Here is a 144,179-nt window from a genome sequence, read left to right as displayed (position 1 = left end):
GAGAACCAGAGCATCGTCACCTGGAGGGAATCCCGGGCGACTGCAGGTCCCGCGCCGCCGCCTCTACTCCGCTACCTCCGCTCGCAGTCAAAAAGGGCTCTCAGCCGGCGAGTGGGGAGACAGTCCGCGAAGGAGGGAGGCGGGCGCCCGGGAGCCTGGGGCGGGGGGGGTGGATGGGGGGGCGGGAGAGGGAGGTGAAGGGTGGGGGGCGCCCAGGGAGGAGGGGTCCTGCGGCCAGGCTCCTCCAATGCGGCTTTTTTTTTTTTAAGGAGTTGCTCGCAGTGGCTTAGTCGTCGCCCCCTCCACGCCAAAGAGGGGGCCGGGAGGAGGGGGTGTCGGAGCAGCCGGAGATAGGCAGAGAGGAGTGGCTGCGCTGCCGGCTGCGCACCGCTGCTCTGCGGCCGCCGCCAGGGCTGCAGCAACTGCCCGGGGCGCTGCCGCCGCCGCCGCTGCGGCTCCTGCACCCCCCGCCTCCTGCGGGCCCCGCCGGCTCCCGGCCCGGCCAGCGCGCACGCTCGCTCCGGCTCCGAGACACGGCGCACCGGGCGCCTCCGGGAACCCGCTGGGGGCGCCCCGGCCCAGGAGGGACTGCAGGAGCCCCGCGCCAGGGACGCTTCTCAGCCGGGCGTCCAGCCCGCTTCCTGGCCCCTCGAGCGAGGCCACCGACCCCAGGGCGCAGATCCGAGCGGGACAGGCGGGTCTCCACGGCCCGGCGCGCGCCGTGCCTCCTCCCTTTCCCGGGGGCACCGTTCTCTAATGCGGGAAGCCGCACCAACCTTGCTCACGCCCGGGTGTCCCAACCCTATGAGGGAGCAGAAAATGGGGCGCAGGGGCGCCTACCCACCCCCGCTCGCTCCCAGGTGCCCCAGCTTTGGGAAGGAGCGACAAACCAGGCGCAGAAGGGGCCCCGCAACTCTACACTCCCTGCCTTGCTTCCCTCTCGCAGGGGCGCGACTGCGGACTCACGGGCTGAGCGGACAGAGGGGCGAGGGGCCTTGGAGATCAGTGCTCTGTGCTTATGTGTCTGCGCGTCCTGACACTAGGGAGGACAGAAGTTGAAACGACACGCAAGGTCGATTAATAAACCCACAGAGGCGAACGCTTTTCGCCCTTAAAAAAGAGGAAGAGTCGCTCCAAGACTCCTCCCTTCCAACTTCGGGCGGACAAGGGCGGGGAGGTGCTGTTTGGCTAATCATTCATTCACCCGCAAAAGAGGGAGGGACACGCCGGCGGCTGATCTCTGGCGGGGGTCGCCACGGCGGCCTCCGGAGCTTGGGGTTCTGTCGCCACCGCTGCCGGGGCTGCGCCCTTCTGGCCCCGCAGTCCTGGGTGTCCGGGAGTCCGACCCTACGTTCCGCGGATCCCCCGGGCCGAACCGCGGCCTCCCGCCCAAGCGGTGGCACCCTCTGCTCAAAGAGGGGCGGCAGTGGAGGAGAGAATTTTTGTAACCAAATTGTGAAGGCGCGGGGTGGGAATTAGGGGATGCTCGGCAAGTTTTGGGACCTGACGATCAGCTGTTCTCGAAGCTCACCGTGAGTCGCCGGCTTCCTCTCCCCAAGAATGGAAATGCGTCCCCGCACGCCCATCCTCCCGGCGGGTCGGCCTGGGTGGATCCGAATGGCAGTCCTCTACTCGACAAGCACTTTTCTCAGCGGGATGCACCTAACGATCTCCCGGCGCAGTGGGTTGTTTGTAGTCGCAGAAACTATACCCTTGAAAATAAACGAATCTGTTTGCTGGCACATTTAGTCTAGTTCCATCCTGACCCCTCCCCGCTTTAAGGGGGGGCTGTTTTTCTGTTTTCATTTTTTCGAGTGTTTTAGAGGCCTCGCTTAATTAATGCAGCATTGCCCGCATCCCGGTCCCGGCACGCCAAGCAGCAGATCCGAGAGCGTTGCTCTGACAAGGGAAAAAATAAGAGAAGGGAAAAGCTGTCATTAGCTTAGCACGCTCCATTTCCCTCTCAAAACAGATTTTTAGTGTAAAATTTAAATTTAAAGAGAAGAAAGATGATGTGTGGTTGCTTTTTCCCCCCCCAAATAACCACCATGGCCAGGCAGCTTATTGAAAATCAGTGTTTAATATGTTTACTGACCATAAAGAAAAGGAACAAGCAAAAAACCCCAGAAAATTCTAAACCCAGCCTTACTACCCAATCCTTAGCAACTGCTTAAAAAATAAAATAAGGAATTTTATTGCTACAGATAAGTAGAATCAGTTGGAAACACTATCATCTCTATCTAAAAGGACTCTCTCTGCATGGGGTTTTTAGATAAAGATGTTAATCATGACTTCATTAAAGGAAATGGGGTAATGGGGAGGCCGGGACCCTTTTATTGCCCTCGACTTCTGCAGTAGATTTGGATAAAGGCACTTTATGGAATTGCAGGACTTTTGAAGAGTGCACGTGAATTACTGTGATGTGCCTTCCCTGGCACCAGCCATACATCCTCACGGGTCTGCATGACAAAATCCTTTATGATGGGATCTAGGCGTGTGTACATTTCTCAAATCAGAGGCACTGTGCTTTAGGTGCACTGGGAATCTCCCTGTAGGTGCAAATTCAAAAACCACCCGGAAAACATTTTCATCAGCCTGGAAGTTTATGAACGGGAAAGATGTACAGAAGCCTTTGGCAAACCTGTCTCTTCTTCCTGTTTGTTCTCTTCAGCTGCCTCCAGTGATTTCCCTTGCTGCCTTCTGGGCAAACGGGCCCTACTTCTGAAGGAGCATCCTTCTCCCCAAAGGGCTTATCAGAACGTTTCTGCATGCGTCCACTGTTGCTGCCACCACCTCTTTAAGTGATAGTCTATCAGCTGCCCGTTGTTCTCTCTGTCTATACAAAGCTGAGATGTTCTAGGGTCAAAAAAGAAAGAAAAGAAGATGCAGCAGGCCTGTCTGCACTGAAAGACACATAGATCTGCTTTCACGTTTAAGATAAATGGTGCTACCATTCAAATCTCAAAATCCTCTTGATGGCAATGAAAAGGAGAACAAAATATGTATTTGGGTCTGTTTATGATATTTTTCAAGGGGAAGGAGGTCATGGGGCCCAAAGACCATTATTTAACTCAAGGCCTGTTTCAGTCTCAGTTAGACAAAGCACTATCTTGTCGTCCTTAAAACAAAATATATAACCTAATTAGACTAAAAAGGAACTAGGCCTGTGGTGGGGAAATTCTCTTTGTCTCCTTGTAAAACTGTGATGCTGAATTTGCACTGAAAAATCCAACTGAATGTACAATTTAGTGACGTGGATTCAAAGTTACTTCAATGGAAATTACATTAACCCAGCTTCCTAAAAACCGAAATAACTAGCCCTTCAAAAAGGCAGCAGAGTAAAGGAATTGTGACACCAACCACTAGGGAGGGCCGTAAGTATTCCATAAATGTGTGAGGGTTTTGCTGTATAAAAGACACCAGCCTAGGCATTTTAGACTTGATAAGGATAAGGGATGGTGCTACCAAGAAGCTTACAGTCTGGGAAGGGAGATAGAGCAGGTTTGCAAATGAACACAGTACCAGCTAGGAAGTGAAAGTAAGGGGAGGGGAGAACAAGCCCTGCCAGGGAAGTTTAAAGAAAGAAGAGATTAAGCTTCACTTCATGGAGGAGGTGGCACAGGAGCTGAGCCTTGACAAATGGGGAGACTTTGGCGGGGGAAGGGCAGTCTGGGAACAGCAGAGAATAACAGCAGGGAGACACTCGGTTGATAAAGAGAACAGGGGGCAATCACTTGATTGGCTCTATCTGCTGGCTGAGCAGGAGCTGTGGGAAGGCTTGGAATTACTGAGGAATGTAGTATAGGCAGCAGGTGAAGGATTCACCCCAGATGAGCAACAGGGAAGCTTCCCATGGAGGAAGTGCCTAATTCTTCTTTGAAACAAGCAGACTACATTTCTTTAGAATGGAAATGATTTCTGCAGGGGTATTCAGCATTCCACATATTTAGTCATTATTAATCATGAGAGTGGAGAGCACCATTTCCACCTACATCTGTTTGAAAGGATTTGGATGATGGAATGTATAATACACATGAATCCCAGTTTTTTAATCTCTTTAGCAATGACTAGATGATTCTTCTTGGGATAAAATTAGAAACGCTGCTTTTAACTATGTTTTAAAGCACCGGAGATCTGAGAGATCATATAAACCAATTCCCTGCCTTTTCACTTTAAAAATGAGAATTCTGAAGGCTAAGAGGTAAATGACTTGCCCAGGGTCACTCAGCTAGTTAATGGCATATCTCGTTTAAACAGAACTTCTCTGGCTCTCCGATTATGGTGCTTTCCGTTACAAATGTTCTGCCTTCTGGAGTAAAATTACAGGAAAGGACCACTGTAAGTTTTAGATATGATGCAAATTAAAGTTACAGAGTGGCGCAATAGGTACTCAGATATTTCTTTGACTGAACTGGTACTGACAATACAAGTTGTAAGACCATAAAAAGCAGACACAGATTTGCTCACCAGTTGAACAGTGGATTTACTCTTAGATCACCAGGCTGAAATGTTAAAGAACCACACTCTCTTCTGGGGTTTGCTACTGGTTTGTTTACTTTCTGGTCCTTCAGAGGGGTGGGTACCACTGTGGCTGATGAATGGTCCTCTAGATTCTGCCACTGGGTTCTAAGTCATTCCAAAGAATCAGAGGCTCTGAAACTACTTTTTTTGTAGGGGTAGGGAGAGTGGGGACAATGACAAATGCATCCTTTCAGGGATATTGGTCTATTTTATTTCAATGATCATTATTAAAATTGAATTATTAAGTCATTAACCTCACCTTTTCTCACTTAATCATTTTCTCCATTGTTGGAAACCTTAAAGTTCTTTTCATATGACTGTACTCGCTAAAGAGTTTAAGATGATAGGACAAAGGCATTTTTAGACATGGTTGCATTGAAATAACAAAATCACTGAATTTTTAAAAATTTTGATTAATATTGTAATAAATAAACTCCCCTTTACTCCCCGGCCCTCCCTTACCCATGACCCCACCTAATCTCTGCCTCAAGGATAATGGTACTCATGAGTAGTAAGGTAAAGTTTGCCTATTTCACAGAGTACTTAGTTGTTAAATGTTCATGAGCCAAAACAACCAGATTAGAGTCTCATAGATTCTTCAGTTCTACAATTAAAACAAAAGCAACTATTTTTCAAAAATGTTTTTTAATGTCCATCAACATCCAAAATATTTGATAAATAAATCATTTTGATATCGGAAGTTACAAAAAATCAGACATAAACTTGACTCCACTGGATCAAAACAAGGTACCAATGTCACTCGTTTGTAGAGAATAACCTTTGAGAAAGGGTCCCTTTCTCTACATTCCATCTGGGAAGTCACTCCCCAGACCAAATCTGCCTAATCACCAGGTTCACTGGCACCAAAGCCACAGCCCCGTCTGTCTGTCTCAAGTCGGGCATGGTTGAGGGAATCTCAGCACAAACCCAAGGCAACAGAATATTAAGCCAATGCCTTGCTCCTAGGGTTTTTCTGGGTTTTATGAGTTCTCCTTCGAGACTTAAAATTGGTCTCGTTTGGAATAAACATCAACAGAGCAGAGAAAATCATCATTGCTTCAGAACAATTATTTAAGGTTATCTATAGACTCAGAGAGAAACAGTCCAACATTACCTGTTTACGGATTATGCTACGACGATGCTAGTTAACGTGTATGGAGACTGGCAGAGACTCCTGGCTGTTCCCCACTACCCATTCTTGCTCAACACAGAACTCCTAATTTGTGTAGCACATATGGCTTATCAACAAACACCACTTTTCTCAACCTCTCTTACAGATAGGAGTGATCCCATGGCTAACTTCTGGCCAATGGGATAGAAATGGAAAGTGCCTTTAAAGGAGGGACATACTCTTCCTTCTCCCCTGCCTTCTTTCTGATGGCTGGAATACCAGCATAAATAATGCTGCCAGAGGCCCAGTAACCACCTTGTCCAGGAAAAGACCTTGGGAAGAAAGCTTTAGGGATATGAGAGCAAAAAGAGAGAAGATTAGACTCTGACACCATGAAGCGCAACGTGAGCCCTGGGCTGACTACCTCAAACTTTCCTGAATATGAGAGGAAAAGCAGCACCTATCTTGTTTCATCTCTTATTAGTGTTTTTTCCCCCTGTTACTTTCAACTAAGCATAAAATCTTCTGAAATATTTAGCACCAAATACAAAGAATAAGTGCTCGATAAAAAGCTAAATATATTAATTAGGTAATTAACCTTTTAATTAAAGATGGAAAGGCTTTCAGGGCCAAAGAATAGATCTAGGATTTCAATCACCGATAGTCCCTGTTTACATGTGTCTTATGAGTTTTAGGAAATTTATAATATTCTTATAATATCTTTCTTTAAAAAAACAACTTTAAAATGTTTGTACACCTATGTCCGTAGCAGCATTATTTCACAAAGGCCAAAAGGCAGAAGCACCCCAAGTGTTTATCAATAGATAAACGGATAAACAAAATGTAGTACATGCACATGATGGAATATTATTCAGCCTTAAAAAGGAAGGACATTGTGACACATGCTACAACATGGATGACCTCAAGGACATTAGGCTGAGTGAAACAAGCCAGTCACAAAAAGAAAAATACTGTATAGTTCCACTTATATGAGGAACCTACAGCAGTCAAATTTATAGAGGCAGAAAGTAGAGTGGTAGTTGCCACAGGCTAGGGGAAGTGCCGGAAGGAGGAGTTATTGTTTAATGGGTATAGAGTTTTAGTTTTGCAAGATGAAAAGAGTTCTGGAGACGGGTTGCACAGCAGTGTGTATGTACTAACCCTACTGAACTATACACTTAAAATAAAGTGAACTTTATGTTACGTGTATTCCACCACAATTAAAATTTTTTAATAATTTTTTTAAAAAAACAACTTTTATATTTTCTTCTTCATTGCCAAATTAACACAATTTTTGGCCTGAAAAGTAGGCAATATAGACTAACAAAGAGCTGTGTTACAACCTTATCATAGTGACTGGCTTTGTGCTAAACAGTTTACATCAATTACCTCATTCAATTTACCCAAGAAGCTCGTGAGGCAGGTACCAGCACTAGCCCCATTTTATATCTGAGTGAATTAAGCCAAAAGATTAAGTAAATTGTTCGAGATCACACAACGAGGAGCTGACTGAGCTAGCATCAGAAGCCAGGTAGGCTGACTCTGGACATCATGCTCTTATTGGTTAAGCTATTTTGAATGTTTTTGTCTCTAATTATTCTTTGGCAGCATCATTTTTAATAATTATATAATATTCTATTTTATGAAGTTACCATAATCCTCTTAAGTCATCGCCCATCTAACTTGTTTCCAGTTGTTTACTACAGTAACAGACGCTTCAGTGAACATCCTTTTACTATTCATACTTATTTCCCCGAGGATAAATTCATTAATTGGCAGACCAAAGGCATGTGCATTAAGGCTTTTGAATAATATTTTTATACGTTCTTAATCAAAGATTATACTCCCTTTTGGTCTTAAAAATTTTATATGCTAGACTGATACTTGCTCAAAAGGAGAGCAAGTCATTAGGAGCTCTAAGCTCTTCTCAGAGTTATCTTAATAGATGCTTGTAGATGCAGAGGATACACAATTAACTTAAGGCTTGTTAAAAATAAAACACATCCCACTGACTTTCTAGACTTCATTGATTGTGTGGTATAAATATTTATTTGGAGAAATCTTTAAAGAAACAATAGTGACTTATCTGACCACAATCAGCTTCCAGGCATAATATCAAGTGTCTGTGAGCTGGTAGATAATAATCAGCTCCTCCTGGTTTTTCCCTAGATCTCTTCCTAAAACCAGTTTCTTTCAACTGGAATTCTCGGTAGCTTATCCTTCCCCAAGCCGTACTTTCCAGCACCTCCCATCAGAAAGACAGTAATCATAGGAATGCACAATCTTGGGGTCTCTCAGAAGGCAGCAGAATAAAAATTCAAGTGCCCAAGATTCAATTCATCAAAACTGTCCTATCAACTCTACCTTAATTTATGGTAGTTTGCTACCAATGAGATTAGTTAAGTCATTACAGAATGAACAAAACTAATTTCACTAATGTGGGAAACATTCAGAGGGAATTCTTTGAAACGAATCCAATGACTTAATATCTAGTCCTAGTTCTGCCACTTGACAATCTAATGACTTGAGGCAAATTCATTAACTTTGTGAGGCTCAGTTTCCCCTTCTAATAAGAAGCTGAAATAGCGTCACTTCTGCCTGTTTGTCAGGGCTGGATGTGAAATCAATTTATAAAGTGCCGCATAAACAAAGTAACTGAAAAACAGAGATTTTAGATTTGAAAGCACCCTCGGAAAGCATCTAATTCTACTCCTCACTATACAAACTCTTCAACTGAGGTTCAAATAAATTAAGTAACTTGCTCAAAGCTGTAGTAGACATGAATTTTTTCCAAAAGGGCAAGCACCTTCTTTAGGAAATATACCTCAAAATATGTTTTTACTAAAGCCTGCCAATAATTATAACCCCTATTGCTTCACACACTTTACACAAACAGGAGATCATGTGGCCCAAGCTAGACCCATTGTAATCTCTCATCCCTTTGACCACCCCGGGTCTTCTGGATTTTTCAAACTTCAGCTAAGGGGAAAGTACCTTTTCTTCTCTGCTTGAAGCCTGCCACGTGGTTGGCCCTGAATAAATGTTAGCCAACACAGATATTATTGACAATAATAATACACAGGGTTAATATAACAATATCTAGGTACTACAGCAAAGGAGAAAAGAAAGACTGGCCTTGCTAGACCCCTCAGATCACAGGACATAGCCATCAGCAGCCTGTTTCCCTGCTCTGAGCCTACTCTCATCTTCATAGTCCATGTCAGTCTTTACTATGCAAACCTAGAAATCATTCTTAAGGCCATTCAAGGCAGCAAATCCACATTTACTGAAAAACTACCATGTGCATAAAGGTACTTTGTTCCCATTGAAGTTACCATACTTTCTTCTATTTTTTTCTCATTAAAGTTGTCATAATTTCCACTATTCCAATTTGAGACATTATATTCTCTAAGACATATAAAGCAGTCATTTACATTTAACCATTTAAATGTATATATTTCATTTATGTAAATAGGAAGGATTTGGGGAGAACTCAACACCTTTACTGAATATTTTAATTGATGTGGGAAAAAAATCAATTCAAAACGGAGGATCTAGTTCCATTGCATTTCTCATCCCCAGCGGGGTTTATGATGGAAATAATTGCAGGGCATTAGCTATTGTAGTACTAACAGATGCCATTAAATGGACCCCAGACGAAACAAACAAGCAAATGGCAGTCTATTTATGGGTCACTTTATTCTTTACTGCTATAAATAGCTTGTCCTTTGGGCATCATAGTAGGTGTTTGCTCTGTATCTCATGCGAAAGTGTTACTTTTTGCTCTTCAACATCTGGAGACTCTGATAAGCATAACCGTAAGTGAACCCCCAGATCTGAGTGATATGAGAAGGTGCTTCTTGGTCTTACAGTGTGTCACTAGCTCTACTGCTCTATTCTTCCATGCGGTCAATTCCTTAGATGGCAAAAGAGTCAGCATGAAAAATCTGAAAAAGTGGAAAGATTAATTTTGACAAGTTTTTCTTAAGTTAGTATCATCATTACTCTCCCTTAGAGTTTGGAAAATAATTCTGTTGTGCCCTCTGATTGAAGGCAAAATTCCTCCAGGTCACAGAGTTTCTAAAGATTAATACTTTATAATCCAGCCTGGGTGAAGGAATAGAATATTCCAGTAAATTCAATGTTCTAGTTGGTAAAGTATTCTAGATGGAATATATAGTTTACTGATTCTCAAAGCATTAGGAAACAATAAAATATAATTGATAAGCAAGCAATTAAAATGTTGTTTTGATGATTCAAAGGAACTTCAAGATCTTCAGATTCCTTGAAAATCAAAGTGCGGTGGTCCAGCAGCATCTTCATCACCCAGGAGCTTGTTAGAAATGCAGAATCTCAGACCTCATCCCAAACTCACTGAGTCAGAATCTGCACTTAAACAAGGTCGCCAGATGAATGGTATGTACAGTAAAGTTTGAGAAGCACTGTCGGTACCATAGGATGGTCAATTCAAACATGACCTGTGTAGCATACATGTAGCCCAAATGGTGATTAATTAATGAAGAGTTTGAGCGGTAAAAGCAAGACAGGGCACTTTGTTTTGTAGTTTAGTCTACAACATTAATTCATCAGGCTGGCTTGAATGAATAGAAATAATTTAATTTACCAGTGGACAAAGATTTAGGCCCTGGTAATAAAGACCTGACTGACTTATATAAGCGAAAATCTCTGCGATAGCATCTTTATTTGAGGAGTCCAGATTTTCAAAGCAATAGCTCAAGGTCAGCAGCATTTGCCATGTGCAAACAGGAGCTCTTTGTGACTGTTAATCCTGTTTGATCAACTCAATCGTGTGCACTTCTGTATGTACTTGGGAAAGATGGAAAAATAATTTGTTGGGTACTGTGTTATGACATACATGGACTTAGGTATGTGAGTGGCACAGGTTCTACACAATTGTGTGTAGGCTTTCTTAACCTACTTTGCAATGGGATAAGAACACTGATGTTATCTTTTATGTGGACTAAATGCAATAACTCAGTGCCTGGCACATGGAGCTATGTCAATGTGACATTTCTACATTTCTGTGTGAGGAGCTTTGGTTTTTTTCTCATTTTCCCCCTCTTATAAATAACGCTTAGAAATGTGTTTCGGAACTGTTGTGTCTGTTGGGGCAGAAGCGTTTAAATCCTGTAAGGGAGGGGAGCTAACCGCTGGTGTGGAGCTATCCGTCCTGTGCAGACCTAACGCCTGGCTGCCCCGAAAGGCCTGTAGGTGGCAGCACGGAGACCGTCCGACGCGCGCCGCCCGGGACGCCGCAGTTTAAGAGGCGACCGCGGCGACCCAGACTGTGGTTAAGCCCAGGTCATCTGCCCGAACGTGCAGAGAGTTTGCTCCCACGCATGTAGAAACTCTTCTTTCCAGTGCCTGTCAAGATTGCCTTTTCTCTTCTCTCCCAGCCTAACTTCTCTGCGTGTGTTTACATTTGTATGGCTTCCTTATTAGGGTGAATCTGAACTGAACTCAGAAAAACTGGCCTTCCATTCCATTATTTCTCTGACCAATTCCTTTTGATTCACACCCAAATACTTCAGAATGAACTTTTGAAAGTTGCTTCTTCCTCCTCCTGGCCACCCTGGGGCACCCCTGCCCCCATCCCCACCATGTTTTTGGCAAATAATAATGCTTGTAAACCACGTGTAGTAAATAACTTGCACAATTCTAAGCATGTTAGTTACCTTTAGTCACGAAATCCTTAAAACTAGGCCATGAGGTAGGTAGTATTGTCAGTAACTTGCTCAAAGTCAGACTATAAACGAGGGTTCAAACCCAGGCAGCCTGGTTCTCATATTGTTGTTTTTAACACCGCGTTGAGCTGCCGCTTAAAGGAAGATTGTAAAAGAAATTTTAAAAGCAATCAGGTAATTGCCTGCAAATTGAAGAGATCTCAGGAAGGAAATAAGTCTTCAACTCTTCTGGAGAGTTCCCCAAATGCAGATAATAACTCTCTGGCCCACAAATAAGCAAGCTAATGGGCTCAGCAATGGCCTAATTTGGGCTTTCACCAAGGCAGTAGGAAGATGAGAGAGATCAGGTCTGGCAACAAAACTGGGAGTCCCATTCAGAAGTGCCTGCATAAAAAAAAGAGTTTCCTGTCTCAAGTCATGAGAAAAAGCCACACCCATTCCCCTTAATGTCAAGTCCTGACCTATGGCATTGGTTCTGCGTCATCTATCTCATCACACTGCCAGGGAAGATTGACTTCCCTTATTTCTCCCCGGGAGATCTAAAGCAGAGGTAGAATGGAGTTAAACACATTCTTTCAGGGGCTTTGGAATCCAACAGACCTGGGTTCAAATTTTTCTTCCTGTATTTACTTGAGGACATGTAACTTAACCTATGGTAAGCCCCATTCCATTGTCTATAACGTGGATCACTTGGTAGTACCTGCCTCAGGATGACATGAAATGACCCAGGCAGAGCTGTTTGCACAGCGCCCAGCACTCAGTAAGAGCTTGGCCTGGGTTTTTGCTGTAACACTCCCAACCAAGTGTTTCCATTTCCAGCTTCTATTTGGTTAAATTAGAGAGACTCACGCCCCTACCTCCTGCTAGATTAATCGCTATGAAGTAGAGCAACATGCTGTCCTTCTTTCACTCACAAACCTTCGCTAGCTCCCGTAGCTTAGAAAAGAACATTCAAACTCTACATTGGCGGTCCGTGTGCCACATGTCCCTGTCCAGTGGCCTGTACCACTAGCGTCCTCACACAGCCTGGGCTTCAGTCAAGCTGAAACATGTGCTGTACCCTGTGCCTGCCCTCATGATCTTCTGCTTTTCTCACTTCACTTTTGCTGTTTCCTCTACCAAGTCCTGTGCTGTCCAATACCATAGCCGCTGGCCACATGTGGCTGTTTAAATTAATTGAAATTAAATTTAAAATTCTCTCCTCAATCAGACTAGCCACATTTCCGCAGCTCAGTAGCCCCATGTCTTAGACAGTGCAGATGATAGCACATTTCCATCACTGCAGAAAGTTTAATGAGACCGCACTAGCCTAGAGAGGATGTCTAAATCCTAACCATCCTTGGGGACCAGCCCAAATGTCATTGACGCCACAAAACCACTTCTGTGCCTCCCCAGCTGCAAGTTATCTTTCCCAAAGCAGCAGAGACCCAGCTAGCCATGACTCACCGGGCTGACTGGTTACTACTGAGACACCCAGTGTCCCAGGCCACATGTCACTTCAAGTAAAGCGGCTCTTTGGTTTCTGAGCCATGTGTGGTAGGCACAGAGACTGGAAGCTCCAGGGGATAGGAAATTTAATCTTATTGGTCTTACATAAGTTTGGAGCACCAATTTTAGATACATCACATACATTCTCTTATTTGGCCTGCTTCAACTCTAAAGTAGATATTATTGTCCCTATTTTACAGATGAGAAAACTGAAATACACCATGGGTAAGTAAATTGCTGAAGGTCATACACCAAGAAAGAATCAGGCCAAATGCAGAATCCAGATCTTTGTGATTTGTGATGCAAAGCTGGGTCTAGTTCCATACACAAGCAGCCTGCCCCCAAGCCTTCATTGCTTTCAAGCTAATAAATTATTTCAAGCAGAGCTGGGGTGAGGAGGCAAGGAGGGCTGGATATCCCTGAAGGAAGGACAGGAGTATTGTGAGTAGAGCTGCCTTTCATCCACATAAATGCATTCCCTCATTGTCATCTGGTTTTCTTAACTCTCTAAGGTCCCAGAAGAGGAAGAATAAGTCCTGTTGTGAGTATGTGTGTGTGTGTGCGTGGTCTTAGTATAAGTATAGAGGATACAAGAAAAGAAGTTAGGGGACATGAAACATAGTGAAAAGACAAAACAAGACTCTTTCAATATCTCTTCATTGATGTCTGAAACCATTTTGCAGTTTTAGGTAGAACCACAGGAAATTTTCATACTTGTAAAAGCAAAAATGCTTGGATATTGGCAATTTCCTATGATTCAACCTAATAATTCCTATCAATTAGAATCAATCGCTATATAGGGGTCTAGCCCAGAATTTAGCACAATCCAGGTATGAATGCTTTAAAACCCCTGTCAGACAGGGGCTGGCCAGTGGTGTAACAGTTAAGTTTGCATGCTCTGCTTCAGAGGCCGGGGGTTCACTGGTTTGGATCCCAGGCACGGACCTACGCACTGCTTATCAAGCCATGCTGTAGTAGGTGTCCCACATACAAAATAGAGGAAGATGGGCACAGATGTTAGCTCAGGGCCGATTGTCCTCAGCAAAAGGGGGAAGATTGGCAGTGGATGTTAGCTCAGAGCTAATCTTCTTCAAAAAAAAACCCTGTCAGACATATGTGGGGCACAGAAGTGGTACCCTCTGTCTGCAACCCTCACTTGAACTTGGAAACAGGGAATCCAAGTGACTTGCTGAGCCCTCAAGTCTATGGGAGTCATAAATGATCTGATTAGCAATATAAAATCCACTCAAAGAGATTGAGAGGCTGCGTGAGGTAACCTGGTGAAGAGGGCATTAACGTGTCTAAGGAAAGAGTGTGAATGTGACGATCTAAAGGAGAGGAGGGGGCTTAGAAAAGGAGAATCCCAAGATGAGCAGGAATGAGCAGATAGAAGCTGGTCCTTGGCTCACAGGCTTGCAAGGATATCTCCCCTGGTGGAGATAGATGAACCAGGCCGACTGCCATTAAGATAACCCCACTCAGCTTCCTCGCAACTCAGTTTTCCTCGTGGATCTTTCTGCAGGGGAAAGAATTCCTTGTGCTCTGCTAGGCATCCCTAAGAATGCAGCCGTTTTGTTAAGGTTGCACAGAAACAAGGTGATTCATGCCCCGGTCTCTTATTTCTAGAGCAGGCTGTCTTGTTCCCTAAACAAAATCTGGATCCAAATGGTCAAAATGAAAGTTGGTCCTACTTGTACGACTCTGGTGTAGAACCAGAGAGAAAGTTAAATTCCAAGAATATTTATGTAAAGAGGGAGAAACTTATGATTCCAAATGTGTTTGGCTGAATTCTTCTGTCTATACCAGAGTCTAGTACCTTGTGATGTTTCACTTCCTATTTAACTGATGCCCACAGTTTAATGGACATGTTTAAGCAATCACTACAAGCCAAATCACCTTGAGCTGTTAACAACCCCTATTAAAGCAAAAATGGAAGTGAAGCAAAATTTACCCTTGTAAATATGAATGGTCACATGTCCTCCCGTACAAATGGGTTACTTCTGACCCACAAGAAACAACTCACTTTAAGATTTAAGTGTACATAGAAATTTTAAAATAATGTATATTTATTTTAGTTATCTTCATGAAAAGACTTTGAAGTCTTATAAGAAAGCCCTCCATAGGTTCAAATCAGTTTGTTTAGTGATAAATTATATTTGAAATGTTGAACTAATGTTTCTGCTCGTTTCACTTAATATTTTTAAAAACTTTGTGGCTAAATCATCTCATCTTTAGAACTTTCTAAAAATCTAGAGATAACTTTAAATTGTGCATTTCTCTTACATTTTTCTTCAACTCAACTGTGACGTTTGTAAGTTGTTTTTTAAAAATGTTCATGGGAGGGCCTAGAGACAACCTCGATCAACCAAACTATATTCACAGCCAAAGAACAGGTCATTTTTAAAATCTAAGATGTCAAGATGGACCTGTAATGAAAATACACAAAGACTTCCCTTTGGTTTTTAGGAAAATGTGAATAAAGGGGGCCAGTAGCTTGTGCTTTTTATAATGCCTGACTCCAAAAAACTCAACATGCGAGAAAATGTTTAAAGTCTGGTTAATATTAAAAATAACCTCTGAACAGTATGGTCCTTCTTTGAAAGATGGAGAAAATAAATCCCAAGGAAGGGAGCTGACTGAGCCAGCAATTCCTTGGTGGATTCTAGCATGTATCACCATCATTAGCTAAAATTGCCTGATGGCCTCTGAAGTCCTGGGGCCCTGCCTTACTCTGGACTATATCTCAGTCTTGTTCTCACTCTCTCTTCCGGCTGTCTCTCAGGCTGGTCCATAGTGCAAACCATTAAGATTGCTACTGAGGAGGCTGGCCCCGGTGGTGTAGTGGTTAAGTTCACATACTCCACTTCTGCATCCCAGGGTTCACAGGTTCAGATCCCAGGCACAGACCCACACACCGCTCCTCAAGCCATGCTATGGGGACATTCCATATACAGAATGGAGGAAGATTGGCACAGATGTTAGTTCAGGGATAACCTTCCTCAAGCAAAAATAGGAAGACTGGCAACAGATGTTAGCTCAAGGCCAATCTCCTTCTTCAAAAAAATTTTTTAAAAAATAAATAAATGAAAGATTGCCTGAGGGTCAGACCATGGATAACAGTGAAGATGGAGTGGAAATGGCCTGATCTCTATCAGAAGCAGCAATCCCTGTGTAGCCTGCCCCCAAACGCTTCCAGCCTCAGCGTTTGGCCCTGTCTTCAGAGTAAGGTTGTAGCCTATTCAGGGATAGGTGCAACAATTTAGGTATCTTTCAATCTTCCTGCTCTAAAACTGAGGTTGTCATATAATCCAGTAGAAAGCAAAAGTGGACTATTTTGAAGCCTAAGTACCAGGGGATCTCAGGCAGAATGGACCCCCTCAACTTTTCCAGCCTTGTGACAATTTAAAGACATGTTAGTGTGGATAAAGTTCACTAAGAAAACAAACCTCCTAAGATTTGTTTTCATGGGATGCAAAAAAATATACAGTTGTAGAAAATGAGCAAGGCCAGCATCATGCTTGTGCAACCTGTGCAGTCACACGGGGCCTGAGCTCAGAAGGGCCCCACTCTTGGCTTAATGCTCTGCTGTCACAATCTTGGAATTCTAAATTGAAATTGTAAACAAGGGGCCACCCTGCATTTTCATTTTGTTATGTACATAGCTGATCCAGAACATGAGAGTCCACAGTTGGTTCTTGGGGGTCTTCTGAATCAGCAATCAGAAGACCTAAGTCTTACTCCTGACCCTTTGACTTCAACTGGATTTTTACTCAAGGCTTTTAGCATTAGCTCATTCTTAAACTAGATAAGGGCAGGACAGTGATAACATTTTTTTAAAAAACTATTGATGATGCAGTAAATGCATGCAGTCATCTTCATCGATATAAAATATTAGCAAGCAGCCACGTAAGTTGTTTTTGTGGTCTATGGTCAATTCAACCCTGAATTTGAGGATCTACTATGTGCCAGGCACTATTTTGAGTACTGGAGATGGCAATAAACAAAAGAGATGACAATCGCTGCTTTCTATGTACTTATATTCTAGTTGGGAGAAATAGACCACAAGTATAAATAAATAAGTCAGTTATATGTAGATGGTGATTGATTGTAGAAAAACAAAGCAGAAAAGAGGCAGTGGGGGGTTCTTAAATAGGATGGTCAGGGAAGAACTCAATGAGAAGGTGGCATTTGGGCCAAGTTTTGAAGAAATAAAGGAACAAGTCCTGCGCCCTCTGGCTGAGAAACAAAAAGCATGAGGCTCTGGGGCGGGTGTGTGCTGTTTGAAGAATAGCAAGGGGAGAGAGGGAGAAAGAGGAGAAAAGATGAAGGAAGAGGTAATAGGAGTCTGATCTTGCATGGACTCGTAGACCACTGTAGAAACTTTACTCTGAGTAAGAAGGGAAGCGGTAGAAGGGTTTGGAGCCTGGGAGTGACATGACAAGATTGAACAGGATTGTTCTGGCTGCTGTGAGGAGGGGCAAAAGGCGTCTGGGATGAAACCAGAAGACCAGATAGGAGAGAGTGTTGCAATCATGCAAACAGAGGTGATCATAGCTTAGACCAGGTGATTGGCAGTGGGGGTGATGAGAAATGGCTAGATTTCTGATCTATCTGGAAGTTAGAGCTGATAGGATTTGCCAAAAGATAACCACATACAATAACAAAAACCCCAACAAAAACAGTATCAAGACCTTAGACCATATCCTTCAATTTGCTTAACTTCTGGCCAACTTGGCTACTGATGTAATCTCAGTACATCTTCACAGTACTCTTGGGTAGGAAGTATCTCCACCTTGCAGATGAGGAAACTGGGACTCGGAGGGTTTATATAACTTGCTAAAGGTGCTAACTAGTAAGTAGATGAGACATTGATCTATGTAGATCCAAAACTGTACTGGCACACCATGCTGGTCAGATGCTAGATTTGAGAGTCAACTCAGAAATCAATCAATAAAGAAAAGAGAGCAAAAAAGGTCTTATTTGGATCCTGAACTTCATTCTCTGTTTACTGGCAGAAAGGGTTGCTAATAGTGAGTTAGCACTGGGATACCATAATGAGCTTTGTGCTGGGAAAATGAAAGCTCTCCTACCAGGCACTAATGGAAGAGGAATGAGCTCATCTAGTTCTTTGAAGAATTTTAACAACCACGGAATTATGCCAGTAGGGTAGAAACTAAGCCAGCCAGATACTTGCTAAGGCAGCTTCATACCAGCCACTTTCACAAAAAGCCCAGAGCTGCTCCCAGGGTGGTGGTGAGTGAAGGCATGAACTATCTTAAATAGCTCCAGAGTTGCTGGGAAGCTTTCGCCCTGGGGGCCAAAAGGACTGAAAAGTATCTGCCATCCAAATGGGGATGCACAGGGGAGGTGGTGAGGAGATGTCAGCTAGAAGTGAAGGATGGAAAAGGGGCTGGGAGTGGGACCTGGAGCCTGGTTAGGAGAGGCGGTTGTAAAGTAGCTGGCTCATCTTTGCCGGTCTAAAAGGGCCCTCATCAAAGAATGAGATCAGCCCATGTAGTCTTTGAAGGACTGTTGCCACTTATATCCACACAGTTTATTGAAAAGTAAGAGCTTGGCATGGGGGATGAGGAAGAGGACATGAGCTGCCCCTAAAAATAAATGAAGAGAGGTGATGTTCTGGTTACTATCGCTGCACCCCAATCCACTGCAAAACTTGGCGGCATAGAACAACAACTTTATTATATTCATGGATTCCATGTGTTGGGAATTCTGACAGGGCACAGTGGACATAGCTTGTCTTTGCTCCATGATATCTGGGGCCTGAACTGGGAAGATACAAAGACTGGGGGGAAGAAGGGGACAGCGTGGTTGACTTGAAAGCTATAGACTGGAACTATCTGGAAAAGTCTTCACTTACATGTCTAGTGGTTGATGATGCCTGTTGGTTGGAACCTCACTTGGGGCTGTTGGCCAGAACACATGCCCTAGGCCTCCTCATAGCTTGAGCCCTGTGAGAGTCAGATTTCTTACATGGAAATTTGGGGCTCCAAAGCCAGGGTCCCAACAAACAAGGTGGCAGCTGCCTTTTCTGAGCTAGTCTTGAAAATCTTGCAAAGTCACTTTTGCTACATTTAATTGGTTATAAGCAAATCATAAGCCCACCTAAACTCAAGGAGAGGGGACGTAGACCGCCCACAAACACACTCAATGAGATGAGTTCAAAGAATTTGTGTCCATGTTTAAAACTACCACAGAAGAGCTTAAAATATCCTGACGTTTGAGGAGCTTGCACTTACCCCGAGATCTGAGAGGAGAATGGGAGGGTGCTGTGACCTGCAGGGGCGTCAACCTCCAGCGGCAAGTACTTTCATCTGTTCTCTGCTCCTTTTCCTTGGCCATTGCTCCCCCTTACTTATCCTCTGAAACCAAGTGAATTCTGCCCTTCCTAATTTGGTGTCTTTGGGAGGACATTATTTTCCTAATGGTTCGTCAGAGCCTACAAATTCGTTCTAGTTTTCTCTTGTTCCTTTATGCAGAAGTGTACTCCTCTCTGCCTTACCACGATTACTAGAATTCTAGAGGACCCAAGTTTGAGTTCTTACTCCAGAAATCCTTAGTCATCTGACTTTGGACGAGTGAAGTGACCTCTCTAAGTCTCAGTTTCTTCATCTACAAAATGGAAGTTTTTTAAGAATTAAAAGGAATGATTCCCGGCAGAGAAAAACCACTCAAGAAATGTAATGACCTGATTTTAAACTATTCGGCACAACTCTCTTTTATTTTCTTAATGACTTTTCTGCTTCTTATGCTTTCATGGTCTGGACTCAGACACACCACATTCACATCTTGACCCCCAGATCTACTAGCTATGTGGCCTCATCTCCCTTAGTCTCCATTTTGTCACATGTGTACAGTGGACAGTAATACAGTTCTCAAGGGTATTTGGATATATTAAATCAAATTGTACATATAAAGCAGCACCAACAGACCAGGCTGTTGTGAAGGTTAATTCCTTTCTCTGTGTCATGTTACCCCCAACTGCATCCCCATTGGTTCTTCTTTGGTCCCACTGTGCCTCATTGAGGTGAGCAAAGTTCACTCTGCTTAAAGATTCAGAACTGTCTCTCCAACTCCATTTCATGAGCTCTCCCATCAAGAACCATTCCCAATTTCCCAGTCTCCAAATACCTAAACCTTTTGTGAAGGGAGATTGCTTAGAGATAGCATGATCTACCAGATCCAGGAGCAGAAAGTCAGCAGGACAGCCCAGGTTAGGCTGGGGGCAGCCCCATCTCACAGTGGGCCGTCTTGCCTGGAGGCCTGGGTAAATATGTTAACCAGACCTGACTCCAGCCCCCTGGTGGGGAGGCTGACACCCGCCCCACCGGCTAGAGGGGAAATCCCTCTTACTGTACAACTGTTGCTCAATTTCCAGCCTTTGTACTGAAGGAGCAAGAGGGGCAATATTGCCAAAGCCCAGGGTTTTTTCATTCAAGACTAAATGGAGCATAGCATGACAGCAGCTGCCAGGGTGTGACTTCCTCCCAAGGGAAGAAAAGCCTTAAACAATCCTCCCCCAGAATGGGGTAGGCCTTAAGTGATCCCAGCCCTCCCTCTAGTGTCTTTGCCCAAATACCCATCACAGCCACAGACATGTTCCCAGCAGCCCAGCAGAAATCATTCTCCCAAGTAACTGTCAGTTTTCCTCCCCGCCTCCCCCCCCCTTTTTTCTAATGGACGAAGTTGTTTATCAGTGAAAAGAGTGTTTACATTCCTTAGACCTAGAGGAGACACAGCCCCTGGGAAAAGGCTGGATGAAAGTTGAATGGGCTTCCTCCTTCATGTTTCTTCCCACAACTTCGCTTAGGGAGCATCATGGAGTTGAAGGTGTCACCTTTTTTTCTCACATTACCCATGTCTGCATTGATTCTTCAACTTATACTTTCAACGAGCATTTAATGAGTATCTATTCTGTACCTGGCTATATGACCTATCCTGGGGACATAAGGATGAATTAAACAGGATCTAGCCTTCCAGATGCTCCATGTATGTTTTGGTGGGAGATGGTGGGATGGTCAGATATGTGAGAACACATAAATGTCATCGGGTATTCAAGTGCTGTGGTAGGGCCCAACAGTGCAGCCACAAGGGAGGACCAACAGCTTCTGGTGATGAGTGAGCAATGGATGAGTAGGCGTTTGCCATATGGGAAAGGAACAGGAGAGTGTTTCAGCAAGAAGGGGCAGCATGCGCAAAGGCGTGATGCAACATGACCCTCCAAAGAACCACAGGTCATTGGGTGCAAGAAGGACTCAGCTGAAAATGTAGCTGAACTCTCCGGCTAGGTTGGAACTTGCCATGCTACAAAATCTGGGCTTTTCTCCAACCCTCAAGAGAGCTGCTCTTCCAAATTAGAGCAGCTGGCAGGCAACTTTCTGAAAGCCACACCAGGGCACATGAACCTGATGCTTCCTCAGTTTCTCCCATCTGCAAAACATAAAATGATTGATTCTCCAATCCTTGCATGGCCTGGATGAGCTACACAGAGAGCATTATGTGGCTTCCAACTTTCATCTACTTTCTTAGTTCAAGAGTGAAAACGTTCATTTGTTTTTATGGGACACGTGGGCTTGGTAATTTTTTCTATTATTAAAAATGAAACTCTTGAGAAAAATTCAAAACTTTGGTTTCACAGCTTCCTACAGTATTAACTTTGGACTCTGTCTCTCGGGCAAAGCCAGGGACTGATCTTTGCTAAATGACAGTGAACCACATGGGTTTCTTTTGAAACAAAGATGAATCTGTGCACTACTTTCTCCAACCCTTTTTTACATGTTCCCCCAAAACAAAGGCTCATGACTAATTCGCTTCTCTATTGTTCAAAGAGTTGACATCCAAGGAATGAGCTGCCCAAATGGGGGAATAAATAAGGCTTATTGCTGGTTGTTTCAGTCTGTGACCACCCAGAATGTTCAGTTTGACAAATGAGAAAATACTGCTTAAGAGGAGAGGAGAGGAAACCATCTCCCCCCTCCTTCTTGATTGTTCTTACTTTTCAGCCTCAGATCCCAAAGAACTGGGACCTGATGCTTTTATGCTAAGGTAGACTTGTATCTGAACTTACTCTTATGCCAGAGATGAGGGTTAGCAGTGGGGGTATGGATGCTCTAGTGAGGTCAGCCCAAAGTGGTGGGAGGAAGAGTAGGCTGTGGAAAGAAATGAGCTTGATTGAGAGGTTAGATAACACAGGGCAGTGAGTCCTACACCGGGTTCAGGAAGCCTTTGCGTCAGACCCACCTGCACTGCTTGCTTACAATGGCAGTTCCTGCGACATCACTTCAGAGTTAGTGAGTAGAATCTTTGAGAGGGAAGTAGTAGAAACTGCGTTTTTGAGAAGGGCCCCAGGTGAAGTTAGAGAATTACTATGAGAAGGAGTAAGTGTTCTGGCTCTAGAGTCAGATAAAGGAGGATTCCAACCAACGCATTGCTACTCACTAGCCATGTCATCATGGGAAGCCTCAACTGTCTTCACCCATGTGATAGAGACAATAATGATATCTATCTGTATCAGTAAGATATCATCAGCTGCAATGAACAGAATTCCCAATAGTGTCTTAAATAATAACAGCATCTGGTTCTCTCACCTAACCAAAAGTCTGGAGAGAGTGGTCCCTGAGGGATCTGGCTCGGCAGCTTTGTATTTCTCCTGGCCTTTTCTCCAAGATTGCAAGATGGTAGCAAAAATGCAATCCATCAAGCTTTCCCACTAGGTCACAAGAGGAAAGGAAAGAGTAGCTGCAGTAGACTCTCCCCATAAGAGTTTCTGTCATACCATCTTGGGAGATCTCCCCTGACACGTCATTGGTCTGAACACAGAAACCTCCTTCTGCAGAGGGGCTGGGGAAGAGGGTCCCAAGCAAATGGAAACTGAAGCCCATGACAGGTTCCTGGGGTGGAGGGAAGGCTTTGGAAAAGGGTCGTTTCCCCTGAGATCTGCACATCTTCACCACCTGAATAAGCCTGGCTCAGTGAACAGGAAAGAAGCAGCCAGCCATGCCTGAGGAACAGGTGTGTTTTTCCTCTTCATCAAGAAGCCTGTGTCCTTTTAGGTTTCTTGTTGCTTCAGGTCCCTTTGTGCAACTCAGTTGTAGCCACTACATAGTCCCATATGTCCTGGTCCAGGACCTTGACTTCCTCTTCCATTTATATTGTATTGTATGTCTTGGCATTACTGTAAGATAACTCACATCTTTTGCGCGTATGTAAAATAGGTAAACACAAATAAAAAACAATATGGAGAGCACAAGAATGAAAGAATAGATCTGTTCTGCTGTAACTCCACAGAGGAACATCCCTCAGTCTGAATTAGCAACTGGCTACCCTTGTTCTGAAGAGTTTCCTGGTTGGGATTAATAAGAATGAAAATCAGAACAGTCCAGACTCAGGGCCTCACCCTGTCCCGTCTCCACCCAAGGAAGGGCTAGGAGCCAGGGTGGGAAGTAGGAGGAGATCAAGGTAATGGTCTAATGGGTAAACTAGAGAGGGAACTGTGGGCAGCTGTTTTGGGGAGCCACAAGGCTGGCACTACAAGATAGCCAGGCTAGACTGTCTTCCAATGGCTGGGAGACAGCCCCTTCCAAGTGCAGCCCAACCAAGTGGCCCACCCCTTTGCCGTGGCTTCCCAGCTGCTACCACCATGGAGTTGTCAGGAAATTTGTGATCATTCTTTATATTGATCATCTCTATTGATTTTGTCTATGGTGAAAATATAGTGCAGACACATTAAGTAGCTATTATAGGCAAATTGTCTTTTAATGAATTGTACCAACAGACAGGATTTTATATTTAACCCTAATTGGGGCTCAGAGTTCTTCTCAGGCACTGAATGATCGTAGACGGACTTGATTCTAACCTAGAACCCGAGTTGACATTTGACTGCGGAGATTTTCTTGAAGACTGCTGAGGAATGCCAAAACCTGCCCAAAAAGAAGTGCTGAAGTGAAAGAAGTGCTCATTAGGAGATGAAAAAGATCATCATAGAAATTATGCAAGAATCAGTCCTGTCCCTTAAAAGCATGCAATTTTACCCATTTTTCCAAACTTTAAATATTTTCCAGTCTTTGTATTTTGAAACTCCAGCAAGAAAACGGGCATCATTTTGGATGAATTCTCTGTATCATCTCACATCTTAAAACTAGGCCGTGGGGCCAGCGCCATGGCCGAGTGGTTAAGTTTGCGCACTCTGCTTTGGCAGCCCAGGGTTTCGCTGGTTCGGATCCTGGGTGCTGTCCTAGGACCACTCATCAAGCCATACTGAGGCAGCATCCCACATAGCAGAACTAGAAGGCCTAACAACTAGAATATACAACCATGTACTGGGGGGCTCTGGGGAGAAAAAAAAAAGTAAGTTGTTGCCTTTAAGAGGCTAGAATAAAGCAAGACTTGTCAAAGAGTGTGCTTCTTCCTCCTTCATGTGGTTTTTTTTGTTTTTGTTTTCTCAAAAGAAAAAACTGTGTGTGTGCACATATGCGCGTGTATGTACATGCGTGCATGCCTGCATTTTGGCAAAACTATATTCAGAAGAATGCTTGGAAGCTTACGTCTAATATGCTAAGTGTTAGCCAGCAGCAAAAATTTCCAGCTCTGTTATCACATCCCAAAAAGAAGGCTTGAATTGGAAGTATCACTTTGTGGTTCTGCTAGCAGAAACTTAAAAGTTACTCTATAACCAGAAGCGAGACTTTGATTATTATTATTTTGTAATGTAATAGGCAAAAATCACAGTAAAAATGATATCTCTGATGGGAAAATGCTTCTTTGCCAGACTCCTGAAAATTGTGATTTCAACAATTTGGCAGGAAAAGACTGTATTTTTGACAGAAATGAATTATGACTACAGGCAATGAATACAGAGGCTGATGTCCCAATTGTACTTGAGTTTTGGTTTTAAGAACAATCATTTAAGGCTGGTCACATGATAAAGCTGCACTTTCCTTACACAATATGCGGGAAATAGAGTAGCCGTTCCAGTCCTTGCTGGCCAACACTCCAGAGTCCTTTTGGTGCAGATTCAAATGAGGGTTCCTCTCCAACTCAACAGAACCCAGGCTGCTGCTTAGATCACACGCACTGAGGACTGACTATAGGTCGGATCCTAAGCTTTCAGCTTTGGTCCTTCAGTTCTTCTGACTCTCAGCAGAGGCTCTGTCCCAAGGCTGTTTTGCCTCTTGGTTACAAGATGGCTGCCTACAGCAATAAGTGTTCATATTACTTCCTGATTCACACCCGGCAGGAGAAACAAAGAAAAAGAAAAGAGTGCTCTCTCCCAACATGGCCATCCAAATCATTCCTGTTTGTATGACTGGGTCAACTCAACCTTGTGCCCCCTCCTAAACAAATGCAGAGGGCCAGGGAAAGCCCATCGACTTGGTTTCCATGGCTCGGGACTTCTTTCTGGAGCTGGAGACACTGTGGACGCGTAGACTAACATGAGGCTCTATTCAGAAGTGAGGAAGTGGATGGCAGTGGGCAATCACAGGTGTCTGCTACATGATCTTATTTAGTACTTACTATAATCCTATGCAGTAACCATGATTTTGGTTGATGAGGAAATTGAGGCTTAGAGATATTCACAAATATGCCCAAGTTTACGCAGCTGGTACACAGTCAAGTCTGTTTGGCCAAGCATATTACAGGGTGAAAGGCCATGTCCTGAACTTCATCACTCTACTGCCTCCCTTCAGTCAGAGTGTTACAGGACTGTGCTCTCAATATTTTCATTTATACGTGTTTATCATCTATGCCACAAAAACTGGCATTTTCAATTAGTAATATGGATAGCAAAGAAATATAGGCAAACAGGATGTCAGCAATCCATTCAGTTATCTATTGCTGCTTTCACTTACCTATTGCTATGCCTCACAATTTAATGGTTTAAACTAACTATGTTAAGGGATAATTTTCAAAATAAGGGAAAATCATGACTCTCATACAGATACAAATTGAATATGTGTTAAAGATTTTAGTTAACTCGTTAATTAAATGAGGTAAACAGATAGATGTTATCAATTGATTGAAAGGAGAAGTCAAACAAGCATAAATTTATATGGAGTAAAGGAATGTTGAAATGAAGATGAAAATAGAAACAACATTGACGTTTGGGGAGGAAAGGAGGCTTGTCCCTACCCTCGAGAGGGTTCATTTCCATGTCTATAGACAAGAATCATTTTGGATTGAGATCAGTTGTCAACAATATATAGAGATCTTAAATAGCTCCCACAGAATCAGGATCTGATGACCTGGAAAAGTTATGCAGTTTTCCACGGCAGCACACGTTTTTCTGTATACCGCAAACACTTCGTTTTTCATAACTTTACAATTTGCACTGGACTCAGCTGGGCAGGTGGCTGTGTTGGTTTCACTTAAGATCGTTCCCATGGCTGCTGTCATCTGAAGGCTTGACTGAGGCTAGAGAATCCAGCCATTTGGTGTTTGTTCTAAAATTTGTGTCCTCAGGACTTTATAATTTATGGTGGTGACTGAGTGAGGACACAGAGAGGCTAATGCCATTGAAAGGAGGTTTTCATTACTGACATTTCCTGAGAGAAAGGGCCATGCCACACCACGCAGGGCCTCATGGGGAAGGACTAGGTTTTGGTCAGGAGGCAGAAGCAAATCAAGGGAAAAACCCGGGCCAGAGGATTTATTGGGGTTTTCATGAGAAAGGAAGGCAGGACAGGGTAAACATCTTAGAATTAGCTAGCTTGAATAATTTTGCCAGGCTTTGGGGCACAGGGGCTGTCCCTAGCTATCTGGTAGCTGGCCCTGGGTTGATTTAGGGCAAGAGAAATATTGGCTTGATATATGAGAGTTAGATAAGGAGGTGGGTGGGGGCTTGGCACTGGATCAACAGTCTGAAAGGCTTGCTGCAAGCCAGCTGACCACCACCTCTAAGAATTAGCTAGCCCCAGAGGGGGTGGTTTCTCCCAAGGTCTGAAAGCCCCTCAAGATGTCAAAATATTATAAGATATAGAAAATAAAAAACATGATTAATACAGTGCTGCCATCAGCTGAGGCTCCTCAGTTCTCCTTCACATGGCCTCTCATTCTCTGGTAGGCTCACTTGGGCTTCTTTACATGGTAGCTGGGTTCCAAGAGGCAATGCAGAAGCTTGCAAGATCTCTAGAGGCCAAGGCTCAGAAATGACACAATATCACCTCCACTGCATTCTACAGGTCAAAGCAAGACACAAGGACAGCCCAGGCTCAAGAGGTAGGGAAAAGGAGCCCACTTTTTCATAGGAGGAGTCACAGAGAATTGGTGGCCATATTTAATCTACCCACAGAAATCTGTCATATCATTCACCAAATTGTATTGAAATTGCTTGTTGATATGGCCAACTCACACGCTAAGCAATAAACTTGTTATGGGCATGCCGCACCTTATTATCTTTGTACCGAAGTGCCTGAGATATGATAAATGCTGTTTGTCCAAAGCTAATGTGTGGGAAGATCATTCAGATGAATGGAATTAAATGAGTAAAGCTAGGAAAGCAAGACAGTATAAGAACTGCCTACTTTCAGAAGTTGTCTAATTGCTGTATGACGAGAGTTGTGGGGCCAGCCCCATGGCCGAGCGCTTAAGTTCATGCACTCTGCTTCGGCGGCCCGAGCTGCGCCAGTTTGGATCCCGGGCAGGGACCTATACACCACTTATCAAGCAATGCTGTGGCAGCATCCCACATAGAAGAACTAGAATGACCTACAGCTAGGATATACAACTATGCACTGCAGCTTTGGGGAGAAAAAAAAAGGAAGATTGGCAACAGATGTTAGCTCAGGGCCAAAAATAAAGAAAACAAAAGTTGTAACAGCCTTATATTCAAGACAAAGAAGTTGGATTTGGTTCTTGGGAAATAGGACACCATGGAAGCTTTCTGAGTGAGAGAATAACTAGTAGGACCTTTGTTTCTCTAAGGTTGCTTAAATTAACTGATGTCTCAGCTGAAGGGCCAGTTTAATTAATTACTTGCCATAACAAAGGAAAATGCTAAGGGACACACAGGGCCCACTTTATCTTGCAAGGGAAACAGTCAGTTGTCTGATGTATTAACCTTTTGGCACATCAGCACTGTTTCAGAATGGCCTGAGTCAACTTGGTCATTCACAACTGTCCCATTCTTTGTCGTTGATTTCTTTAGACTCTGTTAGAAAACGGTGAGAACTACAGATTTCACATATCCTCAGTAGTAGGTAGCACATTACAATGAAAGCAAGTCTCTGACCAAATTCTTCCTCAAGAACAGCAACTGTTAACATGCAGGCACAAAACTGTCTCGGGATCTGCTCTTGCAAGCACAGGGAAGTATCAACTCCATCCTTCAGACTCCTTGCCAAGTGGCTTGCTTGAAGATTCTACTTGAGACAAAGGCTACAGTGTTCTAGCAGTAGATCTTAGCTGACCTGAGTCAAATCAAGCCACATAATCCCTCCATGCGATGGCCAAATCCAGGGCTGAAGGAGAATCGCAGGTGTAGGGCACCATTTAGAAAAGTATTGGGCCCTGGCCTTATTCTTATGCCTCTTATATGTAAAGGTGGTGATACTCTGCTCTACATTATTTCTAGCCAACTCATATATTTTGTACACCACTCCTTTCACAGATATATGTGTATATGTTTCTAATATTATTTATACTATTTAACATTTTTAAATAGCTTTATTGAGGTATAATTCACATGCCATATAATTCACCTATTGTCAGTATATAGTTAGATCAACTAGTATAGATTAAAACATGATCCTTGTAGCTTTTGTGTATTAGTTGTCTATTACTGCATAACAAATTACCCCAAAAATTAATGGCTTAAAGCAACATTAATTAGCTCCCAGTTTTGGTGGGCCAAGAATCCAGACACAGCTTAATGAGGTGCTCTGCTTCAAGCCCTCTCACAAGCTGCAATCAAGGTGTCAGCTGGGTCCGTAGTCATCTCACAGCTCAACCTGGGAAGGACAAGCTTCGCAGGTCACTCATGTGGTAGTTGGCAGGATTCAGTTCTTCCTGGGTTCTTGGAATGAGGGTCTCAGTTTCTCTCTATCTGGAGGCTGCCAGATACACCTTGCCATGTACACCTCTCCAACATGGCAGTAGCTTCATCAGAGCGAGCAAGGCTAGAAGGCAAGAGAGTGTTAGCAAAATGGAAGTCACAACAAGATAAGCTAATCTCGGAAGTGACATCTCATCCCTTTTACTGTACTCCATTTGACTGTGCTCCAGTCCATATTCATGGGAAGGGAATGCTGCACAAGAGCAAGGACACAGGGAGGTTGCCTGCCATACCTTGTGTTAACTTCCTGAAGACCCTTGATTAGAGTTTTTCAAATGTTAACCAATCACCCCTGGTTAGGAAGCTTCAGTTGGTAACTAGGCCAACTTGGGTATAGAAGGAAATTAACACAAGTATTTATCACCTGGAAGTCCATGTTGAAATATTTTTAAGTAGATTACAGACAGTACAGCAAACACTGTCACCCTCTTTACTCGACACCAAATCATATTTTCACCAGATTTTTATTAAAATTCATTTTATTTCTCAGTATGCATTTCCTAGGATCACTGACATTTTTGTTTAGCTTATCCATTTTAGAGGCCTCAGACGGGAATTATGTTTGTGTGGAGGAAAGGCAGGGCAGGTTAAGGCACAGGAATAAATAGGCCCAAGCCTTAGAAAGTTGGGATTTTTCAGTATTATGAAAGATTTAAGTCAACAACGAGGTGCAAGACAAAGTTACCACATATTTATCAAAGTTGCAAGTTGTTATCTGGAAAAAGATTTGCTAAGAAAACGGCAAAAATATTTTTGTCTATCTTGAATAGAAGGGAAAAAAAAGAACAACCAGATTAGTTCTGGGGAAAATAATCTACTCTTTCTTTGGTATTGAAAAACATAAACTGAATCTTTTGACAAGAAAGAGAATATACAGGGCCAGCACCCTGACCGAGTGGTTAAGTTCACGTGCTCCGCTTTGGCGGCCCGGGGTTTTGCCAGTTCGGATCCTGGGCATGGACATGGCACCGCTCATCAGGCCACGTTGAGGTGGCGTCCCACATAGCACAACTAGGAGGACCCACAACTAAAAATGTGCAACTATGTACTGGGGGGTTTTGGGGAGAAAAAGAAAAAAACGTCTTTAAAAAGAAAATATACCTATATGGAATAAAATTTTTAAAATCTGACATAAAGTTGACTTCTTTTGCGTGACTTGGTTAACGCCATAAAATCGTCTTCATGAAGGGGAGCTTTCAAGCAAACTTCTTACCAGTCCGTGTTGTAAAGGGTGGTGGAAGAAAAGATAATGGACTCCCAGCCCTGCACCAGATTAGGTTTCTTGGAAGCCTAGGACATGTTGTTATACACTGCTTTATTCAAATATGACTTGGATAGAAAATCATTCTTGGGGTACACAAACCACAGAAGACTTTTGAATGGAACACAGCTTCCAAAAATTAAATGATTCCAATCTTGAAAGTTTCAGTTGGATTCATATCTTTATAAAAGCCATTTTCTTCAGTTTGGTAATTGCAGGGTCAAATCAAAGATGGACAGAGTGCAAACTTTTAAGTGGTGTCATTAGGCAGCCAAACCTACAAAGTGTCAGATTATTAAGGCAATGCATAGCTCAGTGTTACTGGTGAATCATTTTATTCTAACAACAACAACAAACTTGTAAAATGGCTCGAATGAAAAGCAAAAAGAAATCATTCCCAGCAGTTTTTGGAAGGAGAACAATATTGTCACATAACCAAGAGTAAGATGAAGATTCCTACTTGTTTTTGATATAATTGATAGCATCTTGATACGTGTCAGATTGGCTATTGAATAAAATTGATGTCAGTCTATCACATAAAAATACATTTTCTTCTGATAACCTCATAAAGTCAAGACATTCTGTGGGCTTGAAGCTTGTTCCAATGAGAAACAATAAGTTCTTTATGCAGCTATTCATTTTGAGGTATAAATAACCAGAATCTCGGATAAGAAAATTATATTTACAGCCTAACTTTATTATTTTATAATTGTTGTTTTTCTTCTTGAAACAGGTCAGCTGACTGTGGATTGCTGGAAATCCCTGCGCATTTTATCATGGCTGGGTCAGCAATATATTCTTGGCTTCGGAAACATTGATGTTGAAAATTGAACATCTGGCCTTCCCTTCTCATTTCCCTCCCCACCTCCCCTCCGCTGGTTCTCCCCCAAATAATCAGCATTTCCTCCTTTGCCTCTCTAGCTTGAACAGCATTTAAAACTTGAATTTGATGTATACTATATTATAGTTATTTGTTTTTTTTTTAGAGCCGATTTGATGCTATGTCCAGTTCCAAAAAGCCCCTAACAGTGCCATTTTGTGTTGTTCCTTTTTTAAAAAACACTGAAAAGCAAGAGCAAAGGTTATTCTGATCAGTTGGATTAATTGGTTACTAGTAAAAGGAACTATATCATTGCCCAAGGTCAGAATCCTATTTCTTCCCTCTTGCTTATCATGATGTTCTTTAAGTACACCTAATGGAAATTCTCCCGTAATGATGTCCTAGACCTAAAATTTTTGGAACCCTGGAACTGAATGCAACATGCAATGTATATGTGAGATGTATGTTCCCTATTTCTTGCCTTTAATCTGTTTCTCAAAACAATCTATAAACCTAATATTTTAAGAACCGCATTTCTAAACCAAGAAGATTAGTCACTTACTCTAAATAAGCACCCAAGCTTCCTCCTTGGACCACTACTGGTTTTTATACTGTATGAGGAACATTGATGAATAGAAACCTGTTAGGTAGAGCATAGAAAGGAGACAAATTCGGAGGAGTCCCACGGCGTTTCCAAACACATCTGGAACATGAAGCGCTCGCTGCAGTGCAGAAGGTAACTGTGATTACTCGAATTCCATTTGGATCCCTCCATTCTATATTTTTTAAAAACAGATCCTTCTTTTCTTTACTATAATGTAAGATTCTTGGATAATTCTTGCCTCTCCAGTTGAAAATGCCTTTGAAAAGCAAAACTTCAGTTGTATTTTTTTTTCCTGATTCTCTAGCAATGCATTTTACTGCAGTTGTTGAGAAAAATACCACACACTACCTGGAGTCTTGGTAGTAAACGTTAACTAAATGTTTCATTGAGAAGTAGATTTTCTCTGGACTTCCCTAGGGTTACTAAGATGTGAACAAAACCCATTAGAATTGATTTCTGCTGTTCCATTTTAAAATAGGGCTGAGAATGGAAATGATGCCTTTCTAAGTGGAACTGAATTTCAACTTTTAAGAGATGTTGTAGATTTTTGAGGGAAAAAGGATATGCGTCTGGGACCCAGCATACTCATGTGGTTTACAGCTTCTAAAATTTATCTCATGTGTTTTTTGGTATAAATTTGAGGGACTTCACATTTTCATCCAATATGTTAGCACTTAGATTAAGATCACACTTATAGGGGCTGGCCTGGTGGCATAGTGGTTAAGTTCACACACTGTGCTGTGGCAGCCCAGGGTTTGTAGGTTCTGATCCTGGGCACAGACCTACACACTGCTCATCAAGCCATGCTGTGGTGGTGTCCCATATGCAAAGTAGAGGAAGATTGGCATGGATGTTAGCTCAGGGACAATCTTCCTCAAGCAAAAAGAGGAAGATTGGCAACACATCTTAGCTCAGGCCCAACCTTCCTCACAAAAATTAAAAAATAAAAAAGAATAAAGAACACACTTGCATGCCTTTTTCTTATTCGTGAGCCAGTAAATGATGCACTAACAAGAAAAGTGACTTTATTTACAACATCAGTGAAAAATATTGGCAATGTGTTTACGCTTACTATAAAAAATGTGATTTCTTTTTTTACATTTCTAAACTAATTTTTAAAACTAACTATGTCTGTTTTGAAGGCAAGGCCCTTGGAACCACTTGGTGAGTACATACTGAATATTTCACTTTCTTTTTCCTGTGATACAGCAAAAAATTCGTCCAAACAGAGCCATGCCTCCACCACATAAATCATTCAGAAGATCTGGTAACTTTCCATGTGATTCAGTTAAATCCTCTAAATCCCACAGGAGAATTTACTTGCTTTTGGCATATTTCACCATATTAGGAGGAAAACCAGTCTCCAGGGACATGGTGGTCAATGAGAATGGGCCAAAAGCAGATGTCCTAAACTCAGTTTTGTTAGCTGAGGCATTTTCAGATGGTGTTTCTCTTGGTCGAGAGTTCCTGAAGAAATTTCCCTTCTGAGTCCTCAATACCCTTCCTGGCCCCCCACAATGCCTTTAAAAGGACAGAACTTTTCCTCCCATAATTAAAAATAAGAGAAATGCCGAGGGAAGTTAACATGTTGAACTAAATTCATTGACGCTGAGCTGAAAACCCAACTTTACCTGGACCGGAATTGATGGGTTTGAGGGCAGCAGAAAGAGATGAATGAGGGGAAGGGAGAAGGGTGCAGGACACTTACTGGGAAGTGGGGGGGCTGTGGAGGCAAACCAAGTGTTCCCGCCTCTCAATCTTGCCCAGGCTCCACCTGTTAGTATTCTCTGAGCTGAGATGGAAATCCACCTTCTGGATGTGGTTGTATTTCATGGGTAGTGCAAACTCTAAACTGAATTTTAAGCCGCAAGACTTTCTCATTCTCTATTTCTTTAAGTTTCATTATGTAAACATGAATCCACAATGTCCTGGACCCTAAGAAGACTTTATAGGGTGTTCAGAGGTGTTAAGATCATAACACATATTTTGTTCAAGAGACTGTTCTTTCAAGTAAATGGAAATGGCATGAAGGGAGGGAAAGGAGGAGACAAGTCAGGGACTGAATGCCATCCATTATAAATTAAACTGATGCCACAATGAAAAGAAGTTTCTCCTGTGAAAGACTTCACATACTCACATCAATAAGCGACGAAATGATGTAAATATTTCTCAGTTCCATGAATTTGAAGGTGAATTTTTAAAATACTATTGGGGCTTTCTGTTGAAGGTTGTGACAAAGTCTAGTCTCGCCCGGGATCAGATTGGTCTTTGATCATCCCCACCCAAGGGGAGTTTCCAGCATCTGTATTTTCAGACTAGAAAAGGCAAGACATACGGTAAGGAAGGAAACAGAAAGGGAAGTTTTCAGAGTGTGGCCTCTTACTCTACCTTCATTAATAATCTTAGTTCCTGATGAGCTCCCCCACCTTTTTATTGTGCCAATTCCTATTACAGAAAATTTCCAAGAGCAGAGTTACAAAATTTATTGAATTTCTATGTATATGCTTGCTTTGAAACTCAATGGACCTGCTAGGTCTAATAGAGAGAAGGAAGAAAAGCACTGTGTTCAGTCTAACCTAAGAGGAGCATGGATCATGGACGCGTTCGCTACACCTAACCTGGCCCCCAGAGGCTTACACTGGAGCTCATTCTTTCTTAAATCAGAAAATAGACTGAGTCTTAAAGTCTGTATGCAAAGTATCAAGTTAGCTATAAGACTCCATTTGTTGAGGAGGAGGGAAAAGGTAAAACAGATGAGAGTAGATACCCGTGTCAAAGATTGTACTGTCAACTTTTCGACGTAGGGTAGCTAGGTGAAACATTCCAAGCCTGCAGGTGTAACCTGACTCCAGGACTCGAACTTGGACAGAATGGCTCCTTCCAAAGTCAGCACTTAACTCAGCCACCCCCACCCCAACCCCAGCTCCAGATGTCACAAGAACTGGATTAATCTAAGGTCTCTCTGGCCTCCCATTTAGCATACATATTTAAATTCTGGGACTCCAGGCCACAATTCCCCAGAGGACTACCTTATCCTTCATTAATTGAAAAAATAAACAGTTCTGTAGTAATGGAGAAGGCTCATTTTCACAGAAATGTCTTTGATACTAAGGCTGCTTTGAGGATATGTGTCCCTGTGCCTCCTGTGAATTTTAACACCTGGTAAACTCAAGGACTCCACAATACAAGGGAGTAACCAAGAGGCAAGACCAGAAGTGTTTTCTGTAAAGGCAATGGGTGGATAGTTATAGCCACCCGGACTCAAGTTTAGGGGAACCAAGTCAAGGGGTGGCAAGGGTGTTGAGGAGTAACTGTTCATGCATTCAGCACAGAAAGGAGAGCTCAGCACAGTGACGGTGTGTCTGCCACACACACACTAGGCTACTGCTTCTCCTCTCTTGAGGTGGCAACAGCTTATGACATTCTAGCTGCTGCTGCTGATCCAATGGAAGGAGCCCGTGGTATGTTATTGCCAACCTACTATTTCTCCATTTACTTATCTATTGCCATTTTGGGTGCTAGGAAAGAAGTGTTTATCAATATTTCTTTTATTTTTACTTTGGTGGGGGAGGGGGAAGCTGGTATGTGCCTTTATATACTTGTTTTCAGCTGACTGGTTTTAAATAAGCAGGATGACCTAGCTGAATGTTACTTTCTTCTCTGTGCAGGACTTTTTTCAAGAGTAAAGAACACATATCCTCAAGGTAAAAAGAAACACCCTTGTTTGTAGCAAAATAGAAAAAGTGGTTTTATAGAATTAACATCTGAATGGACCACGTCACCAACAAGCCCATATCAATAAACTGGGAACACACAGCCAAGTGTGCTGGTTAAAAGCACATGTTCTTGAGTCAAATGGCGTCGGGTTCAAATCCTGACTTCTGCCACTTTGATCCATAACTGTCTTCAGTCAGATTCTCCCAGGAGTAGACCCTAAGCCGAAGATTCAAGTAAGTGATGTATCAACAAAGAACTCCCAGGAAAAAATGGTAAAAGTTTGAGAAGCAGACTAGGGAAGAAGAATAAGCTAGGCAAGGATCTGAATTCATCAAAGACCAGCCTCAGCCTGGTCCCTGGAAAGCTCTGAAGAGTAAATTGTACCCCAGAGTTTATGCAGAGGCAAAGGAAGCTGGGCTTTCGTACCTGAGCATCAGTTGGCCATCAGCTAGTGGGTGGAGGTTCAGGAGTAAACTCCTGGACACTTGGGCACAGATGGGGCAGCTATGGTTGCTCATGGGCAATCCTCTGAAGAATTTTGCAGCTACAAGCCATTTAGTAGCAAGACACACCAAACTTAGGGATGGATGCACAGCACTGGTGAAGATGAGCAGAGGAGAGCTTGGTGAGGGGTAGCAAGAGTGTCCACTGCAATGACTGGGGGCTAATTTCTTAATCTCTCTGAGCCTGTTTCCTTCTGTGTAAAATGGGGATACTTCCTCAAGCTCAGAGAATTGTTGTGATAATGAAATGGAGACACTACATGTAAAATGTGCAGAACCTGACACAGTAAGTGTTCAATCAAGTATTACCCATTAATTTCTCACTGGAATATCAACTTCACTAGAGCAGAAGAGCATCTCCTTCATTACCATTGTCTTCCCACTTCCTAGAAAAGTGCCTTGCACATAGGAGACACTCAATAAATATTTGTACAACTTTAAGGTAAGAACGGCATCATAGGGATGCATGAGACTTTGCCAAAGGCAGAAAACTAAATTCACTTGGGATGGACAGCTAGCCCACGGCAATTCAAAAGTTCTATATTTGACAACAGGTAGAAGCAGAGTTCTCATGTAAGGAAGGGTAAGTACTTGAAAGTGATAATTGGGACTTACTAAAAAGACTTTTATTGGCAAAAATCAAACTCACCTTTCTCCAAGTTTAGGGACAGGACCAGAGTAGAGAGAGTCTTCTGAGCTGCCTTCAGGGCATTGTGCCCACAAGTCTCAAACCAGTAGTTTTGACTTCCGGAAGCTAAAAACCGATTGTCTAGTCCAGTGTTTCTCAAGTTTCTTGGTCCCAGGATCTGTTTACATTCTTAAAAATTATTGAGGATGAGGGCCAGCCTAGTGGTGTAGAGGTTAAGTTTGTGTGCTCCACTCCAAAGGCCCAGGGTTCGCCAATTTAGATCCCAAGTGCAGACCTACACAGCACTCATCAAGCCATGCTGTGGAGTGTCCCACATACAAAATAGAGGAAGACTGGCACAGATGTTAGCTCAGGGACAATATTCCTCAAGCAAAAAGGAGAGGATTGGCAGCAGATGTTAGCTCAGGGCCAATCTTCCTCACCAAAAGAATAAATAAATACAAAATTACTGAAGACCCAAAGAGCTTTAATTTATATAGGTTATAGCTAGCAATACTTACCATATTAGAAACTGAAACCCAGAAGCATTTAAAATATTACTTAATTCTAAAATAGTAAAAGTTACATATTAATATAAATAATATATTTTTGTGAAAAATAACTATATTTCCTGAAACCAAAAAATGAGAGAATAGTGGTATTGTTTTACATATTTGCAAATTTCTTTAATGTCTGGTTTAACAAAGACAGCTGGATTCTCTCTCCTTCTGCATTCAGGACATTGCAGTATGTTGTTTTGGCTGAAGTATCTAAAGAAAATCCAGCTTCACACAGTTATGTAGTTGGAAAAGCAAGGACTATTCTATAATATTGCCAGATAATTGTAGATATTTTTATTTTCTAATACACCAAAATTCAACAAGTGTTAGCTTCTTAAAGGTGAGCTGCAGCACAGAATTTGATATCACGTAATTGAACATTTTATACTACATTACATGAAATCCATTGCCTATCTTGCCTTCTGCCTGTATCTTTTATCCTGGATGATTTTGTAACATAATGCATTGGGAAATTATGCATATTGTCCAAATGTTGACACTTTTCATTATACAATATTTTTAAAACTTCCATTTCTTAGTAATACCACTGATCTCATCAGAGAAGCCTTTAAGTTTTAAGAAGCTCTCAAGCTGAGAGTGGATGATAAAAGTTTTCCAAAATTCAGTTTTCTACTCTACCTCTTGCTACAGTGTTAAAGCCTAGCTACCCTTGAGACTGAGAAGCTTTCCCCGACCCTCCCCCGCTGGCGGTGGGACCCTTCTCCAACAGCATTCTTTCCTGGCCCCTCACAGAGCACTTGCTGCATTCTATTGAGACTGTTTTCTTCCCTGTATTTCAACTGGCCCCTCAGCCACTTCAGAGCAGAGCGGTGTCGTCTATCTCTCTAGCCTCAGTGCCTCACACATAAGCGCTCCTCGGTCAATGGATGATTGAATAAATCCCTAGGACTAGTGAATGCAGTGACTATGGAAATCTACCTCACATTCCCAGACAGGAGATTTTGTTACCATGTAAATCCTATGTATTATTAAAAATATAAACACACTTAAAGAGAATTGCTTTACAAACATGGGTGTGACAGAGGTAGCTATGAAAGAAGATGTATCAAAGATTAAAGGTCTGGCTTCCTGTTGACCAAAGATCTGAAATAAAAGGACCAGACGGAGGCAGGGAAAGAAGACAGCCCCCATGAAGCCGGCCGCAGAGGGGGTGGGTCACTGATGTGTGTGGAATGATAGTGTGGATGAGGGGAAAAGAGGAAGAATTGAAAGGAACCAGGAAAAATAGGAAATGGGAAATAAAAGTCCTGGATAGAAAAAAAAGGAGAGGAAAGAAGATTAAAGAGTGGCTGAAAAGTTGAGGAAGAGAAGAACCAGGGCCCAGATCCTGTTCAGCGTACAAGAAAACATAATAATTTGTGAGATTTCTGTGTAGAAATGGTCTACTCCCTAAATTCCCCACAGCCTTGCCTCGCCTCCTGGCTCCAATTCTCTCATGCTCTCATGTTTAGTTGTGCAATAAAGTTAGGTCTCTGGGTTGGTCTACATTGGAGAGAAGGCCTTACCTTCCCCCAGTTTTTTCTGTTCACCTTCCAGAAAACCCTGACTGACCTCTTCTCTAGGGCCACAGTTCCAACCATCTTTTCAAAGCACCCGTTAGCCAGTAAGTCAATTCCATCCCCAAAGATTTTCTGTATTTGTCCTCCATGTCTAGGACCCAGCGGTTATGCAGGAGAATTTTATCACCCAGCCCTGCCTTACAATTCAACAACACCAACATTATGATAGAGTTAAGGAACAATTACCAGGCAGTTTGCAACCAACCTGACGCTGTTGTGTGGGCCAGGGTGTCTACTGAGCATCTGTTCCATTGGATATTAATAGCCATGGCATGAGAATAAATTAGGGAAGCTCGAGGTTAAACCAAAGTCAACAGGTTTCTTTATTGCAGGGCTTTTCAAAGGTACTCTCCAAAGTGGGAAGAGAGCACACTGTGTTTCTTAAATTTATTTGAGAATGAGACCCTTTTTTCTCTGAGCAGGTATCACTCAGAATGAGTTCCTGAAGAACACATTTTGAAAACGCTAATATAAACTCTAATAGCAGAGAGAGGGCCCGTGGGCCTCACAAGTTCCTAGCCCAGTTGGAAAACCACAGACTTGAAATAATTTCTAACAAAGCTTAAGATACTTCTGTACTCTTGGGATCTCTTCTCCAAAATTCTAATAATTCATTAATCTGGAGTCCATTTTCAAGGTTTAGGTCGTTAGCACCATAGACTGAGCCAGAGATGAAGTCTAAAACAAGAAAATATCAGAGGGAAGCCCCTCCCCATGCCAGGTACACCTTCTCCCAGTACCTGCATGGCTGACTCGTCTACCTCCCTCAAGTCTGCTCAGATGTCATCCTCCCTCAGATCCTTCTCTGACTGCCCTATTTAAAACTACAGCCCCACTCCCCAGCACTCCCTATATCCCTTCTCTGCTTTCATTTTTCTATATCATTACTCAACTTCCAAAATACTATATAATTTACTTATCTTGTTTTGTGACTGTCTCTCTCCACCAGAACATAGGCTCCACGAGGGCAGGAATTTTCGTCTCTTTTGTTCGCCATCCAAGCTCTAGATTTGCTATTCTAAATCTGGACCATTGTCTAGAACAATGGCTGGTGCACATTAGCCACTCAATAAATGTTTGTTGCACAAATAAATAAATGAATCAAGAAAGACAGGGTGTTGAGGTTTTACTTGAGATTGTGGAGTATGTTTAATATTTATCTCTTTCTTCCACCCTCCAACTTCTAGGTCCCAGCATGCTAGACGATCACCGAGATTACATTTTGATCCTTCAATACTGCCCCAACTCAAGCCCTGGACACTACCTTGGTGTCTGGCGTCCTGGAGGTGAAACAGCAGTAGCAGTAGCCGTTGCGTTGCCAAGGCTCGGACACTCTTAGCGACATCACACAACCGCCCACAAAAATGCCAGCTTGTGAAACTGCTAAGGAGAAGGGTGAAAACATTATTTTCATTTCTGAACAAGTAAAAATAATCAGATCTAAACGCAGAGTGCTGCTCTGGGAAATAGCCATTGACCATCAACAGAAGGTGACATCGTTTACTTAATATTTTCCTAATACTCCACATTTAACAGCGTTTGCTAACTTTTCTCTATTACAAACAACTTTTTAATGAACATTCTAAGACGTAACTCTTATATTTAGTTTGTCTTTATGGAACATACTTAAAAGCATAAGTACTGAAATGTATTGTAAACTTTATTCTGTGATTATTTTCATTAAGTCCAATTTCCTGAGTTCAATTATTCAGATCTAAATTTTGAAGGAAGTTTTTATTCTTCCATCAATTTTAATCAAAACTAATGTTACCATGTATAGTTCAACTATGAACAATTTTGTTTTATATTGAATATTTCTATGAAGTTCTTATTTTTGGTGTTTTTTTGTAGTTTTCAATATTATGAACAAGAGATGACTTTTCAGGCAGTTAATCATGTAACATTTTTTATTTTATATTATCTTTAGTAATATATAGTATGAATTGAATAATAATCTGATAGTTTGTATTTATTTCTTAGTTAAACTACAATAAAATTGTAAGCCATTCTTCTCAGATATTGACAGGTTGCTCTATTATGAAAACATTCTCAGTGCTCTCAAAAGTCTGCATTCAAGTTTGATGAATTTCACTAGTCTACACGTCCTTGGGTCTGAATGGTAGGGGTGAAAACATTGGGGCAAGATGTCCTGCTTTGGATCAGAAAAGGCCTAATGCAAGATGTTAAATTTCAGTTAGGTGTTGAAGGATAATTAAGATTTGCTGCCAGAAGGAAGAAATCCAGATTGTTTTTGTGCAGCTGCTTTGCTCCATATTTTTGACTCCACCATTGACCAGGTGGATAGTATGATCTCACTCTTCCAGCCTATTTTAACTCATGTTTATGAATTTCTTATCCAAATTTTGCCAAAGCTAATGAGTCATCTTCTCTTGAAATCTTTCTCGGATGAAAAGCATTCTCTGGATCAAAGACCATTAAATTATTTTACTTCTTTGAAAAAATTCTATACTACACATTTAAACCATTTTCAATATTTCTTCCATTTTCACTTCTGTTCTACTGAATTTTTTTAATCAGATTGTATTCCTTGTAAATTTTAAGATTTTGAGCAATGCATTTCTTTTCATTGTTATAACATTGGTTTATAACATTATATAAATTTCAGGTGTACATCATTATATTTGGATTCCTGTGTAGATGACATCATGTTCACCACCCAGAGACTAATCACAATCTATCACCGTACACGTGTGCCTAATCACCCCTTTCAACTTCCTCCCTCCTCCCTTCCCCTCTGGTAACCACCAACCTGATCTGTGTCTCTATGTGATTGTTTGCTGTTGTTTTTATCTTCTACTTATGAGTAAGATCATACAGTGTTTGGCTTTCTCCGTCTGACTTATTTCACTCAGCATAATACCCATAAGCTCCATCCATGTTGTCACAAATGGCTGGATTTCATTGTTCTTATAGCTGAGTAGTATTCCGTTGCATATATATACCATATCTTCTTTATCCATTCATCCCTTGATGGGCATATTGGTGGCTTCAAGTCTTGGCTATTGTGAATAATGTATGCAGTGCATTTTAAACTGAATTACTATTATACGCGGGGCACTGATGTAGATGCTGGGAATATACAGTAAATAAGACACACTGATTCCTGATTCCTGCATTCGTGGAACTTAATACTGAATCATTAATCAGGGTTTTGTCGTTGTCTAGAAATAATTTTAGAGTAATAATCTCTGCCTTTGTGAGCTTTCTTTTTGAGGACACTATTTCTAACAAGTTCAATGTTTCTGGATCCAATCTTGCAGATTTAACTTTTTTTTAAGACTTGATTCTTCCATTAGTTTTTTTTATCTGTGTCTTGCCATGTGCAGTTTTAGCTGTTGACAGTTTTATTTCATGTTGATTATTTCTACCAAATCTAATTTTTTTGCTGAGCCAGTTCACGACCGACATGAAATGACCCTTTAGGCAGGTTTTCATTTATAATAAGTTTTACTGCTTGCATCCTTGGCCATTGTCAGTTTTATTTTGTGTTGATTATTTCTACCAAGCCAAAAATTCCCCCAACAACCTAGTAAAAATGCCCTTAGGGTCAAATTTGTGGCATCAAAACTGCAGAATATAAAAACAAAAAAAATCCTTGATTGAAATGATATGGTAAAAATTGTGATTCGAGACTTCCTATTTTGAAAGAAACCCCATCAGAAAATCTGAAAAGTCATGGTTGTTTAGAGCACACTTCTTGCACTTTAATGTGCACACAAATTACCGGGGATCTTGATAAAGCGCAGAGTCTGATTCTGGGTCCGGGACGGGGCCTGTGGCTCTGCTTTCCTAACAAGCTCCCAGGTGATGCTGATACTGCCAGTCCTCAGGCTGAGTTGCAAGGAGTTAGGATGAATGTCTTGTGGTCCAGCAGACCTGGGTTCAAGCCCTTTGCTGTCCTCTAAACCCAAGGAAGTTACTTAACCTCTGAGTCTTGTTTCACTCATTTGTAAAATAGGATGGTAATACTATTACCTATCTAAGAGGTTTGTTGTCAGGATTAAATAAAATGCTTTATGTAAAATACTTAGCACAGGGTCTGGAACTCAGTAAATAATAAATGGTAACCTTAATTAACTGACGAATAAAAACACATGGCAGTTCCCAGGAATGAATGGTAAGTGGCCTGGCTACTCAAAGTGTGGTCCTCAGACCAGCAACATCTGGGAGCTTGATAGAAATGCAGAATCTCAGACCTACTAAGTAAGTATCTGCATTTTAACAAGATTACCTGAAGATTCCTGAGCATATTATCATTGGAGAAGCACTGGCACTGAATTTAAAGAAAGGGGGCAGGAGGCAAGTCTAGAAGGGCATCCCAAAAACTGTAAAGCACCTCACTTGCCCACTGAGGACTTTCAAACTCTTTTTGGAGGGCTGCAGGGTGGCAAATACCCACCCTTCCTATCTGCCATCCAACGCACGCCCAGTCCCACGTCAGGCACTGTTGTCACTCAAGCACTCTTTCCAGCAGAGCCTTGGTAATGTAAGGATCCCTGTCTACCCAATGCCCTAAGCAAAGCCAAATCCATGAATCCAAGGTGACAGAAATAGTCATTTGCCATCACCGCAAGAGACCATATGAAGCCATCAAAGAACTTTAAAAGGAAAAAATGAGATGATACATGTAAGGGCTTAGAAGAGTAGCTAGTACCTGGTAGAAACTCGATAAGTATGAGTCAATTGTTTCTACCTAGCCTAGCAATCTGTGCCAACATTTTCTCCAGACAGAGAGTAAATGAGAAAACTTAAGACAATATATTCATATTTTTTGGTGTTACAATGTCCTTTTATTGTGAAATGATGCAGAGACTAGAGAGAATTTTTTTATATTCTCATATGGCAAAATCAAAATTTTAGCAAGCTCATGTTCTTTCCTGCCCACTTATTGTTTCTGTAAAGAATGACACCATGAACACCTGCAGGGGACTGTGGCCTGTATTTCTGGGCCCGTGGTCGCTGGGGTCATTCGGGCTGGCTGAAGAAGCCCGAGCAGAGAGGAGAGGCCCTTCTCACTCTGCTCCCTCTCTTCGCCCTACGATGTCAGCCTTTGAACAGTGAGGATGAGAATGTTTTCTTCTGGAAATGGCATGAGTTCTACCTCTTCCCACATCACACGAGAATTGACTCTGCATTTACAGAAATACTATTGACAAATAGTGGGAGCCCGTGGCAAGCCCAGGGGTGGTGGCATAAAGCCATCACGGAGGAGTAAACTCCAACTGTCCCCATGAGGCACAGCCTATTGAGAGCTGAGTCTCCATGTCAGCAGCCCTCAGACAGAGGCTAAAATTGGATAGGATTAGCACAGAATCCAAGGGCCCAGACTTGAAGAGGGTTGCTTTGCACTAGATGACCTGAGAGAACTTTTCCAATGTGAGCCTCAGACTTTTGGACATGAGTGAACAGTTGGCTGCATTTTCTGGACGCTGCATTGCACCAGGATACCCTTAGCTCCCAGAGCCAGCCCTGGCTTTGAAATGCATGTGCTCCCGTTTCCAAGCGCTCAGCTCTCCCTGAGAGCTCACTCAGTGATTCAGAGACCAAACTGCTCTAACAAGCCCAAGAAAGTCTATTGAGGTTTAAAGCTCCCCCTATTTAAAAACATTTTGTATTTATTGCTTTTCTTTTAAGTCAAACACAGGAGTCTATGTGCTGTAGTAAACCACCCACTCCTTTGTATGCTCCCTAGTCTTATGTATGCAGTTGCACTGGCATCCCATTCTAGAAAATTAATATGCAAATAGAAGTAACGATAATGCCATATAATGAAATACAATGTTATGTGTAATTTTCTGACTGGTTTCTTCTTGGCAGGGCAACGTGAGAGAGAGAGAGAAGGGGAACCAGAGTTCAGAGCTGCAACATGTGGGCTTGAGACAGGAACCCATTCTAATAACACAGTACATGCCATATTTCCAATGGGGGACTCTCCTTGACATCTTTTTGAATACCCAGCTTACCCAAGCTCATCATTAATTCGCTTTCAAAGTGTGGTATCAACAGATTTTGCATAAAAACATCTCTCAAAGAATGAAGGCTTTGGTTCTACTGGATTGCTTTGAAACGGCAACCCTTAAAACATGATTAAAAGTTTCCATTGAAGTTTATTATCAATGAATAAGGTTTTGTACTTATGCATATGAGGTCTTCTGCAGAGAAAGATTTCAAATTCCTTTCCAAATGAGGCCTGGGACAAACATACCCGTTTCCGTTCACGAGCAGATACACTAGGGCTGGTCAATGTGGCCCTTAGGGGCCGTGACTTAAAATGCAAAATATTTTAACCTTTTGTGAAAGGCTTAAAAAGGAAAAGAAAAAAATGGTGCTCGCCATCTCCCAGCCAGCTTGTTGTATTAACCATGTCTTTTATTTTCTGTGTTCCGATGCTGTGACATCTGGGGCCTCGCTGACCCTGGAGGGACTGCCGGCCCCAGGGTTAGCCAATTCCTAGATAGGAACAACTTGCCTGTGAGCACACTTTTCAAACACACACCAAGCAATCTAGAGCCCACACCTCAACCACCTCCTTTATTGGGCTCCCACACTCCAGGCCACTGTCCATCTGTGCTGCTCACCCCAGGGCCAGGTATCAGACAACAAGGGAGAGCTCCTGGGCCCCTGAGTCCGCTGAAATCATTCACACTAGCCCATCTTAAGCCAGCTTACCCTGCCTTGCCTGTCCCTTCCTACAGAAACCACAATAAAGGCTCTTGTCCACAGTCCTCTCCTCTCCCTCTGCCTTCTAACTGACCCGAGTGCTTCTCCCTATGCACCCCCCCACCACGTCCCCCCTCCTCTTGGGAACTGTGAGTAACAAACTGTCTTCTCAATGGCAATCATCAACTGATATGTTGGCCTTACTGTACCTTATCTTTTCTATGAATGCACTTTATAACTATTTGCAAACACTTATTTACATAGACTTGACAGTCCTGGACACCTTCTCCTCTCAGCAGGTGAGAGCAGCATATCTCCAGTTCTTTCAGTGTCTGATTCTTCCAGAGGGCTTCCATAGTCCTCTGTGTTTCCTTTTCCTCTTATCTCTGCCCCATTTGCCACCCCCCTTCCCCTGCCATCACAGTTTGTCTCAGAGTTGCTGCCATCACTAGGCAACACTTTGATGTTCTGACAACTTCAGCCTTCGACACCTCCCAGGGATTCCTCGCCCCAGTTTGAGAACCAGCCTCTGAAGTGGTTCACTGCTGTTACTACTTCCAAAGATGTGGAGTTTATTTTATTCTATCCTTAGGGGGAATTACAGAGATGTTGTTAGACCTCTTTTTCCAGAAATTCCTCTGAGGCCTCTGAAATGACCCCCTTTCTACGGATTTTGAGGGTTCTTGAATTGGTAAAGAAAATATTTCTCTCCCTCCTCCCCCAAACAATTCATTTCAGTGGGGTTCTATTTCCTTGAGAAGGAGACCTCTGACAGCAGTGCAGGAGCGCGAAGAGATCCGTTTCCTTCCATCCCCAGTCCCGTCACAAGCACGTCCTCCTTCACGAGGATTTGGTAACGATCTTCTACACAAAGAGGACCTGCTTTCACACTCAATTTCGTGAAGCCCAAGGGAAATGCTTCCAAATGGTACACAGGGCCCAAAGGTTCTTCTCCCACCAGACTTGACATATGCAGGGAGATGCTAGGTTTCAGACCCAACCCCCACCGCTCGCCCACACCCTCCCCCAAAAAGGAAAGTAGGAAAGATTGTTTGCTATTCTTCCAATGACAAATTTGTATCACAGGCTTCGGAGGGTCTGAGATGACCTCCCCATATAGGTTTCCTCTCCTTATCTATGTTTTTCTAGCTCATGACCCACACCCAACCCTCTAACATGGTTGCTTATTTCTCTGCAATATTTCACCTGAAAGAGAGGCACTGTTCAAACCACAAAGAACGGAGTTTGCTCGTGTGGAAGAGGAGAAAGAAGAAAACGAAGGAATTGATTTAGTCACTCATCATTGCAAGGCTTTTGACTGAATTTGGGTTTGAGCTGGGAGACTCAGGACACGCAATGACTGCTTGTCTAGTTTAGAGATCTGGCATTTCCGGGCAATAATGCCCAGGCTCTTTCTCCATATCCAACCTCAGATCCAGGAACCTTGGGAAATAAGTCCTTCCGTTAGCCTGTAGGAGATGTTCTCAGTATTCTCCCCACGGCCCTGTGCCCCTCTTACCCCAGTATCCCCTGCCCAAATTACAACCTTTCAGAGAAATGCCTGGTGCTTCTCTGCTGGAGGCCTTAGCTGCTACTCGGGAGGCCAAAAGTACAGGGGAATTCATGCCTCCTGTGAAGAGCCCTCAAAAAAAGAGCAATGGGTGTTGGCGTATAAATACCCCAGCTCCCTTTCCTCCAAGGGGTAGTACATTCTACTCCAGAGTGTGCTCTACGCTGGCTCCAGAGATCCACAGCAGGACTGAACCTCAGTTTCCCACAGCAGGAACTTGATCAATATTGAACCCTTATCTTGGCTGCCTCCCTTCCCTATCTCACTTTCCCGCTCCCCCACCAGTGTTTCCTGGGATCTCCTCCACTGGAGTCCTTATTTTAGTATCTGCTTCTGCAGAAGGCCAGACCAAGATCATTTGTGAAAGAGACCAATCCTTTTGCTCCAAGTTCTCATTCTGCAGAACAAGATACGAACTTTGCGGGAGTGATTTATGTAAGAAGTGGTTATTGTACATGTCACAGTGTGCTAAGCTTTCTGCTTGGTGCCTAAGCCCAGAAAGCCAGTCTCAGTCCTATTCCTAGTCATCCTGCATACTACAGGGCAATGGCGTATAATGGAGAAAAGCTGAGGTTCCAGAGTCAGAGTGCCTGGGGTTGGATCCTAGCCCTAAGACCTGCTAGGTGGGCAATTTTGAATAATTTATCTTCCAAGCCTCAGTTTCTTTACCTGTAAAATGGGGATAATAGTTGTACCTACCTTAAAGGGTTAGAGGAGATAACTTAGGAAAGCACTTAACACATCGTCTGGTGTAAAGCAAGTACTCAATAAATGTCAAATCCTCTTATTGTCCTTCTAGTCTCAGCTTAAATGACCCTTCCCTAGGGAAATCTTGCCTAACCTGAGATTAAGTCTCTCTGGTGTGTTCTCACGAATCCCCTGTCCTTCACCTATCAGAGTCCTCACCACTCTTTATTCCAATTGTGTGTCTAACGCCTATCCTCCCTGATGAACTCATGTTCCGTTGTTCCACAAGACCAGGCACCTTCTTGTCTGCCTTGTACACTGATATATATATAATATACACATATGTATGCATGTGTCTACGTGTGTACTAGTTTCTTGTGGCTGCCACAATAAATTATCACAAATTGGGTGACTTAAAATGTATTCTCTCACTCTTCTGGAGGCCAGACGTCCGAAATCAAAGTGTCGGCAGGCCCACGCTGCAGAGGCTCTGGGGAAGAAGCCTTCTCTTGCCTCTTCCAGCTTCTGGCAGCCAGCATTCCTTGACTGGTGGCTGCATCACTCCAATCTCTGCCTCCGTGGTTCCATTGTCTCCTTTTCTGTGTCAGTCTTCTCCTCTGTATGTCTCTTATGAGGATACTTGTCACTGGATTCAGGGCCCACCTAGATAATCCAGGATGATCTCCTCTTCTCAAAATCCCTAACTTAATTACATCTGCAAAGACTCTTTTTCCAGATAAGGTCACTTCAGAGGTTCTGAGGATTATGATGTGGACCTATCTTGGGGGATCACCAGTCAACCTACTGTTATATACTCATATATATATATATCCTCAATGTATAGCACAGAGATATACACATAACAGAGGTTCCATAATAGTTGTCAAGGGAGCAAAGGGATAAACAGAATAAGATCCCTGCCTTCTAAGAGTTACAAAAACTGATGGCAAAGGTAGACGAATTCACGTAAAATTAGGCCCACACAAGATCCTTCATTCCTTCACAACACTCCTCCAACACCGACAAACAATTAACCCAAGAAGAGAGCCTTGTTTTGGAGAAACTTCAAATCCTTCTAGAAGTACTGCTGAGTTCAGGTCACTGTCTGCTTCCAAAGTCTCCCTGGAGAAAACACAATAGCCCTTTTACTTTCCAATTAGCAGGATCTCCTCCAGAATATTCTAGCACTTATAAGAAGCTTTCATTCACCATGATTTTCCTCTAAAGAAATCCTAGCTCTCTACTGTTCACAACTTTCATCATGGAATTGAGAGAGAGAGTTGAGAGGGGGAACCCTACTGTTTCCTTTTCCTCAACATATAATATTTCTCCCTTGCTCTTTTGCCAAAAATGGCACTTCAGAAGATATAAGAGGGGAACAGGAACTGATTATTGCCAAGATAATCATGAATAATACCACCCATCTAGGCCACACATTCTCTAGAACACAAACAGGAAATTTGCTTTTCATTTCTTTACTACTTTATAAAGACAGATCTATAAAGACATGGTCCAGCTTCTATGGAACACTCCATTATTTGTAAATGTCACTTTGACAGTGGCCACTCCCTTTGAGTTTCTGGGTCATCTGAAGGTCACAGAGAGGTGAAGTTCTTTCTCCTGTCTCTCACTACAGAGGAAACTCAGGGGTACCAGAGAAGGCAACGCCTGTGCTGGAGTCAGAGCCATAGGGCCTGGCCGCAGACACAGCCTCCCCACCTCCCCTCCTCACCTCTCACCTCTCATCACCAGACGGCTCCAGATGGTAACCATTTACATGTTTTCCCAGTTAGGTTTGGAACTGAACCAGTGTCAGCATCTCCCCCTGCCCCCAACCCTCTGTAATGGGATTGTTTGGGGTCAGCTCCTGCCATTTGCTTCTTTCTGTGGTTCTCCCAAGCCCTGATCTTGGTGCCCAGGCTTTGCTTTCAGATGAGGAGCCATCCGGAGCCCCTGTGCTGTGGCAGAGCACATGAATGTCACAAGGGGAGGACAGCATGTCTTGCTTTTCACTATTAAAAAATTGTTTTTCTGATTACAAAAGTTGAAAGTATAAAATAAAAGTGTCCAAAAAAAACAGAAACCCAAAATAAAATCACTCATTATTCTACTATTCAGGAAAAAACCTGCTATTACCATTTGATGCTACTCTTCCAGGCTTTTTTAATACAACATATACTCTACATATTTTCTTTTTTCTTTCTTTATCCTTCCAAAATTGGGATCATATAAACAATGGATCTTGGTGAATCTCCAAAAGAACCTTCTTCAGTTTATTAAGTGGTTTTCATTCCTACAGCAACAGTGGAATGTTAGATGAGGAAGGTGAGAACTCAGTCTGCTACAGGCTCAGGTGGTGCAGAAGGCAGAGCCAACACGGACAGCCTGGCTTCTGAGCCCAGCAAACCTGCTGTGTTCCACTGGGGCCTTCAGCTTACTAGATCTTGACCTTGGGCAAGTTACATAACCCCTCTAACCCACAGTTTTCTATTTAGTGTATATCAAATGATTAGCACATGCCTAGCAGAGAGGTAGAAATGCGAATAATGCTTTAGTACCCTTCTCCTTCTGAATGACAATGGGGTGCCCAAAAGACTTCAATCACTTCCTCTGGGTAGACATCTCATTTTTAAGAAATAAAGGTCAATTCACATGACAATTACTGTTTATATTAGTCTACTAAGGCTACAATTACAAAATACCATAGGTTGGGTCACTTAAACAACAGAAGTTTATTTTTCACAGTGCTGGAGGCTGGGGAGTCCAAGATCTAGGTTCCAGCTGATTCAGTTTCTGGTGAGAGCTCTCTTCCCGGCTTGTAGATGGCCACCTTCTTGCTGTGTCCTCACCTGGCAGAGAGAGAGAGAAGAGAGAGAAAGAGAGACTGAGCTCTCTGGTGTCTCTTCTTATAAGGACACTAATCCTATTGCATCAGGGGCCTGCTTTTATGACCTCATAAAACTGAAATTACTTTTTTATAGGGCCTATTTCCAAATATGGTCACATTGGAGGGTTAGGGCTTCAGCATTTGAATTTGGGCATGCAGATGACACAATTCAGTCCACAGCACTGATTAAAATATTAACAAAACAATAGCTTGCTCCTGTGGAGAAAAGTAATATGATGCTTTTAGTCTACAGTTGAGTTGGACATACAGAGAAAGAGGACAAAATGAGCCCTCTCCACTCTAAAGAGAGAAGCACAGTAAACTGACTCCCTCAGGTAGACCAGGGTTTTTTCTTCAGGGCCTTTGTCAATGCCCAGAGAAAAGTGTGGTTCACTTCTGCAGGCCCCAAGAGGAAGTCTTTCTTTTTTCCTAACATCTGTTGCCAATTTTCTTTTATTTTCTTCTTTTTCTTCTCCCAAAGCCCCCCAGCACATAGTTGTACATTCTAGTTGTGAGTGCTTCTGGTTGTGCTATGTGGCATGCCGCCTCAGCATGGCTTAATGAGTAGTGCCATGTCCGTGCCCAGGATCCGAACCAGTGAAACCCTGTCTCGCCGAAGTGGAGCATGAGAACTTTTTAACCACTTGACCACGGGGCCCGCCCCAAGAGGAAGTCTTGAGGTGAAAGCTCACTGTTTTGGAGCCTTGTGTTATCGGGAGAGGCTTCTAGCTTCAGGAGTCTTACTTTTGATGAAGAATTGACATTAACTCCTTTTTGTAAAGTTAAGGCAACTTTTCTCTCCTCCCTCCCAGTTGTTGGAATGATTTCCTAGACTTTCCTGTAGCTGGTTGCTGAACAATGTTGCCGAGGAAGATAGGAATTCATTCTGACTCCAGAATGATGTGTCTTGACTCACTCATTCCTTTCTCCCACTCTTCCATTTAGTCATGTAAACACTGGTCTGACCCCTTGCGCTCAGGCCAGCTTCTACTGAAATTCAAACCTCTGATGGGCCAAACATATCTCACCCGCAGACTGTGAGGGAAGCTTTGGTTCCAGAATCCCATGTACCATTTCCTCTTCATTTTCTACACAAAGATCCTAGGGTCATTTAATTCCACCCTGAGAAATGCCTCCGTCTTTTGAAGAGCAGAAGTAACTCAGGTGGTAGGAAATGTGCTCTAATTTCTCATCAATCAGTGGTTTCCAACTTCCATATTTTACAGACCAAGGTAATATATTCTGAGGGATTCTCATAGAGTTGTCAATTGAGAACACGCTGTCATAAAAGAGGTGACATTTTAAATTAGGAAGAAGATATTCCTAAAATAAATGAGTCTTTCCCACAGAGGACCTTTGACAACCTTAGATTGACATGTGGTAAAATACTACACCATGCTGCTTCTTCTCATTTTGCCATAGGTTATAGAATATCACCAAGATGGCGCTAGCCCATGGATTAGATTTTTGGAATCTCTGGCCATTTATTCTGCTCTTCCTTTTCCCCTTTCAGAGCTGGCTCCAGCCTGCTCTGTAGTTATCTTCTTGCTTTGTTTTCCTCCTGTCTTCTGAGCTCTTTTATCCACAAATTCATGGGCTAACCCACGGGATCAATGGGAGATGGACAAACAATTGCAACCAGAGTTGAAAGGTGTGCCAGGTCTGCAGTGGGGCAGATATTCCTGCTTCTATATAAACCCACCTCAAGCTCTGTAAACCTCCGGTCTGAAGAGGTTTGTGTAGAGCAAATTTGCTTCATTTGCACTTGCAAGTTACAGGAGATTCCAAGCTCCTGAGGACAGGAGCAGGTTGTCATTCCTCTCCATATCCTCTGGGTTTGGCACAGTGTCTGATCAAGAGTAGGGCCTCAATAATTTCCTGCTGAATTTATACATGTGGAATGATGGTTCATTCGTTCACCTTGATTATTATTACTTTTTCCTTCTAACCAGACCTATTCAGCAAAAGAGACTTCAAAAGAATTGTGATTGGGACCCATCCTATCATCATCTCAGTTACACATTGTTGTATTTCATCTCAGAAACAGCACAATCCAAGGGTGACAAGGCTTGGAATAGGAGATAGCCAAGTACCATTAAAAGAGAAAATGCTGACCTCTGTTTCCCCCTTTGCTGAGACTTCTTCCTCCTACTGCCTCTTCTGCAATGGACTGATTCACACAACATAAATGCACGTTCATAATAACCTCCATCTGTGCACCGGCTTGGATCACCGGAGGAGTGGTCATTTCGTAAACTTCAGTATCTTGGCACTTTACACTTATTTAAGGATTTACTTAAATAAGCTCCATTTAGAGAATATTCAGCAAAAGGAAAATGAAATAATTAAAAGGTCAATAAAGCCAATGCAAAGATTCACACTCATTGCCTGAAACCATTATCTCTTTAGAGGTAGAGAATTTCACAGAAGAGACAGGAGGCTCTGGCTTCTAGAGGTCTCTAACCAACATTCCCACTGACTCACATCCTGATCTTCTTCAACCAAATCATAGAGTTGATGCAATCCAGGAGGGTTTAAGAACTAGTGTTTTAAGAGAGATCTGAAACAAAAACGATCAACCTTTCTACCTAAATTTTTCTTATCATCAACATAATACCTAAACAGTACTGCCATATCAGTCCCATTCTTACTAACTTAAGCAAAAGTGAGACATTTCTAGAAGGAAATCAGGAGAACTCTTAAGATCAAAGGGATGCTGAAGGACTAGATTTGGGCAACAGCAGGAACCAAGGGGCACCAAAGACCAGGTGGTGGGTCATGTGGCTGGGACCACTAAATACCAGACACTTTGCTCGCTCAGCATTGAAACTGACTTTGAAATATTTTCTTCTCTATCATGATATTTATTGAATATTCAGAGTCTCAGAAATAGTTTATGATTGGTGGAGTTTGGGTCGTGTGCTTGGCTTTTAGGTCATAAGCTTGGCCCTTGAACATGATCATGAGCAGTAGAGAAGAAGAATCTGGACTCCTGGATTCCATAATGTGAAGCATCATCTTGGAATTGCTCTCATGTCAACCTACACACTAAAGGGTATTCCCTCAAAGACTGGAAGATTGAAATGCTAGTGGGATGGTCAGGGGGTTTGGATATTAGAAGCCAAGAAACAAGAACTGTCCACTAGAACTCCCAATGAGAACAGAAGTGTCCCACTTCATTCTAAAGTTGGCAAGGTGTCAATCTGATTTAAAATGCATATATTTTAAAACTTTTCTCAGTTTGGGGAATCTCTTTCAAAACACTTTCCCCGATAAAGGAAATTCATTAAGAGCAAGTTAGATTTAGGCATTTACATCGTTTCTAAGATGATTTTTTTTAAGTCAAGTTAAACTTTTGTATTCTTATTAACAAAAGCATGTCAAAGGCATATCTCACAATTGCTCCCTCACACCTTCCTCATTGCCCCCTGGTTGCTTACACATGAGAAAGAGAAAACGTACCGTATAGTGATGCTTCAAAAGGAAAGAAACTCTGGCCATAAGGTAACAAGACATCTGCCTTAGAGGATGAGAAGGAGAGGAAGGAGGGCTGCAAGAAGAGAAAAAGGAAAACAGCTGAAAATAAAAACGGAAAATGGTTAAGTATCCAGCTACCACTGGGTATCTGCTATGTGCGAGACACAGTATGTGCTGATTCTATTATTATCTCCAAATCACAGATGAGACAACAGACGTTCAAAGATTTAAATTGCTGAATAAATGATTGAATGAATGAACATGATGAGCAGAGTTGAGGGATTATGATATCTGATGTGTCCAGGGCCCACAGGCCTGGCCAAATCTGGTCACCATGCCCCCATGCCAAATCTAGAGAATGCTGTGTGTGCCTTTTGTTCGTGGGCATATTGTCATTTTGGGGTTCTGAGTCTCCCAGCTCAAACCCAAATTCGGTCAAAAGCCCTACAACAAGTAACTAAATCAATTCTTTTGTTTTCTTCTTTCTCCTCTTCCACATGATCAAACTATGTTTATTGTGATTTGAACAGTGCCTCTCTTTCAGTTGAGATATTGCAGAGACATAGGAAACCATGTTAGAGGGAGAGGATAATTCATCTTTCACCTTCCATTTATTCCCTGATCCTCCTCACCTCCTCAGCACATAAGGCTCCATCTGTACATCTATTCTGTATTTAAGCACATCCTCCTTTGTCAGAATGTTCTGAGAAGATAACTTTCCGTAATAAAGACAGGGCAGGTGTTAATGTCCCTATTTTATCTGTGATTAAACTGAGTCTTATATGATTAAATATGCCCAGGCTCACAAGGCTGGGAAAGGGTTCCCACCCATTCATTGAACAAATATTTGCTAAGGACCTACTGTGTGCCAAGTGCTGTGCTGGGTTCTGGGAAGCTGTGATGAGCAATATGGACAGCCTCTCCTCTCCCACAACATAAGTGTCTGTCTCTGTGTCTTGCCATTTCCTTTATCCTTTGTAAGATCCCCAGCCCCATGCCGAATAACTTTCCTGAAAGCCCTGAAAAGGCTTCCCAAATACACAAGAAAAACAGAGTACAAATATTTCTTCTAAGGGGAAAATGGCTGGACATGTCCATATGAGTGGTCTAAGCATCTCTCAGTGCAGTGGGGCTAGGGCTCCAGGCTCCTTACTCTCGCCTTCAAGAGGGGATGGAGTTCAGGTCATCAGCCACGATGTGTACAATTCACTTTGTCCAGCTATGAAACCCTTGCTCTTTCTGATGTCCGTACCTCATTCACCATGCAATTAACAGAGTTGTAAAAATGCTGGAAGGAAGAGAAACAACTCTGGTGCTTAAAGGTGGTACTGGAATCAACATTGCCTCCTTGTCCATATTTCAAGACTAAACCACAATGCAGAAATGTGTAAGATGCATGGTTATGCTTGAGGAGATGCAATTTGGTTCTTTGTATATCCAAATGTAGAGAATAACAAAACGTGTTGAAAAGCAGTGTTACTATAACTTCAACTTTCTCTTTCATCCAACTTTATGGAATTTACACAAAGAGCTAAAAGCAGTATGTCAAGTCATTCGAATTCTCTCCTTCTTCTCAAGAGAAGCTCTGGAGCCATTTTAGTAGGCAATGTTATTTTATCAATAGAGGATCTTGGAAATGTCCAGGGAAGATAGCCTCAAAAACTGATGGCTCTAGGGTATAGGCGGTAGATGAGCAGCCCAGGCCAACTGCATACCCTTCCTTCTGGCCCTCTAACTGGTGCACTTCTATGGCCTTTAACCATAGCCGAGATATCCTATCACCAGACTTGGGACCCAGCTGGCCTGTATCTGCCCCAGACAGTAGGTTAAAGACTGTGGCCCCCTAAACCTGGGCAAGCACCCCAATGCCCCTTTCATACAGTCTTGATCTCCTTGCATTTGCTTTCACCTCCTTGCTTACAGGATTTCTGGCTCCAAGTCTGGCTCTTATACCTACATGTGACCACTTTTGGTCAGCAACTCTCCAGCTTCTGTTCTGAAGACCCAAACTCTAACTTTCACCTATCCTCAAATCTGTTTTTAGTTCTAATTAATTCTTTGTTGGAGTTTTGTTTGTGGTCTCCGAAAAAAAAAATTTAAAAACCCCAGCTCTATTCTTGCCCCTGACAAATTCCTCTGGACAAAATGTTCTTAATACTGCTCTCTTCCTACTAGGTCTTCTTTCTATCCCTTAAACCTAAGCTAACCTATAACTGCACCAAACCAATTTGGTTCAGGTAGAAAAGGATCAGCTTCAGGAAACAGTGAAGTAAAATACAATTCCAATCATTGGACTACTACATGGAGAGCTGCTAACTAAAGCCAAGAGAACAGAATGATTTATGATCTTCACCACTCCGGAAAGTTCGATGACACTACAGCTGGTGAGTGCAGTGTGTCTGGAGCACATGGTACATGGAGGAGGGGAGTGGGAGATGAGATCAGACAAACCTTCTGTGTATTCCCTGCTCTAAACTAGTGCCAGGTATATGAAGACATTCAGTAAACACAAACAGCTAAACCACCCCTCCAACCATCATGACAAAGGGAGAGTCGGCCAGCACAGTGGGCTCTTCCAACTTGGCTTTTAAAGATGCCCCTCTGGTTGCAATGAAAAGAGTGGCCTTGAGGGGAACACAGAGGCACAGGTCTGTCAGGAGGAGAGCAAATTGGAGTGGCTGGATGGGGCAGTGGCATTGAGAATGGGAACCACTGTAGAAATCACGAGACTCTACAAAAGCAGATTAGAAAGGGCTTAATGAAGATGGGAGGCAGGAAAGGTGACTCCCAGTGTTCTGATTTGGGTAAATGCGTGAATGGTGAAGGCTTTAACTATGGGGCTTGGGGGAGTGGGGTGAGAAGTTTGTTTGGGGTCATGTTAGGTTTGAGGCCCCAGGGAGATTCCTACTGTACAGACATCTAAAAGATAAGTTTTGGACAGAAGGGCTTGGAAAACATTTACATCAACAGAGATCCCTACCCTGAGAGTCAAAGCACAATTTGCATATAAGCTGATAATACGCTATCAATAAAGAAAAAAATATAATGTATATCCCCTGAAAGTAGCTCTCATAGGAGAACTGCTACGTGACGCAGCACTCACAGGAACATGAGAAAGAGATAACAAAATAACCGATGGCATAAGGTTTTAGGCAAAGAAGATTACATTCCTTGCGAATTGTAGAAAACTAGGTCTTGCGTGTCTACGTCTGTCTATCTACATGTGTCTGTCTGACACCTGTGTCTGCAAGATCAGAACTGGCGCAAAATTGAAGGGGACTCCAAAAACCACAGTAATCGAGATAAATAATTTTGTCTCTATCCTTTTAGTGCAATATTTTAAAAATCAAAATTAATACAAAAATCCATAATAAGCAATTTTAAATAAATAAAACTTTAAACAAAGACAAGATCGGTTACAGTGTCATGCTGTTCCAAGCTATTTTGGAGCCTGAAGCAAAGGAAAAATCAAGAAAACTGATCCTGCCTCTATTTACAGTTTTTATATTCTGTTCCTCATGGAGTTTTTTGCATAAATTTGGCTTTTTAAAATATTATTTATCTTGATGACTGTATTTTTGGGTATTCCTTAAATTTTGTGCCAGGGCAGGTGTCTTCCTCACCTCACCTTAATCCTGACTCTGTCCGTGTGTGTGTGTGTGTGTGTGTGTGTGTGTGAGAGAGAGAGTGTGTGTGAAGAGAGGGAGAGACAGAATGAACACATCAATTCAAGTAGAGCTTTACAGAAAATGTACTACAAAACAGACCCTTAGCATGCGCTGTCATTCTCATTCTGCTTCAAGCAAAACTTTTCATCTCAGATGTCATGCAGTCCTTTGTTCCTGTCTGAGACAGATGTAGCACTCAAAACCTCATTTAAACACCAGCAGTCCGACACGATCACCTTTAAGCACACCAATAGTGTAAAAGGGTCCATGGCCTTCTTTTGACTGCCCACCGAGCTATTCTCAAACTTGTGCTACCTGGATCCCAGAGAAGACTTGAGCTTCCCATTCCAGAGTGGCCACTCTTTTAGAATCCTTAATCATCAGAGTCCACACAGATACTGGGACACAGGACAGGGCTGGCTGGAATCAGTGACTAGGTACTTCATGGGGCCCATCGCAATAGAAATGTATCCTGATGTTGATATGCATTCTCCTGGACATAGGATGTAATACCTACAGCAGAGGCATGTAATACTTGCAACAGTAGGCTCTGAATGAGAATGTGTGAAAACAAGTTCAAATATAAACCAGGTTCCAGGCCTTCAAGGTCGATGATAGCCCACAAACAGAGAGTTGTAGACGGGACAGAATGGCTGCCACTACAGTGCACAGAGAGAAGCCAGCAAATTCAGGCAAACATGGCAGAGCAGAGCCGTGCTGGGTGTGGAAAAGGAGAAGATTTGGAATCAGGGCTTTCTTCCCTGCCTCCCCGCTCAAGCTGAGATCTCCACGTTTCAGAATGAGGGAGGGTTGGGTTTGCTCCTGGTTGGCTGCCCTTGTCCAGCATGACCTTGGCGCAATCTAGACGGATACCTATGTCTAGACAATCTAATGCCACCAACAAATCGGATCTCAGTGACACAGGCCCACAGGGCAACGAGACCATGAGTCCTCTAAACTTTATCCATTCTGAGGTGGTGTATAGGAAAACAAAAGTGAGCCTTTGGGCTTGCTAAAACCATTTGACACATTTCCCAGATTTTGAAGGTCAATTCAGCTGAAATCTGAGCATCCAAGATCTGGGATGTTGAGTTAAAAAAGGCTGGATATCAGGTGACTCATATGCCAGCCAAATCAACTATCAACACTGTGATTTTCAGCTAGATAATCAAAGCGGTTTCTGGAACCTTCTAAAGGAATGGCTCCTGCTTTAAAACCTCTGGGCTGCGAAGTAATGTTACACTCGAAAAGAGCCTCTCAGGTTGCCGAACGCCAAATTCACCTCAGGGTTCAATTTCTCAACACGATTATTCCTCCTTCAGAATGTGAAAATTCCTATTTTGGTTTTGTTTTAAATGTCACCTTACTTTATTTTTAGGAGTTTTAACTTATTAGCCCAGCATGATTAGTTTCATAAAGAAAGAAATGTCAAGACTGCAGAAAGGAGGCATGATAGCCCCTTCGACTATCAGGTCATAACTTGAGGAGCAGCTAGGAAACTGCAAGAGAAAGACATGAAAAAGATCTAGATGAAATCAGCTAGCCACCTGTCTGCCGGGAAGGTCTCCCTAGAATAGACGTGGGGGTGCTTTCTCCCATGTCATCAGAAAGGGCTCAAGAAATGTTATTTCCATCCCTTCCTTCCAAATGCTTAGCAGCCCCATGGATCTAGTGTTTAAATTTTTCCAGGCTGGAATTTTCCTGACCGAACTTTTATCCAGAATCATCTAGGAATCTGGGCTAGATAAATACAATTCTTTACCTCTTTCATACCTGCTTGTCCTTGAGACCTGAGTGTGCAGGGCTAGGTGGGGTTCTTTTATTATATGTGTTCAAAGGGCCTTGTTCCTTTTTTTTAGAGCATTTCTTTCAATTTTCAATTACACATTTGTTATGCATTCATTACATATTTGTTATTCATCATATTTGTTATTTGGTTAGTATCTGTCTCTCCCCTGGGCTGTAAGCTCTGTGACTTAGGAAACCTATCCATTTTGTTCACTACTTGTATTAGTTTGCCAAGATTGCTGAACCAAAATACCATAAACTTGGGGGCTTAAACAATAGAAATTTATTGTCTCACATTTCTGGAAGCTTGAAGTGCAAAATTAAGATGTTGGCAAGGTTGGCTCTTTCCGAGAGTTGTGAGGGAGAATCTGTTCCAGGCTTCTCCCCTTGCCTTGTAAATGGCCGTCTTTATGTTCACATGGTGATCTCCCAGTCTCTTCATGGCATCTTCCTTCTGTATGTATCTCTGTGTCCAAATTGCTCCTTTTTTAAAAGAGGCCAGTCATACTGGATTAGAGCCTGCCATAATGACCTCACTTTAAGTTGATTACCTCTATGAGAACCCTGTCTTTAAATACAGTTACCGTCTGAGGTACTGAGGGTTAGGACTCCTACACATATTTTGGGGGGTACACAATTCAACCCGTAACATCACTGCAGCCCCAGCTTCTAGCACAGTGGTTGGCACTGAACAGAAGCTCAATAAACGTTTTCCAACAAATGAATGAAATGCTCACCACTTTAGTTCAGGTCTATCCAGAGAGCTTGACCAATCTAAAAACCTTTTGTAGGTCATCTTGCTTGACGGAGAGAGTTTGAGAAAAAAGACAGAATCTGGCCCCAGGATCAAGCCCATCTAGGCACAGTCTCAGTTTCATCCTTTCCTCAGCTCCTTGGTTATCTCTCAAAAAGACAGCATGAGCGCTCTGCCATATTTAGCTTTCCTGTTGCATTAGCGAGTGAGACTTTCCACAAGATGATAACAAGGCAAACAGTCCTTGCTATATGTCAATTCTTTACATGGGAAAATACATGTCACTAACAAACTTGGAAACATGACCCACAAGAAGCACAGCTCTCTAGGGGTTTACATTCAGATCAATTAAATTCAAATCAGTAAAAATTTTATTGAATGAATGCCATGGACAGAGAATAGAGCTTTACAATTTGAAGATCTGTAAAAATGAAAAGACAAAGCTCCTGCCCTCAAATAGCTTATAGCTGCATGGGAGGATAAGCTGTCTTCTCAGAACATTCAGGAACAAAGGAGGATGTGCTCAAATACAGACTAGGGGTGCAACTGGAATGTTGAGTGAGGAGGTGAGGAGGATCAGGGAATCAATGGAAGGTGAAAGGTGAGTCATCTTTCCACAAGTAGCAATAAAAGAGAACTGATGATGCTTCTAAGGGAACAGCATGACCAAATGGAGGAACAAGATGAGCCTGGCCTTGCTAGGTATTATGGAGGGTATAAAGATGAGTTAGAGCTTAGTAGGGAAATGGGCTATCGAGAGAGAAAGAGAGAGAGAATAGGATGACAGAAGATAGGGAGAAAATGGAGAAGGCTTAACAGAGGAGGTAGGTATTTGAGACAGATCTTAACAGAAAGTTGAATTTTCAGAGAGAGAGAGGTGGGACAGTCCAGGCTAAAGGAAAAATTTGACAGAGGATGGAAGTGTAGAAGGGCAGATCATGCTTGGGGAACCACAAAGGCCCTTTTTCCTTTTCTTTTTTCGTAGAGTACATGATGGAGAAAGTAGAAGGAGCTCATTGTAGAGGGCCCTGATGGCCATATGGGAGATTTTTGAACAGAATGCTGAAAGAAAGGGGAGTCACTTCAGTTTTGGAGTGAGGGCAGGCAGACATATGGTCAGAGGATCCCTGGGCAGCAGTGTGTAGGATGGAGTGCAGGGTACTTGGTCAGGGGGTGGACACCTAGATTGCTTCAGGCCAATCCTCTAGAATGTCACTTCCATATCGACATGGGTGTTCGTTTGCTCACTGCTGCATCCTTGATGTCTTGACCAGTGCTAAGGATTCCATCAATTTTTGGGTTTTGAACAGGAGCTGGGAGAGACCTTTCCTACATAACCATGAAGCTGTTAAGATATGAGTCCACGTCTGTTGACACCCCTGGTTCCGGCCTCATGACAAAGTTGGTGTGCACACAGAGGCAGAAAAGAGAAAAGAATGAAGGATTCTGAGGCCATTTCTTCTGTCTCTTCTCTCCCCATGTTAGACTGCAGGAGCCAGCTTTAGCACAAGCTTGCTTGAGTTGGTTTTGGTCACTCAACCAAAAGAGCACCACCATCACTCTACATAGCCCAGCCTCAGCTTAACCACCTTCAGTGAGAGAGAGGCCTTGAAATCAGCCACCTGACAGCTTCTGCTCTCTATTCCTAGTTCTGTCCCTTGAAGCTATGCAGAGAAAGTCCACTCACTCTTTCACTTATTAAGGGTGGCTTGCATGTTTTTTTGTGGTCTTCTCTTCCATAGGTAAGGTAAAGGTTATCTCTTCAGATAATCTAAATTCTGGCTGGTCCTCTTCATGTAATCTCCAGAGTATCAATATCCCTTTTAAAACCTGGTGCCTGGAAGTGAGCACATACTCTCAGGAGTGGTCAGACTCTGAACCCCCGTGAGCACCATAAGGCAATGATGGGCACCGGTACTCATTTCTCACAATCTAAGCTTCATCATAATACACTGTTCTCTCATACTGATTTAATGTCTTGACTCAGTTAGAACAGCCAAGTCTTTTGATTTCCTCATCTGTAGATGAGTTGGGAAGGAGGAGGGAGTATTGACTTAACTCTCCTTGGAATTTTTTTCACTCCTGTCTTGATATGATTCTAAGTACCTGATTGGATGTAAACCAATTATTGTCCATCTCATTGCAAGCCTTTTGTCCCTTTCTGTACTAGCCAGAACATTTCCTTAAAGTTTGGCAGGAGATTAACAAAAAGCAGAAGATTCTGACCAGGGAAGAAAAGTCCCTGGCAGAATCCGGAAATTGCTTGATGTGGTAGGAAGCTTTTGAAATGGCTTCCAACGATCCCCACTTTGTGGTGTTCATGCCCCTGGGTAATTCTCTCCCCTTGAACGTGGCTGGACTAGTGACTTGCTTCAAAATCTAACAAATGAAATACCACAAAAATTACTTCCAAGATTGGGTTATAAGACAGTGACTTCCATCCTGTTTGCCCTCTTTTGTTTTCTCACTTGCTGCTCTAGCGGAATTCAATTGCCACAACATGAGCTGCCCTATGAAGACACCCACATTGCCAGGACTAGGGGCAGTCTTTGTCCAAAAGCCATTAAGACCCTCAGTCTAACAGCCTGTGAGAAACCGAATCCCACCAACAGCCATATGAGTGAGCCTGGAAATGGATCTTGCTCTCATCAAACCTCAAGAAGACTGCAGCCATGGCTGATACCTTGATTGCACCTTGTGAGAGATCCTGAACTGTAGGACCCAGCTAAGCTGTGCCTGGATACCTGACTCACAGAAATTGCGAGATAGTAAACGTCATTATGGGTAATTCATTCCACAGCAAGAGATAACTAATGTACTTGGCAATATCTGTTTTGCTCATTAGGTAACACTACAAATTACTGGAGCTGGAATTTCACAGGATAATTTTTTTCACAACTTATTTTGATAACAACTAGCTTAAGAAAGGGAGATGTTGAAAAATAAGACACTTTCCCTCTGAAGGTGGCAGTCTAAAACTTCATCCTTGTTTATTTCCCACCTCCGTGAATGTACCAACCATCCTGCTTGTCTATGATGTAATCACTTCTCACATTTACCTCCTCAAGCGATCCTCTACTCTCTGTTAAGGATTCAAATGCCTTTGTCATTTTTCCAGCCTTAGAAGGAAAGCCCTTGCAGATCAAGACCATGTCAGATTCACTAAATTATTCTACCTTCTACTCTAGCAGCATAATCTTTAATAGGTTGAATCATATGACATTGCCCATATTCAATTTTTTCTGAGCTGCAAAGACGTCCATTTCATATGGTTCAACTTAACACCTCTCTGATATTGCTTACTGCTCTGTGTTGTCATGCTTTTTCATGTGCCAATCTCCTCTTTTAGACTCTGGCAACTTTAGGATAAGAAATAATGATTTGTTCATGCTTGAATCCCTGACATCTGGCCCAGCGGCTGCCACATGGCAGACATCAATAAACATCTGAACTGAATTGTTGATTTGCTTACATTGTCTTGCAAAGCAATTAAGTATTCATTAATACAATAAATATTTCCAAAGAACCTAAATGTCAGGCTAAGTGCCAGAGTTACAGAGATGAGTCAGTCCCTGTCACTGAAGTACTTACCACCTAATAGCAGAAAGACAGATAAGTAAACAGAAAATTATAATCCATTATGGAAAGTGCTTGACTAAAGGTATTAACACCGATAAAAGTCACAAACAGAGCTACTTATATAGAGAACGGGAAAATTTCCTAAAGCACATAATTTCAGAGCTAGCAGAAAAGTGACTGCTAGTGTGGGTTCTGGACTCAGTCAGGCAAGGGTTTCTAAGTCCCAGGATCTTGAGAATGTGATTGTATTTGGTTATCTATTGTTGCATAACAAATTACCACACACATGGTGCCTTAAAACAACAAACATTTATTATCTCATAGTTTCTGTGGGTCACGATTCTGGACGTGGTATAGCTGAGTCTGCTATTTCATGGTCTCTCCTGAAGCTGCAACTGGGTTATCAGGTAGGGCTGGGGTCTCATCTGAAAGCTCATCTGGGGAAGCATCTGCTTCCAAGCTCACTTACATAATTTCTAGCAGGATTCAGTTCCTTTCGAGCTGTTGGACTGAGGGCCACAGTTCCTAGCTGGCTTTTGACTGGAAATTCCATTAGTTCCTTGCCACATGGGCATTCCCAACATGGCAACTTACTTCATGAAAACAAGTAAGGAAGAGAATCTGCTAGCCAAAGAGAAGTTAACAATTTCTTGTAATGTATTGACAAAATTGACATCCTGTCACTTGTGCCATGTTCTATTGATCAGAAGCAAGTCACTAGGCCAGCCCACGTTCAGGAGGAAGCCATTGCACAAGGCTGTGAATACCAGGAAGTGGAGATCATTGTAGGCCATTTTAGAATCAGCCCACCACAGTGACTTAAGCTCTCTAAGCCTCAGCCTATAGTGTGAGAATTAAGAATAGTACAAACTTCACAAAACTGTTGTGGGGATTATGTGAAATGACGCATATAAAGTGCTTGGCCCAGGGTGTCTAATAAATGTTACCTTTATTATGAATGTGTAAGAGCTTTTCATCCAGAAATGGGGGCAAGAATATTCCTGGCAGAAGGAAAAGCATGAATGAAGGCACAGGATCAGGTTGGCGCTTGGTATATTCAAAGAAGGGAGAGAAGTTCATACGCTAGAAGGTAGGTTGTATAGGAAGTGAGCATGGCAGAGGAGAGGGAGGTGGGGTCAGCCTGTGATAAACTGGAGATATTACTTGATCGTTAGAAATGACAGGCAGCTGGAACTTGCATCACTTAAAAAGTATTTATTTAAAAGTATCATTCGAAAAGTATTACCCTTATGCATATTAGATTATTTTTCAAGGTAAGTCAGCATGTTAAGCAGATACATCTCTTGCTGTGGCACTTTATAAAAACACACATGAGTGCAAATATATCTATAAATAAATCACTGGATGAAAATGTTTCAATGGAGAAATTGGGCAGAAACACAATTGTTGTCTGTAAATAGGAATGTAATGAGAGATGGAAGCAGGAGGAGCCCAGGCATAAACACTGTCCTGCTTCCATTTGGGAAAGGATTTGTGAAGAACAAGAGGTTTCAGGTGACTTCTAAAAGGAAGACAAAAGGAGTTATTGTAAGAGTGGGTAAGGAAGGGGATGGGAGCACACTGGAGATGGGATCAGGCAAACTGAAGTAGAGGTTAGGATGGAAAAATAGGAGTCATTAGAAAGAAAACCCACCCACATCAGCTCTGAGGAGTATATTTTGGAAACGATTGCAGGCAATCATGGTTTTAGCCTTGGACCAAACTGGATCTCCATCCACCTGAGGCCTGGAATGGCATTACCTCTGTTCCTGTAGCAGATGGCTTTGGTGCCCAGGCCACCTCCCTCAGCCTACCTGTGACTTGAGCTGTGGCTGAAGACATAGTTTCCAGGCACGCCCACAGCTTCCTACCTGGAGCAGCAGTGCACTTCTCAACCTTCTCCTCAGGGCCTGAATCTCCAGCAAGCCCAGGACACAGAGGAGTTCACACCACACAGGCTTCCCTCCACTGGGGGAAGGCGATGTCCCAGCCTCCCATTTTTTCAGGACAATTCTTCTACCTAGTTCCTCAGAGGGTCCCCAGCATGATGGATTCCCTGTGGTGCCCAGTAACCAGCTCAGTAATATGCTCTTTAATGTACTAAAAACCCATTACATTGCATGCTTTAAGTGAGTGGATTTTATGGTATTCACTTAAGAATATAAGAAGAAGAAGAAGCTCCCCTTTATATGCTCCAATTATATCTCAATAAAACTATTACCAAAAAAAAAAAACCCACTTCTTCTGGGATTTCCCTGCCTCATACCCTTGCTTCCTGGGATCACCTCCCCAATAACTACCTGCACCCAAGTCCTTGTTGGGTTCTATTTTTGGAAGAACTTAAACTAGGACAGGCCCCATATAATTGCTCATTGAGCCACATTTTAGATCCACTGACATTCATTGAGAAATGCAACAAAAACAGTCTTATAGCAGCTTCTGCAGTGGAGATATTGCCAAGAAATATTTTGACCTCACCTCCTTATGTCTACCAGATAAAGTCCTACATTAATGTCTCTAAAGTTGAGGGCTCCAAAACTTTGCTTCTGTACTACTGAGGGGCTTTCCCTCTTTGCTTCAGCCACTAGGAAACATCATCCAATCTATAGCTTGACTAATGCAATTAAGAAGGACTTTATGGCCTATAGAGCTGGGTTCTATTTTTATCTTTCAGTCTTGACATTGTATTCAAATTTATTTTTTCTTCAATCAAGATTTTTTAATTGTGTTTAATCATTTTATCATATGTATTTCTTACAATTAGCCTCAAATCTTTTATGGATTAAAGTAGGGTATGGTTAACTAAAATAATGTTACTTTCATCATACCCTTTAATGAACTGCTTAGTTCTTCAAAAAATATCACAATTACAAATTTTTTATGCATGCAATGCATGTTTGTTATTGAAAATATGGTGAAGATAAAAAAGTAGAGAAAATCATTTCCATAATCCTACCAGCCAGATATAAACCAAAATGTATTGGTGATTGTGTACTTCTAATCTTTTTTCTTTATATATACTATTTACCAAAATTATTTACCTTGTCTCATTCTCTGATTAACATTATATTGAGAAAATATTCCTTTCTATGTCTCTAAGAAGTCTTCAAAAATGATTTTTATGTCTGCAGAATGTGTACGTCATAATTTATTGAACCATCCTCTTATACTGAGAATTTTGCTATTTTCAAACTTTCCATTCTTAGAATGATGTGACGAAAAATCTTTGTATATATACCTCTAGATATATTACTGATTACATCTTTAGGATGAGTTATTAAAAGAGGCACTCCTGAATTACAGTGTACAAATACTTTTATCCAAAAACCCGTAACAATTCATATTCTTATTGGCAATGTAAGAGTATGCCCATTTTCCAATCTTTCACCAATATCGGGAACTATCTTTTTAAGAAATGTCAACTTGATAATGTACTGCTCAAGATTAAAGAGCCAACTAAATAGAGTAGACCCATCTGAAAATCACTTGACTTCTCTCGAAACACTTTCCTATAAACTCCTTAATTTCTACTTAAAAGAAAAATATTTGATTGAATAAACGTGTATTGCCCATCTACTTGTGTAAACACGGTCCTCGATTCTCAGTTCCTTTAAGCAGCATTGGCTTGATGAAATTTCTTGGCTCACGTAAGAAGTAGGGCTTTGCCATGTGCCTGGGAGGCTCCGAATTGCAAATACAGCCAACGAGAGGAAAATCCACAGCTACACGTTTTGGTGCAATGCCACCATTTGTCAGACACTGTTATAAATAATGTCTTTGAGAGTTTTAGAAGTGTGTACTGTGCCTGGGAGGTGGGACATGTGGAAAGTTCCCCTGGAGTGTCAATTTTGAAACGAATTCCAACGACGAGGTCACCACCGCAGCTAGGTTCTCCTCCTAGAACAGTGACTCCATGGGAAGTCCCGTGGTCTATAATACAGCTGCCGCTCATGGAGGGTGAGAAGGTGAGATGAAAACAAATCTCCTTCTTTGAGGTCTATGTCACTTGGAAAATAATTTACTTCAGTGGGTGGTTTTGACATCTTCGAGATTCTGGCTTTAAGTTAATCTATAAAACAGAAATTTCAGTTGAATTAAGTTTCTGCAGAAATTAGAATTTTCTCCCAGACTATAAGGCAATCAAACCACTTATCAGACAAGCCTTCATTTTGGAATTCAGAGCCATTCCAGTGCCAGTTGTACTTGGCCAAGAGGAGTAAGAGGAGGTGGGGAGGGGTTGAAATTCGGGCTGGATTTCCTTGCCTTCCTCTTTTCAAAGACCCATTATGCGAGTCCATCTTACTCCTCTTATATGCCGCAAACTTTGTTCTCTGCTCTAAGGACGACAGATAGGGACCAGGTCGGGTCTCCTGCCTGGAAACTCAGAAGCAATGGCTATTGCTCTCACATAGGCTAGTGCATGGGCCTACAAAAGAACTCTGGCACACATGGAATCCATTCTCACTCCAACACCCTGAACCCCAGAATCCTCTCTCCTTGCACTTACACTCCAGGTATTGGTTCCCTCAGTCAGATTCCCTCCACTTCTCACTCCACTGCACAAGTTCGTGCATGTTTGTGCACACACACACACACAGAGTAAGTGCCCAGCAGTTCCTTTTCGCATACCCTTTTGCACAGTGGGAACTTATTGTCTAGTTTTCCTGAAATTCAATTCTTTTTTCATTCCTATTCCTCATATTTTTTAGCATGATTGTGATGGGGGGGACTAAGGCAATTCAACAGATGCTTCACCATTCCTTTGGTTTGTGTATTATATCTTTCAAAAACGAAGAAAATTCACATTATTCAATGTCTACGCATGATATAAATAAATGTTTTATATATCACAGAGTGTAATCGTCATGCTCCAAGTTAAATTAACCCGTTTTAAAACTTTACAGGAAACATTTTGCTTTTCTTTAGATTCCCAAAAGAGAGAGATTGGGGAAATAAATATCTCCACCCTTCTACCAAGAAGAAAAAATTAGCACATTTGGCACAATTTGAGTTCAGAGAAAGGGCAAAAAAAAAGTGTAAGTAAATGAACATATAGCCATTTATTTTCATATCCCACCTCGTTCCCAAAAGGATTTATCACAGAGGAGAAGCAAACACACCAAGACTGTGGCAACTTTCACCTCAACTCATGGAGCCAAAAGGAAAATCCCAAGCTTCAATTTGGATTCGGGTTCTTAGGACTTTATCTGAACCATCCCCTAAGATTGTGAGCAGAAGTTTAAGGAAACTTAAGAAAGAAAGCAATCAAGTCAAGATTTTGTGGGTTAAAGCTAATTTTATTTTTTGCCTTGGGATTCACTATATAGCGCAAAGCAACTTCCTCTTGTTCTCCCCCAAGTTTTCCCCATGAAGCAGCATGTGCTCCACTCTGGGGAGGAAAGCGCATATACTCTCTAGCGTGTTTTTCACATCATGAAACAGGCAATTTGGACTTCAGGGCAGGAGCCTCAAACAGCCATCAAAACTGGGAGTGAGGCTGTGAGTCAAGAGGAGTCATGAGTCAACAGCAGAAAGGCTGCCCCAAGCCTGGGTTGGTCCTGCCAGTAGGTGTTACTTTAGCCATTAATCCGGGGCGCTCTATGGATGGAAGTTGGTCCCCTCCTGCCAAGAAATACACAACAAAACTCCAAACCAAACTGAAATCTGCCAGTTCTGCAAGTCTCCTCTGAAGGCAGAGTTGGGCCCCTAAGACAGGATGCAGAGCTTGCCTGAGAGGGCTGACAGCAGCCTTGCCCAGCCAGGGCAGCAACGGAGAGCCTCCTGGTTGCCATTGCAAGCTGCTTCACTTCATCATTCAAAGTGGCTTTTGGCATTGGGATTAGTATGATTGAACGCAATCTCAACAATACCCATCCTCACCTACTGTCTGAGACCATGAGAGCCCATCCACCACAGTTTATTAGCTTTGGTTTCATTCAGCCATGATTAAGTTCCTTTTAGCATGCTTTCCTTGTCCTCTTCTGGTTTTACTTCTCTCTGAAGAAGCTTTACACTCTAGCTTGAGGACCCCAATTTCCCTAGTTTTCCAACTTAGGTATGCGCTTATAAATTCAAAGGCATCAGGAGCAAACAGAAACTTCCCTAGTGACCTGCAGTGACCATCATATTGAAAATGAGTCTGAGGGTCTGATTCCTGTACAGATTTTTACCTTTCTTCTAGTCCTTGAGCACATATTGCAGTCAATAGGTCCTCCTGGCCAGTAGGGGGAGCTGCACTCTGTCACTGTTAGAACAATTGGCTTGTGGATTATTTGCAAATTGCTTTCTGGTTTTTTGATTCAGATTTATAACTCTAACTTCATCTTCTTCCCTTTCTTATTCTCCTTCTCTTCTTTCTTGGAGTTAGAGACTTATGAAAAGTGAAAGCATTCTTAGAGATCGTTGAATTCAGGCATCAGCAAATTTTTTCTGTAAAGGGCCAGACAGTAAATATTTTATGCTGGGCGGGTTATACAGTCTCTGTTGCAGCTACTCAACTCTGTCATTGTAGCTGGAAAACCAGCACAGACAATATGTAAGCAAATGGGTGTGCCTGTGTTCTGGTAAAATGTTATTTACAAAAACCACTAGTGGCAGGACTTGCCCGAAAGCAGGGACCCCTTATAATCTAACATGTTCATTTTCTCTTTTCTTTTTTAGATAAGGAAACAGAATCTCAGAAAGGTCTACCGACTCATCCAAGGTCACCTAGCTAGTAATTGAGAGGTAAAAGAGGAATCCAGGTTTCCAGACCCCCTTTATAGAGTTCTTCATTCTCTGAGTTATTTCCTGTAGTGAAAGTTTACCCAAAAGACCTGAACAAATCTCTTAGCTGTCTGTGACTGGCTAAGATCTGTCATACCCACTAGATAAGAGCACTTTTTAACTTATTGACATAAATATGTGCAGAAACACGATGCTATAAAGACTAGTTTTCTTGATTCTGGCCAATGGGTTGGTTCAGCCACTGACTTCATGGTAGACAGAAGCAGGTCTGGGTCTAATTACTGTACAGATCTGTTACCTTTCTTGTAGTTTGTGAGCCTATATTACAACCTCAACTGTGATCATCAGTTCCTCATATATTTCGCCAAATTTTACCCCTGGTCATAAGAAGGCAAAGTGAGAGAGAGCATGTGGCATCATGACACATCCAACTCCCCACCACTGGAAAACAACGGAAAGAACATGTTCCCCTTTCAAATAGCTCTAAAATAAATTAATTTGCCCTGTTATTGGATGAGCACCATTGTTTTGGCGTAGGTAAAACACTCTTTGGGAGGTACTATGATGAAGCAGAAATAATCTATGTTGTCAGATCCTTATTGTGTTGAGTTGTGTGTGTTGAACTGGTTAACCTCTTAGAGACTCAGTTTCCAGACGTGAGCAGTGGAAATAGTGAGATTTTCCCTAAAGAGCTGTTGTTTAGATTATACATAGGGTGACCATGTAATTTATTGTCTAAATCAGGACACTTCTGAAAGGGGAAAGGAGTTCTGTTATTAATTGTGTGAGACCAATAGGCAAAATACAGGACTGAGTATATGCCCACTCAACTTGTACAGCCTGGTATGTGGCTCGTAGATACTTGACAAATCTTGGTTGTCTTCCTCTTCCTTTTTCTCAAGAATGCAAGCAATTCTACATTAATATCCTTCTGTACTATTTATAAATGTAATTTCAAGCACTCTGACTGGACAGTGAAGCCTGCATTTCTCAGCTCTGTTTAGCACTCCCCCTCCACCGTCCTTTTCCTAATCCTGCAGAAAACCAGAGCTGTGTGATTCCACGCACCCCACCTCGCTCACTCTGCCCTTCCAACCTCTCTGTGACACCAGCAGGGCCTTAGGGGGCAAAAGGAGATGGCATTCACTATTCTGCCAAAAGCACAGATGGTAATTTGAAACAACAACATTCCTATTTGGGAAGGAGAAATGTTGTGCTGTGAATACGACGCTTATGAAAGCATAAGGCCTGAACGCCTTGGATGGGGCGGAGGGCTGCGTGGGGGTTTCTCATCAGTTCAACCCGCGTACACTACATGAACTCACTTAGAAATAATAAAGCCTCTATGCTCTCTCAGTCTTGTATTTGTCTTAAACTCAGGCCCACAAAATTGTGCCAAATTATGTGTTGTTCAACATGCACTGCCCCGAGAACACTAAGCTCATTTTATAAGTTAACTGTGCTGTATTTATAAGACTTCAGCATTAGAACCAGGAGTTATCGACAGAGAAAGGGAAATAAACAGATAATTTTTTAAAACTCGAAACTACAGCCATTTTCCCTTGAAGCTTGAATCAAGGTTAAATTCGTTCAAGTCCCTGTGTGACATTTACATACATGGACACATAAGCAGATATGTTATACACTACTCAGTGTGTGAGAACATGTAAATAAAGAGGATTAAGATCAATATCACACATCGCATTTCTGAGTTTTGCATCTATTTTAAGACAGGACATTTTGGATGAACTTTACTTTCACTTCATAGAGTATGTTTTTTTCTATATGAAAATGTAATTTCTTCATTTCTATTTCAAGCTAGCTGTTTTACCCAGGCCAAGAAAATATTAATAATAATTTAAAAATTCTTTTGAAATGTTACATTTTCAATATTTTTAGAAAGTTTCTTCCCCTTCCCCCCGCACCCCTCCGGTCCCCTCCACCATCAGCCAGTAAGGCACAGACGGTGGTTAGGGGTTCAGAGTGTAGGTTCAAATCCTGGCTCGTCTACTTCCTGCAATGTGACATTGATCAAGTTGCTTGGCCCCTCCAAGCCTTGTTTTCTTCATCTGTAAATGGGACTAATGATGGTTCCTACTTCACAGAGTTTCTGTAAGAATTAATTACATGGAAAGTGCATAACAGTTTGGCAGACACATGGGAAGGGGTACAAAAATGTTGGCTCTTACGCCTCCTCCGAACAACTCACAAAGTTACTTGCTCCTCTGTAAAATGTCTCCCTTCCCTCCTTTCATGTTAACCAGAAGTTTGCTGCACCCCTGGACTGCTGCTGTGGTCTCCTGTCTGGCCTCCATGTCACCTACCTGCCAATCTACCCTGAATGCCTATCAAACGTCTTTCTAAACTAGCGCTGTCATTCATATCTCTTCACAAACACCTTTAGAGCCCCCCTATTCCTATGAGATAAAATCCAAACTCCCAAAATGTGACAATTCAAGGTCTGAGACAATCTATCCTGATCTGCCTTTTCAACCTTACCTTGAACTCCAAATGTGAATTACTAATCGCACCCAGAGCCACTCCTTTCCCACCTGCACACCTTTCCTTCTCCAAGGGCCATGTTAACTTCCCCTCCTCTGTAAAGCCTCATCTACCTTCTCCATCATCACTGGCTCACCCCAACAGCGAATCCACCCCCCTTACTCTTGCTATAGCTCATTTGGCACTTAGTTATAAACTATCTTGCGACAGCTCTATGATCAATGTAGTGTTAATATCTTTTCCCAATTATAATGTGGACTTTTCGGGAGCAAAGAATACATTTTAGATTCTTCTGATTTCTGCCACTTCCACATAGAAGATGCTCAATAAAATGTTTTTGGAATGAATGGATAAATTAAGAGAAGTCAAAATATGGTATAAGAGGTCAGCATTTGCAAGCCCAAAATCACACTTTTTGATAAAGACCAGAGGCCTTAATTTATAATAACTGTAATAGGCTTTTCTACCCTAGAAATGTATAAAATGCTATCACTCATAAAATGATGTTGAGAGATATAACTGACATTCCTTTGGGCCAATTCTTGTAGATGAATATTCCAGAGAATTTGGTCAAATTAGGAATAAAGGCAAAAAAAAACATATTTAACTATCTTATTAAACCCGTCTCTCAAAATTCCCTCAGTTAAATCTCCCTTTACTAAAATTCCAGGGAACCAAGTCCAATAAATGATTAACCTACATACAACAACCTATCAAATATAAGATAGAGATTCAAATGGATCTTTATTTTCTAAATATATACAATATACCTCGAAGCCCCCTTTAAAACAATATTTGTCACAAAGGCAAGATAATTTACTGTGTTCATGGAGAAACTTGATAATGTCTCAACATTGCCCGAATGTCTGAGACATATGCTAGCCATCAGATCCCAAAACATGTATAAATGCATCTGTTTTTACTCAGAGCCTCCTTTTACATCTTTATGAAGTAAGCAAAACTGAAAAGTCACAAGGAATAAAAAGATGGTTGTAACATACACAGTACTAATCACTTAATCCTCCCTCTAGTGCCCATGCTGTCAGGGCCAAGGACGATAATGCTGACGCTAATACACGCTGTCTGCAGGAGCTGTCACTGCCGCCCGAGTCCCTGAGTTCGATTTGTCAATACCAGAGGGATTACAGAGAGACAAGTACATCACTGAGTAAAGTTTGTGTCCAACGTGGATCCAGTTTCCCCGTTTGTCAGTGAGTGCTGATGGATCCAGGAGGGCGGTGATGACACCGGCTGAGCTCTTCGCAGGCAGATGCAGGGGAATTTCTGTTCCAACACAGAGTAATAGGCATAAGAGCCCAGAAAGAACAACTCAGCCGCCCAATCTCCAAAACAGCAGGGCTCTCTTAACTCATACTTCACCGGAGCAGTTCCAACACAGCTGAAATCCAACAGGAGAAAGCGTTGGCTTTTAAAACACCTGGGTGCTTGGAAACCAAAAATCAAAGACCACCTTCATTACTGTTTGAGCCATCACTGTCTAGGCCTCCCACAGCTCTGCAGGAAGAACAATAGGAAGAATAACCTCTCAGGGAGGTGATGAGACTAAGGGAAGCAAAAAATCAAATGCCTGTGGTATGGTTCCTGCAGCTCCTGGAGGTGGTTCGCGAGGTGAGGAAGCAGAACCCGCTGTTCAACAGCCCTGAACTGAAGGAACAGTTGCCCAACCCTATTTCTGCTTTGGCTGGGGATGTCCAGCTTAGGAGTGGTGCCAAGCTCGACTCATCTTGCTTTAAAGACTGTCATCTGAAACGCCAGTTCTGCTCTGCCACACCTTTCCGAAAACCTCCATTCTAATCCAGCTGGCAATCAAAGAAACAATGGACAGGGTCAAGTAGGCAGTCTTTGTTAGAGTGAAGGCTGATGATGTCTAGAATAACAGGGAGTCAGTGAAAGGAAAAACCCCTCCACCTACAGCACTATGACTTTTGAGGCTTCACCTGAGCCTCCCTCTCCTCACCTGAGGTGGGGATCATCATGTCCACCATTGCAGTCTAGAGCCATGAGTGAAGTAGACGGTTTGTGTAAAAAGTACCTGGCATTGTTTCTAGAACTTTGCAGCCACTCAAGAATAACTTATTAGCATCCTCTTCCTGAACACAGAGAATTCCTGGAACATGAAATGGTTAGGGACAGTTTCCAATACCGCTAGACCGGAGCGGCTGATCCTGGACTCTCCTAGATCCATGGAGTATAAGAAGGTGGCAGTCAGTCCCGTGGGAAGAACTATTTTACCAATATCTTCATAGTTGGCTCTGACAAATAGGGTCTTCATCTTCCCCGCTCCCCTCCAGGACGTAGTACAGCTTTAGCAGGATGTAGGAGGCCTTAGCCATAGTCCTTTGTGCCTCAACAGATAATTGAAAACACACAAAGTTTAAACCATGGGGGTTCTCAGTCTACCACAGCAAGTGCTCAGTCAGATTTTCCAGACACTTTTTTCCTTTGTATAGCAGAAAAACAGGTGCTTGGGAGGGATGGCCTCAGTGCAAATCCAGCTTAGGGAAGAGACAGATAGATTGGGAAAATTTCATTGAAGCATTAACGAAATTGAGGCTTACATTTCCCCAAAGTTTGCTTTCCATCACACTGTTCCATTTCCAATGTAATGGAAAATACTATGTGTTAAGTTTCTTACTGAACACATTGCGTGTGTTCCAAACCTCTGAGGACCATTCCAGGCAGGGAGGTAGTAAAAAGAGGGACCCAGGGCAAGCCCTAGTCCCTGTAAGTACTGGGACTAGCAAGCCAGACATTCGGACTTTAGTGATGCCCTAGTTTGCTGATGGTCTCTGCAGACTATCCTCCATATGCCCCCACTGAGGTTAAAGAACACAGTATCATGTAAAGAGGGATTGTGAGAAGCCAGCACCTAGAAATTAGAGAAGAGTCTCAGACGGCCTTTGATCCTCTGCTGGGGTTAGCATGAGAATCTGTCTGGCCATAGACTCTAAGCCAATGGTGAGTTATTCTTGTTTTTCTATATAATCCAACAACCAACCAACCACCTCCCTGACTTCATCTCTTACTACTCTCCCCTGGCTTCACACCATCCAGAGCCACACTTGCCTCCTTGATATTCCCTGAAAATGCATGCATGCTCCAACCTCAGGGCCTTTGCACTTACTGTTTCCTCTGCTCAAAACACTCTCCCCTAGATATCTACATGGCTTGTTCTTCACTTCATTCAAGCCTCTGCTAGAATGACAACTTGCTGGAGAGAACTTTCTTGACCACTGCATCTCAGACAGCACCATCAGACTCCCTCCCTAGCTGCCGCTACCACCATCACTGTCACCCCTTGTTCTTTTACCCTGCTTTGTTTTTTCCCCAGCATTTATTACCCCTGATATGTTATATCTTCATTTGTGTTTTGTTTATTGTCTGTCTCCCTCACTGCTGTGTAAGTTCCATGAGAGCAGAGGCTTTGTTTGTTTTGTTTATTGCTGTATCCCCAGGTACTATATTTGTGCTTGGTACTTAGTAGATGCTCAATAAATATGTGCTGAATAAATAAAAGAATAGAATTTTTCATATTACGGAATGCTAGAGCCATGAGGGGCCTTGTAAACCATTTGGTTTCATCTTTTTGTTTCATAGGTAAGGAGATTGAGTCTGCTGAAGGGAAATAACTTGCCTGAGAGCCCACAGCTAGTAAATCTAACAACATAGGAGGCAAGACGGGTGATCAACATGAAAAGGCAAACATCTGTGGTTTGGTGAAAAAGTGGTTCTGGACGAAAAGAAAAAGAGAAAGAAAGAAAGAGAGAGAGAGAAGGAAGGAAGGGAGGGAGGCAGAGATGGAAGGAGGGAGGATATTAACACATTTTACTGGCCGCAGAAGAAACTCTGGTGTCCAAACTTGTTTTAGATCCAGCTGAACTAATACTTACTATGTATAAAGCACTTTGCAAAGCACATCTTTTACAAGCAGGCAAACCGAACTTAGGAATGGCGCCGGAGAGGTCCAACTCTCCATTCATCATTGTGGGGCACTGGAGAGTTGCTAACCGCTGAGGTTTACCTAAAGAACAATTATTGCTTTGGTTCGAATCTTCACCTCCAGGCAGAACTCCACTCATCCTAGAAAGAGGGAGGAAACAGATATTTGTTGAACCGCGCATTTTGTCAAGGGCTTTCAAGTATCTCGGTTAATTTTCATAACATCTCTGCGGCCACTTTACAGATGAGAAAAGTAAGTCTCAGAGGACGAAGTGAAAAGCTCAAAAGCCCATAGCTGATCAGTGGCAACATCAGGGCACCGAGTTGGCTCAGTCTAACTGCGAAGCTCATGTTCATGTCACTCCATTTGGCTGTCCTCTCTCATTGTAAAGAACTTCAGAGAAGAAAACTTCCCCAGGCACATTCTTACCTAGTTTTTTTAAAAAAAAAATTTTAATTCAAAGTATAATTGACATATAATATCATATCAGTTTCAGGTGCATATCATAGGGATTTGATATTTGTAGACGTTTCTAAATGATCACCACAATAAGTCTAGCAACCATGTGTCACTATAGAAATTTCTTGCAGTATTATTGACTAACATTCCCTACTCTTTACATTACATCCTCATGACTTAATTATTTTATAACTGGAAGTTTGTACCTCTTCATCCCCTTCACCTATTTTGCCTGCCGCTCAACCCTCCTCCCCTCTGGTAACCACCAGTTTGTTTTCTGTATCCGTGAGTCTGTTTCTAAGTGTTCATCAAAGATGGATGAATATAGAAGATGTGGTATACATATACAATGGAAGATTATTCAGCCATAAAAAAAGAAGAAAATCTTGCCATTTGCAACAACATGAATGGACCTAGAGAGTATGATGCTAAGTGAAATACATCAGAGAAAGAAAGACAATTACCATATGACTCCACTTATATGTGAAATCTAAAAAACAAAGTGAATGAACAAATAAAACAAAAGAAAAACAGACTCATCTAGCTTTTCTATACCCACCCAGAGGCAAGGTGGACAGATGCTTAGTCACCAGAGTGTCTTCCTTAGGTCCCTCAGTTTCCACTGAAGAATCTGATTCTACCACCCAATCATAAGACTGCTATAGCCTTCAGATTTGACAACACAGAACCCACGCATGGCTTTGGGGAGGCGAAGTGCGGGGGCTGGAGTCCATCAGTATCCCCCAAAGCCACCTCTAAATAAACCTGCAATCCAAGTAAAAACAGTGTGCTCCCCATGTGAATGTGGCTTTGAAACTCACAGCCTAGCACTAAGGTGACCAACTGTTCCGGTTTGCCTGGGACTGGGGAGCTTCTGGGGAATTTGGGGGATTTCCAGACCCCAAACCAAGAAAGTTCTGGGCAAGATGGAAAAAGTTGGTCATTCTACCCAGCACCCCCACATCCAACCAGACTGTCCTCCTTAAGCCCCCATCCCGTGAAGAAGTTCTGAGGCCCCTATTGTCCTCAAACTCTCTTGCCCAACTTTTGATTGAAGCTTCATTGATTAAAATGTCGATTATAGAAGATGGATTAAAAGATACGCATTTTTCTCTTTTTTTTAATTTTAGATTTTAATCTTGGATTTGTTGGAGCTCCAGAAATATGTGCCAACAGACCACATTCTTTTAGTCCTTTTACAGACTTCCTTTCAGAGGATGGTGCTTTGATATTTTGCTTTTATGTAATATTGATGACACCACAAGAATTCTCTTAAATTTAATGGGGGAAGGAGAGTGATGAGGACAATGACCACTATATGATCCAATGTCATCCTCAATCTACTAGAGAAATTTACTTCAGATCTAAGTGCCAAGGAAATCTCTGTGTCCCTTGAGAAACCACATTTTCTATAGCTTTTTCTTTATGCAAATTAGTATCACATACTTGATCTCGTTTCTCTTTTTACTTTGACCAGTAGGACATTCAGAGCTGAATCTGCTGCTCACTGTTAAAAATGTGTGGGACTTTTTTGTCTGTTTATTCACATTTTAACCTTGTGCATTTTCCAGATCTTAATTTTTTATGTAATGCAACAAGGTGATAGATGAGAATATGATCATTTGTGCATTTTATTATATTTTATTTATTTTTCTTATATTTTATTATTTTATTATAATTTTCAATTTCTCCTCACAACAACCCAGTGAAGTGGGTATTATCTGGGGGATTTAAAGTACAGGTTGGAATCGGTCAGACAAAGGAAAACTTTGGTTCAACACTGGATTGGGAATTTAAGATAAGAGGCGGCTGAACAAATATAGTAATGATTGGTTCAAAATTTTCTGATTTATTCCAACATTTGTCAACACCTTCTCTATGCTACCTAGGAAGATGGAGAACACTCAGCCAAAAGTTTCATAGCTCCTGTCACTAATTCACTCTCTCTGCATGATCTCAAGTGAATTGGGAAACAGCCTCAATTCCTATTGACCAATGGGTGACAAATAACCAGCCTTGGGCCATCTGGCTTTATATTCTCATGTTATCTTAGGAGTAGCCTGGTGTAAGGCAGGTAATGGGTTTGGAGCAGAATCTCAGCCCCAGTATTTGTCACCAGTGTGACCTTGGGTATGTCACCTAAACAATTAGACTCTCCGTTTCCTCATCAGTAAAGTAGAAATAATAATATCCACCTTAGAGGATTGTTATGAAGACTAATTGAAATCATGCTTGTGTAAGCACCTCCCCCACCCCCACTCCCGCCACCCAGCACAGTGCCTGGCAGGTAGTGAGAGACCTAAAAGAAAAGGTCTTAGCTGTGACTACAGAAAAGTTAATCCTCAGACTGACAGGGCTCACACTGTCCCTGGCAGGGACTGGAGATTTTATCATAAACCTCTGGCAGCGTTGCCTAATATAACTTTGGCCACTTTTGCTCATTTGTTAAAGGATCCTACACAGACCCAAAGCAGAGGCCTACATTAAAGCAGTTATTATAGTGGGTCACTGGGGTTCTTTGTCCCTAGGCAACAATGAAACTGAATTAACAAGCAGTCACAGGGGCAAACCACAGGCAAGGAACATTAGAACTTTGCAAAAAATCATAAACTCTTAAAGAGATACAGTGCTCCACAGGCCAGCCTTTTGAGATTCCTGCTTTTGTGCATACTGAGCTGAGTGGAGCCAACATATTAAAGCAGAAGTGTGCTGTGCAACACTGTACGTGTTCATCCTTAGGATACCTGAGATCCAGCCTCTGAGAAGTTGCAGACGCCTCTCAGATTTTGTTAGCTAAGGGCACATTACCTTGTTCTGTCCTTCTCGCCTCCTGCTCACTTTCTCCCTGTCTCCATTCAGCCCCCTACCCTGACTGAACTCGATATTCTGTGAGCTTCCCACACCACCATCTCTAAATTCAAACAGTGAAATGGGCAGAATAAATAAAACAGACTACAAATTTCACCCCATTCTTTGGATCACAGATTCCAATCACCAGAAACAGAAAGACGAACAAGAAACAAGACTCTGAAATCTCCAGCTGGCAGCATCAAATGCTTTCGAAATACTCCGTGAGCTGGAGATTTAAAGAGGAAAGGGACAGTGCCAGTGAGCACGGCAGAGCACCTCCCAATAAATTCTATTCCAGGGCATGATTTGAATATGTAGAGTATTCAAAGTGTAAATTCTCAGAGCTGACGCTTACAGGTGGTCGGGGCCAACCTCTATCTGATGCATGAATCAATCTTAGACAGTTTTCACTAACAGAGAAATGCCGTCCAAGGAAGCCCACACCCCCTTTGGAATGACTATAACATATAAACTCGTCTCATTTGTCACAGTCTCTGTAATTTCTCTTTCATATTGAAGCCATTTATGTATTTCCTGAGTACCTGCTGTGGTGTCAGGCACTGGGCAAAGGGAGTGCAATGGGGAACCGGGGAACAGGAGACATGTTCCCTGCCCTTAAGGAGCTTATAGTGTAATTGTGGAGATGACATTAATCAAACATGACTGAGAGTGTGGGCTAAGTACTCTGAAGGAAAGAGAAAGGATAGTTCTATGACCTGGTACCACCTAGGCTCCAGGGAAGGGAGCAGGGACGAGAGTAGCTGGAAATGCTGCTCAGAAGAAGTAATGACAAGCTGAGAGCTGAAGGATGAATAGCAGCTAACTCTTGAGTGGGAGTATGGGCCAAGCACATTCCAGAGAGAACAAGCAAATGGCAAGAGGGATCATGATACACTCAAGGAACCAAAAGAAAGCCCATGTGACTCCAACATAAGGCAAGTGGGAAGAAGCTAGCAGGTCCTGCAAAGGATATTGTTTTTATTCTCCGAGTGGTGGTAACAACTGAAGGAATCTGTGTGTGTGTGTGTGTGTGTGTGTGTGTGTGTGTGTGTGTCGGACCCAATATATGTGCCTCCTCAGATTCCTACCTCAACTGTCTTGCAGACCCCTGGCTGCTTACTCGTGGAGAGCCTTGGATGACATAGCTATGGGAGCTGCCACCTTACCCCTAGCACCATCCACTGCCTAGACCTTGCCACCATATGCATGTCAGGCTCCAGCATAGGCTCCAGCACGTCCTTGGGTGCCCAGGCTCAGCCCTGCCAGTTGGCTCCATGGAGGCTCTGCCTCCTCCTACCGCTTCTGGAATCATCTGGAATCATCTTAGGGACTGAGATCTGACTTCCACAGGAAATGCATCCATAGGAGATGGGAAGGAATCAATGCACTAATTCTCTCACCCCGCTCTTCCTTCCTCCTATGGAATTTTGGAGGCCCATTGGTTCCATATGGCCTGTCTAGAGATGCCCAATTGATTGTGCCACTACCTGTGTCTCTTTGCGGAGCTGTAGCTAGCCTCATAATCACACCATCACCTCACTTCTTCCCTTTTCTACACCTTACTTCTTTTCTACCTGGATCTTTGTCCCAAACCTCAAACAAGGCATGAGCACTTGAGCTTTGCCTTGGGCTCTGCAATCTGGAGAAATTGTATGTGGAAGACAGTATTATGCAGGGGGGCATCTGTGCATGTGTGTGTATGTGTGTGTGTGTCTGTGACTGTGTGTATGCACATGTGTGTGCTTTGGGTGTATTTGGTGAGGAGAAAAGGAAGTGGGACCATGACAAAGTCACACGAAGTCAAACATTCATGTTTTGAAAAGATCACATGTGGCTGCATATGGTGAATGGAACGGAGTGCTGAAGGCGATGGTAGCAGTCCAGGTGAGAGGTGATGGTAGTTTGGCCACCTTGTTGACCCTTTGAGCCCTTTAGATGTCCTAAGACAGCAGTCGTCTCCCTTGGAGCCTTCTCTTCTTCGGGTTAAATACTTAAGCTCCTTCCCTTTACAACCACTATGAGTTTTCTCAGCATCTTGTTCGCTCTCATCCGGACAGTTTAGCTTGTCAATATTCCTCTTAAAATGTGTTGCCTGGAACTAAATGGAAGAGTCTGGGGGTCCTTTGAACAGCAAGAGTAGAAAGAATTGCCATTTTCCTTCTTCCAGACAGTGTACTTCCATTAACGTGGCCTAGTCTGAAACCACCTTTTCCTTCCCAGGTGAGCTTCAAGTCTTTGAGCCCCACCACTAGTCCTGCAGTCAAGAACACCTTGCTCATTCTCTGCTTGTATCCTACTTACTACTATTTTTATTGTTGTTGTTTTAACTGACATGTTGGGCGATGTATTCATTCCAATTATATTCCATCTTATTGCTTTGGCCCATTGCCCCAGCCTGTTGCAAGTTTGAAAGGAGATCTAGTGTAGTGGTTAAGAGCAGGGGATCGGAAAGCAGGCAGTTCTGGCTCAAGTCCTGGCTCCTCCTCTTATCAGGAGTGCAGTTTGGGGGTATCGTTTAAGTTCTCTAAGCCTAAGGGCACGCATTGGGTGTAAAAAGAGTACTGCTCTATTAGTCAGTTTCTGTAGAATAATAACAAACATTCTCAAAATTTCAGTGGTTTACAGCAACACACATTTACTTTTATACTCACGGGTCTACAGATAGGCCGTGATTCTGGTGATCTAGGTGGACTCAGGCTTCCAGTTGCATTCAGGTCTGTTCCACCAGAAGGCCCCTGATGGGACCCGCCCCCCTCAAAAAAAAGGAGCAGGGTATGTGTGTGGGAGAAACAGTAGACCTTTGCAACTTCAAGAATATTTCAGGAATTTTGCCAATAATAGGTTTTTTAAAAAAGCTTCTCATGCATCACCTAGATGATTTTTTTCTGAACTGGAAAAAACGAGAAGACTGGCAAACAGGGAAGGAAGAACAAGTGACTTATCTCTTAGACTAAAGTGAGCCTTCTCTCACCAGCTTGTTTCTGAGGTATTGTCAGAATGTGAGCACTCATGGATGGTTGAATCAAAATGTTTAAGACAGGAAGGGAATTTTTCAATACAACCTTCACTCTTATATTTATGTATAAAAAGTAATACATAAACATATGAAAAAGTGCTCACTGTCATTAGCCCTCAGGGAAATATAAATTAAAATCACAATAAGATACTGCTACATACCCAGCAGATTGGCGAAAACGAAAAAGACTGACATACCAGGGGAAGGCGAGGATGTGAAGCAGCTGGAATTTTCAAACACACCCCAGTGGGAGTGCAAATTTACACAATCACTTTAGAAAACAGTTTAGCAGTAACTCTCAAATCTGAACATACACCCTATGATCCAACAATTTTACTCCCAAGTATATACCTCACAAAAATGCTTACATATGGGCACCAAATAAGATGTGCAAGAATTCCAAAATAGCGTTATTCATAATAACGCCAAATTGGAAGCAACCAAGTGTCCATCAACAGTAAAATGGATGAATAAAGTATGTGATACACTATGAAATATACTAAATATCAATGAAAATGAACAAACCACTACTACATGCAACAACATGGATGAATTTCATAGATACACTGCTGAATGAAAGAAATCAGATGTAAAAGACTATATAGTGTATAATTCTATTGATATAAAGTTTAAAAACAAGTAAAACTAACCTCTTCTGTTAGGAGGGATAGTAATTATCTATGGAGATGAGGAAGGGGTAGAGACTGAAAGGGACATGAGGACATTCTATTTCTTGACCTGAGTGGTAGCTAAATTGGTAATGTGTTCTGAATTGTATCTCCCAAATGATACATCCACCCAGAACCTCAGAATGTAATCCTATTTGGAATAAGGGCCTTTGCCAATGTAGTTACAGTAAGGATCTTGAGATGAGATCATCCCGGATTCTGGTGGGCCCTAAATCCCATGATGGATGTCCTTGTAAGAGACAGAAAAGGAGAAGACAGAGAGACACAGAGTGGAGAAGGCCATGCGAAACTCCTGTGAAGATGGAAGCAGAGATTGAATGATGCAGCCACAAGCCAAGGAATGTCTGGAGCCACCAGAAGCTGAAAGAAACAAGGAAAGATTCTCTCCTAGTGCCTTCAGAGGGAGTGTAGCCCTGTCGAGACCTAGATTTTGGACTTCTGTCCTCCTGATCTGTGAGAGAATAAATTTATGTTGCTTCAGGCCATCACATTTGTGGTAATTTGTTATGACAGCTCTAGGAAACTAATACAGATTTTGGTACTGGGAAGTGGAGTGATACTGTAACAAATAACTAAAAGTGTGGAAGTGGCTGTGGAAATGGGTAATAGGAAGGAGCTAGAAGAATTTTGAGGTGCATGATAGAAATTGCCTAGGTTGCCTTGAAGAGATGGTAGAATAATGGACTTTAATGGTGATTCTGGTGAGAGCTCAGAAAGAAATGAAGGGCAAGGGAGAGAAAGCTTCTATCATCTTAGAGAATATGCGTGTCATCATAAACAGAATCTTGAAAGATATGTGAACATTAAGGTCTTCTGGTGAGGAATGTGTTTTTGGAAACTGGAGGAAAAGTAATCTGTTTTATAAAGTGTGAAAAAACTTGGCTGAATTGAGTTATACTATTGGGTGGAAGGCAGAACTTGTAAGCTGTGAACTTGGATATTTTACTGAGGAAATTTCCAAGCAAAGTGTGGAAGATGCAGCCTGATCCTTCTTTACTGTTTATAGTAAAATGCGACAGGAAAGAGATAAATGGAGGAAGAAACTGCTAAGCCCAGTGAGCCAGCACTTGATGATTTGAGAGGTTCTTGGCCTATCCAGATTGCAAAGGATGCTAAAATTAGGAAACTAATGCAACAAGTGTGCTCACTTAGTGATAATACATCAAGCTGGTACTTAAAAGTTATATAACTTTATGTTTGTAGGTTATACTGAAATGTTTTTCTTTTTCAAGAGCCATACAAGCTCATGGTTGAAAAATTAGAAAATACATTAACAAAAATAAAAAGGTAAAAACATTATCGATATTTCCAATACCTAGAGACAGCCCCTGTCAACGTTTTATTTTATATGCACCTAGATTTTCTTCTACATATTTTTATATTTCTACATATATTTTTGCCAAAATGGGATATTATCACACCTTCTGATCTACTGGCTACTTTTTCTCTTAACAATGTATTTATTGGCGGATAACTTTCCAATAAATATACCCCTATAAGATCATTCTCAAGGCTTAGGAAAATGGTAAGTGCTTTACAGGTTTACATAAATTTCATAGTAGTATATTTTATTTTTAAATTTTATTTGAACGTCTTTTAAAAAAATTGTTAATGAATATAGAAGTTTATAAAGGAAAGAGAAAAAGTCCTATTCCTTGGGAGTAACTTACTTAAACTTGCGTTTCTTTGATTACAAGCCAGATTAAATATATTTTCCTATTTGTATTGACCATTTCTATTTCTTCACTGACCTTTGCCCATTTGTTTCTATTACAGTGCTTATTTTTGTCGTGTAGACTTGTAATATTCTTTACGTATTAAAGACATTAATCTCCTGTTTGTCTTATATGTCACAAATATTTTTCTCAGTTTTGCCATTTGCTTTTCATTTTGTTTATGATAACTTTTTATGCATAATTTCACATTTGTTTAGTTACATATCTAAATTTTTTTATGGTTTCTGCCTTGGGGTTATGCCTGAAAGGACCTCCCACATACCCAGATTATATGAAGAGTTAACTAAGGTTTCTTCTGGGGGCTTTACGGTATGTTTCATCTTTCAGATTTTTTATCTTCCTAGAATTTGTTTTAGTGTATGGTGAGAGGTAAAGGATTAACAATTTTTTTAAATAAAAATTATTCTAGCATCATTTATTGGATAATCCATCATTTCACAGTATTTTAAAATGCTGGATTCTTTTTTCACATACTAAAAATAGAAATATCCTTACATTTGGGGTTGTCTATTCTATTTCATTGTTCTATCTATTTGTTACAGGTTCTGCATATTTATTTGAATGCAACTCAAGTTACAATTTAATATCTGTCACTGTAAGGTTCCCCTCCAATTCCTTCTTTTTAATATATTTTTGCTATTCATTCAGATAAACTTTAGAAGTTACAAAAACAAATCTATTTGCATTTCAATTGCAACTCTATTAAATGTGTAGATTAATTTTGGAGAGAACTGCCATCTTCTCAATAAGGACAGAGTGCTCAGGGACAGAAACACTGGGTATGTGAGGAAACAGTAAGAGACACAACTGTGTGATTGAAGACCTCCTCTATTCCTGCAGAATCCTGTAGAAGCACAGACAGATAACATTGGATCATTAGACTGTGGCCAGAGTGCATTTAGATTTCTCTTAGAAGCAATACGAAGCACTTTTAAGGAAAATTAATCTCACAAACTTGCATGCTCTAATGAAACTGGAGAGATAGAGGACATCATAGACTAACTGGGCACTCCTGCAATGTTTGGAGGCAAAAGGAATAGAAAGATTACAGATGTCAGGACCTGGTGCCTCTTCAAGGCTGAAGGACAAGAGAGAGGAGCCTCTTGTGATACTGCTGAGGTGTCAGGCTCATCAGAGAGGGAGATGGCGACAGAAAGCAGGAAGTAGCTCCCAAAAGGCAAGAGAGATGCTCAGCTCAGGTTTCAACAGGCTGAGATGAAGAGATGGCATAACTTCTGGTGGAAATGTTCTGAAGCAGTTTGTAGATCTGGAGCTTCCTGAGGGTGAGGATGGCAGACAACACAGAACCTGGTGCACAGGGGACCCTTGATAAGTATGTGGCATTCAACTGAATAAGTGGTAGGTTTGACAGGATGTGAGCGCTAAAAATTACGTGTAAAAGAGCAAAGATTCAAGAAGTGTCCCCAAACCTTGTTGAATACTATATTTATAGGATAGAAAGCAAACTAGAGTCAGAAAAGTAAGCAGACAAAAATAAACAAACCAGTGGGCAGAATGGTTGTGATTGTGAGCAAAAATTCTGAGTATTACAGATCTCTAATGATGATTCATGGTGAACACAATCCCAACATAAGGCACACCCTCAACATGATGCAGTGGTATATTGACATGGCACTTAAAAAAATAGTTTTAAATCACCTTCTTATTTGATCCTTGCGACAATGCTGATGTCAGGAAATGCCAGAAGGCTCCCCCCAGCAAGAAGTGGCTCTAATTGAGCTGAAATTTGCACAGTCCAATTGGACCGTATCACTTGTGTTTAAGGACATGACTTCAATTCTACACAGTCAGCAAGAACAAAAAACTTCCATTTAAATAGTGTTGTCACAGGGAGGGAAAGTCTAGTCATTAGATGTGTGTGTTTTCATTTTGTGTGGGCTTTTTGTGGGGCATGTTAGATATATTTACACACAAACACACAAATGCATATACTGTGTATCACTGACATGTTACTGATCACACAACTAAAGATTGTTCTAGAGTCCCTAGGAAGAGTGAAGAACCACTGCCACCAGTCAGAGACACAGGCCCTCTTGCACTGAGGGACTCTGTCACCACAACTTCCAAGTTTGAAGGATGAAACCAAAAATGAGTACCATTGATTGAGAGCGTGTGGATGCTGTACTATGCTAAGCTCTTTATAGGTATTCTCTCTAAAATAAGTCTCATCATTCCTACTTTGTAGAGAGGAAAACTGGGGCTCAGGGAGGTTATATAATGTATCTAAGGTCAACCTACCAGTATGGGATGAAACAAGATTCCAAGTCTAGGTCTCACACCAAAGCCCTATTCTCCCCTACCTCGTCCGTGCAGCTCCGACCAAAGCCAACAGGAATTAAAGAAGAAAGAAAAGAGCTGGGATTTATAGATGATCAGCCTCTATAAACACCACTGCGTGAACTTTAAAAGGGGGAAAGCGAGCCAGGTGAACATTGGTTAAGGGAATGCTTTTACAATGAATACCTTTTTCCCCTTATTTTTCATGTTGTCCCAAAACAAGAGAACAAAATGTCAGTCCAAGTTCATGGCAGGTAAACTTAGAAAAAAAATAAAGAAAACAGTTTTTGCCCCCCCAGCATGGAGCCCCTCCATGGAATTCCATATTTGCAGAGTCAAATTTCAGAGCTGTAGTTTTTAAAGGCATTTGGTTTGATTTAATGCCCAACAACAATGCTGGCTGTTGACTGGGTGAATGTTGGAGTAACCGAATCACCCGCTTCAGGGCTTCCGCTGATTTCTACAGAGGCCAAAGAGGAAATTTTCTTCTCTCTCCTACTTTCACCACTTGCAGCAGAACCCAAGAATCTAGAGGTCCTCCCACTGTCTTCTGGAGCTCCAGGCTCCCAGCATGGCCAGTGTGTCACTGACAACCCACCTGGCCAAGGCAGAAAGTCTCAGTCTCCACAGAAGTAGCTAATCCAGCCATTGAAGGGTTACCCAGTCCACATCCCCAGGCACAGAGTGAAAACAGAGCAGGGTCTTTGTTTATTGATTTGCCGAGGACCCTCTGACTGGCAAAGGAAGAAAAAAATAACCCGGCACAAAATAAATGTTCGATTTCTTTTATGTAAACAAGATCGAGACCAACTTGGTTGTACAAAGCAATTCTTTGCATGAAAAGCAAAAAATAGCTCCCCTGAGGAGGAAGGAACCCAAGCCCCACTCAACTGCCCCTCCTCTCCACCCTTCCCCCAGCCATTTTCAGTTACCACTGCTTTCCTGCCAATGAATGTCTTATTCAGGGTCCCCGTGCGGGAGTCATGGCAGGCAATGAGCTCACCCCCACACCACCACCCTATCCGAAATGTTTTCTGATCAAGATAAAGGCTGTGGAGTCTATGCTGAAAGTCAGCATTATTGCAAATTATCTTCATAAAAAGGAAAAATCTTTATCCAAAAATATCAGTCTTCTATTTCTTTCTGTGGGGCTCTGACCAGTCCCAAACCGCTTTTATGTGGATTTCAAAGTGGACTAAAGGGAGACCTAAAAAGATCCAAATTTTTTTTTTGTCAAATACCCAGATGACAGATGGCAATTTGGATGCAAATCCCTCAAACAAGGGTCTTGAAAACTTAGTTCACCTTTTGGGACCAAGGAAGTGAATCTTGAATCCTTGTTCGATCTTTACTCACCCCAAACTCGAGCGACTTAAGCAAAACATCTGCCAACTTGCATCACATGACTCCGCTTCATTAGCCAGTATATCAATGGATAGGAACATTTTAAGGAAAACAAGAATCTAGCTGAACCTTCACCCAAAACTCAACGCCAACACAAACGAACACACTCAGATTTCAGAAGACCTGATTTCCTGTGGAAAAAGAGGCTGCTTTCATTTTCATATACATCCCGTTTTCTTTGTGCGTTCAAAATGAAGCCTGGATAAATCCCTTTGGAAAACCTAGTTCCCTTCCAGCCCCATGATGCCAAGCCAACTGGGCATTAGACATTCGGGAGAGAGGGTATTTGTAAAGCTTCTAAAACTCCAAGTGTTAGGGAGGCATTTAGGCTCCTAAAGTTCCCACAATTATTAGGGTACTCAGTGAATGTAAAGAAGATAGAAAAAAGGATTCTTAGACTGGATGCACTGATACTTCTCTGACTGAGAATCCAAATTCTAGTGGGAAGACCCTGAGAGCACAAGGATGTCCAGTCCACTGACTAACGATGTAGATATAAGAATACTTTTCCTGGACTTACTCACCAAGTCCATGAAAAATCCTCCACAAGAACACCTGGAGTGCTCGTAAGAACCAAACTGAAATCATGGTGGTGTCAATACTCCTTCTTTCCTGATTGCCTATGGTTTCATCACGTGCTAAGGAACCCTCCAGGAACTGAGTGGTTATTATACAGGACAGAATGGAAGGGGGCAGAAGCACACCCTCACTACCTAATCTTGCCCTTTCCCAACCATCCTTGTTCTCAGGGGAGAGCTCTTGGTGTAGAAAGAAGCAGGTGTAAGGAACAAATGAGCAAGTCTTCTAGGTTCACATGCAAATTCCTAGTACCCCATCCATATAGCTCCCGCAGGCCTTGAGTGAACTTGCAGCAACTCAACTTTTCTATCTAGCAATGAGATTAACCTAATAAAATGCACAACAAGAGCTATCAACAGAAATGTGTGCTACTTACTAACTTGTTCACATAGCCTGCCTCATTCCACAAAGGAGTTGAGGTGCAATGACTTCATTCTCAAAGGCCCGGATGAAGCTCTTCATAATGGTTATTATCTTGACTCAAATAGAGGATTTAGAAAACATGGGACAAAATTAGGGAAGCAATCACCACCACCATGTCAACAGGCGCCATCTAGGTGCAAGTCTCCCGGTAGAAAATGCTCTAGTGGTTAAGAATATTCTTTTTTGGCATTTCTGCCCTAGTACAAACAACGGTATCTAATATAGACTGGTGCTTGTTTTCATTTGCTGTGATATCTGCCTTATTATCTACAAGATATCTGCAAGTTCATTCAGGACTCACCAAAGGGGAATGAGCTATGGTACTATGGGCATGAGAGGAGGGAATTACTAACAAGGGACATATGGCACCCACCCATTTCTTATCAAAAAGCAACAAATCTCTAAGGCAATTCTTAGCAGAGAGGCCAATCTGAATTAGAGAAAAGTCTGAATTTCAAACTTTAAAAAATAGACTTTATTTTTTAGAGCAATTTGAAGTTCACAGTAAAATTGAGCAGAAAGTACAGGATTTCCATGTACCTCCTGTCCCCCGTCCCCCACACAGCCTCCTCCATTATCAATATCCTCCTCCAAAGTTATATATTTGTTCAATTAATGAACCTACATTGACACGTCATAATCACCCAAAGTCTATAGTTTACCATTATGGTTCACTCTTGGTGTTGTACATTCTATGGGTTTTGACAAATGCATAATGACATATATCCACCATTACAGTGTCATACATCATAATTTCACTGCCCTAAAACTCCTCTGTGCTCCAACTATTCATCCCTCCCTCCCCATAACCCCTGGCAACCACTGATCTTTTTACTGTCTCTATAGTTTTGCCTTTTCCAGAATGTCATATGGTCAAATCATCCAGCATGCAGCTTTTTCAGATCGGCTTCTTTCACTAAGTAATATGCATTTAAGTTTCCTCCACGTCTTTCTATGGCTTGATAGCTCATTTCTTTTTAGCGCTGAATAATACTCCATTGTCTGGCTGTCTCCATTATCTGATCACAGTTTATTTATTCATTCACCTACTGAAGGACATCTTGGTTGCTCTCAAGTTTTAGCAATTATGAATAAAGCTCTTATAAACATCTGTGTGCAAGTTTCTGTGTGGACATAAATTATCAGTTCATTTGGGTAAATGTCAAGGTGCAAAATTGCTGGATTGTATGGCTAAGAATATGATTAACTTTGTAATAAACTGCCAACTCTCTACCATAGTGGCTGTACCATTTCACATTCCCACCGGCAATGAATGAGAGCTCCTGTTGCTCCACATACTCACCAGCATTTGGCATTGCCAGTGTTTTGTATTTAGGCCATTCTAACAGGCATGTGGTATTATCTCATTGTTGTTTTTAGATTTGCTTTTTTTTTTAGTATGCATTACATTTTCATTTCAAGCCACCCACTAATGCAAACTCAGTTCACTAAGGGAAGTTGATATTTAATGAAGATGGATACACTGCATGCCCAGGAACAGCACTAGACACTCCTTATTCCTATCTTACAGCCACGAAAACAGAAGTTCAGAGATGTTGGTTAATTTTCCAGGTCACACAGGTCAAGAGGTGAGGCCTGGCTTTGTACCCATGTCTATCTTTGTCTAAAGTCCATGCTCTTCCCACTATTATATCATACTAATCAAAGAAGAAGGAAAAGGGAACTCATATTTATGGAGTGTCCATCTGGGGCAGACCAGGTCTTATGTGCTCACAATCTTAAACACATTCTCCCATTTAATCCTCACAATAAGGCTAAAAGTAGCATTATTGTCCTCATCTACAGTGGACAAGGATGGTGAAGCTCAAAAATGTTAGGTTCTTCCTGGGCTAGGCATTAACTATTTGCTTGTTAGACCATGGAGGAGGGTGAGGGGTAGGGGGTTGCAATGGATGGGACTAGGGTGCTGAGATTGTGGGGTGGAGGCCCTCATGGGGCTCCTGAAAGAGATGAATTACCAATCAGTCTGGAAGGATTTCAACATGTTAATCTGTGTAGCCAAATCAGCCAATGCCAACTCTGAGGAGACCTAACAGGATTTGCTGACAGATTAGATGTGGCGAGGTGGTGGGCAGAAAAAGGAAGAAGAATATGAACCAAAGGTGTTGGCTTGGGCAATTGGGTGGTGATGCCATTTCCTGAGACAGGAAAGATTGCAGGAAAAGTGATTTGAGGGAGGAAATCAGAGTTCCAAGGCTATGCAATTAGTTAATGGTACCAGGTATGCTGATTTCAGAAGTAAGTCAGAGATACAAAGTTGCGAAGAATAAGACATCATTCTTGGTCTCACAGCTCCAGTACAGCCAACAGTCACACCCGAAGGAGCTATAATACAAGACAGAACATGAGAGGTGGCTGAGGAGTAGAATTTGAAGGCTTTCCTAAGTCTTTTAGTTTTCTATATCCTTATTGGCCAATTAAGCAACCACCCAAATGCTGCATCATAAACCTTAAAATTGGAATCCCAACCTCAAGTCCAGACTCAAGTTATAGTAGAAGAAAGAACACAGGGAGAGCTCCAGGGAGGCCCAGGGAAAGACGACCTCCCACACTTGAGCATCTTGTTTGCCTGCTACAGCCTCAAATCGCATGAGAGTCAATTGTCATTAGCAATCTGCTCCACAAACCTTTCTTAGTCTGTGTGGTAGGAAGGGAAGGAACATGGTCTAGTGTTTTGCATCCTAGGTTTCTAGCTCTGCTGCAAACTTGTTGAGTGGCCTTGGGTAAGATATGGAAGCTCACTTAAATGGGAATCTACAGTTGTCTGCCTTTTTGGAGGAGCATAAACAAAAATGAGACTATGCCATGCCACTCTGCGAGATTTCAACAACCCCAAATGGCAATGTAGAGGGTCATGCTGAACCTGGATGTTACACGGGAGAAAGGAGTCGTCCCTTCATTTACAAATGGCCTTAAAACTCCCTAGGGCATGCCTGAAGAACCACTGAGGTACCCCATACTTTTACGCAGTCAGTCCCTAAATAAGGCCAGAAAATTTTTCTAGAAGCACATAGTAGCAGTGGTGGGAAAAAGCTTTGCCAATTTTTGACTGTTTAGGAAAGATAGTTTTTACAGAGAATTTAGAGTTTTTGATTTAATCGGGGGCAAGGAATAGCCTTGGAGATACTTAGGAGGAAGCACTTTTTAATGATGATAAAGTGACTTTACCACATGGCTGGCACAGTGAAAGACATTCTTTCCTCTAATTCTCCTTACAACCCCCAGGCAGGGAAAGGCTGTACCTCTACTTAATATACAAGGAGAGTGGAGTTCAGGAACTTGCCAGAAATCAAACAGCAAGTAGAAGAGCCAATAGGTGAATGCCAAGTTGTCCAACCCCAGGTCCAGCCACATTTCTACTACCCATGTAGCAGAAGGCAGATAATGATTGCCTAAATCACTTTTCCTCAAGCATCAAATTCGCCTGCCCTCTGAGGACCTTCGCTGTATATTAGGTGATCTCTGAGGACCCTGTGAACTCAAGCACTGCCAGAGGCTTACGTAACTTTTAAGCCAAGATGAGGCTGGTTTCACAAAACAGCTTAGGAGGAGAAAGTTCGTGCCTTGATATTCCGGTTTCAGAAATGGACCTGTACCAAGCCCACCACTTGCTGTTCTCCAATTGCATCCCACATTCCTGAGAGACACATTTATAACTAAACAAAAAATGAAGATTGGTGATCATGCCACAAGAAAAAGCAGGAAATAAACGCTTTTGCCAAATTTAACAAGGTTATCATTCCTCTTCGAAAGTATTCTTTTAAAAATCCTGGTCTCTGTGTACCAAGAAGAGACATTGAATACAAGGCAAGGGCTAAGGAATGGATCAGGTGCCTCACAATCTCTGTCTTCTTTCCTCCCCTGAAGTGTGGGAGTTAAAGTCTCACTAGCCCCCCAAAGGCAGGGTGATGCCAGGAGTATTGGTGGTAAAAATTTAAATTCAGTGTTGATGGACCATTTAATCTGTGCCAGGCAGCATGCTAAACTTTAGGAAGAAAGATAGCCAAGATATAGTCCTTGCCCTAAGAGCTCTGGTCTTGTCCAGAGATCTTTGATTCTATTTCTATCATCATACACATGACTAATGACTTTCATATCCTTGGCACACTAAGATAAATGATCACAATTCTCAGTTATACCTAATTCGAATTTTGAATTCTGAAGCTATACCTCCATCCCTCTTTCTCTCTTTCTCATAGTTATCTGATGTTTAAATAAGAAAGGCAAAGCCAGCATATCTCATTCACAGTAAGGATGACCTAGCGATGATGATCTTGGCTTTCTTTAACTCATAATAAAGAAGAAACATATTTGAAAATGTTTGTACTTTATTATGAGATATGAGAGACTAGCAACCACCGACTAGTGTATTGACACAGCAGTACACTGAACATAACATGAGTTTGAGAGTCATGGTCTTGTGGGAACTGAGGTTCAAGTGCAGGCTGCTGCATCTTGCTGTGCAGGTTGTGAACTACACGACTCCAGAGGGCGCCATTCACGTAGTCTATGATGTGAATGCTGCCCCCTGGAGTTGTGTAATGAAATGAGCCTGCCCAGATTGGACTTTAGAACCAGCTTGGAACTTCCTGCACACCCACTTTGACCAGGTTAAGCTTCCACCTCCCAACCTTTCCTCTGGTCAAACTAGATATACTGTTTTCTACAAGGGAGTCCCCTAACCTGACTTCTGACTTTGTGGGGGAAAGCAGGAATGTGGTTTTCATTCTAATCAGCCTTTAGGACAACTTGGTTTCTCATGAATATAGAGGATAGTCCGTCTCGAGGGGAGGGATAACTGAAGGTGAGAAGGCGTGTCTCCATCCCCTTGCTTTCTGATGTCAAAGGAAAACAGTTCCCAAAACCTAGGACCAATCGCCTGGGAATGACCCGATAGCAGAGCACTTGCAAACCGCCTAGCAGTTGGAGCCACGGGAGCTCTGAGGTGAGGCAATGCCAGAAGTCCATTCTAGGTTCAAGAAGTAACCCCAACTCTGCTGTAGTGACAGTGGGTGATCTGGGTAATAGGTAGCTCCAAGAGGCTCAGCGACAATCAGGAGGTCTTGATTTTGTCAGGGGCTCTCTTGTTCATTAAATCTCCTTTAAAGACACTGTGTTAAGAGGGTTTATGAGTGGGGTACTTTGGGCTGTCTTGTGAGAAGGCCTCTCACTCCCCCAAGAAATGAGCCCAGAAGTTTTGGGACCACCTCCTTAATATATCTTCATCAGAGTCTCCATAAGGAAAAAAGCTGTTAGAAGTACGTGCTTCTCCCTCCCTGAGAAAACTTCCCAGTCGTCATGGGTGCTTCCATTTCCCCCCAACAAGCTGCTCCAAAGTTATTTCAAGATGGCAACAGCAGAAAGATGGATTAGCTCTGTCAACAGGGAGTCCTAAAGTCTTGCCATTCACTGAGCAAAGAAACGTGTGCCTGCCATGGGCGGCTGATAAGGGAAGTGGACACAGGATAAACTTCAGCCCAGCCAGCTGACAAAGTTCAAACACAGCCTTTGAGAAAACAGCGACTCCTGGGCCTCTGCTTAGTGAAGGCAAAGACTGTGGGCTTTGTTCGATTACCAGGCTATTACCATCAGCAGGAGGCTTGCAATTCCAAGCTGCTGCTGCTGCTGCTGCTGCAGAGACAACAGGACCCAAAAGTGTATCTTATAACACAGTTTCCATGTAGGGAACTAGAAGCACAAGTTGCCACAAAAATGGTTTTTCACCTCCAATGCCCCACCTCTGTGTCCTTTGTCCCCACCACATAAACCTCACCATTCTGATTCATTTTAAGGAGCAGACCATGATTTGTAAGTAATGGACTTCCTAATGCATATTTCAGAACTGGATAACCACTAACACTTATTGGAACATTGAGTATGTGCTTAATAAGAAGAGTAAGAGTTTCACATACATCACCTCATTCAATCTTCACAATGCGCCAGTGTAATAAGCACAACGTTTGATAGATGAAGAATTGAGGCACAGTGAGGTGAGGCACCTTGCCTAAGGTCACACAGCTAGTAGGCAGTTGCTCTGGGATTTGACTGCCAGCTAGACGGGTCTGCTTCCAAGGCAGAATCCCCTTCTACTCAGTGCACTCCTCCCTCACCCCTTCTTACTCTATGGAAAGAGGTTGTACTGAGAGAACTTTCAGAGCTTGCAAAGGCTTTGGAACCCTTGCCTGGATTACAGGTTTTGAGAAGCACAAGCTGTGCATGCTCCAATGCAATAAAACAATAGCCATGACACTAATAATAACCATGACCCCTTTTGGGAGTCCCTTGTGTTTGTGCTTGTCCCCTTTCAAAAGATTGTCCACTTTGCTTATTCCTATCTTATCTTGGTTAATTGAGCTATATTTTACTTTTCTCTGGCTCCTACAAAGATCCCCTTGAAGGCTTCCCCAGTTGGATAAGCCTCCCAAGGTTCTTTCTCCTTGCCATTAGTCACAATTTCCTAATGTTGAGTCTCTTCCAGGAAGACAGTGGAAGCAGCTCCAAATGCAAGTGATTAGCTTGTGTGTGGGGCTTTGACACAGATTTTTGGTCACTTACAAAGGCAAACATACAGCTGGTTCAAGAGCAGCTCCTTGTCATTTTCCATCGCTGAAAAAATGGAAGTCTCAGTAACTAGTTGCTTCAAAACAGCTAGTCCCTTAACTTCTCTGGGGATAAGTAGGCAGACATCTGAAGCCAGTTACTGGGTCTCCATAGCATTTGGGTCAATCTCGGAACTCGCCTAATCAACGCAATGTGTACACTGTTGAGTGCTGTTTTCTAAAAAGCACTGACAGTCCGTTAGGACCAATCATCCCAACACACAGGGCCATTATTCCTGTACCATTTCTTTAACAAACATTCCCCTCATTGCAATGCAAGTTCCAGAGTCAGAATACAAACTGCCCTGAAAACCTAATGAAAACTGTTATCAAAGAGAGCAGTTTTGAATTGTATTTAAGTACGTTTCTCAAGTGGCCATTATTTTTTAACAGGCATGGAAACTATATTTTTATTAATGGATTCTATTTATCCCTCTGGGATTTAAATACCTTATTTATGTATGCCTTCATTCAACAAACATTTCATTGAACACTCACCATGCTCTTGCAAGATAATAGGGATGCCAAGATAGTACACTGAGGCCTGTTGAGAAGTTCACTGCCCCATGGGGATGACATATTGTTTTGGGAAGGATTAGCTAAGTTATGCCGCAGTAACAAACAACCCCAACATCTCATTGGTCAAAATTAGCACAGGTCGTTGCTCATGCTACATGTCCATTGTGGATCAGTAGGAGCCTAGGTTGATGGAGCAGTCACCATCTTTAACATTGCCAGTTACCATGCTAAAAGAAAAAAGATGTCTGAAGAGTCTTGCACCAGTGATTAAATGTTCATCTCTTCTGCTCTCAATCCATTGTCCAGAAAGTCACTGGTCCCACCTAACCAGAAGGAAACCAAGAAGGGCAATTCTACCTTACAATGAGATTGGGGAAGACCTAGAAACATTTGAAGAATAGCCCTGATGAATAACACGCACATGTTAGTAGATAATTGTGATACAGTGTGAAAAGTGTTATAATAGAGAAATGAAAAAAAGAGGTAGTAATAAACCAACAAACATCATGAAGTAATTACAAAAGCTTCCCATGGGAAGTGGCATTTGAGTTTATTGTAAGAGAATTAGGGAAGAATGAAAAGGTGTTTTTCTGTAGAGCAAGGACATGAGCATTCTAGGAGAAAGAGCTTTGCAAAGGCAGAGAACAGGAAAACACCTTTCATTCAAAGGGAGTGGAGGGAAATTCAGGTGGCTAAAGCGACGATCTGGGAGGGGTAGAGACGAGAGGCGGCAGAGGGCAAGGGGCCAATTGTAAAGGGCTTCTGCGTTTCCCGGGAGTTTGGTTTCACCCTACAGACAACAGGAGATAACAGGGATTGTCCTACAGGGGAGAGTCGTACAGTGGAATGTCAGGAGAGTGTTTGTTTGCCTTGAAGGATGATAAGACACAGGAAGCAGGGATGAAGAACAGGGATGAAGAGGGCGCTAGTTAGGGAGATGTGCTGAAATCCAGGTGAGAGATAGGGAGCCTGGCCTCAGGCGCTGCTGAGTCTGAGACTGAAGAGTCATTTCTGAGGAAGAACAGATAAAACCCCAATGTTTTATCATTTAAAACATTAATATTTTTAATTAAAGGAGGGCTGCTGACAGGAGAACCCTTCAAGACCACTTTAAGGCTGCTAGTTTAAGAAATGAGTAAAGGCTTACACCATTCCTAAAGCAAGGATGGTAGCTGGAGGATGAAGACAGTCAAGGCAGGAAGATGAGCTCAGATTTGAACATGTTGCATTTGAGATGCCCATGGAGATTCAGGTGGCGACGTCCCGGGAATATAGGGCCCAGGAGTCTAAATTCATTAGCTGTTATAAATTTGGGATCCATATAGTTTGCAAGTAATGCATATAATTCATGCAGCTGAGCTCTGTTGATACAGTGTCTAATAGAGAAAACTGAAGGGATAAATGCAAATATATAGAAACATTCTGAAGTAAACATTGTTAGTCACCACATTTTATAATATATATCCATATAATAAAAGCTCAGAGGTAAAGAATTTGGGAATATCTCATCCAACCAAATGCGCTGAGAACATTACTTCCAAAATTTCCGTTAATATCTACCCCATCAAAGTGAAAGTTCTTGCCTATGGAAATGTTGATAATTTAGGACAAGCAGATGTATATATTTCGGTCAGAACTGATTGATACTTAACCTGAGGAAAGAATTTTGAAACTGAATTTTTAGCGACAATTATAAGTAATCAATGCTATTTTTTAAGTGACTAATCAAGTTTTCAGGGTTTCTGCAAATTTGGGTGGCCAGCCAGAGGAATTTTCATTAAACCAGGGCTTTTTTCTTTTAATTTTTAATTAAATTGGCCTAAGTCAGCAATCAAAGTTTCCACGTTACTATGTAATGTATAGGGTAGCAAATACGCTGGGCTCCCACCAGCTCCAAAAAACATCATTTAGAAGGCTAGAGGGAGAAATCCGAACTCTCATTGTCAACGTTCCAAGAGATAAACAGAGCATTATACGTCGTTCTGAGGCAACGGGATCAGGGTTTTTAAATAAATCATATTAATATGTGAATAAGACAAGCATTATTCTCTTCTTTCAAAATTTAATAGAGCTTTTGTTTTTGCCAAGTAGGAAGGTGACTGTTAGGCTGTGGGCTGGGGAACACATCACAGATTTTCTGGTCTTGCCTCACTCATGCAAACTGGGGTCACACCCACTCTCTAAGTGGCTAACCCCAACTCATGCGTGAAGTCAGTCCCCTCTGGCAGGCAAGCTGAGGCACTTTCTGGTGCCTCCTATGGCAGGGGAAAAAATTCTTCTAGGATACAGACCATCCAGGACTTGGTAACAATCCACACATTTACAGGAAGTGAGAGTAAGGAACAGACAGGTTAGATTCTGCGTGGTTATTTGTAAGTTTGATTTTTTCCTAAGCCCAAGTGACTGAGAGGGATTCAAGCTTGTATTCTCCACATGCAGCTCCAACACAGAGACGTGGGGGTCTGTCTTTTTGTATTTTAAAAACTAAACATACTTTTTCTTTCCTTGCTCATCTATGTTCCAAAAAGCAGTTGCTTTCAAACTTCCAGGACCTGACTCACAGTAAGAAGTACACACAAATATCACTGAAACAAAAGTTTCACAAAACAGTGATTTGCCCTTACAACGTGCCACACAGCCCGATATTTCCCAGTCTGTTCTATTTCTTTGCCAAAGTTCTGCTTTTGTCAAAGTTCTGCTTTTGTCCTTCTAAATGATTGATGACCCACTGATTGACTTTGACCCACAGTTTGACAAGCACTAGTGTAGAGCAGCCCTTCCTTAAAACACACGTTTAAATCTACTTTGAAAAAAGCAATACCGTTGGTAATTCTTGACACCCTTGACAAGTACATGGAGCTACCGAGTCTCCGAGGTAATCTCTTCAGGGCCAACTAGCTCCTATTCCACATGGATGTGGAATAGACTCCAGTGGGCCTCAGCTCTGTGGAACCATCTGCTGCTTTTGACCAAACCTTCATCACCAGCATGTTTGCCGTGTTTGGCCTTTACCTTGTCAAACAAATCCTCACCCTTTTTTGACTTAACTTTCTGCTACGAGGCACTTGTCTTTGCTGATCCGAGATCAACACTCTACAATGGAACTTTTTGTGGGGACAGAAAAGCTCTGTTGTCACTGTCCAAGATCGTGGTCACCAGCCACTAATGTGTGGCTAGTCAAACTGAGGAACCGAATGTTAAATTTTATTTAATTTCAATTATTTAAACTTAAATAGCCACATGTAGTTAGTAATCGCCATATTGAATAGTGCCGGCTCTAGATAAACTCTCTAAATACGTTTCCATTGCTTCAGTATATACCTTCCCCTCTTACTGCTTATGGTTGATTGAATTCGTATCACATTGACATTGCACTCTTCACACATTGTCTGCTTCATTCTTGGTCCTTTAAAGTCATGTTTATAGACAAATGATTCAACTCATGCATACTCCATTTTCCTGCCATTTTCATTTTTTAAAATGAATTTTTCTTTTATTTCTATCATAGTCTCATCTCCCTAGACCTTTCAACATCCTATCCATTTTTGCAAGACAATTCGATGCTTTTCTTTTTACTTAAAAAAACCTAAAACTAACCACAGACTCAGTAAGCACGTTATAGACTGGTGAACAAGAAGTGGTTGAGACTGAAGTGACCAATCCCACTGCCCTTTGGTGGAGCAGACTTGTTTGAACTCTGGACTGTAACTTTTTTGCATCTATACATTAGAAATGCATTATTTCTGACGTTGGAGATACTGTAAATAGAAAAACTCCTCTACTTGAACAGAGTAGTATGTTTGGGAACCAAAAAAAAAAATTTTAAGACACTTTCTGCCCTCTGGGGAGCTTTTAATTGAGGGAGGTAGATAAACATAAGTAGAAGTAATTTCATTATGCAGCAGACTCATTATGAGATGACATTATGAGAAAGGTATAATCTTATTTAAGAAAGTATTAGAGAAAGAAGAGTTCTCAGCTGGGAATGGAGGTATAGAGGGCCTCTAGAAGAGACGGGGTGTAAGATGGGTCTTACAGATTGGCACATATAAGGATTTGGAAACAGGTAAGAGCATTCCAGGCTGGAAAACGTAGTTAAGGGAAAATTATAGAGCTTGAGTGATGGCACGTTCAAAGAAACCTAAGTTATCTTCCTCACTGTCTGTTGTGTCTAATTAGGCCTGCGTTTTAGGAAGATGCATTCATCAACAAATATTTACTTTGGACAGTAAGATAAAAACAATTGGTTAGAGTAAAGTTAAGACTAGAGTGGGGAGATCAGCTCCTGGAATGATGAGATAATCCAAATGAAAGATAACAATCCTCCAAACAAGAAAGTGGCAAACTATGTCCCATGGGCTACATCAGACCAGAAGTCTGTTTCTGTAAATGAAGTTTTATTGGAACACAGTCATGTCTACTCCCTCACATATTGTCTATGGCTACTTTCATGCTACAGGGGTAGAGTTGAATTGTTGCAACAAAGACAGCATGACTCGCAAAGCCTAAAATATTTAGTATCTGATCCTTTCAAGAAAAAGTTTGCCTACTTGTGTCTAAACTAGACTGACGGGAGTGGAAAGGGTGGGATGCACACTAGGGAAATGATGGCAGTGAAATCCACAGGATTCAGAGACAGATGGCACAAAAGTGTTGATTTACAAGGGAGGTTTAATTCAAGACGTCTTTAGGATCTATAGCCTGGGAAACATAAAGGAAAGCAATTTCATTAACTGAAACTGGGATAAATTTGAAAAGAAGATAGGCTAGGCAAAAAGAGAAGGAGTTACATGTCAGAGGTGTTGTGTTTGAGGGACCTTTGGCACACCCACGTGAAGATGCATGTACTCGTCTCTGGAGCCAAGGAGAGAGGTTGGGACTGGAGATGTAGACTTGGGAGCTATGTGCCTAGAGTTGACAGGTGATGAGAAGAAGATGGCCCAGAGAGAGAGGAAAGGAGAGAACAGGAATAGGCTGAAACCCCAGAGGACGTGTCTGTTTCAGCAGCACACAGAGAAAAGAGAACCAGTGAAGAATTCAACAGAAAGTTACAAGGAATTCCACGGCATTACGGAACTAACAGGAGGCAAACAAAATAAGGGAAAGAGGATGGCCAGCAGAGTCAAAAGCTGTCCTTAGGGTCAAACAGAATGAGGATGTTTTGGAGGAGGTGACTGCACACATCAGAACATCATCGTTGGTATTTGGGGACCGAATCCAAGAAATGAACAGAAGGAGAACAAATTGTGACAGCAAATGAAGACTAATCCTTTGAGATCTTCAGCTATTGAGAAAAGATGAAGACCAGCTGGAAGCTGGAAGGGGGAGCAGGTCTAAGGACAGCTTTCCCGAGGAAAGGAGAACTTGGGTAAGCTTATGTTACACAAACGTCAATAGACTCTGGCATGAGGACATTTCCCAGAGTTTGGGCAGTTTACAAATTGCTCAGATGCCTTTGTTTGCTTCCTTTGGAACATACATCACTGCTATGGTCTGAAAGGTTGATGCTTCTGGAACCCAAGCACAAGCTAAATGAAATGCTCCTTCTAACTTAGCCTAAAAATCTTCTTAAGTTTTCTAAAAGGACCCAAAGCCTTTTTAAGATCTTCATATAGAGAGCTTCATGTCAGAGCTTCATATCCGTTGAGTTCCAAAGCTGGAAAAAAACCATGGTAAAATCTGCAAGATCATTGAGAACTGTTGGTTTAAACCCAAGACTTATGATTCCGGACCTGGAAGTTTTTAGTTTCTATCCACTCCCTCTAAGGTAAAGCTGCCTGCAGTTGAATGCTAAATTGATGGTTCAAAGGCAACACCAGAGGAAGAGGCACATTCCTGAGGGCTGGCACCCTGGGCCCTATAATGGTGAGCTTGGGCGCAAACCTTCTGGGTTTAGGAGAGAGGGATGTTCCACTGGGGAGGCCAAAGACTCCAGATACTGTCTATCGACCTATACTATCTCTCTATATAGATACTATATAATAGACCTGGGGGTCTATTCTGCTCCCCAGGGGACATTTGAGAATATCTGGAGACATTTTTGGTTGTCACACCTGGAGGTTGCTACTGGCATCTGGTGGGTAGAGGTCAGGGATGCTGCTAAACATCCTACAATATACAGAACAGCCCCTTACAGCAAAGAATTATCCATCCCAAATTGTCAATAGTTCTATCCAACGTGCTCTGAGCCACCTGCTTTCTGGGAAAATGTGTCATACATTAATTCAAACTAAAATATAAAGACTGATATTGTATTAATATGTCATTTTTGCTGGTGGGTGTGGGTGACCTTTATGGTCCTAGGTGCTTTTGGTTGTCTATCCAAAATCCCTCCCCCACTTCCTTTTTCCTAACAAACCCTCTATTTAGTTCAAGAAACCACCCATCTCCAGCCACAAAGGGTAATTAATGCATGGCATTGCAGGCTTAAGGGTGGACATGTAAACTGGATTGGCCCAATCAAGCTAAAGGATTGGGAGAGTGATGCTAATTAAATGTTTAACAACGAGCTATCCAGGGAAAAATATATTCATATATACATATAGTTACCTATATCTATGTACATATTTATATTTATGTATGTATACATACATACATTTATTATACATTTTTACTGATCTAATGGATGTGTAGAACCCAATATACAAATAAAATAAAACATGTAATATTCTTTATTGTAACTTTCACACAGCCAATTGATTTTCACAGAATACTTTTATTGGCTTTTGCCATTCTTGCATCTATAGCCAACCTATGGTTGCAGTTGACAGGTGAGTGTAATACTGACAGGAATGTTGGCTGCTTTGCCTAAGTTAATGAGTAAAACAGTGAAGACATATGGTCAGAACCTCACTCTTTTGTCAATGATGTCAGTGACTTCTTTGATGAAGCAGATAATACTGGAAGAATATCTCCTCAAGTTTTTGTACTATTCACAATGTAACAGTTTTATTTATTTATTTTTATTTATTTATTTTTTTGAGAAAGATTCTCCCTGAGCTAACATTCATGCCAATCTTCCTCTGGTGTTCAGTACATGGGCTGCCAGCACAGCATGGCCGCAAACAGAGCAGCGTAGGTCCACGCCTGGGAACCAAACCTGGGCCGCCGAAGCGGAGCACAGTGAACTCAACCACTAGGCCACTGTGTAACAGTTTTGGAACAACACTTTTTAAAGCTTGATCTGCGTTATTTACATTTCTTCATCACTTTCTTAAGTCTAGAAAATCAAAAATCAATAATCACGACTTGATTTACAGCATTTGCCCATTTCTGTGCTGTAAGTACTCCAGTTGTGGCTGATTTCAAGCCACCATTGTGGAGGTGGAGACGGAGGTGCAAGGCACACCATTGTATAGCATCACCACCATGCAGATGCAGGAGATGGAAATCACGCCAAGGGTAGAGATCACAGTAAAACTAGTGAAATAATTAGAGAGTGATGAGTTTTGAGTATTTATTATCTTTGTTTTTAATGTAATGCATTTTTTAAGTTTATATAATTTAATTTTTAATAACAGCTGTTTCCCAACTTGTAAAATTCTTGAAAATTTGACAGTCTGATCCCCAATGCACGAATGACTGGAAGAGAGGCCTTCTCTTTCTCTTTTGCAGGGTGTGAATTAGGAAGCACACAGGCCTGATTTCCACTGGCAGCCATTATAACCAGGAGAAGATCCAACGGTAAGGAAGGCAAAATGGAGAGACAGTAAAATCCTGAGTCTTTGATGCCATCACGCAGTTAATGATCAAACTGTGCCTGGAATCCACTCCACCACTGATCTTGGGGTCATGGCAAAAATCACTCATGCCCCCCTATTGTTCAAACCAGCTTGTATCATGGTTTTATAATGTTTGTAACCAACACCATTCCAATCAATATAGTTTTTTGGTTTTGTTTCTGTTTCTTAGGAAACAATGGCTTAATGAAAGAAATCATCTCTAGTTGTAGAAGTTTGGGCCTTTGAAGTTGGCGAGAGTATTTTTAGAACTTTTCAGAAGCCAGGAGAGAGACTTGGCTTATTTCATCTATATTCTTTTTTCTTTTTTGTTTTTTTGCTGAGAAAGATTCATCCTGAGCTAACATCTGTGCCAATCTTCCTCTTTTTGCTTGAGGAAGATTTGCCCTAAGCTCACAACTGTGCCAATTTCCTCTATTTTGTATGTGAGTCACCACCACAGCATGACCACCAATGAGAGGTACAGGTCCACGCCCGAGAACTGAACCCAGGCAACCAAAGCAGAGCATGCTGAACTTAACCACTAGGCCACAGGGCCAGCCCCTATATTCTTTATTCTTTTTCCTGCCCTCCTGCCCATGCCAGGCTTTCTTTTAAAATTCAAGTCACTCAGCTCCTTGCCTTTGAAGTCTTCTCTGAATTCTTCCTCTCCCATTGCCCAAAACAAAGCAGATTCTCTCCCTGGATGCCCTCTGTATATATAAACTGCACATCCTGCTGCATTTTCTTACACATCTGTAAAACTCCCAGCTTCCCGCAGGCCAGGTTATTATATCATTTTTCCTGTATCTCCAGTGCCCAGCACATTTAAAGTGCTCAATAAATGTGTTCAGGACTGAACAGTGTCCCCTCAAAGTTCATATGTTGCAGCCCTAACCCCCAATGCTTCTGTACTTGGAGATAGGGCCTTTAAAGGGGTAACTAAGGTTAAATGAGGTCATAAGGGTGAGGCCTAACTCAATAGGACTGTGGTCCTTATAAGAGGAGGAATAGACACTATGGACAATACCCAGGAGGAAAGGCCACATGAGGACACAGCCAGAAGCTAGCCATCTGTAAGCCAAGGAGAGAGCCATCAGGAGAAACCAAACTTGCTGGCACCTTGATCTTGGACTGCCAGCCTCCAGAACTGCGAGAAAATAAATTTTGGTTGCTTAAGCTTTGCAGTCTGTGGTATTTTGTTATGATAACCCGAGCAGACAAATACAAGAGGAGTGTTGAATGAATGAATGAGTGAGTGTCCTTTAGGAAAGACGGGTCACACATATACATTAATCTACTGCTTTTAAGCACTGATTTGCTTTCACTACTCCAAGAGAATGATTTGATCCAAACTCTGAAATTAATTTAATTTTATGTTGGTTAGAAAAACAGCAAAACAGCATGTCTCTCTGCCATGGAAAACATAAAGAATGATGTTTTCTCCATAAGTCCTTCCATATCCCCAATTTCTGATTTTTTTTTCCCCTTTTAGGTTTGTTTTAAACAGAGAATGATGAACCCAGTGGAGACCTGGGAACTATACACGAAACGGAAATATGACCAAAGAAAGGGGCCGCTTTCATCTCCCATGAAAGCCAGGCTGTTTTTGTTGATACATATGGAAGAAATCAGGCCCAATTACACGTGGAGATTCGGCACCAACGTTACAGCCTCACCACAGGCCTTTTCTTTCTTTCCACAGGTATACCGTTACAGCCCACGCAGCCCAAGCCCTCCATCGCCAGCAAGGCCGTTCCTCGGAGAGATGGACCTTGCCAGAGGTATCTCCGTCACCGTCAGGATGACTTTCAAGTGAAAAGAGCGTTTCCTATCTGTTGACTCTAAGGAAGAAGAACCCTACCTCCTCGGTAGCACCAACTGAGGCTTCCAGCGGAGAGAGGCGCAAGTGTGGGCACCCTTGCCTTAGCGCCCCCTCTAGCCTCAGGGAACCCTCAAAACAGGAGTCTTCCAGGTATTTCACTTAGCTGCCTTTTTCATATGGGCTTTAGGTTGATAGAGCTCTATCCTCTTTTCTAATCTCTTGCTTTACATCAGGGATATTCAGAATTTTTAAAGTGGAGAATATCAGGGCGTTAGAAGACCTGGTTCTGGACATGCTCGCTGCTAACTTACTATATGACTTTGGGCAAGTTCCTGCCCCACTATGACTCTCAGGCTCCTCATCCGTGAAACAAAGGGGTTGGACTAAGTGGCCTCCAAGGGTCTTTCCAGCTGAAACCATCTCCTGGGCTGCCTACTGTGGGAGCAACTAGTCACACGTGGCTGTTTAAATTTAAATTAATTAATTGAAATTTAAAATGTAGTTCCTCCATCTCGCTAGTCACATTTCGAGGGCTTTGATAGCCACATGCGGCCAGTGGCTACCATATTGGACAGCACAGATAAAGAGCATTTCCATCATTTCAGGAAGACCTATCAGACAGCCCGGGTCTAATGCTCTCATTTTATCCTGACTGTAGATGATTTCACAACAAAGCCTGACAGTTGAATAGCACTTTTGTGTTTATCTTGTATTTCAATACACCATTACATTTAACCACCAGAAACAGGACAGAGAGGTATTATTATGTCTGCTTTATCAGATGATGACACTAACTCAAAGATTAAATGACTTGCTGGAGGGTCATGCTGTTAAGGACCAAATGTATTTTCCAGATCTGATGCTGTCTCTAACACACAGCACTAAGTCACAGGGAGAAGATCTGTGTGGCCTGGCCAGGGCCACTCCAACCCATGGCAGTGCAGGAACTAACACCCAGTCATTAAGAGCTGATCTAGAGACTCTGCACCTTAGCTTAGATTTTAGCTTGGCACACCCTCACTGTGTGGCCATGGACAAGTTACTCAATGTCTCTGGGCTCCTTTGCCCTCATCTGTCAAATGGGAATGACAACAGTGTTCACTGTTCATGAGAATTACAGGAGCAGATGCAAATAAAGTGCTAGCTCAGGAAGTCAAGCACATGACAATTGCTCACTAAAAGTTAACCACTGTGATGATTAACATTATCACTACCTTTACTCCATCACAGGCCTTTGCATTTCCTCTCTGACTCAGACAGACCCATTGACAGCCCTTGCAGAGTCACTGCCAGCTTGTCTAAGGAAAGATGCAACTCTTACACATGGACCAGAACTCCCTTTTTGAAACCTACAGAGTAACTTGGCCTTATAACCTCCTGTGGCAGTGAGCTCTCCAGATTAATTACAAGTTGTTCAGCAAGAGCTCTCTCAGAGGGATCGGATTAACCCGCCTGGGCAGTGTGCCATGAGCAAATGGCTTTTCCCCCTATAATTTTTCCAAACCTTTTTGGTGCCAGGAAGCCACCATGTGCCTACCCCAAGGAAGGCCTGGCCCACAGTAGGTGCCACCAGTGCATGAGGGCGGTGGGGGGTGGGGTGGGCGACCCTCAGAGCCTCCTGCAGGGTTTTCTCCCCTGGAGCAGGGTACAGCAGCCTGCCTACAGAGTTGGCTCTGTCCAGACTGAGTTTTATCTTCTGGAAAAGGCACAGCAGACACATGTGTCCCTCGGTGATGGCTTTTCCTTCCCTGTCCCACCACAGTAGAGTGCCTCAAAGAACAATATTTACACCGACGGAGCCGCAGAGCATGGGGGGCCAGGCTACAAAGCCCCGCTCAACAAGAGTGTCGGGGGCAGGGGGCTGCCCCCAGCAGGGCGGGCAGGGCACAGGCCTGACTCCACAGGTGTTTCCCTCATCCCGCCCTCCATCTCCTGGGGCCCAGCCAGGGACTGATGAAGCAAGGAAGAATCTTCCGGCCATGCTTCATTTCTCCAGGAGCCAGCAACGGAACCATGGTCAGACCCCAGGTGTCTCTTGGGGCAGGAAAATGAAGTGCTTCTGCTACTGGGTGCAGCCATTGAGCATCACAGCACACAGGTGTGGCATGAACCATTAGCAGAGAGAATCCACAGCCCATTTGTGGATTCTATCTGCTGGTTCCACATAACACAACAACTGGAGCCCTATGCACACCCATGAAGAAGAGTCACTCAGTCACTCATTTGTTCATTCATTCATTCATTCATTCAACAATAACTTCCTGAGCACTTGGTCTGAGGATGACTTTGAAAGAAGCAAAACCCAGTTCTTCTTGCAAGAACCTTAGAGACCAGTGGGGGAGTGGAAAGATAAAAGAGAAATTAGGTGACAGTATAGTAAGTGCTAAAAGTGAGGTGCCAGCAAAGGGCTAAGGGGTGCACAGAGGTCCGAGGGCCTCTCCAGGAGGAGGTGGCATGTAAGCTGGGTCTCAGCGGCTACATGAGACTTTAGAAGTGCTGAGGTGGGGGACAGGGTTGTTGGGAGACGTCTTTGTGCAGCCTTGTCGACCACTATACAGGCTTTCACTGTGAAAGACGTGGAAAGCCTTTGGAGGGCTTTGGGGAGAGGGGTGATATGATCTGGACATACATTTTCATGGGATCACACAGGCTGTTCTGTTGGTAACAGATTATTGAGTGTGGAGAAAGGGTGGAAGCAAGAAGACCAGTTGGGGGGGGGGCGGTGCTTACAATAATTTAAGTGGCAGATGATGGGGGCTTGTTAACCCAAGCCCCTAACAGTGGCTGGTAGAGTAGGCATACAATCAGAGCTGAAGAAAGGACACAAAAAGACCTTATACGATCCACTCATCATAGTTTTTAACCATCAGCCAGACAAATCTCCCTCGGTCAGCAGCTGCCAGTGTTTTGAAGACTGTTCTCAAGTAATACAGTCTCTGTCTTCCTATTCCTTGCTCTAATTTTCCCCCAAGTCTTCAAATAACCACTAGGATTATTGAGTTTCCCTTCATAAGATCCTCTCTAAGTGCTTTGCAGAGTGCCTGCTCCATCTCTGGGATGGAAGGAACCCCCCGCTCCATAGAATCAAGGGGACCCTGCTTTGGAGAATAACACTGGATCAATGCAAACCTGAGCACAGGAGAACCCTAAAAACTCCCACAGACCCAAGCATTTCTCTGAGGATTCAGCACAAGAGATATGGGATGACAGATATCTAAAATGCCACGTGAATACAATAGATGCTATTCTTCCTAGAGCTCTTAGGAGAGACCCTGGCTGTCCTACAGAAGACCCTCTTTTGTTTCATTTCTCTCCCTTACATGGTGAGCAGCATCCTTCAAAGGAGGCATTTAGAGGAAACTGTCTCCACAGGCCTGATCCTTTTCTTTGAAAACATAATAACACTCAAGAATGACAACAATGTAAATCGCCAGAATCATTAGACAGAATCTTGATAAATTAAAATTGCTTACATCAGGGTAAGATTAGGTCAGCTGCGAGAGTGCCGGGGTCCGCGGACTTCAAGCCTTTCAAAAGCAAATATTGTCGGAGCTCCACAGTCTGGGTCTCAGCAGCGTGGATAGTCAACCCCTGATCAGACCATCCTTATCTGGGAAGGAACAAATTACTGGGCCGCTCAGTCTCCGAGACCCCTTCATTACCCATCCCACAAAGACAAATGACTCAGGAAATGTTGATACGATTGATCTTCCGAAAAGTCTAGGTCCGTCCCACCAAGCACAAGCTACCTCTGCTCATAAAATGGGTGGAGGAGAAAGGGCTGCCCAGAAAGTCATAGATGTTGCCTCATGAGAAAAGTTACATTCAAATCCCCAAGCAAATCGTGGAAGGTCTGAATGCCTCAAGGGAGGAAAATCCTAAAAGCAAAATAGGGCCATTATGTCTCAGGCCTAGGGCAGGCTGAGGGATTCTGTTGCCTGAAACAAATAACAGGAAAAATATGTCAGATGTGTGGTTGTGGCATAAATCATGAACAAAAACACGATTATAAGACTCCAGAGGAGCGGGAGGAACAGGCACTGGAGTACAAATCTTGATAACTATTGGATACAATTTTCACTGCCGAGAGGGAGGCAGTGTGTAACCAAGTTTATTTTAGGATGTCAGGAGTGACTTGCCCTGGGAAGCTATGGTGTGTTCCTTTTTTTTTTTTTCTTCCATTTAAAATAAATTAGAGGGGCCGGCCCTGTGGCTGAGTGGTTAAGTTCACGCACTCCGCTTCGGTGGCCCAGGGTTTCACCGGTTCGGATCCTGGGCGCAGACCTGGCACTGCTCGTCAGGCCACGCTGAGGCGGCGTCCCACATGCCACAACTAGAAGGACCCACAACTAAAATATACAACTATGTACGGGGGGGATGTGGAGAGAAAAAGCAGGGGAAAAAAAAGATTGGCAATAGTTGTTAGCTCAGGTGACAATCTTTAAAAATAAAATAAAGTAGAATTTGTCTTAGAGAAATTGGGAGGCGATTCCTTCTGAGAGCAGAGCACACTCCAGACTTCTGTTGACCATGAGAATAAGGAGGGAACCAGCGTGGAGGACCACCTGTTGGTACAAGTCCCCCAGCTGTGTCTGAACCTCATGTTCCATTTCTTCTTCTGCCCTCGCTGTTCACAAGTGAGTCTTTTGATTTACCTGATTGTGCTCACAGTTTGGGCCCTCGTTTGTGCAATCTCTCCTAATGGAGTGAAGGAGCGCCTGGTGGGTGAAGGCAGGGTACTTAATGATCAGATTCTGGGGTCAGACTGCCTGGGTTCAAATCCCCCCCACCACCACTTACTAGTCGGATAATCTCAGGGAAGCTGCTTAATGACTCTGTCTCCCCTTCTCTTCTCAATAAAACAGGAACAAAAATAAAGCGGTCAAGAAGCTTAAATGAGGTCATCCATGTAAACCACTTAGTTATGGTGAAATATTTGCAGAATTGAGTGAAGAAGGGACTGGAGATGAGAAGAAGGCAAAGAAAGAACAAGGGTCTGTATAATCTTGAAACACAAGCCTGAAACCCCTAGTCCTTGGAAAATCGAGAGTTGACCTAATAAAAGCAGCAACAACAATCTGACAGCAATCCATTTTCATTTGGGGAAAAATATTTTTATATTTTAAAAATTAACAAGAGAAGACGGTTTAAGGTGGGTAGCAATCCGTAAAGGCAAATGACCCAAAGTGGTCTGGGGAGAATGCAGAAAGATCTAGAAAAGGCTTATTTGCAGCCTCTGAGTGTGGCCATTCTCTGCTATATGGCAAGGAATCCTCTTGGTCCATCATAGGGAATTTAAAATAGAGGATACAAGAGCCGCCTTCCCAGAAAATAAGAGGCTTAGAATGGAAAGGGAAGGGCCAAGGATTCATTTTTATGATGTTACGTGATTCTCAAATATTGTTTAAATCATAACAGGCCAATGAAGTAAGTGTCTCCATTTTACAGATGAGGAGATTGAGGCTCGGGGAGGGGCCAAAAGTCATGCCACCAGTTAAGTGGAAAAGCCAAATTTGTCTGACTGCCAAACAGTGCATCCAAGCATCAGAGGTCACCAGCCACACACCTGGAAAGAGATATCAATTAATCTACTATGCCCATTAACAAGCCAGTCTTTCATTAATGACAGACAAGACTGATGGTGAAGGGACCTTTATTCTTTCCCTTACTGGGTCCTCTCTACCCTCGGAACGCAGTTACCCTTGGGCGTGTTTCTGCAAGGCAATCTGAGGTTTCAATGTCCCATAATGTCAAGCTGCCAAGCAGGAAAGGAAAGCCAGTTTTAACAATGCATCTCATTTTTCACCTAATTAGTACCAACATACTTAGGGATGTTAAGGGTGAAGTCTGACTTGTCAGCTGCTGGCAAACACAGACCCATCAGTGTAAATCTCATTCCAGATGGGGGGCGGGGGTATTTCCCCAGTTAAAGATTGTTGTTCTTGGCTGGGTGATTGACAAAACACGGTGCCTTCCCTTCTCGGTCTATGGTTCTAGGAGAGTCTGGGGCTGCCTTGAACAAAGCTGACCTCCCTTCCAGCGTAGGAGTTTCTTGTGATTCTTTACACCTAAGAAGCCTGGCTCTGAGGGAGTGAAGCGACAGGGCCACCCCTTCTTTCGCCCAGGAATAGAAGCTGCATTATATCACTGTCCACCACTATGGATTCTGCCTCCTCTCTATTTACAAAATGGAAACAGATGAATTCAATCAAACATAAGCCCCGCCCCCAAATCATGGCTTCCTTTATACCTTGTGGTAAAGGAGTTTATACATAATTGGCACATGATTTTCTCCAGTGGTTTCAAGTTGTTCCCAAACGTAAAAAGGAACCTTTCAGTTTGGGAACGAGATGGTTTCGTTTCAAACCAATCCATCATGCCTTCCAGAGGCAAAGAGGGTGGGTCGGCTGAGTAAAACCAGGAAAGCAGTAGGCGGGTCACGGCCTCAGTTGCTTTAATTGGGCAGATGGAGACAGGCATTGGATCAGTGAGAAGAGGGCCACAAAACCCCCTTTTGGCGGTTGGGCTGGTTCTGGGGAAACAGACTCTCTGTCACAGTTGAGATGGAAAGCCACTGACTCCCTCGCATTTAGCACTGCAGTCTCTGTTACTGGACCATGAGATATAGACCTCTCCTTTTTCAGGTCAAGGTCAACCAACACCCAAAGACTCCACCTTTTACAGACTCTGCAGATCAAAAACACCCTCCGCCAGCTAAAGCCAATTTACATAATTGGCTGGCACCAAAAAGCAACATAGTCACTGTTGAGCTATGTTTACACAAATCTTTAATGAAAGTCAACATGGAAAACAAGGAAAGACCACTTTACACTTGGCTCTAAAAAGCTGGGCTTGGAGCCTGAGAGGTTTTCCTAAATTACTATTAACAGAGTCAACAGGTTAATATGTTTTCAAGGCTTCATCCAAATGGGGCACCTAGATAATGATCCTATTACATTAAGGTAAACAAAAGGGCAATTGTGCTCACCCTGGGATTAGGAGGCATCTTAAAAGCTCTTTCATATTTATTTTCCACAATTTAGCAAGCCCAAAAGGGAAACGTTTAACTTCGTTAGAGAGGATTGCTTACACATTGTGGAAACAACAGGTCACTCCAGGTTCTCAAGGCATTGAAGATTCATTTAGGAATTTACTGAGATCACAGGCCCCAGTCGTTCAGCCCACAACCTCTCCTAGGAGATGGTGGATACAAATTCGGCATAATAGAACTATCACGCCGTGAGAGAGAACACCTGCCACAACCTGTTAATGATTTCTGTTTGGGGGCAAAGAGGCCTTTGTTTTCAAGAAAGTCTGGATTGATTGTGAACCAATAGTCTTCCAAGCTCGGGAAACCCAAATGTGACTCTTCAGGGTGCTGCCCTGAGTTTGGCTCCTCTTTGATCCCTCTCCCCAATAAGCAAGAGCCAGGAGCTCTGGTCCACAGAGAAGAGTAACCTGGCAGGAGCCTGGGGCCAAGTGTGTGCTGCATGGTGGAAGCCAGAGGTCCTGGGAGAACTTTGTAGGAATATCACCAAAATCAAAGCCTGGACCATCAACCCAACTGGGTCCAGGCAGAGAGGGACCACTGGAGGCACCGCAGTGGCTTGGAGACTGTGAGATGGCCCTTGAGAAGAAGTCCTGTGACCACTATTTATGAGATGTGTACGCAGCCTCTAAAATGGCCCCCAATAATCCCTGCCTCTTGGTATTACAGCCTTGTGCAATCCCATCCCCATGAGTATGACTGGATCTAGTGACTGTCTTCCATTCTAACCAATAGAATGTGGCAAAAATGATGGTATGCTATTTCCCACATGAGGTTACTGTTAAAGAAAACCAGAACCAGAGAGAAGTTAGAGTGGTGAAGGAAAATTTTATTCAGAAACTATTGCAATAAGGGAAGAGAGACCTCAGGTTAGAGCTGAGCTCGATTCTGAATACAAAGAAGACAAGTGGGGATTGATAGCCAAGGATCAGCATGGGGGTCAGTGGAGAAAATGACTAAAGAAACATGAGGGATAAGGAGGATCTGGCTAACCTGACCCAGCAGGATTCTTGCTGAAGATCAGGGTGATAAGATATGGAGGGTTGGGTATGAGGAATTTGGTCAGATATCGAGGGTGGTCAGATACCAAGGGCAGGGGGTTCTGGCTAAACTGACTCAGCAGGACTCTAGGAGAGTCTTTGTCATCACAAGATGTGGCTTCTGTCTTGCATTCCCTGCTTGCTCTCTCATTTGCTCACTCTGATGGAATTCAGCTGCCATGTCATGAGCCCATGGCGGGGCCCACATGGCAAGGAATGAGGGAGGTCTGCAACTGACAGAAAGCAAAGAACAGTTCAATAGTCTTGGAGAAACTGAATTCTGTCAACAACCACATGAGTGAGCTTGGGAGTGGGTCCTCCCTCAGCCTTCAGATGAGACCACAGCCCCAGCTGACACCATGTTGCAACCTTGTGAAAGACCTTGAGGCAGAGGCACCCAGCTAAGCCACACCTGCCCTACAGAAACTGTGAGATAATAATTGTTCATTATGTTAAGCTGCTGAATTTTGGGTGGTCATTTCTTACAAAGTAAAAGAAAACTAATACAGGGCATCTGTGGTCCCAGATAGGAAGGGTGTCATTGAAGGTACTCTTGGGCCCTAGGACTTGATCCTGAGTGCCTCTGGGGAATTGAGGGGACTGCTTCAGAGGCCCGGTGCTTCCTTCGTTTGATATGGAATCAAATGAGCCAGAGTCCTGGTGTAACTTACCATCATCAGGCAACGCAGCAAACTACAACAGCCACAGCAATTATGGAACATCAGTATAAGGCAAAGAGAACAGAAAGGAAAAACTACCAGGGCATTCTCTCCAGATAAGTTTTATGACTGAGCAGAACAGACTCTACGTCTAAGATAATAACAACCAAATGGAAGGAACCGTTGGGGTTTACAAAGTGTTTCATATCTGTGATGTCATCTAACCCTCACAAACACCCTGCAAGTTTCTTTTTGGACCTTGAGGGCTCCTTTGGAAGGACTGATAGAGGAGCACACTTTCCCACACACCCAAGTCAAAAGGATGGGCTTTTTCTATTTGAGAAGGAGACTAATCTGTTTGACCAAGCAGAGCTTCGGGTAAGGAAGGAAGGGGCTGCCTAACTAACCAGCCAGCTGGCTTGCATCAATCCTGGCCAACACAGAGAGAGAAACACTGCAGGTAGATCACGCTCACACCTGTGCCCCAGAGCTTAGGCTGTCTCCAATTCTGCAGATGAGGATATTAGAATTTGCAGAGCTAGTCCAAGGAAGCAGAGCCAGGACATGGTACATATGGAAATTGGGACCAGGTCCTACCTCATACCCTGTGACTTTTCCACATTCCAAGTTGAGCTGACGACTACTTAGCATGCAAATCCAGGTAAAGACCTCCTCCCAAGCTGCCCTAGCAGTTTTCTCCAGGCCTCTGCAGGAAACAAATGAACAAGAAGAACATGCCAGTATTAGCAACAGGGCTTCGGCATTTGAAATTAGTTCACACCCTTTGATGTAAAAGATCAAAGTAAGTGGGCATGCCCCTCATTCCCAATCCATGCTCTAGCTAAAGCAGTCGTTCTCCCTTTTCTCCAGTCCTTAATTCCAATCAACCCCCAGTTGTCATTTGCTTGCCTAAATATGGAGCAAATCTGTTTCTTCCTTCCATCACCGTTCACACTGCCATAGTGCAGGTGACACCTGCTCTCACCTTGACTGCTTCATAACCAGTCTCCTCATCTCTGGGTTTGTGCCTGTTCACAGAGTGCACTAGACCTGACCCCATCACTTGCTTCTTTCAGACCCCACAATGTCTCCTCATATATTCCATGATGAATCTCGTTTCTTAAATGGCATACAAAGTCTTCCATGGATAGCCTGGCCGCCATTCCTCTCGGCATCCCCAGGTCTTACCCTTCCCCACCCACTAGTTTATGTTCCAGCCCCTGCTGGAACTGCTTCTGTTTCCTTACATAGATCATGCTGTCTCATGCTCCAGACCTTTGCTGGTACTGTTCCCTCGATGTGAACTGCCCTTTTTCTCTTATACACTTGACTAAATCTGCTCCATCTTTAAGACCCAGGCATCCCATCCTGCTCCTCCATCCCCTCTCCAATATACTCACTGTTCCTCTGTGCTCCCCTTGTCCTCTGGGCATCTCTCCACCATCACCCAACGTCATATCAGAGAATCGTTATCCATGTTTTCATCCGTCTCCCATGCCAGCTGGGGACAAAAGCCTGAGAACGAAGCATGCACAAGTGACAGAAGGCTGAGAGAGAGGCATGCTATTCACACGTGGGTGGCCAGAGTGCTCACACTCAAAATGAAAAGACAAGCAAAGGAGTGGGTTCACACGCTCACCTGCCTTGGATACAGATTCTGGCTCCTTTGCTCACTTCTCAGAGAAAAACGTTCATGCAATCATACCTAAATGGCAAAAAATGGAAAGAAATCCTCTTTCTGGATTCAAATCAAGCACATCTGCTGAGGGAGTTTCAGGCAGATGCGGGAAAACATCAGGTTAGCAGCAGCAGAGGCACGTGTGTTCCTTAGAACATTAATGCCACCCAATGCTCCGTTGAAAAACATTTGAGGGACAAATGGCATTGTGAGGTCCCTAATATTATTATCTCGTTTTGGAAAAAAAGGCATTTGCAAGTCACATAATTTGAGAAATGGTGCATAGTAGTATATTAAAAGCTCTGAGAAGTCCTGCAGTTTAAAAAAAGCATATAAGTGTCTTTGATCGAACATTCCCAAAATGCATTTGATCATGGCCCGTCCCTCCCTATGTCTCTTTTCCGTGACTCACCCACAGTACTCCCATCCTAAGTACACTTCAGGAAATGCTAGTTTAATGGAAGAGTCTTTAATCTGCAGAATCAAGCAGATCCTGGTTAGAATATCAGCTCCACCATGTTCCAGAAATGTAGGCAACTCATTTGAATTCTCCGAACCTGTTTCCCCACCTCTGCAAAAATGGACAGTAACACCTACCTCGCAGGTTGTTGAGAGGATTAAAAGTGATACCTTAAGCAAACCACATGGTACTTAATTCAGCAGTTCGTTAACGAATTAACTAATTCACTTTCTTTCCACAGTATTGCCTTATTTTTAGAGCCCTAAAGCCCTGTCTATATGGCATTAAAACCTCTGGCAAAAAAGTAAATGCCAGCTGCATGGTTATTTGTTTTCTAGGACACCAAACAAACAAACACCGAGCTTTACAGAATTTTTTTCCTAAAGCGATACCTCCTGCAGGGCCACCAGCATACCCTCCTGTTCAAACTGACTAATCACTGTTTCCACATAATGACTCCTTTTGTGTCATGGATATCAGAAGACCAAGACACAGACAATAAAGCAGAAGGTCCTGGCGCCCGCGAGACGCTCAGTTATAAATTAGCCTCAACGAGAGGATTGGAGCCACCAGGGTACTGTTCAGAACACACAGCAGACACAACCTTCATTTTGTTTCTCTTCCTTTGAATAAAAATGTGTCTGATGCTTCACCTATAATGAAAATATTCTACAAGTTGTAAAAAACAAAAGTAATAACACACTTCATAGGGATGCATAACCATGAGATAATTGTGCTTCTCAGTTCGTTGATGTCACCCCCCCCCCACCCCCCGCCGACTCGCGTCTTATAATGTACGCCTTGTTGTGTGGTAGTTCCCCAAAATATTATTCATAGGAGGTTTATAATAGCAAAGCATTACCATAATAAATAGTGGTCACAAGAGTCTTCTATGGAAGGGAAGCCTGTTAACCTTGCTCACATTCCCTACCCTTGAATCAAGATTAAATTTCACTTTTTTAATCAAAGATTCTAAATCCTAAGAACTCTAAACCTTGAAATTGATACCCTTTTTTGAAAGAAAAATTAGATCGGAACTGTCAGAAGGGGCGATCAAAATGACATGAAGCCAATCAGATGACGTGTGTGTGAGAGGTTTTCTTTAGTTCAGCTGTCATGAAAACATTGAAGTGTCTTATCTCCCCAAAAGCCCCAAAGCCACCGTCCCAGGCCAGGCAAGCCAAAATTGTTTTAAGAAAAAATAAAGGCACAAAAGGCTTCTTAGGAAATTCACATTTTAAGTGTTACTTAAGCCCACAGCTTCGACCAGTAAGAAATGGGGAATCCAGGATGGCAGCAGGCAAATAAAAGAAGAAATTATTTATACTAAAGATCAAATCCTGTTAAAAAGAACTCTAAAGAGACCAGGGTTGTTTAATTCTTCCACCCTATTACCTTATCAAATATTCCTCCAAGGAAGTGGGTCAGGATTTAGACCTTAGAAATTTAATTATTATACATCATTTTTTTGGAGGAGCATGTGTTAGAATGTGATTTGACCCTCAGCTTTGATTGAAAAGAGAGCCTACTTTTTAAAAATCCCTTTGAAATGAAGCATTGGTAGCTTCTCTTGAGGAGTCACCGTCTGGAAATCTCTCAGATCATTTAAAATGGCCAGTGCAGCAGAGCTAAATCTGTAGTTAAGCAATATGGGAGACACTGATTATTAAAGTTGTCGTATTCTGAAAGTTAACTGGAATGCCACTTGCCTTAACCCTTAGACAAAAATATTCAGAAAGGGTTTGTGTGCACGCTCCTGTCTTTGTAAGGACTATAACATGACCGTGGGAAAATGAATTACTGGCCTCAGTTCTTCACTCTCCCTTGCCCCAGCCTCGTCATGGGCAAAGAACACTTCTCTACCTGCATCAGTAAGGGTTCGATCAGAGAAGCAGAATCTCAATGTGAGATATACTGGATTTATTATCAGCATTAGACCTAGCGTGATGCTGGGAATGGGAGAAGCAGTCCGTTTAAGGGTGTGGTCCTTGCATCTGGGGCTAGGCCTGAGGCCAGCACATGGGAAGGCAAGCTACATGCAAAGTGGGGAAGATCAATGAAAGACTGGAGCCCATAAGAATGAGCTAGTTCCCACATGGGAGTCTCATTGCCTCTAAGCCCCCAACATTCATGCAGATCTGCAGAAGAGCTGGTATATCTCTTCTTCCATGGAGCTATCCACCTGGCCCATGATTCGGAGTAGCTGAAGGAGATCTGGTGGGAGCTAAAGGAGCAGCAGGCTGGCTGCTGCCCCACACCAACAAGGTGAGTCAGCAGGTCCCCATCACCGATCTGGAACTGTCATAGACATGACTATGGCTTCACTTCCACCTTCCAAATCATGTGCAAATTTCCCTCGTAGCCAACCCTACCTCCAGAACTGTGCAGGGAAGGGCGTTTTGAGAAACATAGCTCCAGCTTAGTTAAGCCAACACACTGCCCCTGACTTTGAGTTCAGCCATGTGACTCACCTTGGCCAATGACATGTGGGCAGAAGTGACAGCATACCAGTTCAATGTCCAGGACTTTAAGAGACCATAAGTTCTGCCTGACCATTTGTACCGTCTTGTGCAGAACTGAAGAGATGGCAGAGCAAGCTTGATGCAACCCCAGCAGCCACAGCCTGAAGCAGAGGACCCCAGCCAAGCCCTGACTAGGTGAGCTGAACCACAGCCAACCTGCAGATGTGTGAGCAACAAAAAATGATCGTTGAAGCCCCTGAATTGGGGAAGTAACTGATACAGACCTACCTTTACTTTATGAGAGTTCCTTACCTCTGTCCCTACCCATCCCTCTCATGATCCCGAATTCCTGCAATGTACCGGGCCCCAGCAGTTGCCCACGAAGTGATGCAGACTGAGACTCTATAAAGGAATCTAGCCCACTTCCCTAATTTCAAGACATCATCTTTTAAAAAACAGTTGGAAAGAGCATATATTTAACCCTAAATCCCAGCTACGGCCACAACAATACAAAACTTTGAGAAATACAGTTAAATGCACAAGTCCTACATGGAGACAAACGTAAAATCTGATTGAGTGACATGGATAAATGGAAAGACTCCTCCGTGGGAAGAATCCGCATGGTGAAGAGGTCAGTCCTCCAAATTAAATTATGAATGTCACGCAATCGCACTTAAAATCCCAGCGGGGTTTTTGGGTGGGGAAAGCTTGGTAACATCATGAGGGAGAAGAAATGTGTGGGAATAGCCAAGAAATACTTTTCCAAGGTAATGGAAGCACACTCGGAGCCTGATGGCAAAGGCCCTTCTGGCCCCAAGGATGCCGTGAATCGTTGCCTCAAAGACCTCCACTTCTTCTGCTTCCTCACAAGGGCACGCCAAGGAACTCTGTATAGAGACAATAAAAGCTGATGACATAAATGCATCTCCACCCACACACAAATAAAAGTCTTTTCGTGTGTATGAGGGTGTTTGTTTAAATTTCCTTTTTTAGGCATGCCTTTCCGTTCTTTGAGCTACTTCAAGAGTCTGGAAGTTGGGATTTGTCCCTGGGCAAGAGAAAGCAAAAAGAGGCAACCCAGTGGCTCCTAAATACACCCCTGCTGGTGCAGAAGCCGTCAGTTGCTTGGTGGTGATTTAGACTCAAAACAGACCCTGCCCGGGCCGGGGGAGAGTGATGTGAAAAGTTCCAAGTTTTGCAGCAAATCTGAGATGGACAGAGCTGAGGTTAGTTAATTTGTTCCTTAAGAAAAAGGCTTCACTGACATTCAAAAGCCTTCTGTTTTTAACCATCAAAGCCCTGAGTATCCAGGAAATCATGTGCCAGCCATTAAGACTCAACTATGGATTTTCCTGACTGCCAAGCTCTCTCATACACAAGTAGCATCGGCTACAGCCTTTTGAGTCAAAGCCTTTACTGCGATAAGATTTTGTGAGAGAGCTCAAGCAAGCAAGTTTACGTTAGCCAACAAATTGTCCCTGGCTCCTTCTGTGGGCCAGAGTCAAGAGGAACCCAGAGAGCATCTGATGGGATTTCTGCTCCCAAGCGGGCTGCCGCTGAGGGTGGAGCCTGCAGATGGAATTAGGTTGGTGGATAACCAACACAGGGTTGAATCCGATGGGTAAGGCAGTTTAGCCAGGCAAAGGGAGAGGGCTCAGTTGGAGAAAGTCCTGGGTTTAAATCCCTCTTATATAGACCTCACTCTGAGTAAATTACCTGGCCTCTCAGAGGCTCTACCTCCCATCTGTAGATGGAGGGTGATCCTAGTTCCTTCTTGATAGATCCTGTTGGGATTAGATTTAAAGAAATCGGTAGAGCCCTTAACACTGCCCCTGGCACACAGTAGCACTCTGTAGATACTTTGCATGTAAATGAATGTTGAAGACAATGTTCTAAGTGCTGGATTGTAGACACATTCAACAGACAGCAGGGGTGGGGATGGGACTATTAATTGAGCCTGGGAAGTTGGATTAGGCTTCTCATAGGAGGTAATATTTGAACTAGAGCTTCAAGATTGAATGGAATTTCAACAACTGATGATGAGGGGGGGCTTTCCAGGATGAAGAAAGAGCATGTGTGAAAGGGTGAAGGTGACAAGTGACACAGAGGACCTGTGGAGGCAGGAGAGGGAGGTGAGGCCACAGAGGCAGGTGGGCCCAGGTTGTGGAGTGCCTTGTATGCTATGGTGAGGAGTGGGGACATCGTTGCAGGTGATGGGCAGTAGTGGAAAGTAGCGAAGCTGGGGGGATCCTCAGTCGGATAACAGCCATTTCTTATACCGCATTTCCCTTCCAAATTTGAAACTTTCAAAATTTGAGAAAAGCAAATGAGGGATAGCTAAGAAGCAGACGGCCCCAGAATCCCCTCATCCACTGCACTGCAGATCCTGTGCAGAGTATTACACTGTCCTGCAGGGACTAATCTCCCCACCATACCCTGGCCGGGCAAGCCTGTGCCAGGTTCTTCCTTCCTCCCAGAGCGCCTTCAGGTAGAAGGAAATATTTTCCCACTGGGAGTCTACTAACTGTCATGTCTAATTTAATCCTAAATACATTTCCACAGAAAAAGGAGTCAAATGAGTAAACCTCTCCTGTATCCCTGATTTCTTGTTTCCCTAGCCCTTCATCCACATCTCCGTTCCATCTTTTTTTTTTTTTTTTGCAGGGAAAGTAAAAGTGGACAGGGGAGAGGAGGAGGGGGCTCCCCCACTTACTGATTTGTTTTCCATCCTCAGCCCTGGATTTCTTTCTCTCTGACCTGCAGTAAGACAGGACAGATGGGACCATGCCAAGGGCCCATTATTTATCTTGAAAGCATAAATTACCTCCAATTATCAAAATACCACTTATATCCAAGTAAGCACCTCTGCCTCTCCTTAAACATTTTGGTTTTCTCAGCTGCTCATTTAAGTTTTAATGGGGTAGTAGAAGGTCAGAAAGTCAGGGAGAAATTTAGCTTTGCTGTAGATCTGAGCCCCTCTCCCCTCCACCTCTCTTTTCTTCCCTGCCTTTCCACGTGGGGGACCTGAAATGATTTGGATCTAACTCAGATGGTGGGAAGAGCCCTGGTTAGGGACAGGAGATGTGGGCTTAGAGTCGGCTTGCCATTCCCATCCCCACGTGGAGCCAAACTCTCATATCACCTGAGACTCACATTCCACATCTGTAGGATAAGGGAATTGAAAAGATTCCCACCAAGATCCCTTCCCATTCTCACTACAATGGTTTCAAGATTTCAATTCAAATTTACTTGTTTGTTTCTGAATCATAACTCAGTTTGATTTCAAATTATTTATTGAAACCTCATGTGTTGTATGTGTTAGCACAATGCTACTCTAAGTGTGGTCATGGACGCAGGCTGGTCTGCAAATTGGTACTGGTCTGTAATGAAATAAGTAGGCAAGTTGAGAGTAAGCATCAGGAACTTTCTGGCAATTTGACATGGCCACAACCTCCAAGCATGTGACCAGTGGCCTCATTTGGTTGAGCTTGCAGGATGAGTTGCACATGGCATGAACTGTGTCCTAGTTATATGCAATAGGACCAAATATGAAATTGAATGGAAATAAGAAAGAAATGAATACTCCAGCCAGGTGATCCAGGTCAGCATCTGTAGTCATAAACCATGTTGATAGTTTGTACCTATGATGAGAAAGACATTTTACCTCTGTGGTCTTCCCCCTAATTGCTATAACCCAGCCTTATCATGATAAAAATGTGAGACAAATTCCAATAATGGGACATTCTAAAAAATACTTGACCAATACTCCTCAAAACTGTCCAGGTCATCAAAAAGAAGGCAAGTTTGAAAAACTGTCATAGCCAAGAGGAGCCAATGAGACATGCCAATTAAATGTAATGTGGTCTCCTGGAGGCAATACTGGAACACATAAGGGACATTAGGTAAAAACTAAGAAAATCCAAATAACCATGGACTTTAGTTAATTTACTTTAAAAAAAGAAAAAGAAAAAGAAGTAAACTTGTCCTTACCACAGATGCTTTAAGAAGAATTGCTCTAATAAACACTAATTTATTTAATCCTCACAAGAGCCCTGGAAGGTGTGGACAGTAGGCATTATGGTTGCCATTTTATGGATTTTACAAAAGAGGAAAGCAAGTCAGTGATATTTGGTGAATTATAAAAGAATAAGGTTTGAGTCCACTCCTCTTGACTTCTAGTCTCTCTCTCTTGCTCTTATCTACGTGCTTTTCTAGGTAGACAGACATTTATCCAAATTTAAGCTATTGTGCTGATTAGAAATATACTTGATGTAAAAAAATTAGAAAGTATATGCATGAATAAAGAAACAGATTCCTTAAAAAAGAAATCACCAATAATTTCCCAGTCCAGAGCAAACAGTTGTTAACTTTCAGATTTCCCTTTTTCTTTTTCCTTGCCTGAGCACTTACCACTCCTGAGAGTGAAGGAGAGAGAGTGGGTACCAGAACCCAAAGAGAGAGCTGCAAGGAGAGGGTCACCCAACTAGAGATCAGGAGATGGGACCTCCGGTGGAGGGAGGAAGCCAGCCTGCTGGAAAAGGGAGTAGGAGAAAGAGTAGAAGCTTAAGGGAGCAGCAGAACAGAGGGAAGCTTTCTCTAGACCAGAGTAGCCATGATCATTTGTACACAAATAAGAAGGAGCTAACTGAGATGCAGAAGTGAAAATACAAGGGGAGCAGATAGTAAAACAAGGCACTGGAGGAGGTGAGAGGGAGGAAGGCAAGACCACGAGGAGGAGTCCAGCGTTGGAACAAAGAAGGGGCTGGATTCCTCAAAATCAAAGTAAAACAAAGAGGAAGGGTGAAAATACAGTCATTTCTGAGGTACAAAGGACACAACGCAAGTCAAATGACCTCATCTTTTTTTGGCAAAGCAGAATTCGAGGTCACTGAATACTAAGGAGGGGACAAAAATACAGTCAGAGTTTTGAGAAGATATAGGAAATTTGAAACATCTGCTGTAGGGATTAAGCCAGAGAACTCATAAGAAATCAAACAACGGCGGTTTCTAGCACAACTGAGGCTAGGGACGTGTCAATCCTCACCTGTGTCCATGCGACAATACTACACTTGAACAAACGTATGAACTCAGCATTGGTGCGCCTTTGACCTCATGACGGCAAAACCTTAAAGAACCTCTGGAGTCACCAAGCAGTTCTCCCAAGCCTGGCACCAGTTGCTTCATTTGCAAAGGATTGAATTCAACATTCCTCACGCACTGGGATGTGACCCAGCATCTTTAGCCAGAGAATAGACATGCCTTCTACCTAAACCCATATCATGTTATATTCTACTAGGGGCCCAAGGTCATGAAGAAAAGGAGACTCTATTACAAAAAGAGATAGAAAACCACAGCAAGACTGAAGTACTTAAAAAGGTGGAGTAGAGCGGGGCAGGAGGTGTTATGATGTGTCCTGAAGCGTGAGGAGGAGGGAATCTTCTGATAGGTCTGATAGACACTACTAGTTGTCAGAAAAGTATGCCCTCTCCCCTTCCTCTCTAGAAATGAGCCCCAATTTTGGTGAGGACAACAACATGCCCAGCTAAAAGACTATATTTCCAAACCTCCTTTGTAGATAGAATGGCGTGTGGCATAGTTGTAGTTAAATTATGTAAACTAAAGTTGTTGATTGAAGTTTCCAGAAAAGCTCCTTAAAATGTGGGTGTGGGAGGAGGAGGAGAAGGAGGGGCACAGATTCAACTGTCTCCTGCTGTTTCACCCTTTGTCTTCCCCCTTCATGCCAGAGAAGTGGAAGCAACCATTGGTCTGCAGTCAATCAGGCCAAGAAATGGCCAAGAACCCGGATCCTGATATCCTTGAGCCACAGTTCCATGCTCAGCAGCTGAGTGCCTCCAGACTGCTCATTATCTAAGAAAAATAGAATCGGTAATTTGTTTAAGGCTCTGCTTTTGAGAGCTTTGTTTCTCCCAGCCGTATATAATCCCTAATCTATACAATAGGCGATGTTTCATTTCAATCATTAATTTAGAAATAGTGTCAGATCTTTGCTTGTACTAGAGTTTCATGTAGCAAAAGCCCCTTGAAAGAACCAGGCCATCCTTTGGGGGCTTGGAAATCCTTTTGTAGAACTGAGTGTTTTGCTTTGGTGGTGTCGGTCTTTGCTGTAAAGCGAGCTGATCTACACGCACACATATGATAAGCATGAAGCAGCCCAACTGGTTTTATTAGCTTTCCTTGGGCTTTGGTCTAAAAAGGTTTCTTGCTGAGTTGATTTCACCCCCGATAACTTCCTTCACACTTCACTTCCTAATCGAAAAAGGCCCACATCAGGGGTAGAGAAACAGAGACCAATCCTTTCCCACCCCTCTCCTGGGACTCCTTAGCTCTTTACTACACCGCTGGGCTGGCTTAGCAAAAGCAATTTGATGTCCAGAATTTCCTGGCAGCCCTCCACGAGTCTGTCTGCCTCATCAGAAAACTCCAATCAGTAAGTCTGTGAGCTAAAGGCAGCCTGATCTCACTGGTGGTGTTGCCACACTTTGTTCTTTTTCTCATGTGTTCTATATTCACAATGGTTTTGTTCTTTTGCAGTCCTGAGAGCTGACATGATTTTGGAAAATGCAACGTACTTCCCTAAATTCTGGCCCATACTCCCTCAGGTGAAACTCTTCAAGTCATTAACCTTAAGGTAAATCTCCTTGGAGGAGGGCTTTTTGTATATGATTCCAAGAGCTACCATTCCTAAAGCCTTGATTTTGAAATTGTTGTTAGTTGCAATGTAGCTTTTCCAAACGAAACTAAGTGGGGAAGGCCAATACATAAAAGCTGAGTGGTTCTGATTAAAGTGAAGGCCAAGTGAGGGGAAGGAAGAGGTGTGTGATGGGCAGATGCAGAGAGCCCCTCCACATTGACCATAGCCTTCCCCCTAGGGGATCCCCCTGGGAGATCCTCCAAGAAACCTCTGGACTCCAAGGAACACAGTTTGCAAATCACTTTGCCAGTAAGCCTAGAGTGGCAAGAAGATGTTCCATCATCTTTAAGATAAGCAAGCTAAAGACAACTGGAATCCAGGACACTGAGTTCTTGTGATGGAAAGAGCCTATTTAAAACCCTTCTTCCATTTCCAAATCGTACTGACCATTTTCAAGCACCGTGTATTTTGTTTGAATTTGTTTTCAATGGGCTTGAAAGGCTTGTTGATTTGCCAAACCTAAATGGACTTGGATCATTACTATAGCTGCCTATCATTTTCTAAATTGCAAAGTCATGAGCCCATGATACAGGCAAATGACCATATTACATACCTGACAAGCAGTAATTCAGAAGTAGGGACTGGACTAAGGGACACATTCTTCGGGGTGTGGTGCTTAGGCATAAACAGTAGGTATCCCTCATCCACAATGCCAAATGATATTTCCTTTACGTATTCTAAGGTTTTGCTTTGCTTTTCTCCAATATCTGCGCGTGGTCTCCAAACGGACAATTTTGCCTGATCTCTTTTATGTCTAACTCTCCTCATCATACCATAAACATTCACAAGCAGAAACGCCTAAAAAGACAAAAAGCCCATGTCCACCAGAAGCTCAGTGTCCTGACCAGCAAAATGGGAAGAAAAATCCCGTGTGTTTCCTAGAGCAGCCTGGAGACCAGATGAAATAAGGGCACGTGAAAGTACTGAGCCCAGTGCCCAAAACAGCCTAGAAATTCCACGTAAGAAGGTATTTTTCCTTCGTCCTTCCTTGTACTTGCCTCACAAGGCAACAAGAGAAGACGTGGGTTAAAGTATTCTGAATAATTTAGAAAGCAGAGCAGCTGAGTGATCAGAGCTCTCAGGCTTGAGACCATGGGTACCGCTTGGCCCTGGGCCACCACTGTGCCCTGTGAGCCCAGAATGCTGAGCTTCTCCATCTTCACACACACCCGCGCTCTCTCACACTTTCTCTAGTTTGTTTGTCTTTTATCCACTTGTTGGGCCTATGAAAGGGGACCTTCAACACCTGCAATGACGAATCTTTGCTCTGCCTCTAACAATACAGGCTTCCATTTCATTCTGAAAAGCTGGCTCCTCAAAACAGGTTTCCTTAGACCAGCAGCAGGGTTGAATGTTAGAATGAGGAAAGTGTTTCCTCTTTCCTGCTCTGATTTGGATCGACCCATTTCTGACAGAGAGGTAGAGACAGCGACCCCAAGTGGCATCGCAGTCAAAGTGTGGCAAAGAAGCCATTTCCACTCAGGCCTCTTCCTGCAGTCATGAAATCCCACCACAAAGCTGTCTTTAAATTACTGTGATGCTTAGAAGCTATATTGCATTCAGATTTCAATTTTAAAAGGTCTGTGTGTGTGTGTGTGTGTGTACGCTTATGTGAGTACACCAAGATTTCAGCAGCATCTGGTGGAACGAAACCCCAACTGCGTCTGCCATCCAATTCCATCTTGCCTTTTAATGTTTCTAAGAAAGTTTCTCAACCGCCTCTTGCCAAAAACTGGAGGTAGCAGTAGGAAGAGAACTAATATATTTTCATTTCCTCTTTTAAGCCAGGCCCAGTGTCAGACACTTGACACTACTTTAATCCATGCAATAGTCCTTAAGGGCAAGTATCACTATGATATTTTAAGGTGACAACCTTGAGGACAAATACTACAAAGTTCACCATTGGGATGAAGCTCTCAGAGAGTGGAAGTGGGTTTTGTCTACTTTTATACCCAGACAACAGTTGCTGACGTTTCATGGGGACGTTCTCAGGAAGGTTCAGCTTGCTGTGGGTACAAGGATGATGGCTACGATTAGAAACTCAGGCCAGATTTAAGGTGTTGGTAAGTGAGCCAGGCTAAAGAGGGGGCAGGTCTGGAGAAAGGCCTTCCCCATGGGGCTGGGGAGGGTGTTGTCTGGATTTTCTCAATGAAAGCTTATGGGGTTGCCAAGAATGTAGGAGAGAAATAACCTGGGCTCGAATTCCCATTTTGCCAGTTACAAGCTGTGTCATGTTTGTCGTCTTGTACAATCTCTCTTTCTCTTTCTTTCTTTTGTTTTTTTTGGTGAGGAATATTGGCCCTGAGCTAACATCTGTTGCCAATCCTCCTCTTTTTGCTTGAGGAAGATTGTCCCTGAACTAACATCTGTGCCAATCTTCCTCTATTTTGTATGTGGGACACTGCCACAGCATGGCTTGATGAGCGGTGTGTAAGTCTGCACCTGGGATCTGAACCTCGGGCTGCCAAAGCAGTGCACGTGAACTTAACCACTATGCCACCAGGCTGGCCCCTTATACCATCTCTTTGAGCCTTCATTTTTCCATCTGACACAGAGATAATATTTATCTCAACCAGTCGCGAGTATTAAGTGAGAGAACATAGTGAAAGTTCCTAGCCCAGATCATGGCACACAATGGGTGCTCCATAAATATTTGTTTATTCCTTCTCTATCCCCTGACTCCAAAGCATTTATGGACTCTTTATAAGGTGACAGATTTGTATTAAGTATCATCACAACCTCCAATGTTCGCAATCTCAATGTCTTTGTGAAATGGATGATTTTTTTAAAAATTCAGAATAATGAAAAAAGAATCTGATACAGTGGAATTACTGTCTTCATTTCACATTTTCCCCCCTATAATTGAAACCATTTTCAAGTTTTATTTAGTGCAAAATTAATTTCACATTTTCATCAAGGAACGCATGTGGATCCCAGGGTGATTCAGATTTTCCGATACAGAAATTCATAGCATTCATTACTGGTATTTTTCAAGACAAAAGAGTTTATGCCAGAGGAGACCATTTCAGTCCTGCTGTATGAACAAAATAAAAAACCTTTTATGTGACATTTCCAAATTCAGGCCTAACATTACTGTTTCATAAAAGAGCTGATTAAAAAAAAAAAAAAATCTACCTGAGTTACTCAGCCCCAACTTTCTAGTTTCCCAAATAAAAAACACAATTTTCTTTACCTTAGAAATAAACTGATTTCCTCTTGAACTGAACTCAGAAATGATACCAAGCTTACTTGTCAGGGAGAAATGCACATTATGTCAACACAAGTGGGTGAAGTTCTGGCCACAGAAACCAGGAAAGTTGACATCTGCATTCTCCCATTGGCACAGGCTACCTGGGGGGACCCCAGGGCTGTCACCAGAGGCTCAAATGATACTACATGGCGTCAGAACTAGGAGCGCTCTGAAGTGGATTCTATCCCAGACAAGAAAAGCAGAGGCTGTGCTTTGGGACATCAGACTTCCACATTTTAGGGAGCACTCCCTGCTTTTAGTTTCCAGAACATAATCCAGGGTCAGAAAAACAAGCCAAACTAGGGCAGGTGAGCAGAGGCCAGTAGCCAGGCAAAGGTGAATGACTGCCTTCTGGACAAGCCTGTGTGCACACTGCATCAGTGCATTCCCACCAGTCCTGACCCCGAAATGCTTTACCCACCTCCCTCCAGCACTGAGGTCAAACCATCCGCTTCCTGGCCCTGTCCCAGGCCCTGGGAGCACCTCTGAGCAATCTCCAGTATGCAGTCACCCTCTGTTCCCTAGCATTTGGGAGATCTGACATTTGTTCCACGGCTTAACACTCTTAGTTTGTGGTCCTTTTTTATTTTTCAATGGAGGTGAAATTTACTTAACATAAAATTCACCCTTTTAACCACTTTAAAGTATACAGTTTAGGGGCTTTTAGAAAATTCACAATGTTGTACGACCATCATCATTATCTAATTCTGGAACATTTTCATTATCCCCAAAAGAAACCCTGTACCCTTTAAGCAGTCACTCCACATTCCCTGCTGCCCCCAACCCCTGGCAACCGCTAATCTGCTTCTGTCCCCGTGGATCTGCCTATTCTGGACAAATGGCCCAAGCCTTTTAAAGATGTCAACGTGTCTTCAGCAGAATGGTAAATCGCCCTCGGAGTAGATTTAGTGTATTTTATTCTATTATCTCATTCCCTAAAATCTATCTGGGACCTTGCAGGAAACCTGGACTCTGGATCAATAACGACACGCCCGCATGGACAGCTACAAGAGTCTGAGTGTGTCCCTGCGTGTGTACATGTATGTGACCGTACATATGTGTTCTGTGTACACAGAAAGGCAACCTCCCGTGGTCTCTGTACTAAAAGGCCTTTCTACTGTCAAGTGAGAGGAAGCACATGATGCTAGTTTCCAGGGAGAAAGAGGGGGGTCTTGATTACAGCCTGGCGCAGTGCGAAAAACAGCACCACTTGATTTTGGCCAAGTCACCCTTGCCCGTGGGTCTCATGGAACCTGCTCCCCTCCAGATCTGCGATCGGTGCTTACAGAAGTTCAGGAAGGGGGTTGTCATGCATTGATCTGTCCAGAGCCTCCTGGCAACACTTGGGGAGCACAATACAGTGCGTAGAATTATGTTCAAAGGTCAACTCTACTTGTTAAGATTCTTAAGGTGTCTGTTTCATTTAAATCAAGTTTTGTGTTTGTACATGTGTGTTTTTTAAGGGAGAATGGAATCTCCTGAGAGAACAATCCCACATAAATGAGAAACATGTGCAGGCATTCAGTAGGTCAGCTCTGTAAAGATGTGTTATTACATCTCATGGTTATAGGAATTTTCTTTGCAGACAAGGCAGCATATGTATTGTATGATTTTCTGGTGCCCAGGCCAGTTGTTCCTCCCCATCCCAGCAGCGTTGTTTAGATACAAAGAACTCTGCCGTTCCTTCAAATAGAGGTAAGGAAGAAAAATGTCATATTACAACTTCAAAAGCTAGGGGTTAGCTAAATAATGGGTGCCCTTATGAAATTTCAATGTGGCATCATATTTGATACCAAAAGAGTGGAAGAGACGCAAGGTCTGTGTGGACCACACTGCTTTAAAGTAACCTCAGCTGGTTTTGCTTTCATTGTGATAGCACCGCCCACCGACAGACCAAAATCCTACCTAAATTTTAAAGACAAGATTAATACTGTTCATAGGACTTTCTGCATTTAAAATTAAACACATAAAACTATATTTCATTGGCCGTTTACTCTTCCCGCTTCTTCCCCTGCCTTTCAAAAATTTCCAAATCTCATATGTCAATAGAAGAAGGAAGCAGGAAGGAAGAAGGGAAAAAAAAACTAACATTTATTGACTGTTTTGTCCTCTTAGGTTTTAATCTATTTGATCTTTTTTTTATTTCTTAACCACCACTGTGTGAGATGGATATAACTATCTCCATTTTATAGATGAGAAAACTGAGATTCAGAGAGATTGAGTAATCCATCCGAGCACACATAGCAACTACGTGCTGGGCCTGGAATTTGAAGCCAGGCTGGTCTAACTTTAAGTCTCACATAATGCTGTTGGTATTAGACTAGAAGCTCCCAATTATGGTAGGAAGAACCGTTGGGAGAGGCCAGGACATCCTCCTTCTACTCCAAACTTTGCCTCTCTCTTGGTAATGTTGTGAGAAAGCCAAGAATTCTCTGGGCTTCCCTTTCCCCATTGGTGCCATGGAAATAACACTGCCCACCCCTGCAGCCTCTCAGGGATATCATGAACATCAAATAAGGAAATACATGGCAGGCGACTGGGAGAAGACTTTGAGATACAAAAGTAAAGTATTTGTATAATATGGTTTAGTGTTCTACAGACCTCCCCAAAGTGGGATGCACAGGATAATCCATTGGAGTGTGGGAAGAAATTAATTATTCAAACTTCTATTTATATTTCATTTTACCTTAAAACAAGGAGAACTATATAGACATAGTAATAATAGTAGGCATCCACAGTGTACCCATAAATTCACAGATATTAGGAGTGGATGCCCTCTAATTGTTTACCGATTAGGTGTATGATCAGAAAAGTTTGAAGACAACAAATCTATATTATGAGCAACATAAATCCAAGATAGTGTGGTATCATTGTGGGTAAATGTGCAGTGGTGGCCATAGAAATATAATGCAATGACAAAGTGAGTAGCTCAGAGCTCTCCTAATAAATTGTCAAATATTTGTTTATAATCCTCAAGCATCACAGCATAATGGAAAGACCATAAAAGTCACATTTTTGCTTTTTTCTTTTAATGGACTTCAATTGTAGAGTTGAATTATTCATTATCTTAGTTCAAACACACTGTCATCATTAGACTAAGTAGGGCAAACTTTTTGTGTGTGTATGTCAGGAAGTTTGGCCCTGAGCTAACATCTGTTGCCAATCTTCCTCTTTTCGCTTGAGGAGGACAGTCACTGAGCTAACATCTGTGCCAATTTTCCTCTATTTTATGTGGGCTGCCTCCACAACATGGCTTGACAAGAGATGCTAGGTCCAAACCCAGGATCCAAACCTACAAACCCCAGGCCAGCGAAGCAGAACACGTGAACTTAACCACTATGCCACTGGGCTGGCCCCAGCAAACTTGTATTTCATTCATGCATTTACTTATTCATTCATTTAGTTACAATGCCATGAATACCCATGAACCCACTACTATATGGAAGAAATTGAAGTATATTTATCTCTGGTTGTCTCTATTATTCTATCTCCTGCCTCCCCCCACAGTGGTAACCAGTATCCAGAATTTTGTGATTATCATTCCTTTGCTTTAAATAGTTTGATCGCACATATATGTATGCTTAAATAATGTGTTGTTTAGTTTTGATTGTTTTTGAACTTTATATGAAGAGAATGATATTCCAAGAAGGCACTGGGGACTTATTCTCGTTTAACATTATACTGAATGAAATTCTTATTGTTGTGGGTGGCTGTAGGTCACTCCATTTCGCTGCTGTGTAATATGCCATTGTGTGATTATACCATAAGTTATTCATCCCTTTCCTTGAAGAAGGGCATTTCGATGATTTCTGGTTCTTTGCTATGAAGAACAATACTTCTTTGAACATTCTTATGTGTGTCTCCTGGTGCTCATGTGTAGGAATTTCCTTTGGGAATATGCCAAGAAGTGGAAATTTGGCATTGTAAGGGTATGTGAAAGTTCAAATTAACAGAATAAAATCAAATTATTTTCCAAAGGAGTTCCAACAATGGGTCACTTTCTTAGCCAATTTACTCAATTTTCTCATATGGGAAACCTGAATAAAATGAGGACCTTACAGATACCTGTGGAGATTAAACAGAAAAGTAGGCAGCACCCTTTCTAGAAAGCAGCAGACTGTCAATAAATTTGCATTTAAATCTCTTTCTCCCTTAAAACCACGCCCTATGCAAATCTCCTTTCCTGTCTATAAAATGAGGGAGCAGGACTGGAGGAACTCCAGGCCCATTGTGGCTCCGACATGTCGTGAGTTAGTGAAACAAGTCCTGGACCAGTAGCCCCTCACTGCAGGTTCCAGAAGCTTAACTTCACAATGGGATAAGCTTTCTAGTCACCCTTATTCTCTAATCCTTGGAATGTCTGCAAAATTGGATGACCGGTGGCAGGTTCTTGGTGCTAAATAATGGTTGAAATTACAATGGGAAAGGAATAAAACTAATGAAGAAATTATACTTAGAATGAAATCCAAATTCTCTACCATGGTCACATGTGACCCATCCTTGCTGACCTCTCCTGCCTCATGCCTCACTAGCAGTTCACCTCTTTGCTCTCCAGACCATAACTATTGGTCTTGTTCAGTTCCTGGAACTCTCCAAGCTACTCCCTACCTCAGGGCTCCTGCACATGCTATTCCTTCTGCTTAGAATGCTTTACTCCCTACTCTTTTCATGGCTGGCTCTTTCTCATGTTTTAGCTCCCTGCTTAAACTCATCTGCTCAAAAATTAGGAGTGGATGCTCCCTGATTTTTTACTGATTAGGTGTATTATCTCTCCTACCCCATATGAAGTAATTTCACACTTACTGCAAATATTTTCAGTCTCAGCCTTTGGGGTCTTTATAACATTTGGCTAAAATATAGTGATTTTATATATTTATCTGTTTACTTTTATTTTGGGTCTGTCTTCACTACTAAAATATTAGCTTTATGAGAGCAGTGACTGCCTGTCTTAATCATTCTTATATTCCCTAGCCTCTGGCACATTACCAAATGTTTGTTGAGTGAATGGATATACTGAGTGTCCACTAGGCATCAAGTTTGATGTCAGCCACTCTACACCTGTAACTATTTTCATTCTCTCAACAAGCCTGTGACATAGCTATTGTGAACCCCAATTAAAAGGTGAGGAAACAGGCTTATGGAGGTTAAGCAACATCTCCAAAGGCCCACATCTATGGAGTGGTAGAGCTGGGATTTGAACATGGATCTGACTTCAAAGTCCACGCAATTTGCAATTTCCACTGAATCATGAAGACCATAGGAAAAGGTATTTAAGGAATCCAACCGATGTTGGATGACCTTTTCAAACTGTCAACCTAGAGTTTCCCTGGGAATTTCTCATTTTCTATGCTAAATCTCAGAGCTGTTAGTTTTGCAGTATTGCACAACACGCTGATGGGAAAATGTCACCTGACTTCTTTATCTGTTAAACAAACACTAAGAATAGCTATTTGGCCAAACTCATGCTATTGTTCCTTCGTCTATCACACTACAGTATTACTTATCAATGGAAAAGCATGTTCCCAAAATGTCACAGCAGGACTTTAAAAGCTAACTAAACTCGTAAATCATTCTTCTAAAAGCAACAAAGCTGACCTCTTCCTTAACACTCAGATATTTAATCTGTAAGTTATTTAGCTTACACCATTTCTTTTCCCCGAAGCTTAAATAGTAAAGCAGCCATTTTCATTTCGTTTCATATTTCCCCAAGAGATTAGAAAGTAGTACTCTGTCTGCAGGCCACATTTATGTTTTTGATAAATGGATTAAAAGAATAGGTTTCCTTGGCCCACTAGATGTACTATGCTCTCACTCAAGGGATCCAAACACCAAAGGAAAAATCTTAGGATATAAGTACCTTCCAGTTTTCAGGTAATAGTGGCACCGTTGCTCCTCTGTGGTCCATCATTCTGGGAAAGACTAGAGACCCATACACGTCTCTGCCAACCACAAGCATCATTTCTCTCAAGATTTAACTGAAGATTGTGTCCTCCAAGAACTCTCTCCTGGACTAGTCCTGATTCCTGCTACCCAATCTCATTCTCAGCACTTACATATGACACTCATACCACATTATTAATTTCAGTTTTAGGTGCTTCCTTATGGTTTTGTTAGTTTAAAAAATTTGCTGCATAAGGAAAGGTCTGGTCCTGTCATATTTAGATGGCAAGCATTTCAAGAGCGGGAATAATTTCCTCTAATTCTTTTGTGTCCCACACATGCCTACGAATGCATGCATTCATCCTTCTGTCCCCCCATCCACTCAGCAGGTCTCTTCAGGGCAACGTTAAGGCTCTATGAACAGTGTTAGGGGCTCTTGAGGAGAGAAAACTGAAAGATATACATGTAATTTGAACCCAATCAAAATGAAGAGGTTCTGATTCAATATGCATAGAAAAAAATACAGCAGAATGTTGATAGCAGTTGTCTTCATTAAGGTGATAGAGTTTCTTCACTGAGTTTTCTATATTTTCAACAAAAATATGTACTTATTTTATATCAGAGAAAAGCTATTTTAAACAAAATCTAATCACTAAGTTGAAAGAACAAAGTCAAACTTACAGAACAAAGAGGCAGATAGAAATACAGTGCAAGCACTCAGATAGGACTTAAAGGTCCGAATTTGAGGTGGGACTTTGCCCCTTGCTAACTGTATGGTTTTTTCAAGACTTGATGCCCTTGTGTTCAAATTGAAGCCGAAAATATCTCCTTCATAGAGTTGTTCTGAGGATTATATGAGATACTGTGACAGAAAATGCTTTACAGGACTGTAAAAGGCATTAAGTAATGGAAGGTATTATTGCTTATGTTGTGAATTGGGTCTAATTTCAATTGGCCAGTGCTGGAAGTCAGGCCTACTGCAGACACCACTAAGCATATTATGGGATTAAGAGGCTCAAGGCTAATTATCCACCACAGTGGTTTAAATGTTTGGTTCTTCCCAGCTCATGGATGTCACAATTTGCTCCAGACCAGTGAATGCTAAAAAAAGTCTTACTAATTCAAGTGTCCTTCCTACTTGCAATTAAGACCCAGGCATTGGGGACCACAGAGATAATGGGCTGGCAAATCCCTTGGGCTCCTGTGTCTTTCTTTTTCTTCTGGGCTAGGATAAAATTACAAAGAGCTATTTCGATTTTATTCTGACAAGTCGGGGACTCTATAGGGAGCCAGCTGATTTATTTTTCTTATTCACAGAAAATTTTAAAAGCATTGGAGTTCTTTCAATATCTAAGATGAGATGGTAAAGTTTGTTTTAAAGGAGAACAAATTACATTTTACCCTAACCAAGTCTCAACTTTCTAATATCTTATATTATCCCTCTTCTAAAACTCCATTAACAGTTTTGGAGTTTACTGTGCCACCTACAAAGCTCTGAGGGGAATATTCAGGCCACATGTCACTTACCTAATGATGGAAACAAACCCCTCACAGTATAGACTGATGGGTTATTTCCCCTCGTTCTAAATTTCTCGCACCAAGCAAGAAAAGAAGTGCTTTTCCCAAATTGCTTGACAAAGGTCGGCTGACGTCAAAACTGCCCTAAGAACTGCCAAGTAAATCACTAGACACAAGGCATCCCCACCTCCTCTGAACCTCAAACTTTCAAGTTCTCTCTGTCTTTCATTAAAGGGAGAGATAACAGCTGTTGGAGACAGATTACCCTGAGTTCAAATCCTGGCTCCCCTACTTACAAAGTTCATGGGCTTGGGTAACCATCAATTGGCTTCTCGAAGCCCCAGTTTCTTCCTGCTACTAAGAAGACCCAACTCGCAGCACTATTACAAGGGTGAAATGAGATGACTGTAATGCATCAAGCACGGTGCCTGGCATATAATCAGGTTCAATAAATACTAGTTTCTCTCTCCCCCTCCTTGGCCTACTTCATGCTAGTGTGAGCGCAGCACATGTCTTGATTGTACTTTCATCACAAATTCCTGGACCTCTGGCACAGCAGATGTTCCAAGCATTCAGAGGTAATAAATTGGAGGGAACCCCCAGGGCCGTGGGAGGCCTGGCTTCCCAGCCCCTTAAGCAGACCACCTACTGATGCCTGAAGCAGCCACCCCGTGAGGAGAGCAGCTGCCAAGGGGACAGGGCACAGGCCTCCATCTGCACCTCCGCCCTCTCGCCTCCGCACACAGAGGGCAGCCACGGTCCCCCAGGAGATGTCAGGGAGAGGTTTCGATGTTTCAGATGACAGATCAGCCTGTGCTCTCTGACCCAGATTAGAACCAGCTCACCCGCCTATGTCACCAGAAAATGATTTTAATTCACTCCCAGGAGAATGTAAGGAACGCTTGGACCAGTAAGGCCTGTGATCTGGCTGAGCTCTGCAGCAAGTGTTTGTAAGCCTGTAGGTTTTACGTGTTCCACTAATATTTCACCAACCTGTCAGCCTCAGCTTGTCCATGGGAGCCAGGCTGCACATTCAGTGCTCCCAAGTCCCCAGACAGTTGGGGGAAGGAGAGGCTAGGAGGAGGCAGGATAAGGCTCCAAAGGGAAGAAGAAAGGAGAACACATTTAAGAGCTAACACAGTGCTTCTCAGAGTGTGGCCCCCCGGGCAGCAGCAGCAACAGCAGCACCTGGGAGCTTGTTAGAAATGCAAATTCTCAGGTCCTGCCCGGGCCCTACTGGATCAGAAACTCTGTGGTGGGCCCAGCAATCTGTGTTTTCGCAGGCCCTCCTGCGAATCTGATGCATATTATAGTTTGAGAACCACTGACCCAGCTAAACGATGTTTGGGTAAGCTAAACTTCTAAATTCAAGAAAAAAGCAAGAACCCAGGGAAGTACAATTATGATAAAGGAGAAAGCCTCTGGGTTTGATCAGGGGGCCTTCATTTGAATTCTAACTCCAGTGAATGCTGTGTGTGTGATCTTGGGCAAGTTGCTAAACTTTTCTGAGCCTCAGTTTCCCTGTGAGTGATATGGAGGTGAGTGAGATGCAGACCTCCCCTGCAGAGCTGGAGGATAAGATCCACTCTCCACAGATGGCCTAGCCTTTTCTTTTCTCCACTACACCACACAGCTTCCCCTGTATACCTTCAGGGTGGGTTTTCTCAACCTTGGCACTATTAGCATTTGAGTCTGGTAATTCTTTGTTGTGGGGGCTGTCCTGTGCATTGTAGGATGTTTAGCAGCATCCCTGGCCTCTACCCACTAGTGGCCTGTAGTTGCTGTAACTGTGACAACCAAAAATGTCTACAGACATTGCCAAATGTTCCCTGCAGGGCCAAATTACCACAGATTGAGGACCACGGCATTAGAATGCTGGGACTACAGCATGAGTAAAAAGCAGAGCATCATATTCAGTCAGACCCAAGCTCCATATACCAGTTTGTCCACCAATTAGATATCTGACCTCAAACATGTCTAGGAACCTGTCTGAGCTTTGGTTTCCTCACCTGCAGGATGGTAATTAGAACATCTACCTGAGAGGGATGCGGTGAGATTGAAGAGTTCTCATATACAAGATGCTCAACAAATTTGCAGATCACAGGGAAAATCCGGTCTTTCTGTGCTTTTGATTTGATTACAAAGAGGCAGAGAAATGGCTGAGATGAACTGTTGATGATCTCTCTTATGTTACAAGGTAAGGGACAGCCAGAGTCATGAAATAAATGCAAGGCAAGCAAAAGTCAAAGAGAAGGGCTGGGTCTTCACCCTGCTGAGTTTGGTGTGACAAAACACCCCTCTTCTGGAAAAGGACGGTAACAAGCAACTCTTTTGACAGATCCTATGACAGCCCATTTCCCCAAGTCCCCATTCTGAAGATCGAAGCCAAGTCAATCTTGGAGTGTCACTATGCCATTCACATCAGCATGGCAGAACGAGAGGCAGTAAGAAAAGGGAATGGTTAAGAGTGTGGGATCCGATTCTCACAGACTTGAGTTCAAATCTTAGGTCTGCATGCATTGGCTCTGTGAGTTTGGCCAAATTACTTACGCTCTCTAAATCTCAGTTTGCCCATCATTAAAAAGAGACAAATAGTTGCCACCTGTCAGGGTCTTAGCAAAAAGTTCTATGAACTCGTGTGTGTGCAACACTCAGCATAGTACTTGAATGTTATCGTAACATTCCTGGATCAGAACCACAGGAAGCATGATCTTTGTAACGTCATCACATTTAGCTGGGCTCAGGACAAGCATGCATGATAAAACTGAGAACATTGTCTCAACAGTGATCACAAAAATGATACATTTCAGTACACTGAGAAACTGGTTCAGCATTTCTCTCTCCAACATTCAGTCCTTTAAAGACCATTCTGAATCTAGGGGCTGTCCAAGCAGAGAGGCTGTAGCTTTCACAAAACCCTAAAAGATTAAGCACAGTGCAGCCTTAAAGGAACATCTTCCTGAACACTCCTAGGGGTGTGTGTGTGTGTATGTGTGTGTAGACAGAGTGAGAGAGAACAGAAGAGAGTCTTCCTAAACTCAGTAACAATGAGCTAGACTCTCTCACCTCTGGGATAGGAAGGAAAGAACTCTCTCCATAATACATATCAGTTAGGGATCACTTATGACAATGTGGTTTGATATGCTACCTACACTACTTACTCTCTTTATCCTCACAACCACCAACTGAGGTCACTACTACTATAGTTCCCATCTTATAGTTGAAGAAACTGAGGCTTATAGGGCTAATTATATCCATACCATATTAGGCAGGCAGAGAACTTGTCTAAATAACTCTCTTCCTATTTCTTAGAGATTTTACAACCAATCTATGCATTCTATTTCACCACCTAATATCGTCCATAGGCAGAAGAAATATCTTCCTCTGCATTAAGCTCAAATTGCTCTGAGATCTGATTCAGGGAGGGGAGAGGAGCTGGACTGAAGCCCGGGTCAGGGGCTGGATTTATGGTCTCCTCCAAACATCTTTATATCCAGGCCAGACGCAGCCCACGGAAAGAAAGTCAGAGAGCTGTAGTTCGACGTTCCTACTTTCTGCACCAGGAGGGGGTTCCCCTGGCCTGAATTATGCCTGAATAGCAGCTGGCAGACACCTTTCTACACCTCGGACATATCTGGCACCATTCTGGGGACTTGAGGTTCTCTCTCCCATTTTGAAAGTTACCAAACTTCACTGGCTCACACACTCTTCAGTTCTGAAGTCCAGTTGATCATAAATGTAATGCCCCTGAAATCTGTCCATTTATTTGAGGTCTGCATTGACTGAGTCATCAACAACCTCTGGACTTCTTGGGTAGTTCTTTAGACATATTTGCGCTGTGTCCTCCTCCTGAACTTTCTACAATCTGGACACTGAGAATACAGTGAACCAGGCTCTGAAAGCTCTCACCCAGGGCTCTTCTCAGTGGCTTCCTGTAACCATCTCAGTAAAGGCTTGTTGAAAGACTCTTACTGGTTGATAATCTCATTGCCCTGATTAAATGCAAATACTAAATTTTAAAGGTCTCCTCTAATTTTCTTGACATTTACACTTAAGTCCCTTCCAGCACCTTTCTTTTCTGAAAAAAATAAAAATCACCTCCCGTCTGCTCTGGGGTGCTCCATTCGGGGCACATCATTAGGAAGATGTTTACTCGAGGATAGAATTTAGGGTGGGGGGTGGGAGGTGGCGGATGTGATTAGGTGACTGTTAGGATTGGTTTATAATGCAAAGACTGGCTGGGAATCGCTTTTACCATAAAACTTTCACTTTTAAGATCAGTCCAATAGGAAAATTCTTCCCCCTTCAGTGAAAGAAACCAAATGATAAGCCTGCTTTGTAACTGGATTCACGAATTTTGATTTCTAAGGTGTCTGAGCCAATGTCCCTTGCCTTATAGTACTCACTAGGCAGTGGGAAGTAATGTAGAGGAATTGGGGGATGTGGCCGGTACTAATCCCTAATCTAGTAAAACTCCAGTTCATGCTGGAACTAAACTTGTCTCCAAGGTTTTAAGCAGCATTTGGTCTTCCCATCTTCCCCCGTCTCAGACGCATCTGGACGGCTGGGTTCTAGGCTAAACAGGAATGAAACAAAAGCTGAAAGCTTGCAGCAGGAAAACCTGCTTATTTTTATTTGAAGGTCTTAAGAATTGTATCTGGGAGGAAGTGTGGTCTAATTGTTAAAATTATGAGTGATCCCTAACATCCCGAGTTCTAGTCTCTTTTACTGATAGCAAGTAATCATGCAAGACCCTTGGTGATTTAATTTAAACTAAATGTGGCCTAGTTTTCCTGGTGACTCCTAAGACCCTAGAATTAAACATGTTACTCATGTGCAAGTAAGCGTCGGAAATTGAGAATTTAATCCTGGGCAAGGCGCTTGAATTTATGATCAAATTTGGCCAACAAAGAGAATCGGTAGATATTGCTTTTAGGGAGGCAGCATCACCACCCTGTATTTGGAGAATTTCTACCAGGCACCCAGGAATTAATGGGTTCTCAAATCAGCCTCAAAGACACCTCCTCCCAGAAGTCTTCAAAGGCAGCAATGAGTATTGGTGAACAATTTCCATCACTTCAAAAAGCCCAGTAGAGTCTGTATGTTTATCTTTGACAAGACTTTACGGGCATACTATCTAAACTAAATTTCTTTGATTTTTTAGCTGGAGAAACACAACTCACCTGCTAACACTTGTTGCCACGTTCTGAGCAGAAGCCGGTAGGCGGTCTTCGATTAATGAAAATCCAAAAATAAATTTTTATTACTAATTGAAGTTCTTTCACTAAACCAAGGCATTCAAAATATGAGCTTTATAAGGAAAAAAAATTTTAAGGGGTTGGACCATCAGGTGGTTGGCTTGTTTTGAGGAGGGTTGGAGAACTGGGACAAAGAATTAAAGGGAACATGAAAAGAAAATAGAGTAGCCAGCAAGCAGTCCACAAAGTTTTTATAAATTAAGGGCAATTGGTCATAGTGCTTCCTAAGGTTGGAGGAGTTTTTGTTGTGATCATGTATTTAGGCTTCATTCACTTATCACTTTTTTCTCCAACTCAACTAGAAGATGGAAAATAATTGTTCTCTAAGTAGATGCTTTCAAGGTGTGATACCCTAGGTATTTCGAGGGTGTCTTCAGGTGTATTCTACTTCCAAGAATAAGAGCCCCTGAAAAGTTGATTGACCACAACTTGACATCTGCCAGAGTGGCAATTGGGAGGCATTCTTTTTGTGGAAGTTTCTTCCCAACAGGAAGTGAACAATACATCGATACCAATTTGCAATCAGCGGGCTACTTGTGGATATACATTACTACTCAACACAAAGTTCACACAGACACAATTCTGCCAAAAGATGGACCACGCCTCCCAGGAACGTGAGGGCCAGCATCTGCTCAGCCTGTGCACTGTTCTCCCTGCAGCACATGGCAGATATCATTCATCAACCACAGAATCTTTCCCAATCAGAAGCCTTCTCAATGCAGCATTCTAGGCACTACTACTAACTGACCTAATTTGCCATAAATACTATTAGCCTACCCAGCCTTAAGACAAAGAGGTCACATAATTTAAGATATCCCTCTTGGGAGGGAGCAAAACATAGAGAAAGAGCATGGGTCCAAATCCCAGCTCTGTCACTCAGCTAGTAACTTGCTAGGGCAAGAACGTTTCCAAGCCTGGCAGCACAGTATCTGGAATTTTGTATGTGTTTAATAAACGCTAATTCCCTCTCCTGCCAGTATTAATCATAAAAGGAGCTCTGCATCTTACCTAGAACTGCAGATTCTCTCTTCGCTACTCCCTGCCAGACTCCCCAGCTTTGGCTCTTCAGCTCGTGAGTATACTGGATTCAGCAGATAAGTAAAGGTATGAGAAGAGGAATACACAAACTCTATTATGAATTTTAAGCTAAGTTAAAGAACCAATACAGACTGAGAAATGCTAAACATTGCTTCACATATCAGCTTTGACCCTATACAACCAACAAGTGTTAACA

General features: G+C 42.6%; 1 protein-coding gene and 1 long non-coding RNA gene across 4 annotated transcripts in view; both read right to left on the bottom strand.

Annotated features, from left to right (window-relative positions):
• Positions 1–1,596, bottom strand: part of BMPER (BMP binding endothelial regulator) — a 233,886-nt gene extending 232,290 nt beyond the window's left edge. Inside the window, exon 1 of one of the 3 annotated variants that reach the window (XM_046669043.1) lies at positions 967–1,596. Coding sequence is in view for 1 of the 3 variants with exons in the window: in XM_046669041.1 (XP_046524997.1) it covers positions 1–14 (14 nt within the window). In the remaining 2 variants the exon portion in view is untranslated. Of the gene's footprint in view, positions 906–966 lie in introns of those variants that run through there. The other 2 variants (XM_046669041.1, XM_046669042.1) reach the window with 2 other exon arrangements.
• Positions 1,597–67,232: 65,636 nt separating this feature from the next.
• LOC124244222 (uncharacterized) lies at positions 67,233–110,532 on the bottom strand. The gene is made up of 3 exons (XR_006889917.1): positions 110,454–110,532; positions 76,795–76,984; positions 67,233–67,724 (listed from the first exon to the last, which is right to left on the bottom strand). It is a non-coding gene; the product is annotated as an uncharacterized LOC124244222 (long non-coding RNA).
• Between the last annotated feature and the right edge of the window lie 33,647 nt (positions 110,533–144,179).

This window comes from Equus quagga, chromosome 8 (genome assembly GCF_021613505.1).
Source record: "Equus quagga isolate Etosha38 chromosome 8, UCLA_HA_Equagga_1.0, whole genome shotgun sequence".
Classification (NCBI taxonomy): Eukaryota; Metazoa; Chordata; class Mammalia; order Perissodactyla; family Equidae; genus Equus; species Equus quagga.
Note: the sequence above shows the minus strand (reverse complement) of the source record. Positions and strands in the feature narration are given on the sequence as shown.